We start from the raw sequence: 125,875 nt of genomic DNA on the forward strand, positions 1-125,875 counted from the left end.
ACCCCGATTGCTCAGTTTGGCCGGGCGGCCAGCTCCAGGAAAGGTCTTGGTGGTTCCAAACTTCTTCCATTTAAGAATGATAGAGGCCACTGTGTTCTTGGGGACCTTCAGTTCAGCAGAAATGTTTCGGTACCCTTCCCTAGATCTGTGCCTCGACACAATCCTGTCTCAGAGCTCTAAAGACAATTCCTTTGACCGCATGGCTTGATTTTTGCTCTGACGTGCACTGTCAACTTATATTGACAGGTGTGTACCTTTCCAAATTATGTCCAATCAATTAAATTTACCACAGGTGGACTCCAATCAAGTTGTAGAAACATCTTAAGGATGATCAATGGAAACAGGATGCACCTGAGCTCAATTTCGAGTCTCATAGCAAAGGGTCTGAATACTTATGTAAATAAAGTATTAAAGTAAAAAAAAATCTAAAAACCTGTTTTTGGATTTTAATTTTGGGGTATTGTGTGTAAATTGATTGAAAGAAAATAATTGAATCCATTTTTGAATAAGGCTGTAACGTAACAAAATGTGGAGTAAGTGTATGTTGTTTATATAAAAATATTAGGAATCTAATATTTTCATAAATAAGCAAAAGACTGTAAATGTTACTTTTTGCCCCGGTCACCCCTACAGTAGGCCTTCACACAGAAGTGGTGAGTCACATCAGACTTGCTCTTAGGCTTTTTGTCAGGCCGGTTCCAAGATGAAAGTTTCCTTGGAAGATAGCTCATTGAGTGCTAATAAGATTGGTTTCCTGTGCCTTCCAGGGTTCAGATTAGTTTACCATCGACGTGCTTGTTTGAGAGTGACCATTAGTTAGTGGAGTGGTAACATTGTGTAGACATCTGTGGCCTAATGATTGATTAGCTGTTTGAAAATCAGGCCAGAAAAAAAGAGATTTGAACGTAATTTGGGGCAAGAAATAGATTTCCGGAGATTTGGTCGTGCAGTCATATTTCGATATGCAAAAATACTAAATAAACGAATAGACAAACAAAGACAAATGCTTCTCCATTATGTCGGCTGGTTCGATAAGGCCTTCCTGTAATTCAGATGTTTTATTACATTTCTTGTCTCACACACACAGCTAAATGTTTTGAGGTATGGATTATCATTAGGCAATGGATTGCTCTCACTGTTAGTAAACTCTCTTTGAAATACTTAAACTCCCTAATCTGATGCAAACCAAGACTCCAAGCCTGACACTGGCGTTCTATCACTGTGGCAAAGTCAAAGTCATCCAGTTTTGGTTGATATTTTATTGTTGTTAACAAACTTGAATTCAACTTGAAATAAACCAAACGTTGAGACTTGGGCATTTGTGGTTGAAATCTGGGTTAAAATTGGCCGAAAAATTATTGGTTTAAAACTATGCAGGTTGATGACTTTTTGAAAATTCAACCAATCATGTAACAGGGGTATGAAGATATGTAGGTAGTAGTAGTACTGTACGTTTAAATAACAATTAAACTATGTTTACTCAACCAATTTTTTGCCCAGAGGTAAGCCGCAATGTGACAGGGATGGACCAAACACGGATGGAAACAGAATGTATCATATTTAGCGTACAGTAGCCTTATGTGCATAACTATGAGTAGAAGTCATTCACCTGAAAATCAAGTGACATTTTCAAGCTGTTGTCACAGTTTATCCCCCGTGTAATGATACAGTTATCAATGTTCCTATAGTCCATCCACTCTGGCAATATAATATCATCATCAATGCCCTGCAGTACTTCCCCTCACATTTTAAATTCAACCCTTGATGGCTACAAGTATTATTGCTACCAAAGTTACACACCACCGGCTGAACCATTGAGAACCACAGCCACTGAATGTCCATGTCAGCTCTGTTTAAAGGCCTACAATCATCTCTGCACAATCACACCACCACTTGCTTTGAACTGTAACTGTATCCATTTGAACCAGTCAGTGGAGACAAGGGCAACATTAATTATACGTATCAGACTGGGCATGGCACTGAGTCAAATGCATTTAGCGTTTCTAATTGGTAAGGAATTGCTCTGTTTGAATTGGCCAGGGCTACCAGAACTAGATCCCCTTCCAGACACACACATGAACACGCACACACACATGCATGCACATACACACACACGTTCGCGCACAGACACACACGGGTAGAAACCTGAGGCTGTACTTCATCTGGCCTTTCAAACTTCACTTGGAGAGCAGACAAGGAAATTATGGTGGACAGAGTGATACTTCAGCCAGTTCAGTGATAAAAAAAAAGTTTGGTTATTTTGAAAAGCCTTTTCATGATTCTATATGGGTACAAAGGATGGGCCATGAAATGACACCATGCTGTGTGCAGACATGCTCAAGAATATGAGCTATTGTAAATTTCTGTTTAACGGTTTTGCCCTGCTATAACTGTACAATTTATTGATGTGCTTACATTTAATAAGTGGAATATTTTAAATCGAATACTTATGTGGATGATTCAGATTCTGTCAATTCTGTACATTAAGAGGTTGTGTTCAGTTTGAGTACGTATTTTTTTCTCCCTGCTCCTTCTTCAGCCGACAGTTGCCTTCCCAACTGATAATGAGCCATAGAAACTACACCTAAACTATATTGAAACTAATTAAACACATGTAATAGATATAGGCAAAATACAAAATTAAATTGTCAAGTCTGATGGGTGACAATATTATCAATTGTCAAATTGTGAATGAAGAGACTGCGTTTATACAGGCAGCCCAATTCTGATAATTTTTCCACTAATTCGTCTTTTGACCAATCACATCAGATCTTTTCACATTAGATCTTTTTCAGTGCTGATCTGATTAGTCAAAATAAATATCAGAATTAGGCTGCCTGTGTAAACACAAATCCTCCTACAGAGTGGCATACAGCCCAAACTTTTTGCTTCCTATATACCACCAGAAAGAGCAAAATCTAAGGTTTCTAACACACCTGCATTTGTCAAATGAACCTTAAAAAATTTGCTGATAGGCTCTGTTTCAGAATATCGCCTTTTTGTAGAATGATATGGTTCCATGTGTGAGCACTGGCCACACTCAGCAATAGTTTGTTTGGGAAAATATCCTTTGTATTTTATTCTGTTAAAGACATGCTCCGGTACTTTGGCGACTCTGAAAGTATTCTTTAAACCTCCCGCTTTGGGCTGGATGTACCAATGTGTAGTTCATACATGCATAATCTATGAGCAGAATTACTGTTTTACCTCAGCCATGAAATCCCTAGTTTTAAAGCGACTGTTTTCCTGAAGCTGTGCCGTGCCATTTCCCCCCCCCCCCACATCTGAGCCAGCCCCCTAGCAATTTGAGTTCTAGCCAATGAGCTTCAGCTACCAAGAGGCCTGTCCAGCGTAGACCAATGAAGTTTTAGGGCCCAACGGTTCAGTGGGCACAGCAGAGAGAGAGAGAAATAGCAATGATGTGGTGCACATATTTGCACATACAGTATGTGACGTAGTAAGCCAGTTTCGACACCCATTTGTGAGTTCTACTTTCAGAACTACTGGCTAAAAAGTATACAAAAGTACCAGAAAATCTTTTAAAATTCTTAATAGGGTGTTGACTGTGATAAAGGCAAGGGGACATAAGCCTGTCTTGTCTCCTAAATGAACTAGTTGATTTACAATTTTGCTTCTTCAGTAGGGTACTCAGCATGGTCCCATGTATACGTTGGGTCTCTTTAATGTCTTTGGCGTGGGGCATAGCCACATACTGTATACACATTGATTCTTGAGGAATATAACTTATAAAAGCCTCATGAGCTTAGTTCATCTGTCATACCCCATCAGAACCCCAAATATAAGCTTGTTTTAATAAAACAATGCAATTGTAAACAAACACTGTGTTGTTACAAATGGTCTGGTGGCATTGCACTGCTGGAAAAGCAGTTGTACAGTATCATATAACAAATGCAGCCTTGGCCGTACAAAATCCTGCATCTTGACCACAAGTAGAGCTGTGGCGATCCTGAAATTTTGTCAGCCAGTTATTGTCATCAAAAGACGGCCAAAAGACAGCCAGTCTCATGGTAATTGACCGTTAATTAACATAAACACCTTTAGCTTCTCCAGGCCTCCACACATACAAGCTGCATACAAGCCGCTGATGCGCACCTTTGGGACGTCTACATTTAAAAAAAAGTCTAATAAATCAATTTAATATACACCATCACAATAAATCTATTATTTATCCATTATTTACAGGTCTAAAGAAACATGATGAGAAGAAAATCTATTTGAAAAGAACAGAATATGAGTTGGCCTACTGTATGTCATCTGGCTATAATCCATGTCATAGACTGTAGGCTTCTTCATTTAGCTGACAAGATATGCTCGTAAGTCCCGTGCCATTATTTTTTATTTTATGATTTTATAGTAAGAAGACTATAATTGAATTCAGCTTAATTAAAAAGAAAGGATAATTTTCCCATTCCGGAGCGAGTGCAAATATGAAGTGGCTATGTTGAGCGTAAAAGTGATCATTTGAAACAGGTCCTATATGCTAGATTTAGAGTTATTTGGCAGCTCTAGTTGTCACTAATATGTACAAGTTGTTTCGACTTAGAATGGTCCATTATCAAATGGGAAGGAACAGGGGCAGGGGGGGAAAAAGACGTCATCTATATGAACTCGAATAGCAAATGGCGGCTGCAATAGCGGAGCAGGAGCATGAGCAGCTGAGAAATAAATATAAGTATGCTTATTTCACTCCACACATCAACCACTGTTTGAGGAGCATGCAGGTGATATTCCGCCCAAACTCTATATTCCATGAGCTCTCCAGCCCTGTTCCTGCAGCTACCCAGTGCTTAATTTTGGAAACCGAGTGAAATCCGTTCGGGAACAACATCAAAAAACATATTTCACTAAACCAGTGGTTCCCAAACTGTTTATAGTCCCGTACCCCTTCAAACATTCAACCTCCAGTTGCGTACCCCCTTAGCACCAGGGTCAGCACACTCTCAAATGTTGTTTTTTTTCATCATTGTAAGCCTGCCACACACACACTATACGATACATTTATAAAACATAAGAATGAGTGTGAGTTTTTGTCACATCCCCGGCTCGTGGGATGTGACAAAGAGCTCTTATAGGACCAGACCACAAATAATAATATAATAATAATCAAAAATGTTGCTCTTTATTTAACCATTTTACATATAAAACCTTATTTGTTAATCGAAAATAGTGAATAGCTCACCACAGGTTAATGAGAAGGGTGTGCTTGAAAGGATGCACATATAACTCTGCAGTGTTGGGTTGTATTGGAGAGACTCTCAGTATTAAATCATTTTCCACACACAGTTTGCGCCTGTATTTAGTTTTCATGGTAGCCAGGGCCGAGAAACCACTCTCACATAGGTACATGGTTGCAAAGGGCATCAGTGTCTTAACACCGCGATTTACCAAGGCAGGATACTCTGAGTGCAGCCCAATCCAGAAATCTAGCATTGGCTTCTGATTAAATTCAATTTTCACAGAACCGCTTGTTGCAATTTCGATGAGGCTCTCTTGTTCAGATATCAGTAAGTGGACTGGAGGCAGGGCATGAAAGGTATAATGATCCAGTTGTTTGTGTCATCAGTACAGATACAAACATGAACACCAACCCAATTAATTATGAAAATATATTTTTTTAAATCCCTATTAGGCCTACTAAGCTAGTCAAAATCAAATACAAATTCACTATAATTGTAAGTTAACTGTAAGCCGCCCTGTGAAATCAATGAACCAACAGTCGCCTAGGGCTATACGTTCTCTCCCAGACTCTTGAAAATACATTTTGTAGCGTGGCATAAGGTAACCAGTCCATCCAGTATGCAAAATTATATAGTCCATACTCAATGAGGATTACTCAAATTTGTATAGGCTAGACCAATTAAGTACCAAAGACATCTTAAATCAATTTTGTTTTGTGTTTTTCTGCCGTACATAATATGCTGTAGGCAATGTATTGTATAACGGCACAATCATACTTTTAATTCAGGTTTTAATTAAGCCTATGTATGCTAAGCTCTAATATGCATATGGTCGTTTTGAATTAATCATCACCTTAGAAAGAACTGTCCGTTTCCTTGTGTTAGGCTTTGAAACAACATCCACAATGACCATGTTTTACTCTCAGTTTCAACCTGCTGTTGAACATCTTTTTTTTCTCAAATGGATCATCACAGTGAGGTGAGTTTTAAAAGCACAATACTGTTTTGATGATGTGGGTTTGATGTGATTTTCAATTGCATTTCCATTGATGTCAGAGTGGTTAGAGGAACAATTATAGAGCCCTGAGTACCAGGCCATTGCGACCTGATGGTCGTTAGCATTAGCAAGTTGGGTACTACCAACGTGTGTCCAGAGTGCATAAGAGGAAAATACCATGACTCAAATTTCACGTGGAATTTTACTGCAGTCAGTGCCAGTTTGGTGGTAACACAGTCACCGCAACAGCCCTAACCACGAGTCACTCGGAATAGCTGTTAGCTGTCACGTGGTTCAATTTTATGGAAGTGCCGTTACATTAGCATTTGTGGCTAATGTTAGCTAGCAGGTTAGATTAGCTAGCAGGTTAGTTTTATATACATAGTAGGTTAGGTTAGTTAGCATGCAGGTTAGGCTAGTTAGCTAGCAGGTTGACTAGCAGGTTAGCTAGTTAACTAACCTAACCTGCTATCCTAAAGCTACGATAATGCCAATTGTGACTTTATATATAGTGGGAACCTGGCTACCTTGATTATTTATCGTAGCCTGTGCAATAAAACATGTGTGTGGGTGTATTATCAGCAGTACAAGTATTAGCAGATGGCAAAGGTAAGCTAGACAAGCATTGGAAAGTCCAGATAAGTCGAACAAATTTGCAAACTGGAATTTGAGGTACTCCTGTCCATTGTAACTTCATCTCAAAAAGGTAATACAAAGTTGCGAATAATGTAATTGCATGTCGAATATTTATTGTTAGTGTTTGTAGCGATTGTATTTTCTAGTACAAAAACATTGAATGGTCTTACAAGGTCTGACTTGGTGGTTTATTCTGCTTGTTCTCCTTTGTGCACTTTTTCATCAAGAGTTTCAAAATGTCTGCATACAAGCTTGCACTAAAGAAGGATCACTAACATGAGCTAGCTACCAAACAACGTGACTGATCTATAGTATGCACCAATTTATGATGGTGGTTTACTTTACTTCTGAGGGAGACAATAGCAAGTCATTTTTCTTAGTGACCCTACTTGTCTCATGTCTCTTTCTCAGTGTCAACTTAGATTTCTCTAAGCGTGAGTAAGCCTGTTTCCGTAGGTCTAGGGTCGTCTTGTATTGCGGTTGGCATTGCCATTGCATCCCTAGGCTTTGCAACCATGAAAACACTTTAAAATGAAAAATAGTTACACATAATACATGCGTCTCAGGTACAATAAATGAGAATGACCTCAGACCATTTCTCTCTCTCCATCGCTCTTTTCATGCAGGTCCTCTGTTACTAATATGTGGTGGTGATGTTATTCTTTGCTCAGCTGACAGAGACAGGAGATACAGGAGTCCATTCTGTTCCAAGTGAGTTACCTTGGCTCTCCTCTATGCACCAGTCACCTCTGTAACATAATCATTAGTGGTACTGAGAGTTCCACTCATTTTTTTGACGCTGTATGGAGGCATTGTGCATAGCATAGAATAAAGGACATTGATACGTTCAATCATGACTGACCGCTGCCCCTACTGCACTGTTCGATAAATAGATAAGTGCATATACTGATACAATTTACATTGCATTTGGAAGTCCAACAGCACAAGGAACAAATTCATGTTTGAACACGTTCTTCTTGGCCATGGGCATTCTGAAGGACATTTGTCATGTAGAGAGAATGATGGCCAGCTGTTGTGTATTGGTTAGGAAGATGGTTCTATACTGAAAAATATATATAAACACAACATGTAAATTGTTGGTCCTATGTTTCATTAGCTGAAATAAGATATCCCAGAAATGTTCCATATACACAAAAAGCTTACATTTTGTGCACAAATTTGTTTACATACCTATTAGTGAGCATTTCTCCTTTGCCAAGATAATCCACCCACCTGACAGGTGTGTCATATCAAGATTCAAGAAGCTGATTAAACGACATGATCATTACACAGGTGCACTCTAAAATGTGCAGTTTTATCAAACAACACAATACCACAGATGTCTCAAGTTTTGATGGAGCGTACAATTGGCATGCTGACTGCAGGAATGTCCACCAGAGCTGTTGACAGAGAATTGAATGTTAATCTCTCTACCATAAGCCACCTCCAATGTCGTTTTAGAGAATTTGGCTGTACTTCCAACCGGCCTCACAACCGTAGACCACGTGTAACCACGCCAGCCCAGGACCTCCACATCTGGCTTCTTCACCTGCGGGATTGTCTGATACCAGCCATCCGAGTAGCAAATGAAAATGAGGAGTATTTCTGTCTGTAATAAAGCCCTTTTGTGGGGAAAAACTCATTCTTATTGGCTGGGCCTGGCTCCCCAGTGGGTGGAAACCCAGACGTAGATCCTAAAACCCAGACGTAGATCCACCTGATGTCCTCCATTACAACCACCCTCCAACTTTTGATTACATCATCTACAGCTACTGTTATGTTGTCATTATCTACTAAGAAAGTTTTCTTGGACCTCTCGAGTGATGCATGGTAGGAGAAAGAGACGTAAACAAATAAACACAGGTTACAATTCAATGTGAGAACATTTGATAGATTAGTGCAGTGTTATAAATGGGAGATATGTACTTTCAACAGTTTTTGAAGGTATAGCCTACCTCAAGCTGGGCCCCTCCGACTCAGAGCACAGAGAATCAGACTGATCCGAACTCACTGGCTCTGGTGGATGGGATACGTCCTGGGTGGCTTGGACAGTTGATGGTCCTAACGTCATTTGGAGAGGTAAATTAAGGTAAATTTTTATAAACTCAGCATAACTACCATTTCTTGCTTTCTCAAATGTTAACTAAAGCTTAACATACGTTGTCTATTGGGCTTCACCGAAGTGTAGGGTGTCAGGGCTTTCAATAGTTGACCGTCCAACTGCTCCAACTGGAGGAGAATGTTGGCTTCCACCGAGGTAACCCTAGGAAGACAAAGAGTAAAGTATCGGTGTTAGGGAAACTAAAACTAGCTTCAGGTTATTTTATGTGCTAATGCAAGTAGTTATCTGAGATTTTTATATTCACCTTAACTGACCCCAGCTAGGAGTGAAAGAGAAGCAGGGCTTTCCAGGTCTCACCTTCATTTCGTTCTTCTTGCAAACCAAGTCGTTCGCCCAGATGTCAAAGCACGTGGTCCCCTTCTTGATTCTCCTCTGGTGGCTCTACTTCTGTTTCTCCTACACCTTGTCGATGTTCAGTCTCACCTTGATTGAAAACAGAAATAAATGGAATTATATTTCATATTATTAAAACCACCACATCCTTCTCAGCCCGTGCCTGAGGGTGGTCCTTCAGACGTTCTGATCTTCTAGCACATCAGGTGGGGTTTCAGTGATCTGAAAGTACGTTATCCTAAAATAGGAAACATACCATCCAAACTGCACGCCCGCGGTTGATTTTGTATCCCCACACCAGACACGATCAGGACACACAGGTTGAAATATCAAAACAAACTCTGAACCAATTATATTAATTTGGGGACAGGTCGAAAAGCATTAAACAGTGTATGGCAATTTAGCTTGCTAGCTTGAGATATAAACATTGGGTTGTTATTTGACCTAAAATGCACAAGGTCCTCTACTCCGACAATTAATCCACAGATAAAACTGGAAGCCTAATTTGTTTCTTTCCTACGTCCTTCAGGCTTCTTTTTCTTCTTTGGACTTCATATGGTGGTTGGCAACTTTTTGCATTACTACAACCGACTGGAGTGTGGACGTCACTTCATCTTTCAATCACCCACGTGGGTATATGCTCCTATAAACCAATGAGGAGATTTGAGAGGCAGGACTTGTAGCGTGTTGAGCGTCAAAAATAGAACCAAGTTATTTTTTAGAGCCCGGCCACGCAGACACTTGCGAGTAGTGTGGGTGCAATGATTGAATAACATGTATGTGTACATTTATTTTGCACCGCACACGACACGAGTGGTGTGGTCAGCATGTAAGTCAATCACAAATTTTAAAGACTACAGAAAATGCAATAATTGTATTTACAATTGCATTGTTTACCTCAGTCAACAGCTGTGGCTCCCGTTCGTGCAGCAGGCAATAAAGTGAGTAGTTGTTGGAGCCCTGGACGCTGCTGTTGTGTGCAAAATAAATTACTTTCAGGTTGTCCTCCCACCGTTCCTGGTACCCGTCAAGGAACTTTCACATGGCAGTCTTGAGGGTCTGGATGGTCCGTTCATCCAAACCTGGAGGAGGAGGTAAGAAAGGGATATCTATTGACAATGTAAGATATTGAAATATAATATACAGTGCATTCGGAAAGTATTCAGACCCCTTGACCTTTTCCACATTTTGCTACGTTATAGCCTTATTCTAAAATGGATTAAATAGTTTTTCCCCCCCTCATCAATCTACACACAATACCCCATAATGACAAAGCAAATTTACAAAGATTAAAAAAAACACATTTACATAAGTATTCATAACCTTGACTCAGTGCTTTGTTGAATCACCTTTGGCAGTGATTTCAGCCTTGATTCTTATTGGGTATGACGCTACAAGCTTGGCACACCTGTATTTGGGGAGTTTCCAGACGTGAAGCTTGGCATTCAGGCCAAAGAGTTCAATATTGGTTTCAACAGACCAGAGAATCTTGTTTCTCATGGTCTGAGTCCTTTAGATCGCTTTTGGCAAAGTCCAAGCGAGCTGTCATGTGCCTTTTACTGAAGTGCTGCAGAGATGGTAGTTCTTCTGGAAGGTTCTCCCATCTCCACAGAGAAACTCTGGAGCTCTGTCAGAGTGACAATCGGGTTTTTGATCACCTCCCTGACCAAGGCCTTTCTTCCACGATTACTCAGTTTGGCTGGTCGGCCAGCACTAGGATGTGTCTTGGTGGTTCCAAACTTCTTCCATTTAAGAATGATGAGGGCACTGTGTTCTTGGGGACCTTCAATGCTGCAGAAATGTTTTGGTACCCTTCCCCAGATCTGTGCCTCCACACAATCCTGTCTCGAAGCTCTACGGACAATTCCTTCAACCTGGCTTGGTTTTTGCTCTAAAATGCACTGTCAACTGTGGGAAATTATATACAGGTGTGTGCCTTTCCAAATCATGTCCAATCAATTGAATTTACCACAGGTGGACCCCAATCAAGTTGTAGAAACATCTCAATGATGATCAATGGCAACCGCATGCATCTGAGCTCAATTTTGAGTCTCATAGCAAAGGGTCTGAATACTTTTGTGAATAAGGTATTACAGTATTTTATTTTCAATACATTTGTTAATAAAAGTTTCAAATCATTATGGGCTATTATGTGTAGATTGATGAGGAAATAAGGCTGTAACGTAACAAAATGTGGAGAAAGGGTCGGAATACTTTCTGAATGCACTGTCTATACAAAAGCATGTGGACACCCCTTCAAATTAGTAGATTCAGCTATTTCAGACACACCCATTGCTGACAGTTGTATAAAATTGAGCTCACAGCCATGAAATCTTCGTTGACAAAAATTGCCAGTAGAATGGCCTTACTGAAGAGCTCAGTGACTTTCAACGTTGCACCATCATAGGATGTCACCTTTCAAACACGTCAGTTCGTCAAATTTCTGCCCTGCTAGAGCTGCCCCGGTCAACTGTAAGTGCTGTTATTGTGAAGTGGAAACATCTAGGAGCAACAACGGCTCAGCCGCGAAGTGGTAAGCTACAAAAGCTCACAGAACGGGACTGCCGAGTGCTGAAGCGCTTAAGAATTGTCTGTCCTCGTTTGCAACAGTCACTACCGAGTTCCAAACTGCCTCTGGAAGCAACATCAGCACAATAACTGTTTGTCGGGAGCTTCATAAAATGGGTTTCCATGGCCTAGCAGCCGCACACAAGCCTAAGATCACCATGTGCAAGCCAAGCATTGCCTGGAGGGGTGTAAAGCTTTCTGCCATTGGAGCACTGGAAACGTGTTCTCTGGAGTGATGAATCACAATTCACCATCTGGCAGTCCGACAGACGAATCTGGGTTTGGCGGATGCCAGGAGAACGCTACCTGCCCGAATGCATAGTGCCAACTGTAAAGTTTGGTGGAGGAGGAATGATCTGGGGTTGTTTTTAAAGGTTCGGGCTAGGCCCCTTAGTTCCAGCGAAGGGAAATCTTAACGCTACAGCATACAATGACATTATAGACGATTCTGTGCTTCCAACTTTGTGGCAACAGTTTGGGGAAGGCCCTTTCCTGTTTCAGCATGACAGTGCCCTCGTGCACAAAGCGAGATCCATACATAATTTTTTGGTCGAGATCGGTGTGGAAGAACTTCACTGGCCTACTCAGAGCCCTGACCTCAACCCCATTGAACACCTTTGGGATGAATTGGAACGCATCTAGTGGAAAGCCAACTCCATATTAATGCCCATGATTATGGAATGAGATGTTCAACAAGGTGGTCATGTAGTGTATTTCTCATGTACCATGGAAAAACAAAGAGAAATTGTAAAAAATAAACAAAACAAACCATTGGTGACAGAATATAACCTAGAACATCCATACCTTGTTCCAGAGTTCACAACCTTGGTCACTCAAGATGACCTCAAGAGAACCGTGGGTGTTGAAGATGTCCATCATCGCCTTGGAGGTGGCCTCGCCAGTCTCGTCCTTAATGGCTATCATGCAAAACGGAAATCTATTTTTTGGTTCCAAGCACCCTTTTTAATGGGTTACAGAAGGGGATTTAGAGTTAAGGACATTCTCTTCCTTTACTGACCTTAATGGGTATTGCCTACATCCACTTGGTAAAGTGATTGGTTGCCGTCAGACACCAGCTGTTGCCATTCCTGGATTTCATGACGGGTCCGATGAGGTCCATCCCTAACATTTTAAGTTTTAGAGAGAAGATTACTTCCTTCTTATCCGTATCAGTGTCATACAGTATGCAGATGTTCATCTTTGTAAGGATACTGACTCACATTCTATAATATTGAACGCTGTTGTGGTCAAATAAAGCAGCCATTACAAAACAACTTATCAGGGAAAAATGTTAATTGTGCCACTTACCGATCATGTGCCATGGTGAAACAACTGATGGGCTTCAACTCTGGCGCCACAGTCTTCACTCTCTCAAACTTCTGGCAGGCTAGACAGATACTGACCTTTAAGCACAAAGTGACAAATTATGCTCTATGATATGACATACATTGAAATCATAATCATTTCAGATATAATAGAATTGATAAACAAAAGGTAATTTCACTTGCTCGGCTGTCCACATCCTTCACAATCCCACGCCAGAAGAAGCGTAAGTTGATTTTGGCAATAATGTGCTTCACTCCAAAATGGCCAGCATGCATCTCGGTCAGCACCTCCTCCTTCTCCTTCTCCTCATTGAAAATCACCCTCCTGTGTGGCTGGCCATCCTTCCCCTGTAGGTACATGTGATTTCCCAACAAGTTGGAAGAGAAGAGTTGTTGAAATACTGAAGTCTATGTAAATTTGCACTGCTGTCTTTCTCTCTCTCCATCTATCTCTCTGTCTTCTTCTCGCTGTCTAGCGAAGACACCTAGTTAAGGGCAGTTGGAATTACCATAATTGCTTACAGCTATCCATTTGATTGATCAGGTTTAACTTATAGCTAGATACCTCAATATGACATGACAGACATATAACTACACTGAAAAAAAATATTTAAAAAAATATATATAGAAAATATAATAAAAAAATATAAACGCAACAAAGTGTTGGTCCCATGTTTCATGAGCTGAAATAAAAGGTCCCAGACATTTTCCATATGCTTATTTCTCTAAAATGTTGTGCACAAATTTTTACATCCCTAGAGGTGAGCATTTTTTCTTTGCCAAGACAATCCATCGACCTGACAAGTGTGGCTTATCAAGAAGCTGATTAAACAGCATGATCATTACACAGGTGCACCTTGTGCTGGGGATAATAAAAGGCCAATCTAAAATGTTCAGTTTTGTCACATAACAATGCCACATGTCTCAAGTTGAGGGAGCGTGCAATTGGCATGCTGACTGTACGAATGTCCGCCATAACTGTTTCCAGAGAATTTCATGTTCATTTCTCTACCATAAGACACTTCCAATGTCATTTTAGATCATTTGGTACGTCCAACCAGCCTCACAACCGCAGACCACGTCTGTGGGTGAGAAGTTTGCTCAACGTTATGAACAGAATGCCCCATGGTGGCGGTGGGGTTATGGTATGGGTAGGCATAAGCTACGGACAATGAACACAATTGTATTTTTATTGATGGCAGTTTGAATGCACAGATACTGTGACGAGATCCTGAGACCCTCATCCATAAATTAGGGTCTAATGAATGTATTTTAATTGATTGATTTACTTATATGAACTGTAAAATCTTTTAAATTGTTGCATGTTGCATTTATATTTTTGTTCAGTATACATGTATAGCTAGCAACATGTAGATGACCAACTAGCTAGATGGAAAATGCTTGTTGAAAAGGGGTTGTACATAGCTAAATCCTTCCAGTTATCTAATAGAAGTTAACTTCTTAAATGTTATCCGGAATTGTGAATTTCTCTGCTGCTTACGAATGTTGTTGAGATCAGTGGTAAAATCTCCTCGAGGGATGCCATTGAAGTGCAAGCTACAGACAAACAGAAAGCTACAATAACAGTTAGCTAGCTAACGTTAGCTAAATAAAACTGTCTGGTTAGCTATCTGGCTGACAAGGCAGGCTGCGGTAAATAAATAAAGTAACTAGCAACGACAATCTAGAATCAGCTTAAATTATTTCTACCTATTTAACAATATTTTCTTATATAAAGACAAATACATGGTAAAGAAGGTGTTACAGTCTTGTCGGTCCTCTGAAGCAGTAGGCAGTCAGCAGGTAGTAGCCGTCAAAAACACCATCCTTGGAGAGCGATTCTGAGGTAATAATTTTGTGCGGACTGAGCGAGCGTTTATGAGGTGAAATAGAACTAGAACTGCCCGCGTCCTCTGTGAACGCAAGCAACCAGCATAGCAAAGGAAGCTAGAACTCATCGAATCCTATTGGGACACAGTGGCGGGACCCTTTTTGGCAGAGGGATGCTATTTGGTATGACAGGCCCCCAGAACCAGTGTGCTCCCAGAGCCCGTAGGCCCTCACACCTCGCAGTGGCTGCGGGTGTGTGTGGTACGCCAATGGCCGGTAAGCCTTTCACAACTGCAAATACAAGTTACAAATATCCATTGAATAAAGAACTTGAATCCATGGATTATGTGAGCAGCGCTACACCACAATCCATGGATTATGTGAGCAGTGCTACACCACACGGGTAAGTATAACAAACATGTAATCTGATGTGTGCCGACACGATGTTACTGAGATATACATTCATGAAATGACTCAGGTTTGTCTGTATAGGTGCTTCAATACTATTAATCTACAGGACACGGTTTAGCCCCATGATAATATTCCTTGACATTTTTATAATGTGGTTTACTCTGTTGATTTGCTCTGGTCACCTCTCATTTGCGATTAATGAGTTGCAAAGTATGATGTAGAAATACACAGGATCTGTGGTTTCTCTCCCTTATGTGACGTATCACTCTTCCTTAGGGGATTAAGAGACATGAATTTATGTTGACTGATTCTTATGGTAGGCAATGCTTAACAGCAATACTCCTACATGTATTCAAAATGACACCATATTCCCTATATGCCCTATTGACCAAGGTCAAATGTCAGATGCACCCCTATAGTAACAGTCTCGGCTCAACTCATTTCATTTCAGCTTATTTCTTTCATTCACCAAGTCATTTGCGATAAACCACTTCAGAAAGGCCTCAGATCCTTCCAAGGCGAGGCTATAGTGCCAGACAGTGGCCCAGGGAACCACTTTTACTGCACCTGCCCACACTTATTATGCAAAGTCACAATTTTACATGATCTTTTCCACAGTCACATATCAAAACTCTACCACTCAGCCCAGCCAGTCAGTTTACTCTGAAACCGAAAGGGGAAAATCTCCATATATCAGTCTAAGTGTGTGTGTGTGTGTGTGTGTGTGTGTGTGTGTGTGTGTGTGTGTGTGTGTGTGTGTGTGTGTGTGTGTGTGTGTGTGTGTGTGTGTGTGTGTGTGTGTGTGTGTGTGTGTGTGTAAACACATTATAATGGAACAATCCCCCAAGTCGCTGGCTGCTCAGCTCTGGTCAAATCTCATTAGCATGCGGAGAGAGCTTTAGAGGTTTTGACAGCTGGTTGGCCAGCCAAGGGTTTGCCGACGGGACATACCTGTGGCCGTCCCTGTGTACTCTGTGGGCACGTGGCAGAAATCACACACAGAGGTTGGTGGCCATTCTGGAGCCGACATGTCCCAGTTCCCAACCGCCGCCTCACCATACACCTTGGTAATAGCACACTGCTACATGCTGGGGGAATGCAAATTAGCCACACTTTTCATTTTTTTAGCTTAGCCTCAGACACACATGAGAGAAATGGCAAAATGGTGATTCCACAGACTGCTACGGATGATGAGCTCAGTGCTAACTTTGAATCAGATGCAGAAAACCAAATATACATGTACGTCGACATTGTGATTATTTGGTGAGTTTCAATGTACACACTGGGAGCCTGGCGACCAGGTCTTCCGAGTCACATCCACTTGGCCTTGTTTATTTCTTTACGTGCACCACAGCCAGATGAAACCCACCACCGCTTTTTCCTTTCTGATGTTCTTACCAGTTCCACACAGCTCTCCACACAACTCTCCAATGAACTGCTGCAGCCCCCCTTTGAGTAGTAGAAGTCTCTGCTGGGACCTTTGGGTATGGGGCTGTGGAGGAACACGTGTTTTTTATAAGGGTCTGCGCGTCTGGCCTTGCATAAATGTTTTGCTATACCAAGGAGCCTAATCAGCTGTAAATTCTGTTTTAAAAAGGAAAGGGGTGGCAGGGAAGGAGTTAATCTCCCACTCTGACCTGCATAGCCCAGTTGGTTGCACAATAACTCTCACCGAAGGGAAGACAAAAAGAAAAGAGAGAAGAAAATCTTGGGGCTTTGACAAATGATCTAATAAACCGGGAAGGAGATTACAGCCTTGGTGCCTGTGGGGAGAGGAAGTGGAGCAGTAAAATGTTTAAAGGCTGTCAATAAATTTGCAGTGTTGAGTTGAGAGGGGAGTCCAGGGGCTGCAGCCCCACTCAGCTCCAGCCCTAGTACAGCTCAGTGGCAGACTCCTTTACACTGGCTAGAGAGACTTGTACAGTACCATACCCATGATGCACTGTTCTCACTCACACGTGATGTAGTGACTGATGCTGTGTGTATAGAGTAGGAGCAGCCAAAGGGATGCCTACTATTGCAGTTACATTAAGGCTAGTGAAGAGTGACGAGGACTGTGTTTTGCTTACAGCTTATGTAAAGTGAAGGGACTGTTGGGCACATGCACGTATCATATATGGTAAAGAGACTGGTATCTGGTGGGAACAAAGTAGGGATACCCACTAGTATTGTACACAGGATTGACACGGTAGCAACAAAATGGAGTGTCTCCTACTGCACATGTCTTGCAGCAGGTAAATGTTTGAAATGTTAATAATGTCGCTGAAATTATTATTAATAGTTTCATATTTTGATTAGTTGAATGTTCATTGAATATGGCTTCTATAGAGTTCTGCCCATCAAACCTTGTTTCTACATAATATTTATTACGGAGGATCATTCACGATATTTCCCTCTGCACCGAGGCTGGCACAGAGTCATTTATTCCACTAAAAGACAACCCGGGCTAACTTTCCCACACCTTTCACACAGGCTTGTGAGTCACCTGTATGTCTATTAGCAAACACGCCCTGGGGGCGACGCTTTCCTCTTGGTGACCCAGGAGAAATGATTGATAGGATGATGAGATAATGACAGACAGCCATAGGACCCACCTGCGGGCTCTTGTTCTGACACCCAGAGAGTGATTGTCTAATTACCGAGATAAGGGAAAGTGTCATGAAAAAACGTCACACAGGAAGTAGTCTGACTACACAGAAATACTATTTTATACTTTGCCCCTAAGGACTACCATACTTTTATGAGAAGTATCAGCAAGGAAGAGGCAAAGTGAGTGGTTTTACTTTTGCCCAAATCTTTCCAAAATAAGCCTAATACGTTTCTATGTACTTATTTTGGACCTCAACTTGTCGCCTGCCTTCCCGCCTTAGGGACAACCACTACCATTGTTAGGGCAGAAACATGAGCATCTCGCCATTATATACAGATCTCTGGTAGTATGGTCGTTTAAGCTCAGGTTGCACCCAAACGTATTATTTCTTCCTGTTGACATTTTTTTACATCAACATTCATTTTCATGCTGATACAGTCATCTCTTTTGACTGTATCACAAAACCATATTTCACAAAACCCTATTTCTGTTTCAAAGAGGTTGTGATGGTGTTTTTGCCTTGCTTGATGGTGATATACATCACTTAAGTTTTTACTTTGACAAGCCTATCATACTCTGTCAGCAAGTCATGTTGTTGTGGATGTAATGCTGCACATCTGGGTGGGAAGCAAAACCGAAAGACTGCACAGGATATTAACTCAATTGCATTGTGCTTGCTGATATAAGAAATCAAGTAAATTGGATTTCCAGGACCTCCCACTTCTCTGGCTACAACATGAGGATATAAGTGAGTTAATGCTCTGCTACTCCCACTCCCACTAGGGCACATTCACAGTACATTAGATCTGTACAGATCTAGTATGCATCACAAATGGCACCCTATTCCCTATATAGTACACTAAAGTAATGCACTATAACAGGAATAGGGTGCGATTTGGGACAAACTCCCTAATCTGGAAAATAAAAGTGTTTGTCAGATAATTGGTTAAAGCAATGGCATGTGTAGTCTTAACATTCTGTATACTCCCCTTGTTCTAAAGGGTAAAAAATGGCCCGCCTTCACTAAACCCCTAAAATAAAGCAGCTTAATTGAATTTTAAACCCCAAATCTATTTTGCATGAAGAAACAACCTGTCATTCATCACAAACTTTGTGAATATCTGGGTTGTCCCTCTTCACAATGCAGAAAGACTGCATTTAATCAGTGGACACCACTCGTTTTTATTACAACACACCTGTCATAATTGTTTTCTTTACTAAAGATTTATTATTATTATTATTATTGCTAAAGGTACTGCATATGTGTAAACATATTTTTTTGCAAGAGATAACACTTGTATAGCCTAAGAAAGTAGCAGAAATTGTCACGACTTCCGCCGAAGTTGGTCCCTCTCCTTGTTCGGGCGGCGTTCGGCGGTCGAAGTCAACGACCTTCTAGCCATCGCTGATCCATTTTTCATTTTCCATTGGTTTTGTCTTGTCTAACATCACACCTGGTTCCAATTCCATCAATTACATGTTGTGTATTAACCCTCTGTTCCCCCTCATGTCCTTGTCAGTAATTGTTTCTTGTAGTGCTTATGCACAGTATGATGGTATTTACCGGGTTTTGTTTGACCCATTTATTGTATTGTTCTGTATTGTTCTTGTTCTGACGGTGGTTTATGGACATTAAACGACACCGTTGTAAATCAGTTTTTGCTATCCTGAGCCTGACATCTCTGCCGCCAGTACGCATTGCACTACAGAAATGTGCAGAAAATAGTTTGGAATGCATTTTATTGAAGGGAAACAATCACAGTCTTGAAGTTTTTGGCAACATAGTGATATATTTTTATATACTGTACAATGAGGAATTGAACTACAAAATACTAGTCTTCTCCCATTTTTTAACCATTGCCCCCACCCACAAGCTATATAAACAACAACAATAAATAAGAATAAAATAAAATAATAGATACTAAACAAAAATGTGAAGAACATAAATCTATCAACTCTAATAAGCACATGTAGGACAGTATGCAAGTGTGTGCATGAACATTGCAGATGTATTTCTCACATGTGCAGCACATAGTATTTGTTTTACAGTCCTTCTTTGGTATCTCCTCCTCTTGCCTGCCCTAGCTGCAGCCTCAGGTGGATTAGGATGAGATTCCGCCCCCTGAACAGCTTTCACAAGCGCTGAAGAGGCTGCTGTGCAGGCGAGGCGCGGGGAGACGACTCCGGGATGCTGGCCTTCTAGGCAGAGTTCGCAAAGAAAAAGCACTATCTCAGACTGGCCAATAAAAAGAAAAGATTAAGATGGGCAAAAGAACACAGACACTAGACAGAGGAACTCTGCCTAGAAGGCCAGCATCCCGGAGTCGCCTCTTCGCTGTTAACGTTGAGACTGGTGTTTTGCAGGTACAATTTAATGAAGCTGCCAGTTTAGAACTTGTGAGGCATCTGTTTCTCAAACTAGACACTCTAATGTACTTGTTCTCGTGCTCAGTTGTGCACCGGGGCCTCCCACTCCTCTTTCTATTCTGGTTAGAGCCAGTTTGCGCTGTTCTGTGAAGGGAGTAGTACACAGCGTTGTATGAGATCTTCAGTTTCTTGGCAATTTCTCACTTGGAATAGACTTAATTTCTCAGAACAAGAATAGACCGACAAGTTTCAGAAGAATGTTATTTGTTTTTGACCATTTTGAGCCTGTAATCAAACCCACAAATGCTATTGCTTCTTTAATCAGAACAAAAGTAATTGGCCTCTGTACGCTTATGTAGATATTCCATAAAAGAATCTTCCGTTTTCAGCTACAATAGTCATTTACAACACTAACAATGTCTACACCGTATTTCTGATCAATTTGATGTTATTTTAATGGACAAAAATGTTTGCTTTTCTTTCATAAACAAGGACATTTCTAAGTGACCCCAAACGTTTGAATGGTAGTGTATGTAGATTGCTTTCGGAAAGTATTCAGACCCCTTTACTTTTTCCACAGTTTTACGTTACAGCATTATTCTAAAATTGATTTTTTTTAAATCCTCATCAATCTACACACAATACCCCATAATGACAAAGCGAAAACAGGTTGCTAGACAAAGTTGCAAATGAAAAAATTGTAATTAAACCAAATCCCTTATTTACATAAGAATTCAGAACTTTTGCTATGGAACTCGAAATTGACCTCAGCTGCATCCCTTTTCACTGTTCATCCTTGAGATGTTTCTACAACTTGATTGGAGTCCACCTGTGGTAAATTCAAGATTGTACATGATTTGGAAAGGCACACACCTGTCTATAAAAGTTCCCACAGTTGACAGTGCACGTCAGAGCAAAAACCAAGCCATGAGGTCGAAGGTAATGTCCGTAGAGCGCCGAGACAGGATTGTGTTGAGGCACAGATCTGGGAAAGGGTAACAACAAATTTCTGCAGCATTGAAGGTCCTCAAGAACACAGTGGCCTCCATCATTCTTAAATGGAATATGTTTTGAACCACCAAGACTCCTCCTAGAGCTGGCCGCCCGGCCAAACTGAGTAATCAGGAGAGAAGGGACTTGGTCACAGAGAAGACCAAGAACCTGATGGTCACTCAGACAGAGCTCCAGGGTTCCTCTGTGAAGATGGGAGAACATTCCAGAAGGACAACCATCTCTGCAGCACTCCACCAATCAGGCCTTTATGGTAGAGTGGCTAGACGGAAGCCACGCCTCAGTAAAAGGCACATGACAACCTGCTTGGAGTTTGCCAAAAGGCACCTAAAGACTCTCAGACCATGAGAAACAGGATTCTCTGGTATGATGAAACCAAGATTGAACTCTTTGGCCTGAATGCCAAGTGTCACGTCTGGAGGAAACCTGGCACCATCCCTACGGTGAAGCATGTTGGTGGCAGTATCATGTTTTGGGGATGTTTCTCAGTGGCAGGGACTGGGATACTTGTCAGGGTTGAGGGAAATAGGAATGGAGCAAAGTACAGAGAGATACTTGATGAAAACCTGCTCCAGAGTGCTCAGGACCTCAGATGGGGGGCGAAGGTTCACCTTCCAACCGGACAACGACCCTAAGCACACAGCCAAGACAAAGCAGGAGTGGCTTCGGGACAAGTCTCTGAATGTCCTTGAGTGGCCCAGCCAGAGCCCGGACTTGAACCGGGCTTGAACTCTGGAGAGACCTGAAAATAGGTGCGCAGCGACGCTCCCCATCGAACCTGACAGAGTTTGAGAGGATCTGCAGAAAATAATGCGAGAAACTTTCCAAATACAGTTTGAAGCATCCTACCCAAGAAAACTCAAGGCTGTAATTGCTGCCAAAGGTGCTTCAACAAAGTACTTAGTAAAGAGTCAGAATACTTATGTAAATGTGATATTTCAGTTTTTTACTGTTAATACATTTGCAAAAATTTCTAAACTGTTTTTGCTTTGTCATTATAGGGTATTGTGTGTAGATTGATGAGGGGGGGAAACAATTTAATCAATTTTAGAATAAGGCTGTAAGGTAACAAAATGTGGAAAAAGTCAAGGAGTCTGAATACTTCCTGAATTTTAATTTAATTATTTATTTCACCTTTATTTAACCAGGTAGGCAAGTTGCGAACAAGTTCTGGCCAAGATAAAGCAAAGCAGTTCGACACATACAACAACACAGAGTTACACATGGAGTAAAACAAACATACAGTCAATAATACAGTAGAAAAATAAGTCTATATACAATGTGAGCAAATGAGGTGAGATAAGGGAGGTAAAGGCAAAAAAAGGCCATGGTGGCGAAGTAAATACAATATAGCAAGTATAACACTGGAATGGTAGATTTGCAGTGGAAGAATGTGCAAAGTAGAAAGTAAAAAATGGGGTGCAAAGGAGCAAAATAAATAAACAAATACAGTAGGGGAGGTGGTAGTTGTTTGGGCTAAATTATAGATGGGCTATGTACAGGTGCAGTAATCTGTGAGATGCTCTGGTGCTTAAAGCTAGTGAGGGAGATAAGTGTTTCCAGTTTCAGAGATTTTTGTAGTTTGTTCCAGTCATTGGCAGCAGAGAACTGGAAGGAGAGGCGGCCAAAGGAGGAATTGGCTTTGGGGGTGACCAGAGAGATATACCTGCTGGAGCGTGTGCTATAGGTGGGTGCTGCTATGGTGACCAGCGAGCTGAGATAAGGGGGGACTTTACCTAGCAGGGTCTTGTAGGTGACCTGGAGCCAGTGGGTTTGGCGACAAGTATGAAGCGAGGGCCAGCTAACGAGAGCATACAGGTCGCAGTGGTGGGTAGTATATGGGGCTTTGGTGACAAAACGGATGGCACTGTGATAGACTGCATCCAATTTATTGAGTAGGGTATTGGAGGCTATTTTGTAAACGACATCGCCGAAGTCGAGGATCGGTAGGATGGTCAGTTTTACGAGGGTATGTTTGGCAGCATGAGTGAAGGATGCTTTGTTGCGAAATAGGAAGCCAATTCTAGATTTAACTTTGGATTGGATATGTTTGATGTGAGTCTGGAAGGAGAGTTTACAGTCTAACCAGACACCTAGATATTTGTAGTTGTCCACATATTCTAAGTCAGAACCGTCCAGAGTAGTGATGCTGGACGGGCGGGCAGGTGCAGGCAGCGATCAGTTGAAGAGCATGCATTTAGTTTTACTTGTATTTAAGAGCAGTTGGAGGCCACGGAAGGAGAGTTGTATGGCATTGAAGCTCGTCTGGAGGGTTGTTAACTTCTTGCGACTATAGGGGGTGCTGTTTCAAATTAGCATAATTGTCTCTACAGATGAAACGGCTTCCTACTCAATTCTTGATCGTACAATATGCATATTATTGTTATTATTGGATAGAAAACACTATCTAGTTTCTATAGCCGTTTGAATTATGTATCTGAGTGGAACAGAACTTTTTCTACAGCGAAATCCATGACAGGTTTTGCGAAGGTCTGAGAGCGAAGCTCTGATCTCAGTTCAGTTTAAAGGGGTGTGTATATCCTATGGAACGACACATGTCTGTAACCAATGAGAAGTGGAATGGGCTTTCTGCGTAGCTCTCAGAGGTTATAAAACACCAAGGAGTGAGGTACGCAGTCTTTTCGACGTTGAACTTTACACACAGAGAGACCTGGGCATGCCATTTTCGAGCGCTCAGTAATGAACTTTAGATATATCAGTCTGTAATTTAATTTGATATAGGTGTTAGAAACATCATAACGAAGCTATTTGAAACCGAGTTATATCAGATTATGCGAGTATATTGCTATTTTTCGGAATTTCCTCAGTATTGCGTATTGAGGATTTGGACACGTTAGCTAATGTTAGCAATTGTTAGCTATAGTTAGCTGCTACATCAGAAGTTGAATGCAACGTTTTACAACCAAGCAACGATTCTTTTGGACAAAAGTACCACTTGGCCAAGATTCCGATGGAAGCTCGTCGAAAAGTAAGAGCTATTTATGATGTTATTCCATTTTTATGTGGAAAAATGTAAACTCAATAATGGTGATTAGTGACGCCGTTATTGCGTCACTAGTCTGGCTGTAACGCACACTGTATGTCTAGTAACGTTAATTTTAAAAATCTAACTCTGCGGTTGCATTAATAACTAATACATCTTTCATTTCATGTCCAACCTGTATTTTTTTAGTCAAGTTTATGAATAGTTTTCGATAAAAATAGTTGTATTATCATGATGCTGCCGGGCAGATTGCTTGAGTAGTTGGACAGTATTTCCATTGTGTAAGCACGATTTGTGCCGCTAAATATGCACATTTTCGATCAAACTCTATATGGATTGTGTAATGTGATGTTACAGGAGTGTCATCGGAAGAATTCTGAGAAGGTTAGTGAAAAAATTTATATATTTTGGCGATGTTTACGTTATCGCTCTCTTTGGCTAGAATCAATGCTCTGGTAACGTTTGCATATGTGGTATGCTAATATAACGATTTATTGTGTTTTCGCTGTAAGACACTTAGAAAATCTGAAATATTGTCTGTATTCACAGGATCTGTGTCTTTCGATTAGTGTATGCTGTGTATTTTTACAAAATGTTTGATGATTAGTAAGTAGGTAAACACGTTGCTCTATGTAGTTATTCTAGTCCATTTGTGACGGTGGGTGCAATTGTAACCTATGACATCTACCTGAAATATGCACATTTTTCTAACAAAACCTATCCTATACCATAAATATGTTATCAGACTGTCATCTGAGGAGGTTTTTTCTTGGTTAGGGGCTATCAATATCTTAGTTTAGCCAAATTGGTGATAGCTACGGGTGTTGAGAGAAAATGGTGGACAAGAGAAATGGTGATTTTTGCTAACGTGTTTAGCTAATAGATTTACATATTGTGTCTTCCCTGTAAAACATTTTAAAAATCTGAAATGGTGGCTTTATTCACAGGATCTGTATCTTTCATTAGGTGTCTTGGACTTGTGATTTAATGATATTTAGATGCTACTATTTAATTGTGACGCTATGCTAGCGATGCTAATCAGTCGGGGGGGGGGGGGGTGCTCCCGGACCCGGGGTAGGTGCTCGGTAGAGGTTAACACAGTGTCCAAAGAAGGGCCAGAGGTATACAGAATGGTGTCGTCTGTGTAGAGGTGGATCAGAGACTCACCAGCAGCAAGAGCGACATCATTGATGTATACAGAGAAGAGAGTAGGCACTATATATAGACCTATCAAAGTTGCCCATTCCTGACCTAGGTGATCTACAGTTGAAGTCAAAAGTTTACATACACCTTAGCCAAATATATTTAAACTCAGTTTTTCACAATTCCTGACATGTATTCCTAGTAAAAACTCCCTGTCTTAGGTCAGTTAGGATCCCCACTTTATTTTAAGAATGTGAAATGTCAGAATAATAGTAGAGACAATGATTTATTTCAGCTTTTGTTTCTTTCATCAAATTCTCAGTGGGTCAGAAGTTTACATACACCCAGTTAGTATTTGTTAGCATTGCTTTTAAATTGTTTAACTTGGGTCAAACGTTTTGGGTAGACTCCCACAAGCTTCCCACAATAAGTTGGGTGAATTTTGGCCCATTCCTCCTGACAGAGCTGCGGTAACTTAGTCAGGTTTGTAGGTCTCCTTGCTCGCACACGCTTTTGCAGTTCTGCCCACAAATTTTCGATGGGAGTGAGGTCAGTGCTTTGTTATGGCCACTCCAATACCTTGACTTTGTTGTCCTTAAGCCATTTTGCTACAACTTTGGAAGTATGCTTGGGGTCATTGTCCATTTGGAAGACCCATTTGCGACCAAGCTTCAACTTCCTGACTGATGTCTTGAGATGTTGCTTCAATATATCCACATCATTTTCCTACATTATGGTGCCATCTATTTTGTGAAGTGCACCAATCCCTCCTGCAGCAAAGCAACCCACAAGATTATGCTGCCACCCCTGTGCTGCACAGTTGGGATGGTGTTCTTCGGCTTGCAAGCTTCCCCCTTTTTCCTCCAAACATAACGATGGTCATTATGGTCAAACAGTTATATTTTTGTTTCATCAGACCAGAGGACATTTCTCCAAAAAGTACGATCTTTGTCCCTATATGCAGTTGCAAACTGTAGTCTGGCTTTTTTATGGCGGTTTTGTAGCAGTGGCTTCTTCCTTGCTGAGCTGCCTTTCAGGTTGTTTCAATATAGGACTCGTTTTACTGTGGATATAGATACTTTTGTACCTGTTTCCTCCAGCATCTTCACAAGGTCCTTTGCTGTTGTTCTGGGATTGATTTGCACTTTTCGCACCAAAGTACATTAATCTCTCTAGGAGACAGAACGCGTCTCCTTCCTGAGCGGTATGACGGTTGCGTGGTCCCATGGTGTTTATACTTGCATACCATTTTTTGTACAGATGAACATGGTACCTTCAGGCGTTTGGAAATTGCTCCCAAGGATGAACCAGTTGTGGATGTCTAAAAAATGTTTTGGGTGGTCTTGGCTGATTTCTTTTGATTTTCCCATGATGTCAAGCAAAGAGGCACTGAGTTTGAAGGTAGACCTTGAAATACATCCAAAGGTACACCTCCAATTGACTCAAACGAGAAGCTTCTAAAGCCATGACATCATTTTCTGGAATTTTCCAAGCTGTTTAAAGGGACAGTCAATTTAGTGTATGTAAACTTCTGACCCACTGGAATTGTGATACAGTGAATGATAAGTGAAATAATCTGTCTGTAAATAACTGTTGGAAAAATGACTTGTGTCATGCACAAAGTAGATGTCCTAACCGACTTGCCAAAACTATAGTTCGTTAACAAGAAATTTGTGGAGTGGTTGAAAAATGAGTTTTAATGACTCCAACCTAAGTGTATGAAAACTTCCTACTTCATCTGTATGTACATATAACTAGGTATAAAGTGGCAGATAGTAAACAGTAACAACATCATGTGTTAAAATTTGACCAAAAGGGGTCAATGCAGCCATTTCGTTAGTCTTATGGCATGAGGGTAGAAGCTGTTCAGGATCCTTTTGGTACCACAGCATTCTGCAGCGATACGCCATCCCATCTGGTATGGGGTTAGTGGGACAATCATTTGTTTTTCAACAGGATAATGACCCAACACAACTCATGGCTGTGGAAGGGCTATTTGACCAAGAAGTAGAGTGATAGAGTGCTGCATCAGATGACCTGTTCTCCACAATCCCTCGACCTCAACCAAACTGAGATGGTTTGGGATGAGTTGGACCGCAGAGTGAAGGAAAAGCGGCCAACAAGTGCTCAGCAAATGTGAGAACTCCTTCGAGACTGTTGGAAAAGCATTCCAGGTGAAGCTGGTTGAGAGAATGCCAAGAGTGTTTAAAGCTGTCATCAAGGCAAAGGGTGGCTATTTGAAGAATCTCAAATATATAATATATTTTGATTTGTTTAACACTTTTTTGGTTACAACATGATTCCATATGTGTTATTTCATAGTTTGATGTCTTCCCTATTATTCTACAATATAGAAAATAGTTCAAATAAAAAAATAAAAAAACATTGAATGAGTAGGGGTTCTAAAACTTTTTATTTTATTTTTTACCACTAACCCTTCCACCCCTCCCCTAATTGGAGTAAACTAATGAACCACAACACTTACGCTTCTACTTCCAACTTATACATACTATGTACATTTTACGGACACAATCTATTTTACAATAGTTATCTTTTGTTGGTTTTTACTCCCCAATCCTTCCGCCACCCTCAACTCCTCCCATCTATTTTTGAAGACCATCCAGTTTGACATCTATTTGCCATATATTTTTAACTGTACTGTTCCACAAAAGTTCTGAACCTACAGTATGTGCATTTAATGGACACAGTATATTTTACATTAGTTATCTTGTTGTTATTAGTCCCACCCTTCAGCCCCACTCAACCTCTTCCATCTATCTCTTAACACCTTAACACCATCCATATTGGATTTCTATTTGCCATATATTTTTCAACTGTGCTGTAATGTTTCACATAAGTTCTGAACCTTCTATTGTCATAGTTTCTACAGATTGTAAATTTAAGATACATTTTTTTGCTAAAGGTATTATTATATTATTGATCGATTGACTATGACTTTTCAAATCACCCAGTAGTGCTATCTTCAGAGTTAGCTCCAGGTAAATCTTGCAATTATTCAGCCATTCCTGGACCTGCAACCAAAAACAAGCTACATATGGATGATACCAAAACAAATTAACTAATGATTCTGTCTCTTCACAGCAAAATCTGCAGAGCTAGGATGGTTGTATCCCCCAAATATATAACATTCTATTGGTTGCAAGAATTTGTATAATAATTTCAATTGAAAAAGTCTATGTTTTGAATCCAGTATCTTTTTGCGTTTCGGTTCTTTAACCATGTGCCATGGAATCGGTACATCGAAAATCTCTCCCCGACTATTTTGCAATATATATGGCATAGCTGTACATTTTTTGGTCCTTAAATGAAACTGGTATACTTTTGTATTTTTCACAATTTTCTTTAACCATTTTTGCTCAAGGTTTTTGAGCAAGTAAAAATGATTGTCCGCTTTTAATACATTTTCTGGCCCTCCAAGAGATATGTAAAAGAGGTATTTGTAATAATATGAAATATAATTGCATTTATTTATCAATCAAGGTGAGACTGAACATCGACAAGATGCAGGAGAAACAGGGGAGCTACCGGATAAGAATCAAGAAGAGGACCAAGTTCTTCGACATCTGGTTGAATGACTTGGTTTGGAAGAAGGACGAAAGGAAGGCGAGACCTGGCCCAGGAGTTTGTCCAGATAGTATATCTAAAGGCTAACCTCTTGGTCATGATAAGTAACCTCCGCTGACAGGTAGGTACTGTTAAGGTGTATGACTCCAGTGAAAATAATTGACTGACACACCTGAACCAAAACAAAAATCAAAGTTTATATATTTAAATCTTAAATATTGCCAGGTTGGTTTTCACAGCTGTTTCACATGGTGTTCATTGTTCTAAATTGTAAGGTGTCCCTTGTTAATTCAACATTTTTCATTGTTGTTTCCTAGGACCTACAATAGTTACATATATATTCAACAACAAATGTGTACTAATGAGCTATGACAGATTGAATTTTTTTTAATCATAATATCAAATCAAATTTTATTGGTTAGTTATTGGTTATTGGTTTATTGGTTTATATGGTTAGCAGATGTTAATGCGAGTGTAGTGAAATGCTTGTGCTTCTAGTTCTGACAGTGCAGTAATATCTAACAAGTAATCTAACAAATTCATAATGACTACCTTATACACACAAGTGTCCTCCCACCGTTCCTGGTACCCGTCAAGGGACTTGCCCATGGCAGCCTTGAGGGTCTGGTTGGTCCGTCCATCCAAACCTGGAGGAAGGGGTAGGAAGGGTATATCTATTGACAATGTAAGATATAGAAATATGTCTGATTATGTACCATGGAAAAAAGTTTTAAAACGTTTTTTTTAAACTTAAAAACATTGGTGACAGAATATAACCTAGAACATCCATACCTTAATCCAGAGTTCACAACCTTTGTCACTCAAGATGACCTCAAGAGAACCGTGGGTGTTGAAGATGTCCAGCATCGCATTGGAGGTGGCCTCGCCAGTCTCGTCCTTGATGGGTATCATACAAAACAAAAATAAATTTTTGGTTCCAAGCACCCTTTTTAATGGGTTATAAAAATGGAATTCAGAGTTAAGCATGTACTCTTCCTTTACTGACCTTAATGGTATTGCCCCCACCCACTTGGGTCAAGTAATTGGTCACTGTCAGACACCAGCTGTTGCCAATCCTGGATTTCGTGAAGGGTCCGATGAGGTCCACTCATAACATTTAAAGTGGTAGAGAGAAGATTACTCAATTCTTACCCGTATCTATTATACAGAATGCAGATTTTCATCTTTGTAAGGATACTGACACACATACACACATTGTATAATATTGAACTCTGCTCTGGTCAAATAAAGCAATCAATACAAAACAACTTATCAGGGGAAAAAAATGTATTGTGCCACTTACTGATCATGTGCGATGGTGAAACAGCTGATGGGCTTCAACTCTGGCGCCACGGTCTTCACCCTCTCAATCTTCTGGCAGGCTAGACAGGTACTGACCTTTAAGCACAAAGTAACACACTTGAAACAATGTGTGCTCTCTGAAATGACATTCATTGAAATCATAATAATTTCAGATATAATAGAATTGACAAACAAAAGGTAATTTCACTTGCTCGGCTGTCCACATCCTTGACACTCCCACGCCAGAAGAAGCGTAGGTTGATTTTGGCAATCATGCTCTTCACTCCGAAATGGCCATCATGCATCTTGGTCACCACGGCCTCCTTCTCCTCAGTGAAAATCACCCTCCTGTGCGGCTGGCCATCCTTTCCCCGTAGATACGTGTGATTCCCTAACAAGTTGAAAGACAAGAGTTGTTGAAATACTCAAGTCTAAGTCAATTTGCACTGCTGTCTTTCTCTGTTTCTCTCTCTCTGTCTTTCACTCTTCCCACATCTCTCTCTCCCTCTCTCACTTTCATCCTTTCTCACTCCCCCCCTCCTCTCTGTCTTCTTCTCTCTGTCTAGCAAAGACAACTACTTAAGGGCAGTTGGAATTACCATAACTGCTTACGCAACTAGATAAGGGCAATTGGAATTACCATAATTGCTTAAGCCAGGAAATTTGGCACTCGTTCATCTCGCTATGATTGTTTTTTTAGCCACTGGTAGTTTGTGGGTGCTTTATATGCGCTACACAGTCAATTAGGATTGCATGTCTACTTATTAACTATATAATTATTAATATACACCAACTGTATGATAGCTAGCAAATTAGCTAACTAACATTAGCCTGTCTAGCTGGAACTTCTGAAGAAGGACACATTTTTATTTCTACAATTTCCAAAAGCTAACCAAACAAAAACATCATTACTTTTATGAGACGTTTTTGTGCTTTAGAAGCACAATTTCTAACTTATTTAAATTTGTTTTTACTTAAACTTGTATGTTGACTCCATACTGACGATGAGGTTTTAAGTTTTGGTGGACTTTTCTTAGCGGGTGTACAATCATCGCGATTTGAATTATGGGGCGTTTAAGGCCCCGAGGTGAACATAATTGTACACTCGCAAACTCCAGGGGGGGTTTACGCTGAGGGGCTTACGTTGCAAACTTCCCTTCCTTGGCTAATCATTCGGACGGACAACAAATATGGCTGCGGGGATTCCCCCTACGGCATAAGGCGAGGGTAAGTGGACGAGGGTGTGTCATTTATGAGTTTGAAACACAGCCAGAGATTCATTGACCCCCTGGTGGTAACTGCGGTTTAAGATGCGGTGCCTGGCCAGAATGTTGGGTCTTACAGAATGAAAGAAAACAGGATAACAAGCTCAACTCTATTAGGAGCACTTATACTTTATTTTACAACCTATTTCAGCAGATATGTACCCAGTGTTTTACAGAGAAATTATACGGTAACTAACAACATTTTCTTATTATTGAAAATTATGTAAGATGATTGGTAACTACCTGGTACTTGTCCTGGAATGGTGCTTGTTTGAATGACTGAAAGAATTTACAATTTCATTATTAAATATGCACTATGCAGAAATCACACCGCCATTTCCTGGTTGCTAAAATTCTAATATTTCGCCTAATTTCAGTTTATGTGACAAAACAAGCAATCACAGTGTAGAGAGTCATTGTATCAAAATCTAATCAAATTGTATTTGTCACATGCACCGAATACAACAGGTATTCACCTTACAGTGAAATGCTTACTTAAAAGCCCCTAACCAACAATGCAGAAATAAAATGAACAAGTAATTAAAAAGCAGCAGTAAAATAATAATAGCGAGACTATATACAGGGTACCATCTAAACCGCTGTGAAATATATATTTCAGCTGTTTGACGCTGGCGTACAAAACCAAAAGTTAAATACGCAAAAATAAAACTTAAGAGGGGGGGGGGAGTATAGAAACAGTGCACATAAAACATATCTAATGCTTCTTAGACTTCCTTCCAATGACAATGACAGATATATAACACACATGTATATGTGAATTTGGTCGTGTCACCCAAAAAGTTACATTTTGCAGCTTTAAATCAATATTCTGAAATGATCATTTTACAACGTAATATCTCTATACAGGCAAGAAGTTAGTTGACTGTTAAATAAAGCATACCCAAGTTATGCAAGCGCTAGACGTTCACCTTTGTACCAATTTCCCAATGGACAAAGACTTCAATTCAATGTTTATTCCACGTTGGTTCAATGTCATGTCATTGAAATTATATGGACACAACGTTGATTCAACCAGTGTGTGCCCAGTGGTTTGTGCGTATCTGGAAAGGTATGGACTGACAAAAATTACAGTGAAAATGATAACGAAGATGATCATCATGATACCGTTGATGATGATGATGATGATGAGGAAGATGATTATGATAACACCGTTGCCTGCAATAATGGCAATGATGATGATGCTAGTCGCTATCATCATAGTGCAATATTCACCTCCTCACCCAATCCCAATGCATTCAATTCAGCTACCATACTCTCTTGGGGCATAGACTCCTGTTGGAGCTGCTGCTACCAAATACACATCACTACTAATTATCATCAGAGCCTCTGAGCGCTGAGAGAGAAGCCCTGCTCTAAATCTAGAGTTTCAGCTCCGCAGCCACGCTTCCCAAAAGTCCAGCAGCTTTCCCTCCAAACTCCCCCTCTCTCATCTCCTGGAACCTCCTGGAATGTTTGCCATTTCCCTCTAACGAGATGGAAATTGTGAGAAAATTGGAAAACATATGAAAAACATGGCAGGATAATAAAAAGGAGGTGCGTGCATGATTTGCAAACTTTTTTTGATGGCCTATTTACTCTGGTGGGCTTTTGGGGGTTTGCCAACGAGGGGTAGGCCTCAAGTAGGCCTCAAGCTCTATTCTCTGCTATGAATTGTACTGTGCTGAGATTTGCTTGGCAACTTCTGACACTGATGGTTTGTAGATGTGACCGACCGCCTTGATTCGGTCTTATGTAGCAAAATTTGAAATTGTGTTTTTTACATTGGATAAAAGCAGAGACACAGAGCTACAAAATGGTATATCATACACTGCATTATCACAATTTCATGGAATCCAATTGGTAGTTACAGTCTTGTCTCATCGCTGCAACTCCCGTACGGACTTGGGAGAGGCAAAGGTCGAGAGCAGTGCGTCCTCCGAAACACAACCCAACCAAGCCGCACTGCTTCTTGACAGAACTTAACCCGGAAGCCAGCCGCACCAATGTTTTAGAGGAAACAACGTGACCTGGCGACCGTGTCAGCGTGCACTGCGCCCGGCCTGCCACAGGAGTCGCTAGTGCGCAATGGGACAAGGACATCCCTGCTGGCCAAACCCTCCCCTAACCCTGATGATGCTGGGCCAATTGTGCGCCGCCCCATGGGTCTCCCGGTCGCGGCCGGCTGCGACAGAGCCTGGACTCTCACCCAGAATCTCTAGTGGCACAGCTAGCACTGCGATGCAGTGCAGTGCCTTAGACCATTGCGCCACTCGGGAGATCATACACTGCATTTGAGGAGCAATGGCTAAGTAATTCTGCTTTGAAAGTTGATAAACTTGTAACCTCACTTTTGAGATAATGGCTGTTTAATTTTTTGGTACCTACTGGAAAGCTCTTCTTTGTCTACACCCATTCAGCATCGTTCACACCCTCTTAAGCATTAGCTCCACCAATCTCTTTAAGAGTTAATCCAAGTGTTATGTCCTAACAACAGCAGTCAAGCACCCAAGCTAACTGACTAATAGTTGTCATAGTGACATTCTATTAAAATGGACACTTGCATAGTCTTTTGTTAAGACATGTAGCTAGCTAGCCAGCTAAGCAATGAACAATAATCCCAACTCATGACATTACTACCCTGCATGAATCTGCAGGTAGCTAACCAACCAGGTTCAATGTTAGCTAGCTAACACTACGCTATAACTAGCCAAGCAAATGGCTCTGAGATACAAATAATAAGATCATATGTAGCTAGCGTGCCAGCCAGCTAACGTTAGCTAGCTACACTTTAACTGGAAATGAAACCACTTTCTGTCAAAATTTGAAATGTGTAATATCTGAAATGTAGCTAGCTAGACTATCTTACCCATATACATCATGGATGGACGCGTCTCTTGTCGGATGCAATGGTTGCCCTTAGTTTGAAGATGTAATCCAGAGACAGGTGTTTTCTCCATCTCCTTAGCTATCATACTCAAATTCCACTGATTTCAAAACTCGGTCCTCCAGAAAGTGGAGAGCAACACTTACCAGTTCTACTAAGCAATAAAAAAAATTTAAAAGTCGCCTTGGACAGGATTACCTACACATACTAACCAGCTCAAATAGACAGAAGTGTGCTATATGGCAGACCAATCCGAACTCATCTCTCGGCATGTCCAGCCCACTCATTATCTCAGCCAATCATGGCTAGCAGGAAGGTTGCTTACTTTTTCTGTGGCTAAACCAACTAGGTTCGTAATTTAACAATTTTATTCATATTTACAGATGGCATAGAAGTTTGTTCTTAAGGCACATTAAAGTTCACATGTTCCAGAAGGCATTTCTGCCAACAAAAAAAACGCATTTTGATAAAAGAAAAAGATTACATTAAAATGGCTCTCGTGTGAAGTAGTGACCCATGACATACGCCTAGTTTCCTGAAAAGGGTCACAAATGGGGCTGTTCTGTTGTGACATGAACACCATGCAAAATGGCTGAAGAGAGTCACTTCTCATTCAGCACTGTACCTCAATGTCTCATATGTTTGTTCCATTCCTATTTTTTGTTTTGTAGTTTCAGAGAGAAGAAGAGACTGGGTACCGAAACGTTGGTTTACCAATAAGTAACTGGTAAGATTATAGAATGTGCAAAAGTTTAGTCTGCATCTTGTCAACTTTTCAGGAAGATCATTATAAATGTGTACAGCTATAGCACAGCTTCAAATGCTCTCGTCTAATCAGATTGCATGGCCAACTGATAAACTGTCGCTCACCTTTAATGAGCTTGCAGCCCCAGACCAAACGTAAACAGGTTGGATTCTGAAAGGAGAAATTACCATTTGCATGTATTGTTTCCTCTGCCCTCTCCCCCCTGACCCTTGAACCCTGTGTCTCCTATACTCATTGTGTATGCGCCCCGTGTTCATCAATTAACAACCCACTTGCTATTCAAAAACAAACAACGGCAACTTCCCCGGGAATCCCAGTCAAAACAAGCACAACCTAGCGTGTCCACAGCACCCCTCCAAATCAAATCCAGATGTCCTCCTCTTAACCATTTAACCTCTCTTTCCTAAACCACACCCCTTTTCCATTCCTCCTCTCTTACCCCCCCTTTTTCCTGTCTGAGATTCCACATGTCAAGTGGACTGGACTGGTCCTCGGCGGTCGTGATTTGGCCGCCCGCGCTCTCTCTCTCTCTCGCCGAGAATTGGCTTCCTGTCGAGGAAGCACGAACCTCCGACCGACCTCCCTGAACAGTCACAATCATTCGGGGTGAAAAATTAGGCCTACACGGGCGAGTCACTCAAGAAAAACAGAAATACAACGTTTGACTAAATAAGCACCTCCAAATGTGATAGTCCTCTTTGAGTTTGTGCCACGGACCATCCGTCTTGGTGTGGACTGAGTTGTGTTTCTATGTTCACAATAGCCCCATCTAAGACCAGTGCACCTCTGTGGCTGTCAGACCATTCAATTTGTTGCCAGAGCCAGGGGGGAAACTAATTTACTTTTCCACCTCAGTGCTGAGAAAAAAACACCGGGCCTAGAGTAACTAAACAATGTGGGCATACCTTGTGCGCTAACGGTTCTATAGGGAGAGCAGGTCCTCACCTAGCTATCTAGGAAGGGGTCTTTAATCTCAAGGCAAATAGCTCCCAGTGTTGTCTTAAGAGCTCAGGCACAACTCAGGCTTGCCGAATGGGCCCTGTGAGAGTAGCAACAAAAAAGCATGAGTCAGTGCATTTGAAGTCTAGCTCTTGATGGGCAGTCATTTACGGCTTCTTTCCCCATTTTTCCTCATTCAACCATAATTGAGTCTGTCTCTGCGTTGCCAGCTAGAATGGTACAGCCAGAATGTCTCTTTCTTTTTCAACTGTTGACGGAAATTCAACGGTTGAGTTGAACTCTGAAGCGTTTTACTGTCCTAAGCACGGAACCGATAAAGTGTTGTAGAGAACAGCCACCTTTCATTTCATTCCATCTTTCTCTCTCTCTTTCTCCCTCTCTGTCTTTGATAAATGTGTGAACTACCTGTCTATCTATATCTCTAACTATGTATCTAACTTTAGAAATGTGTGAAAGGTATTTCACAAAGTTCACTTTCCAGACTCGTTGGTGTATTCACTGTAACACTTCTCCATTATGTCAATAGGATGTCTATCATTCTGTTCACCAACCAGCACTCCCAACCTACCCACTCCCAACCCATTGCACCCCCATGCACCCTCAGTGGGGCTCAACAGCCCACCACTGAGGCAAAGGACTGAAGGTTGTGGTGATGGTGGTGGTAGTGGTAGCGGTGGTGGCGGGGGGGGGGACTTGAAGGGGACACTTGTGGGAAGGAAAATATATCATTGCGAGAGATCAGCTTGTGTAAACATTCAGGTTAATGAAGCTCAGTGCGCCTAATCCTCCCCTCGTCCTCCATAATCCCCCCGGAGGACCCAGCCCTGCCAATCAGACTGCCTCATGGGGAAGGCCCGGTGGACGGGAGTGGGGGGTATGGGGGTTGGGAGATTTGAAGGGGGAGATGGTTGGGATCAAGGGAGATTTTCAGCATGGTGGTGGAAGCCCTTGGTCTGGAGTCTCAGGACAGACTTGGAGGTAATGAACAACACATGATTGTGAGGACGTTTTGGGTTTTCTGGGCGAAAGCTCAGTAAACACTGCCATCACAAAGGTGGAAGTGATGTTGAATAGGGGCAGGAGGCCTGTTACACTAAATGACAGACATAGCAACAACAACGTTAAATATTATATTAGTGCAGTAAATATAACTTAAGTTAAGTATTATCTGGTCTTAGGTTTTACCTTTGTTTTTATTTTCACAAAACTAATATCACCTAAATTCATCACCTGCTCCTGCGAGTTGTCAATACGAAATGTTTTCACACTATAAATAGTTTTACTCTTTTCAACAGCTTGAATTTAGCTGTTCTATATGATAGAGAAAAAGTAAGCTAGACAGATTTGAATATATTACAGTAAGTGCCCCATCAACTTTAAAATACAGCAGTATAGGTTGTGCAGTATTTCCTACTGCATAAATGACCACCGCCCTTGCCAGTTACCCTGCAGATGAACAGGAGTATGCCTCCTCTTCCCCCTGAAGTGTTTACAAATCAGTCGTCGACTTAAACTTTAAAGGATCCTTGAGAGTATACCGTAGCTCAGCTATGGGCTAAATGTAAACCCAGTGAGATTGTAACATTTACTTCCTCCTCAACCGACTCCTTTCGCAACGACAACAACAGTCCCCTTCAGGGCAACCTGAGGTGACCATTCTCGAATGTTGCCATATCAATTCCGTCTCAATGGCGGAGTGGTCTTTCTTTGCAGCGGCTCACAGAACATAGACAGTACTCCCTTGCCATTTTGTTATACCCAGGAAATACATGGCTACTACAGTAAACCATTTTATAGTTTTGTAACCTTTGTAAGTTTTTCACCCAACTAGAAATGAGGGTTAAGGTTGTAGTTCAACAAAGAGAACAGGTAAGTAGGTACACACAGTTCTACCAGACTATGCCATCATTTGAAGCTGGGGAAGTAAGGGCCATTTTCTAGGCCATCTAAGGCATGACTAATTCTACCGGGGTTCGGTTTACTGGACATGTCTGTCCTCTTCTCTGTTCTCACACTTCTCCCTTTTCTGTCGACTTCACGGTTTTCCCCCCTTTCTCCTCTCTCTCCCTCACTTCTTTGCGCATGAAAGGTTGAGCTGGTGTTTTATTATAGCGTCGTTATTGTGATGATGGTGATTTATGTTCTAAAAGTCTCCCCTCTGTTTTTTTATTCCTGTTCCCTGGGATACTATAAATCACAGGGAAATAGTGAGCTTGGCTTCATGCCACTCATGCCACAGACATACCTCGGGGGAATTACAGAGGCCAAAAGCACAAGGTATACGGGTGAATTGAAAAATACCTTACTATTTATTTCAGTGTCTATTCACGACCATGTTGATAGACTTTGTGACAATGGCCGATGGGCTGATGTGACTTGTTCTTTTTCCTTTCCCTATGATCACGTACTTTTTCTCTACAAATTATGAAATCTTCAACTCTTTATTGCCTCCTTATTTCTTGGCAGAGAGATATTGGCCCTAGTGATTCAGTGTTGAGATTTTGGGGGTAATAAAATAAGCCCTCTTAACACCACAGAGACCCATATGACTGGGGTTGTCTGAGCGCTTCTGTCAGATGTCTGTTTACTGGAGCCAGATGGCAGAGAGAGCGAGAGAGAGAGAGGTGCATCTTAGTGTGAGTGCTAGAGGGAGGGAGGGAGAGAGTGAGGGTTATCCCTGGCATCCTGGATGTCTTGACACCAGGGTTAAGGAACCCCTCCTTTTTCTCCACACACACGTGTACAGATGCTGAAGCATTCAGGATCGTTCTGGGCTCGGCGGCTGCTGCTGACGCCATGCCAATGTCAACATGGCAGAGACTACCTCCACGTGTGGCACCATAGATGGACGAGGCGGTGAGGGTACGATATCCCAGGCTCCCCCTCTGTGGTGGACGCTGTGGAGAGGGGTGCAGCAGTGACAGGGGACTCTGGGATGCTGGAGGCCCTTCACTCACTGAATTATCTCACCAGGGGCCTTTTATTATGAGCTCTGCCAGTTATTATTTTTTATTAAAGGCATGTATTTTCATCCCAAATGCCAACGTTCATTGCACACAGCTGTTTCTCCTCAGACCCAATGTTTTCTTAACTTAAGAGGTGCTTTGCAAAATGCTGTTCCGATATTTTTCTTTGGCATCTCCCCTCTTTGCTGTCTATCTTCACTTTCTTTTGTTTGATTCTTTTTCTTCTTGCGATTACGCCAAGTCTAACAATCATGTCTCACTGCTGGAGAGACTGGGGAGTACTAGTTCTTAATACAAAAGCAAGATAATCATTACATTCATATCAAAGAGCCAACATCTAGTCTCAGTCCAAAGTTATGGAGATAAGTGAAGTGAGTATATATATATACAGTACCAGTTGAAAGTTTGGACACAGCTACTCATTCAAGGGTTTTTCTTTATTTTTGCTATTTTCTACATTGTAGAACTATAGTGAAGACATTAAAACTATGAAATTACACATATTGGAATCATGTAGCGACCAAAAAAGTGTTAAACAAATCAAAATATATTTTAGATTTTTCAAACTAGCCACCCAGCTTTGCAAACTCTTGGCATTCTCTCAAACAGCTTCACCTGGAATGCTTTTCCAACAGTCTTGAAGGAGTTCCCACATATGCTGAGCACTTGTTGGCTGCTTTTCCTTCACTCCGCGGTCCAACTCTGGTGATTGTGGAGGCCAGGTCATCTGATACAGCACTCCATTTTTCCTTCTTGGTCAAATAGCCCTTACACAACCTGGAGGTGTGTTGGGTCATTGTCCTGTTGAAAAACAAATGATAGTCCCTCTAAGCGAAAACCAGATGGGATGGCGTATCGCTGCAAAATGTTGTGGTAGCCAAGCTGGTTAAGTGTGCCTTGAATTCTAAAAAAATCACAGGCAGTGCCACCAGCAAAGCACACCCACACCATCAAACCTCCTCCGCCATGCTTCACGGTGGGAACCACACATGTGGAGATCATCCGTTCACCTACTCCGCGTCTCACAAAGACACAGCGTTTGGAACCAAAAATCTCCCATTTGGACTCATCAGACCAAAGGACAGATTTCCACCGGTCTAATCTTCATTGCTGGTGTTTCTTGGCCAAAGCAAGTCTCTTCTTCTTCTTCTTCTTTGCAGCAACTCAGCGATGAAGGCCTGATTCACACAGTCTCCTCTGAACAGTTGATGTTGAGATGTGTCTCTTACTTGAACTTTGAGAAGCATTTATTTGGGCTGCAATTTCTCAGGCTGGTAACTCTAATGAACTTATCCTCTGCAGCAGAGGTAAATCTGGGTCTTCCTTTCCTGTGGCGGTCCTCATGAGAGATGGTTTTGCGACTGCACTTAAAGAAACTTTCAAAAACTTTCTTGAAATGTTCCGTATTGGCTGACCTTCGTGTCTTAAAGTAATGATGGACTGTCATTTCTCTTTACTTATTTGAGCTGTTCTTGCCATAATATGGACTTGGTCTTTTACCAAATAGGGATATTTTCCTACCTTGTCACAACACAATTTATTGTCTCAAACGCATTAAGAAGGAAAGAAATTCCACAAATTAACTTTTAACAAGGCACACCTGTTAATTGAAATTCATTCCAGGTTACTATGAGGTTATCATGGCTACCTCATGAAGCTGGTTGAGAGAATGCCAAGAGTGTGCAAAGCTGTCATCAAGGCAAAGGGTGGCTACTTTGAAGAATCTCAAATATAAAATATATTTTGATTTGTTTAACACTTTTTGGTTACTACGTTATTCTACAATGTAGAAAATAGTCAAAATAAAGAAAAACCTGGAATGAGTAGGTGTGTCCAAACTTTTGACTGGTACTGTATATATATTAATCTTCTTTCTGCTTATTTTATCAAAGATCAGTCTGGCAGGAATATGTTGTAAACAAGTAAACATTAAGTTAAACAAAAAACTGTCCATGCAGAAAGTCAGAGACTTAAAGCAAGTGGTCAAGTGGTGATTCAATAAGTACATTTAGAGAAAATCTATGTTTTCTCAGAGGGCACACATTGTCTCCTCTCTCTCCTCTCCTCTCGAAGGTAAAGTCAGTCTCTCCTTTCAACATTGTCTAGTATCCACCACCAGCTCTCTTAGGCAGGACACCAAGTGTAGAATGGAGCTAATGACCCTAGGTCCAATCAATAAGGCTGCTCAGGTTTCCCAGCCTCAGATGGGGACCAGAGCAGCAGCCTGTGTTTAAGGAGACTTGAGGTGAGTGCTGTGATCTGGGTCGAAGGAAGTGATGATAGTGGACGGAGGAGTGGGGGAACGAGTGGGGGGAGGGCCCCTCTGGATTCACTTCAAATGGAACGCTCTGGGGGGGGGGAAACTCTGACATCGATATGTGAACTCTTCTCCAAATTCGAAACCATAGCCTCCGCTGGTAGCTCAATCTTCGGGGCTAGAAGGAATCGAAAACATGATTCACACATTGAGACATTCAAAACTCTCTGACATTATCTCAATAACACAGCAAGTACAGGCGCAACATTATGTTGCTATTATTCTGATTCAAATGAGAACCATATAGACTACATTCATATCTCAAAGGTTGGTGCAAGAAGGAGTCGAAAACATGATTCACACATTGAGATATTCAGACACCAACATTATGTTGCTATTATTCTGATTCAAATGAGAACCATATAGACTACATTCATATCTCAAAGTTTGGTGCAAGAAGGAGTCGAAAACATGATTCACACATTAAGACATTCAGACACCATTCAGACTGCAGTCGGCAAGGCTTTATGACTCCCTGAAGTCCCATTAGCACAATCCGGGAGTCTGAATAGGCTTTAGACTCTCTCTGTCTGCTTTGTCATCGAAGCCCAGCCGCGTCATATCTACGCTAGTATTCCTCGAGCTCCAAATGTTCCAATATGTCAAATTCACTTTGTGGTTATATACATGGAACAGATTCCACACAGGCAGCGCTTGGAATTGAATAGAGTATTCATTGTGTGGTGACGGCTGGGATTGGAAGAGGACGAGAGGAGGAATAACAGCATGGATCAGAGAGATGAAAAGGAAAGATAAGCATGAGAGAAATGAGGACAATGCAACTCAATGGCAGTTCAAGCTAATGACCCTCTGTTGGAAACTTACATTAGAAACTACAACAACAAAAAAATATGACCAGTATTTTTACAATCCACATAATGTGATGCAGCTGTGTGAAACTAACACAGCTAAATCGGCTAGCTAGTTCATCAAGGAGAGCAATGACAGATTGAACCATTTAAGGCAGACATGTCGTGCTGTGTAGCTACCAATCAAAGCCACCTTGAAGACAACATGGGATGTGTCTCAAATGGCACCCTAGTAGGCCTATGAGCCCTGGTCAAAAGTAACGCAATATACAGGGAATTAGGTGCCATTTGGGACACAGCCATGATAAGACTAGAAAGGGAGTGGGAGGGTCGTAATGGACACTGTTCGCTATGTAATTCTTTTTTTTAAATCATTCAGTGTCCGTCAATGAATCCCGGCCCCTGGCGATTAGCCTAGCATCGATAGGCCTACAGTATCCATCCCCTATGGTTCATCAATAAAGGGATTAGCCTAATAGAAAGGCATGGCCCTTAAAACCCTTTTTACTTGTCAGATAATTGAATTAGCCAATAGAGGAATCTGTTACTGATCGGAGCTGAATTATTGATAGGCTACTGGAACCCATGGGGGCTTTGGGGGTCTTCAATAATGGAGAGAGTCCATCTGCTTAAGGGAGGAGGATCCACCATACCGTAGGTTCAAACGCCATCGACTCGTATTCTCAAATAGTGGGGTATCCGACCGTCCGTTCACCCACCCATCCATCCAACCTTCCATCATCCATATCCATGCATCCATACATCCATCCATGAACTCATCCATCCATCCATCCATCCATCCATATCCATCCATCCATACATCCATCCATGAACTCATCCATCCATCCATCCATCCATCCATCCATCCATCCATCCATCCATCCAGTTAGCTACATCTACCTCAACAAGGTGAGCATATCAGAAATAGCTTAATTAGAAGTTAGGTCACACTGGGTTGTACTGTATTCTCAGTAATGTGACTTTTCCAGAACTCGGTCTAGTCTACAGCAGAAGTAATCACTGGTAACGCAGTAAGTCCCACAATCTTGTTTTAATTAGGTGTGGTTTTGCAGTGTTCCAGCGTCTGCTGGTCGCTCACAGACATGGTCGTAAACATGTTCACCGTGTAACAGCCCACAAGACAGGGATGGAACCAATAAGGCCTGCGACTGCTGTGAGGCTCTGGCACGGGCACCAAAAAAACACAAAAGAAGGTCAGTAAAAAACAAATGAGTGAGAGAGACGATACAGAGGGTGCTGGATGGAGACTTGGGTTTTCATGAAAGGGAGTCAGAGGAAAACGTTGACCATGGTGGGAACACTTTAGTTGAACCCTCTGTAGTATATTGGGCTGTTATAAATATGACAATGAAGTTGCTATAGACATTTTGGTTGAGTTTGTGGCAATGGAGCGACAGTGAGACTTTCATGTGGGCTCTAGCCTGACAACATGATAAACCTATCCTAAACCAAAGCATGAGTTATGACCATTCAAGACCATTTGTCGGAAATTACAGTAATATACAATAATGACTGCCTACGACATCCATCATGTCACGCCTGTGTCAGAGCACAGACAGCTACGTGATGCGTTATGTAAGGTCTGCACTCCTTGACTAGTGAGAGAAAACACTTTCAGTAGAGTCACTTGAATGTTTGAAATGGTAAACATTTTCCTAATGGTTCAAAGTCTACTAAGTCCTCTGTTCTTCTATAACAGGGATATTGAATTCTTATCCTACGAGGTCTGGAGCCTGCTGGTTTTACGTTCTACCTGATACTAAATTGCACCCACCTGGTGTCCCAGATCTAAATCAGTCTGTGATTACAGGGGAACAATGAAAAAAAGCAGTGGAACCAGTCCAGAGTTTAGTTTGAGGGTTTTATACGTTACTTGACTCGTCCTGAAAAAGGAAGGAGATTTCTCATAGTTCAGAGTGACAAGACAATGAGGAACAAGATGAGGCAGTGAAAACGTAGAGCCTGGAGCCACTTGGCAAACAGGAGAGGAGGAAATGAACATATCGCACAAAAAAAAAACGTTTTCTCACCTTTGACGCTCTCTAAACTCTCCAGCCACCTCAGGCATAGACGAGCTAATACAAAGGTCACCTGGAGACTCCCTCTGTGACCCCGCCCATCCCTTACTCTTCTAAGACAAAAACAAGAAGAAGAAAACAACCTGCTGGGGTTCCGCTCCAGATTGACCCAGTGGCATGGAACTCTGAGAAGTCAAACAGGTGTCTTTCTTTTTGTTACCTGGCTCTTTAAAAAAAAATCTTTACCTAACTTCCACGTTCAATTGGCTCCTTTACTCTTGGACTCAGGCTCTCTCTCTCTCTCTCTCCCCAACTCCTACTGTTACCCCTCCAACTCCCTCTGTCTCTCTCGCTCTTCCTCCGTCCCTCTCTCTCTCTCTCTCTCTCTCTCTCTCTCTCTCTCTCTCTCTCTCTCTCTCTCTCTCTCTCTCTCTCTCTCTCTCTCTCTCTCTCTCTCTCTCTCTCTCTCTCTCTCTCTCTCTCTCTCTCTCTCTCTCTCTCTCTCTCTCTCTCTCTCTCTCTCTCTCTCTCTCTCTCTCTTTATCTCTCCCTCTCTCATCGATTTGCAATGAACCATCTTAACTTGTGAGCATCAGGGGTGGTAGGGGGGTAAAAGTCATAGGGGTAGGCCTCCCTCCCCCGATTTTGTTCAAAAACGATCAATGGCACTGCAGTCAAAGCAGATTGGTAAACCCGATGACACCAAAATGTCCTCCCCACCTCCGTCCGATATCCAATCCATAAAAACATATGTACTTCATGCTGCGTATTGACCAAAAAATCACTTAAGCATTTTCCCATCATCTCCAATAACTTCTCAATATCAATAACACATTAACAACTGCAACTCGTCAAAGGAGGTATCATATTGCCAAATACATTTCTTTAACCTTCAAATACATATTTATGGGACATTCACGTCTGTTAATGTTACAGCTCATCTTTTGTTTTGAAACATTTAGCTCTAATGTTAATGTTTTTATATATAAATAGAATACTTATTTTGATATTGTGAAAACAAAAGGTACGGTATATTTTTACTCGACTAATAAAATTGATCGAATGAGACCCTGCCGTTTGACTACACTGGCCCAAATGTGTTGTCCCGAAGAAGTAATAGGGTCAGCCGACCAACGTGTTTGAGGGGATCAGTTTGAGCAAGGCGAGGCGAGGCGAATAAGCTCTACTCTTGATCACATAATGAGTAGTGATTCAGGACCTAGGGTGATTTATATATCAGTGATTCTGTGCAGTCCGACTGCAGTCGGTCAGTCAATCAGTCAGTCTCATTAAGAATGACCTCATTCAGGGTTTGCCCTTCATCTGGCCTTACATTAAAAGGGTTGTTTAATGTCCTCAATAAAATAAAGTATATTTTAATATTTGAAGTCAGACATAACATAATAATACAATTCAACATTACAGTATGTCCCCAATTAAGTGTAGCCTTAAAATACGTTTTTAATTGTATGTTTCAAATATGAATGTGGATGCAGTGGAACGACCTCAAAGCCACAAGCAATTTTAAGAGAGCCCTCAAATGTTATCCATTGTGTGTTTTTGGAGCATTGTTGGATACTAAGAGGAAAACAATATTGTTTCCATCATACACCAAACGTTGGGCGGCAAACACAGCCACATATAGCACCCGAGCCAAGACAGTCAGGAAACATGTCAACATTTCAGCACACCATTATTAAAAAAAAAGTGCATTTTGGTGTACCTCAAGGTTGCATACCTTTGTACAGTATGACCTGCTGGAACAGCAAAGGGAGGTTCTGAGTGACTGATCCATGGCCTCTCCTTCGCTCTCTCTCTGTCTGCGATGCAAATCTGTTTCAGATTGTGAGTCTGCGGGGCTTCTGAAACTCAGGAAGCCGAGCAGAAGTACCCAACATTGTTCTCTTTCATAAAAACAAGGCTCCCTCTCTCGCTCCCTTTTTTGGAGGGGGGGCGTTTAAGATTTAAAGTGTAATCAAAGCAGGCCCCAGGAGTAGTATAGACAGGCCAGATAGCCGGAGGCTGGTGGAGAGAGCATTTCAGATGTGTCTCCAGTGAAGAGTGCGTTCTGACAGGAAAGCCTAGAGCAGGTGGAACCAGAAAGAGATGAGAGGTGCTGTAAATCAGCTCTTTTGCTCTGTCTCTCTCTCTCTCTCTCTCGCTCTCTCACACACACTCTTCCTGTCTCTCCGTTTCTCTGTCTCCCTTCCATTTTGTTGTTCTCCTCTCTATTTCCCATTGTTTCGAGGACTGATGAAGGAATAGCACTAAGAGACATGCACAAAACAGAATGCCAATAGCCCTCTGCTACCTCTAGACACAAGAGCTCTGCGGCACAACAGACAGGAATCACAATACAGAATAGTGCAAATTAATACGATAACAGCTTTTCAGATATAGCATTCATTATAACAATGCAACCTATATATAGTATGGCTGTCTGGTGTTTTGGTCACGCACTGTTAAAACAATACATACAAAAACAGTATCTTGTTGTTTGATAGTCACAAAGATAGTACATCTACAACCTCTAGTTTTTGATGCAATATTTCTCATTAAGTTGGTTTGCTGTAACCCCAGAAGGGGAATTCCTTGTTTTTGATTGCATTGTTACAGTATGTTGCCACAACACTGCATGGGAGGGAGCTTGTTATTCATGTGGGCAAAAAAAATCATATGATTAAACTTGGCAATAAGTATGGTAAGTTTATTATGATCATGCTCATATCGTTGCCGGTGATTTTAATGCACGGAAACTGAAATACGTTGCACCTCAATTTTTATCAGCATGTCACCTTTACTCTATACAGGTGACATGCTACTAGGCATGCTACTAGGCAGGCGACAAAACTTTAGATCACCTTTACTCTATACATAGAAACGCATCCAAGGCCCTCCCTGGTCCTCCCTTTGGCAAATCAGACCATAACTCTATCCTCCTGCTTCCTGCTTGCAAGTAAGAACTCAAACAGGAAGTACAAGTGGCGTGCCCAATACGGAAGTGGTCCGATGAAGCGGATGATAAACTACAGGACTGTTTCGCTACCACAGAATGGAATATAGTCATCCGATAACGTAGAGGAGTTTACCCCATCAGTCACCGGCTTCATTAATAATTGCATTGACGTCGTCGTCCCCACAGTGACCGTACGTTACTAGCCAGAAGCCATGGATTATAGACAACATCCGCACTGAGCTAAAGGCTAGAGCTGCTGCTTTTAAGGAGTGGGACACTAATCCTGACGCTTATAAGAAAACACGCTATGACCTCCGATGAGCCATCAAACAGGCAAAGCGTCAATACAAGACTAAGATCAAATCCTACTACACCGGCCCCGACGCTCAACGGATGTGGCAGGGCTTGAAAACTTTTACGTATTACAAAGGGAAACCCAGCCGCAAGCTGCCAAGTGCCTCAAGCCTACCAGATGAGCTAAATGCCTTCTAGGCTCGCTTCAAAGCAAGCAACATTAAACTATGCATGACCTTTAAACAGGTTTACATTTGCAAGGCCATGGGGTCAGATGGAATACCAGGACGCGTACTCAGCTGACCAGCTGTCAGGTGTCTTCACTGACTTTTTCAACCTATCCCTGACCTGGTCTATAATACCAACTTGTTTCAAGCAGACCACCATAGTCTCCGTGCACAAGAATGCCAAGGTAACCTGCTTTCATGACTATTACCCTGTAGAACTGACATTAAGTTATGAAATGCTTAGAAAGGCTGGTCACGGCTCACATCAACACCATCATCCCAGAAACCCTGGACCCACTCCAATTTGCATACCCCAACAGATCTACAGATGACGCAATCTCTATTGTACTTCATACTACCCTCACCCACCTAGACAAAAGGAATACCTATGTAAGAATGCTGTTTATTGACTACAGCTCAGCTTTCTACACCATATTCCCCTCCAAGCTCATCACCAAGCTCAGGATCCTGGGACTGAACACCTCCCTTTGCAACTGGATCCTGGGCTTCCTGAATGGCCACCCCCAGGCAGTGAAGGTAGGCAACAACACATTCGCCATGCTGACCATCAACACGGGAGCCCCTCAGGGTTGTGTGCTTAGTCCTCTCCTATGCTCCATTTTCACCCTAGCATGACTGCAAAACATCATCAAGTTTGCTGACGGCACGACGGTGACAGGACTGATCACAGAGAACAATGAAGCAGCCTATATGGGGGAGGTTAGTGTGGTACCAAGACAACATCCTCTCCCTAAACGTCAGCAAGACAAAAGAGCTGGTCTTGGACTATAGGAAATGGAGGGGCGAGCACGATGGGGCTGTGGTGCTCCAGAGCTTCAAGTTCCTTGGTGTCCACATCACTAAGGAATTAACATGGTCTACACACACACCCACACAGTTGTGAAGAGGGCACGACAGTGCCTCTTCCCCCTCAGGAGGCTGAAAAGATTTGGCATTGGATCCTCAAAAAGTTATTCTGCTGCACCATTGAGAGCATCTTGACTGGCTGCATCACCGCTTGGTACGGCAACTACAAGGCATCTGACCGCAAGGCGCTACAGAGGGTGATGAGTAAGGCCCAGTACATCACTGTACGAAATAAGTTCTGGAGTAAAAATATTAATTACACTTATTAATTTAACTTGGACGGTGTATCAATACACCCAGCCACTACAAAGATACAGGAATCCTTCTGAACTCAGATACCGGAGTGGAAGGAAACCGCTCAGGGATTTCACCATACTGTATGGCCAGTGGTGACTTTAAAACAGCTACATGGCTGTGATAGGAGAAAACTGAGGATGGATCAAAAACTGTCACACCCTGATCTGTTTCACCCATCTTTGTGATTATCGCCACTCCCCTCCAGGTGTCACCAATCTTCCCCATTTTCCCCTGTGTATTTATACCTGTGTTCTCTGTTGGTCTGTCGCCAGTTCGTCTTGTTTGCTTGAGTCAACCAGCGTTTTGTCTCACCTCCTGCTTTTTCTAGTCTCTCTTTTCTTGCCCTCACGGTTTTGACCCTTGCCTGTCCTGACTCTGAACCTGCCTGCTTGGCCACTCTGCCTGTCCCTGACCCTGAGCCTGCCTGCCGACCTGTACCGCTGCCCCCCTCTGGATTACCAACCTCTGCCTTACCCAGACCCTGAGCTTGCCTGCCATCCGGTACCGTTGCCATCCGGTACCGTTTTCTGTTTTCTGACCCCTGCCTGTCTTGACCTGTCTTTTGCCTGCCCCCGTTGGAACATTAAACTATTGCTTATTTGACGTGGTCTGCATCTGGGTCTTCCCTTCATACCTGATAAAAAACATTGTAGTTACTCCACAATACTAACCAAAATTGACAGAGTGAAAAGAAGGAAGCCTGTACAGAAAAATATATATATAAAAAAATGCACCCTGTTTGCAACAAGGCACTAAAGTAATACAGCAAAAAATGTGGTTTTTGTCTTGAATACAAAGTGTTATTTTTGTGGCAAATCCAATATAACACATTACTGAGTACCACTCCCAATATTTTCAAGCATAATGGTGGCTGCATCATGTTATGGGTATGCTTGTAATCATTAAGGACTGGGAGTTTTTCAGGATAAAAATAAATAGAATGGAACTAAGCATAGGAAAAATCCTAGAGGAAAACCTGGTTCAGTCTGTTTTCCAACAGACACTGGGAGAAGAACACCTTTCAGCAGGACAACACATAAGCACGAGGACAAATGTACACTGGAGTCGCTTACAAGAAGACAGTGAATGTGGAATAAGTCAAGGGGTATGAATACTTTCTGAAGGCACTGTATATGTACATAGCTAAGTCAATTACCTCGTACCCCTGCACATCGACTCGGTACTGGTACTCCCTGTATATAGTCATGTTATTTTTACTCGTTATTGTTATTTGTTATTCACTGTGTATTTATTCCTAATGTCACTATTTCAATTTTTGTTGTTGTTCATTTTTTTATTTTTTTTTACTCTACACTGTTAGTCTACACCTGTTGTTTACGAAGCAAGTGATGGTCTTGGAAGATCCTAAGTCACGCAAAGCAACTGCCCCAGGCCATTCAAGTTGATTTAAGCCTAATTACAATGCGCTACATATTTGCAGAAAATGAATGTGTGTGAGATGTGTTTTACACTATATTTAAAGAGACAGGAGGGTAAAACTTACGTTTCCCTAATTTTACAGGAAAGCAACTATAAATGTCATGCCACAAGGGTGTAAGCTCATGGAACTACCACAATGAACTATTATCTCGAACACATTTTTTGAATATTGCCCCAAACATATGTTGTCCTCATCTCAGTTCACCCATGTCATTGGCCAGGAGATAAATACGGAAACAAACTGTAGTTGTTATGATGGCAACTGCTTTGCTCATATGACCTATGCTGTTGTATTATTTCCAGAACAATACATTCTCCCACGAGCAACTGCATCATATTTTCCCATAGCTACTCAACAACAGCAGTGCAAGCAGCCTGACTAGGGTGGAAACCATAAACATAAGTCAAAAGCTACCTCACAAAGCCCTATTATCCCACCAAAACTGCTGCCTTTGCCTGGAGCAGGATTATTCTCACCGTTCCAACAAACCATTATCTCAGGTGGCTTACTCAAAGAGACGTCGTCACCCAAGTATGTCTGAGCCATGTCACCGTCAGTACACACACTGCGTATTGTCAATGTAAACAGAGCCCGTGTTGTGTGTGAAACTATTTCACACTGTCTTTCTGGCCTATAGAGAGTTCTTCAGAAAGGTTATACGTCGACACGCCTTGTCCCCTTTAAGAATAAAAAATCCCCACTCATTCTAAAATATGCATGGGCCCTGCAGCCTGATGCATTTTTGACTGCCGTGGGAACCTGAAAATCTATGTGGGAACGTATCTTTCTCACCTCTGCGCCGACGTGGGAAATAAAAGTTGCAATTCTTGCAGGAGGTCATAAGATAGGGTGACTGGCTGGATGTGGCTAGGCTTTATAAGCATTCATGCGGGGGTTATAAATCTCTTGAGGCAAGAACAAGTGTCAATCATGGCCATCGGCCAGAGAAGCCCCTAGATTGCAACAGACCTCACACTTTGCCATAAAGCACTAACAGGGTTTTATGACTTCCAAGGTGCTTATAACCCTCTTACATTGTTGTTTACATAGCTTATAGTGGAAAGTACCATCTAATTGTTACTGTTGATAATAATTTAAAAATATTAGTATATAGTGTAAGTGTTTTTGGAAGATTTTATTGTGAATAAAATATTGGGGAGTAGTACCAAGTTGTTTTTGTTGATATAACATACAAAATCAAATTGTTTGTTGTTTGCTGATTTATATGTGATATGACAGGTATGTAAACAATTTTAACACAAGTTGACACAACTGGTGTAATGTGTATTTGCATTTGAAAGCAAGGACATTTATTAAATGAGTACCTGCCTCAAGGATATTCAATTCTACATTTCCGCAGAGACCTTCCTGTACATTTATGATGATGTATCATGGTTCATGTATTTGGTGAGATGTGTGTCTTGTCTTAGGAGCACCCATTTTCACAGGGTTGAACAAAGAAACAATGGCTGGCAAGGAAGGTGTACTTAGCTCAGAGGAACAGTAGGGTGAACAAATATTATTATATATATATATTTTTTTGTTGTGATTACTGATCAATTAATTTATACATTTATAATTAGTAGGTTTTGTTATCTGTGTAACAAACCTTTTTTTAAATCTTTGATGGTGTGGTTTTCATATAAGCCCTTGTTCTTCCAACCACAGCTGCACACCTTTTTTAAATGTATTCGTTTTTTTCCGTATTGTTGTTTATCACTTGTTTTCTTTGGTGCAAATACGTTTTCCTTAAACTAAACTTAATCTTAACAAATTCAGTGTAGAATTAGATAGGATAACTTATAGATAATAGGCCAAATAAATGTAATAATATAATGTTGTTCACGTTTTCTAAAAGTCCCAAAATCTAAAGGTCTAACCTACATAAATCTAACAATAATACTGAAAATATGACATTTCATAATTCACTATGATTATATTTTCAGAATATATGAAATGAAAAGCCACAGAACCAGTGACAACCGTTTTTAATGGATCACGTACATACGGTCCATCGTTTTATATAATTTAACATTTATTCTCACTCTTTTTATTACTGCACATGTAAAGTAAATTGTGGTGCATACATCAGAAACCTGTTGTGTCTAGGTAAGTGGCAAGGGTGGCCACACTCACAGGTTAAGAATTCCTCCCGAGAAACTGCCTCTATTGGAGGTTTACAGCCTGAAACATCTGTTGTAATTTTTGTCAAATTGAACTTTTATTACCTGGTCATTAAAGCCGTGGAAATGACAAAACCAGATGGGCTCCGCTGCTCTTACAACTGCAGTGTTTTTATGGTGTTGGTGAAAATTGAACCAAAGGGAGCCCTCTGCGTTATAAAATTAAGGCAATCATTCTCACATTCCGCAGACAAGGGGATCGGTATGGAGATTCGCAGCGTGGGGGCTGTCGGGGTGGTGGGGCCACTCGGTACCGGGGTAAGGGGTAACACACGCATCCAGAACCACCCTGAGAGAAAGTGCTCCCGTTCACTGGGAGGGAGGGAGGGTCGATCCAATGATGGGGGAGGAGGGGGAGGAGGAGTTGTGGACTGGGAGTCACTTGGGTGTTTATTAGGTAACATGGAGGCAAAAAGTTAGAGGGAAGGATGGATGTAGGAGGAGAGAGATTTGGCCTAAAGAGAGAGGGGAGAGCAAGTTTGGGGGTTTGGAGGGTGATGGGGAGTGGTAGGGGGGGACACACAGATGTGGTAGTTATTACAGGACAGCTTCCACTGTGTAAACACCCTGTGAGGTGTACTATTACATCCGTCTTTCCCTGTTTACGTTCTCAGCATAGACCTTATAAAAGCGTTTCAAGGCTCAATTGAGTATTTTATACACATTTTACTTGATGTAGCAAAGTATTGTGATACTTAAAAGGAGAATAGGTTTTCTGAGGGAGCAAGACCATCATCAGTGCCATTAAGCCTTGTGACAGGGCGACCATTGCAGTGAGCCAACCAATCTCTTTAGAGGAAGACAAGACAATGGTTGCTTTTATTTCTCCGCCGCACATTCCTATGGAAGAATGGAACTTGCCCACCCGCCTTGCAAATGAATGAGAGGCAGACAAACTTCATGTCTGGGTGACATTACATCCCAGAGTCATAGGTAATGTTACGGAACTTTTCCATATTTCTCCCCGCACCACTTCCCTCTGCTCTTCTGTTTTGTTTTGAGTTCCACAATAAGTGAGAGAGTATCAATACAGGAAATGTACACATTTGTCAAAGGGCTATGGAAATTCATCACCAACGCATCAAAAGCGATGGTGAAATTGGAAAATGTACACACGGTTATACTCCTACTCCGTGTGCCAAAAATAGCAGTAATTGGGGATAATTTAACCTTATATTCCTTGTTTTCAGTCTCTAAATAGGAGTTAGCATGCACGAGAAACTCCTGCCTGCGTTCCTGCTGGTTGACTTTATCATTCTTGAGGTGTCAAAAGGGTGTCAGCGAGATCTCTCTATTGGAAACGCACCAGGAGACCTGTTTCCTCTTTTGCTAGGCCTGCAGTTCGCAGGTTCACAGCGACAGACTTGCTCATATTACAGGATGTACATCCAGACTGGGAAGGACACGACTCCGACACGACTCCCAGACAACCGCCTGCCCCCATTCTAACGTAGTTTACATTATGTGGCTTAGGTTTTGTGTCTGTGATATAAAATATATGCTTATGTGATATTATATGCACAATGTAGCCTAATATCGATGCAATTGGTTGAAAAATGTTCTGTTGGTATAATGCTTATGCAAATTTGCTGATACTGTAAGTGCCTGGAAATGCTTCTGCGCTTATTGTAGCAAATGTTAGGCTACACATAGGCCACTTGATGTTAATGCACACAAAGCATACTGAAACTGCGGTGGGATATATAAATTTATATGACATAATGTCTATTATTTCTATGGAGTCTTGGGGGGGGGGGGGGGGGTGCTAAGCTGACATATGGAATTGTTTTAAGATGGTCATACTATGGATCATTTAGCTATTTGATTTGGAATTTTAGGACCCCCCCCAAAAAAAGTATTTGATAAAATATTGATTTTGGCCCATAGATTTTAAAGCCCATAGAAACACATTGAATAACACATTCATAAATGGCAAAAAGTACAGTCAAAAAATAAATAATGAGAAACATAGTTTTGAAGTGTCTGTCCTAAATCTGGGAGATATAAAAAAAAAAAATCTGGAAATATCTATACACTATCGGTCAAAAGTTTTAGAACAAGGGTTTTTCTTTATTTTTACTATTTTCTACATTGTAGAATAATAGTGAAGACATCAAAACTATGAAATTATACATTACCAAAAAATTGTTAAACAAATCAAAATATATTTTATATTTGAGATTCTTCGAAGTAGCCACTCTTTGTCTTGATCACAACTTTGCACACTCTTGGCATTCTCTCAACCAGCTTCACCTGGAATGCTTTTCCAACAATCTTGAACGAGTTTCCACATATGCTGAGCACTTGTTGGCTGCATTTCCTTCACCCTGCAGTCTGACTCATCCCAAACCATCTCAATTTGGTTGATGTCGGGGGATTGTGGAGGCCAGGTCATCTGATGCAGCACTCCATCACTCTCCTTCTTGGTCAAACAGCCCTTACACTGCCTGGAGGTGTGTTGGGTCATTGTTCTGTTGAAAAACAAATGATAGTCCCACTAAGCCCAAACCAGATGGTGTATCGCTGCAGAGCGCTGTTGTAGCCATGCTGTTTAAGTGTGCCTTGAATTCTAAATAAATCACAGACAGTGTCACCAGCAAAGAACCCCCACACCATAACACCTCCTCCGCCATGCTTTATGGTGGGAAATACACATGCAGAGATCATCCGTTCACCTACACCGTGTCTCACTTTGGTCTGGAGACAATTTTGGCTCCAGACCAAAGGACACATTTTACTCTGGTCTAATGTTCATTGCTCGTGTTTCTTGGCCGAAGCAAGTCTCTTCTTCTTATTGGTGTCCTTTAGTAGTGGTTTCTTTGCAGCAATTTGACCATAAAGGCCTGATTCACACAGTCTTTTCTGAACAGTTGATGTTGAGATGTGTCTGTTACTTGAACTCTGTGAAGCATTTATTTGGGCTGCAATTTCTGAGCCTGGTAACTCTAATGAACTTATCCTCTGCAGCAGAGGTAACTCTGGGTCTTCCTTTCCTGTGGCGGTCCTTATGAGAGTCAGATTCATCATAGCCCTTGATGGTTTTGCGACTGACCATGTCTTAAAGTAATGATGGACTGTCGTTTCTATTTGCTTATTTGAGCATGAAGCTGGTTGAAAGAATGTGTGCAAAGCTGTCATCACGGCAAAGGGTGGCTATTTGAAGAACGTCAAATATAAAATATATTTTGATATGTTTAACACTTTTTTGGTTATTACATGATTCTAAATGTGTTATTTCACAGTTTTGATGTCTTCCCTATTATTCTACAATGTAGAAAATAGTCGAAATAAAGAAAAACCCTTGAATGAGTAGGTGTTCAAAAACTTTTGACCGGTAGTGTATATCAAAGTTTTTTTACACACATTTACCCCTTTTTTGGGGGTGTTTTTTTTAATCCGATACTGGTTACCTTCAGATGAGTGCCGTGCTACTTGTGGGGGTCATAGAGAAAAAAGGAGAACACCGTCTGTTTGTAGGTCAAACCCTTTGTAGGTCAAACCCTTTGTAGGTCAAACCCTTTGTAGGTCAAACCGTTCCGACGCTACAGACGTTTTTGTGATTTGACATATCCTTATATATATCCTTATATATTTGCAATAGGTTGTGAAATGTTTAGTTGAAATATACAGGGCCTCAACCGGGTAGCAAAGCCAGGCATGGAAACCCCAGAAATAATTAGTGCGCCCCCCCCCCCCCCCCCCAGTTATGTTTCTCAATTAACATAATAAATGGTATATGATTAACCATGCCAATATAGCGCTGCCGGGCCTGCCAGTAGCGCAGACTGGGACAGAGGCTATATGCCAGGTGTGTGCTCATGATATGAGGAGGTGTGAGGGAGATGTAATAATGTAATATTTAGTAGTTAGAATCCCAAAATGCATTCTGATTGGGCACCTAGCCATGCAATATAAATATATACATATTTTTTTTCATCTACCAGCTGGTGCTGAAACGGTCACAAATATACATATATTTGGATTGTTTTCTTTCATTGATCCCTATATTCTGCACCTGTTTTTTTAAAATTAAAGTTACACCGTATTTAAAGGGATGGCCTAAGATAAATGTACTGAAACCCCTATTGAATGAAAACTCCACAAGAAAATCTGTTGGCGAGCAAGTGGGAGGGTATTCAGTGGTTTAATTAAATGTATTCAGCACACACAAGGGAACCACGCCTGCAAATCCCATTAAGCACCTAAATAAGGGAAGTCTGAATACCAACTACTGAGAAGTGCGTAGGAAAGGTGTGCATAGGAAAGGGCCCTCACAGAGCATTATTAAATGGCATATGTCACACTTTAAATGAAGTATATCTTGAAAAGGTCTAATTCAGCCTGAAAAAAATATATAAATGCAAAACGTAAAGTGTTGGTCCCATGTTTCATGAGCTGAAATAAAAGATCCCAGAAAATTTCCAGATGCACAAAAAGTGTATTTCTCACAAATTGTGCGCACAAATTTGTTTACATCCCTGTTAGTGAGCATTTCTCCTTTTCCAAGATAATCCATCCACCTGACAGTTGTGGCATATCAAGAAGCTGATTAAACAGCATGATCATTATACACGTGCACCTTGTGGGTGGGCCTACAACCTCCCAGGTCCACCCATGGCTGAGCCCCTGCCCATTCAGGTGAAATTCATTGATTAGGGCCTAATTAACTGATTTCCTTTTATATGAACTGTAAGTCAGTAAAATAGTTGAAATTGTTGCATGTTGCGTTTATATTTTTGTTCATTGGGCATGTATAGTATAAGCCAATTATTATGAAAATACACTATTTTGCCTAGAGTGTATAAGCAGGTTATATCAAATGAAATGAAATGAAAGAGTTTTTGTCACGTGTGGACTAACAGTGAAATGGTTACTTACGGCCAGTCCCAACAATGCAGAAAGAAAAAAAATACAGAAATAATAGAAAAGTAAAGCACGTAATAATAAAAGTAATAATAGATACACAATTAGTAACGATAACTTGGCTATATACAAGGACTACCAGTGCTGAGTCAATGTGCAGGAGTACGAAGTAATTGAGGTAGATACAGTTGAAGTCGGAAGTTTACATACACCTTAGCCAAATACATTTAAACTCAGTTTTTCATAATCCCTGACTTTAATCCATGTACAAATTCCCTGTTTTAGGTCAGTTAGGATCACCACTTTATTTTAAGAATGTGAAATGTCAGAATAATAGTAGAGAGAATGATTTATTTCAGCTTTTATTTATTTCATCACATTCCCAGTTGGTCAGAAGTTTACATACACCCAATTAGTATTTGGTAGCATTGCCTTTAAATTGTTTAACTTTGGTCAAACTTTTCGGGTAGCCTTCCACAAGCTTCCCACAATAAGTCGGGTGAATTTTTGCTCATTTCTCCTGACAGAGCTGGTGTAACCAAGTCAGGTTTGTATGCCTCCTTGCTCGCACATGCTTTTCAGTTCTGCCTAAAAAATGTCTATAGGGTTGAGGTCAGGGCTTTATGATGGCCACTCCAATACCTTGACTTTGTTGTCCTTAAGCCATTTTGCCACAACTTTGGAAGTATGCTTGGGGTCATCGTCCATTTGGAAGACCCATTTGGACCAAGCTTTAACTTCCTGACTGATGTCTTGAGATGTTGCTTCAATATATCCACATAATTGTCCTACCTCATGATGCCATCTATTTTGTGAAGTGCACCAGTCCCTCCTGCAGCAAAGCACCCCCACAACAAGCTGCTGCCACCCCCGTGCTTCAGGGTTGGGATGGTGTTCTTCAGCTTGCAAGCCTCCCCCTTTTCCCTCCAAACATAACGGTGGTCATTATGGCCAAACAGTTCTATTTTTGTTTCATCAGACCAGAGAACATTTCTCCAAAAAGTACGATCTTTGTCTCCATGTGCAGTTGCAAACCGTAGTCTGGCTTTTTTTATGGTGGCTTTGGAGCAGTGGCTTCTAACTTGCTGAGCGGCCTTTCAGGTTATGTCGATATAGGACTTGTTTTACTGTGGATATAGATACTTTTGTACCTGTTTCTTCCAGCATCTTCACAAGGTTCTTTGATGTTGTTCTGGGATTGATTTACACTTTTCGCACCAAAGTACGTTAATCTCTAGGAGACAGAACGCGTCTCCTTCCTGAGCTGTATGACGACTGTGTGGTCCCATGGTGTTTATACTTGCGTGCTATTGTTTGTACAGATGAACGTGGTACCTTCAGGTGTTTGGAAATTGCTCCCAAGGATGAACCAGACTTGTGGAAGTCTACAATTTGTTTTCTGAGGTCTTGGCTGATTTCTTTTGATTTTCCCATGATGTCAAGCAAAGAGGCACTGCGTTTGAAGGTAGGCCTTGAAATACATCCACAGGTACACCTCCAATTGACTCAAATGATGTCAGTTAGCCTATCAGAAGCTTCTAAAGCCATGACATCATTTTCTGGAATTTTCCAAGCCGTTTAAAGGCACAGTCAACTTAGTGTATGTAAACTTCTGACCCAATGGAATTGTGATACAGTGAATTATAAGTGAAATAATCTGTCTGTAAACAGTTGTTGGAAAAATTACTTGTGTCATGCACAAAGTAGATGTCCTAACCGACTTGCCAAAACTATAGTTTGTTAATTAACAAGAAATCTGTGGAGTGGTTGAAAAACGAGTTTAATGACTCCAACCTAAGTGTATGTAAACTTCCCACTTCAACTGTATGTACATATAACAGATAGTAAACAGTAACAACAGCATATGTGAAAATTTGACCAAAAGGGGTCAATGCAGCTATTTCGTTAGTCTTATGGCATGAGGGTAGAAGCTGTTCAGGATCCTTTTGGTTCCAGACTTGGTTCATCATTACCGATTGATTTGCGGTAGCAGGGAGAACAGTCTATGACCTGGGTGGCTGGATTCTTTGACCATTTTTTAAAGCCTGCTTCATACATAAATCGTTACTTTATATAAGCAGGTTATAAGTGTTACTTTAAAAGGAGAAGCCTAGAAGATCTCAAAACGTACACACATTAACGACCTATAGAAACCAGCCAATAGCCTAGGGTCATTAGAATTGAAGGATCCATCCACACATCTGAAGTTGCCTACTGTCAACACCATCATAGACTCTCAGAGAAAAGCCCTTAACTAGTGAGCTCTTCTTCTCTTTTTGTGTCAACAACAGTTGTCTTTGTGTAAACAACAGTCGAGAGAGGCCCTCTTGACCAAACAAAGATGTAAATGTGAGATAAAGAGATAAAGGAAGAGCTCAACTCTGCTTGAGCTATTTTGTTAACTGAAGAATAAAGATAAAGAGAGCCAATTGAAAGCAACTCCTGCGTAATGGAACACGCACGGTCGCGCGCGGGGATCACAAACAAACTCACAAACACACACATACAAATGCACTGTACAGCACTCGGCTCGTCGGTATTGAGAACATCCTCAGGAGGAGGAACCAAGATTTTTCTATTTGCATAACATCACTTCCCTACCAGCGTCAAAGCAAACACGCTCCAGAAGGTGTAAATGACACTAATCGAGAAACGGCGCAATGTTTTGGATGAAAACGTACCCTTAGATTTGGTCGATAGCTGCCATTTCGGGTTATTCGACCATACACGAACGATTCAAGAAGTCCAAACGAAGTGCGCATTCAATTCTAAAATCTTACAGTCATCACTTTGAAGAAGATATATGCATAGACAGTGATAAAAGACGTGCTGTGACTTCAGCTTGACCATTGAGCGTTCCAGTTTCATCTGTGGAAGACGTTTTGCTCTAGAGTGTTGAACCCACTACGTGATATGGAGAGACAACACTGTTGAAATAAATACCGGCATTTTCTTTTTCCTGACCTAAACACAAATCATGGTAAGTGGATTAATAGTATCTGATTGAATGTATCATGTCATGCTGCTTTTCAAAAGTCTCATTGCCTGTTCAGAAAAAGTGTTATAGCATGTGTTCATTATGTGTGGAATTAAACGATTTTTTTGAGCACTTGAATTATCCGTGGGCCTATAGGTCAGGCTACAATGCTACAGAACACGTTTCAATTTAACTTAAAGTAGGCCTGTATGTTTTTGTTGATGTCATAGTACACCATAATAAACCAGACAAACAATACTTTACTAGAGTGAGGCAATGTGATATCAATATTAGTTTATTACATAATGTAACGACAATATGTGTTGCGCTTGTGCCTATTGTATTTTTAAACCAACAATTTATCCAATTTATCAAAAAATAAATCAGCAATTTTTTGCATTTGAGTTGATGACAACTCATGCCCTAGCCGTATCAACTGACGACTACGTAAGCCACCTGTATCCTGTTTCAGTAGCCACAAAATTTCATTTGGAACATTATTGGTAAAAATGTACGGCAGTTTTGAATCATTCTTTAATAATTATCGCCAATACCCATTTGACTTTATAGCTCAAGCGCCAGTAGCCTGCAAGCCTACCCGCTTGAAAACCAAACAAATCCACAGCTTGTAAATGTGGCTACAGTATATGAGACAGTGACTGATATTTCTTATCAGCGTTTTCCTTTCTCTTAAATGTTTGTATTTTTATTTACTCTAGTTAAATTGGAATGGAATTACAGCAAATTACTGTGCATTTAATGAAGTAGCCCATCAGACAATTGCAAAGACATTTCAATCCTATTTCCAATGAGTAGCCTATATACAGTAATCTATATTTTCCTCATTTAAAACTGAAATATATTGCACTGCAGGTTAATTAAGGCCTAACGTTACTTGACAGCCAAATATTATAATATAAAATAATAGCTATGATCTATGAATTATGATTAATATACTTCTATGCATATTGCATACAATACACATTGCGCCGTTGTACATTATATTATAGGCTATAATTAAGTTTCCAGGGAATCCAACTTTTACATGCACCCATAATCTATTACCTAACGTTGCCTTTTTACTCTATGGCAGCAATTACAGTTTAAGGCAACATAACTTGGTGTGAGTTGTCCAGTTACTGCCTAGTAAGTTTAGAAAAATATACATTTCCCAGTTAATTTCACAGTTATTCTAAATCACTTCGTTTTTGTCTGTGTGTGTGTGTGTGTGTTTGAGTAAAGTGTCTGTCTGTGTACTACGGGGAACGTTGGGGGAGTTTACCATTCTGTACTACTTTTCGTTAAAGTTCTTTGTTTTCCTTCGTGGCAGTTGAATCCTTTCAACACTTGTTCTTGGCCTAAGTACTGAAGATTACACCTAAATCACGGAGGCCCTTTCCTTGCCAGGAACCTAATTAAGTAATTTACGGGAACCACGCTAAGCATTTTTCAAAGACGGGTATTCATATTTCTCAAGGACCCCTTCATAGCTCCAATCTAAAATCGCCTCCTGTGTTTTGGTAGCCATTCCAAATACCTTTAAACACTCATAGATCATGAGAGCTTCAGTCAGAAGTAGCCATGTCTGGATCTCTCCTTCTTGCTCGCAGCACAAAAATAACAAAACCATTATTCGGTGTCTGAGAAATGCAGACAATGGTTCCATTGACATCTTGATCCACACTTAATAGTGCATGTGGCAAATGTTCAGTCATTGCTTGCATATGGATATTACATTTCTTTGACTTGTTGAGGTGATCAAATATGCATAGCTTTCCATCAGAAAAATAAGAACGCTATTACAATACCCTTATTTTATTAAAATGAATATAATCTAGTGCTGAACACTAGTAGACCTACTTAACTTAATCAGTTAACTGAAGATACAATTATTCAGCTGCTTTGGCTGAAATTGTACTCAATTGTGCCCTAATTCATATATATGCATGTGGTGTAGACCCAGGAAGTGTATTAGTTTTGTATCTAGCCGATTACAAAGTTTTGAGCAAATCCATCAGAATTTTAAACTTTTCATGTAACTGAATGGGCAGAAAGACTACAACCCACCATTTTGTAATTCAGCAAACAACCAAGTATTAAATCTAGTAAAATATGCCTTATATCAACTATTTTCCCCAATTTTATAAAAAATCTTTAACTTATCAACTCTCGTCCAAGTCAATTAGTTATCTGAAATATACTTGTGGAGCAAATATCAGCTCAACCAGTATATTTTTTGTATCAATGCTGAATATAATATATACAACTGAATATAAATGATCAGGAACTTGCTCCATATCTGAATTTCTACCCACACAAACAACATCTGGGGAAATAAAAAAAAAGTGGACCACATACCGAAGGCAGTGTGTACTGAGGTGTGTTTGATTTAACACTCTGTTTCGTATCCTAATGATATTAGGCCCCATTTTTGGAATGGCCTTCTGCTTCGCGGGACCCTCTCCCTTCATGGTTCCTATTACTTGAGTCTAATAAATAGTGAATAAGCAGGAGCCCAAAGTCCTGGATCGAGGAGAATTCCCCATCCTGTACCGCAAGGCACCCCCTCTTAAGAAAACACAAATTCATTCAAAACTCCTCTGTAGCCAAAAGTTTGTGGAATTATACATATTTTCATAGGAAGCTCTGCTCGTCCTGACTTTATCTCCACTGATTTCATTATTTCACAGCTAGCACATTTGTCTCTCACTTGGAGTCAGGGGGCTTGAATTCTGGGACTCAGCCTGTACCTGTGCAATAGAGCCACTCGGGATAAATTCAATTGAACCACTCGGGATAAATGCAATGGATTGGGACTGTCCTAAGTGTGTGCACTAAAACAGCACATGCAGATATCCTGAATAAGTCAAAAGATTGTGTTTTCAAAGGGACTAGTGAACTGCACTTTATTTGCAAAATCAATCTGTCAACCAGAATATAGTATTCTCTTCTATTCACTGTTCATCAAATGCAAATAGGGTTCTCAATAATCAAAATGATTTAAATTACAGCAGCATCTCACCGTTTTGGTTGTTAACCCTCAACCCAGATGTCTTAATATTTATTTAGTAGTTCGTACTGTATTTATATTCTGTTCACTGGGGACAGCTAATGGCCATAAAAGCAGCAAGCTTAATGTAACATACAGCTGTTTTGGTCACATTCACTTATCAATTTATTTCCTCCAAAAACAAATTTTAAATCACGAGGCAGGTTTAATGCAACTCAGTCAAAGCATTGAACTGAACTGTGTGTAAAACTTCCATCAACAATACGCCTCTGGATTTAAGCCTTCGGTCCATAGGCTGCAAACAAAGAACTCTGACCACAATGTCCGTCTGTGGAACAGTGATTTTAGATTTCACAATGAACAATTAGAACAAGAACAGCGTTTGAGATAAAACGTTGAAGGACATTGTTTCTTGGGTTTTAAATATAACTAATCCTATTCTAATTGTAAAATCAAATGATTGTTCTCCTTTAACAAACCTAACTTCCATCTGTTGATTTAAAACCTTAGTAACACTTTACTTAAAGCTTGCAATTATATTGCCTGATGATGCAGAAATAACGCGTTATAAGACCTATCATAAGCATACGACCCCCTTTATAATGTCTCATAATAATCTCATAGTTATCAACACCTCATACCTCCGTGTCTCACTGTCTCTTTGCAGTGACCATTTACCCAATAACCCCTACACTGGCCATTTCATTTAGGCTTTAGAAAGAGAGAGGCGAATGCAATACGGGTTCACTGTAATCCTTGATTACCACGAGCAATGGGATCTATTGTGTTGGATGAATATGGGGAGTGTGAGGAGGGAACACTGAGTGAATGTGGTGAAATGAGGAAGGGAGATTTGAAGGAGAGGGTGGGTCTCATTGGCTCTGCTTGAGCAGTTTGTGGAGAAGCTTCCATATCCCCCCCCCCCCCCCCCCCCACACACACATATGCGTGCAGAAACATACACGCACACACACCCACACCCACAACAAGCACACACATACCCACACATCACACGCATAAGGAATACACACACACAATTCCTCACACTACTACAGAACACCTTGGGAGGCCTTCACATTCTAACTCTGACAGACCCGGAGAGAGGACACACACACACACACACACACACACACACACACACACACACACACACACACCATGCTGTTGTTTTCAACCTGTTCACACCTGTTGCTTTACTCGTTCACAATTTCCACTAGAGCCTAGCTCCAGATTTGAGGATATTCACATATTCTGCTCTGTATCGGGAATTCTGACCTAGCTAACATACATCATACATTATTCGTTTTTATACAGTAGCTGTATCATTGACACCTGTGTTATAACATCCAGTTGCACTGGGCTGTTTACCATGGGAAAAAACACATTCAGATCTTAAGTTTAAACTGATGAGTTTCCCCTACAGAGAATCATTTAGCTGTTACTCCTAATGTGGTGAAATGGCAAGTTCTGTCACGTCAAGTAAACTACAGGTAAATCATTCAGCCAGGCACTAGCTAATGTTGCCACGTCTTTGGGTAATGGCTGTATGCTTCGCTCCAGTGTGTGTGTGTGTTTGTGTGTGTGCTGGTGAGCTCTGGACAGCTGCTGGCAACTAGGGCGGGCGTTGTCGTTGACTGTGTAGACAGAGGGGAAAGGGTGGAGGGCAGCGCTTTTTGTCCAAATGACTAATAAAGAGGCCTGCTCAGTCTGTGTGTGTGTTCCTAGGTGCCTGCCTGCCTCCCTGCTTTTTGCATGCATGTATGCCTGACTGTGTGTGCCTGCGCGTGTGCCTGCGCGTGTGCCTGTGTCTGTGTGCCTACCCCCTCTCCCATCAGTGAACCAGATGTTTTACCTGAGAGCAGACCACCATCTGACTGGGGTCACCCACCGCTCTGGCCCACACCTCGTTTTTAAGGGGGCGTCCGGTAGGTCTGCCAGCTGTCCCTCTCCCTGACCCTTGTTCCGGGGCACTGATTCTGGGCAAGAGTTGGTGGGGGGTGGGGGGTCGGTGATGGTAGCGGTGGAGGTGGAAGGGGCTGTTTTAGGACGGGGTATATTAGGGGTGGATAGATAGCAAGAGAGTGGGGGGGGGATAAGGACAGACAGAGAGAGAGAGAGAGAGAGAGAGAGAGAGAGAGAGAGAGAGAGGGAATGAGACAGAGATAAAAGAGGGAGAGAGATCCATGGTAGCTTGATTGAATGAAAGGCGGCTCGATTACGCGGGGTAGGGGGGTGCAGACCCCCGTGCAGCTGGCATAAAAGCAGGCTTGTTGGTTGGAGTCCGCCAAGTGGAAAGGAAAAGGCCACCAAGTCTCTCAGCTAGTGTTACACACGCACACACACATACACAAATGGCAACAGGTACGAGAGGGAGGGACCTTTTATGAGCTCAAAGCCACTTAATTGCCATTTTCTCTTTTCTTTTGAATGTTAAATTGGATTTTATTGGTTAATTTGTTGTTTTTGATGGACAATGGAGCATAGCAGCAGCTTGTTTGAGTTGAGAACGTTTGTCACATTTATCCCTGGGTTCATTATTTAAACCTTTTCTTCGATTATTTCAATGAATACTTTCAGTATTATTGGCCATTTCATATGATTTGTTATGCTTTTATTTAGATGTTTCTTCCACTTAGGAATCTTTGTCATTCTTGCAACTATCAGCATAGGCATAGTCAGTTTGATAGTACATTACTGAGGCAAATTCAAGCTCGGAAATGAACTTAAAACTCTCTCACCTCACACATAGCCTGACTTGGCTTGCCTTGCTCCACTCAGCTGTATCCGTGGACATGTGGAGCAGGTTTTCCAAAAACAGGAGATGATTTTGAGCCATAAAGGTGGCCTATAAGTATTTATTTGCTTGTCCCGATCATATGGTTCAATCAATGAACACATGAATCAATAAACACATCCCATTAACATTATTGTCAATAACACTTTCATCTTTCTGAATGTCCTTCCCCACACCAACAGCGATGGTTGTCTCATAGCAGACTTGCTAATTATACTAGAAAAGATTATCTGACCATCTGACTTTTGACAGAATCAACTTTTTTAAAGATTGTTCACCTCTTAAAAGAGAATTTCAATGACTGGCAAAAAAAATAAATGTACAGCATTCACAATGATTCAAGTTATTTTGAATTGAATTCCAGAAGCAGGGATTAGGACTGGGGAAACTAGGATACATATCTAGGTACAGATCTAGAATAAGCTTTCCCTCCCAAATTCCAAAAATTAACCATTAGTGGGGAAGCACAAAAATTAGGGGCTCTGTTCTAGTGTGTGTTTGTGTGTGTTCAGTGTTCTAGTGTTAATGAAATCCCTGGGCTCTGAGGTCATCCCTGTGTAAGAGTCTTCTCTCTCAGGAGCCCATTACTGGACTCTAATCGCCCCTCACATCTGCTCACAGTCTCAGACACAGACATGCGCAGGCATGCACACACACAAGCACACACACACACACACAAGTGTGGCAGGCAGCCTTATTTACGAGCCATGCGGTTCAAAGGCTGCAGACGGGGTGAAGCCGCAGGCCCTGTGTGCTCTGAGTGGGGACAAGTCCAGTGAGCATGTGTGTGTGTGTGTGTGTGTGTGTGTGTCAGTTCCTTGGATATAATATATAGAATTACATTTGAGTGTCCATGTGGAAAGTTGCCTGTGTGAATAATAATGGTAATTTTCTATTCTGTTCTATTGTGTTCTATTATATTCTATTCTATTGTGTTCTATTCGATTCTATCGTGTTCTACTGTACTCTACTTATTCTACTCTAGTCTGTATGTGGGTTGTCTATGCAGAGCCTGAGAGGATTGTTGGGGTATGACAGTTTTGTGTTGTGTTTATATGACTCCCTTAGCAATGGCATACCCAATACAGTGACTTGACTGTACACTTTGTAAACTCTCTGTGATTATGTTGTCTCAGCTGAACATTACCTTATTGCTTGTGCGCGCCTCTCTAGTTAATGTCAAAATAAGTATTGATGCCCAATTACTCCCAAATGTACTGTAGACAACCTAGATGATGCACACTTGACTTATTACAGTACATATTTTCAGATAGGCTGATCTCTTTGTACTATTCTTTACTGTTCTTAGTGTTTTTTCTATCTAATTGCTCTGTAGTTCTGTGCCAAAGGGCAAACACAAGGTCATAGAGGTTATTACTGGCAGATGGCACTCACGTCCAGAACGGAGTCTGTTTAGCCATGGCAGGGCTACAATACTGAAGTCTTGTTCAGGGGCCTTTGTTGAAGAGAGAGCGGGGGTCTGTCTGTGTGAGACAGTGTATTCAGTACCCCCAGGCAGTCGGTGGTGCAGAATTTAGGGTTCCAGGTGGAGGTCCATATGGTGTCATTAAGAGGTATTCGGTCACCTTCTCCACCTTGTAATGCATGTCACATGGAGCCATTATGCTGCAGGGAGAGGTCAGCTCATTTAGAGGTCATTGCCATTGTGCGACTTGCCTGCCATCCATCACACTGGCACACACGTACAGACACACGTGCACACACACACTAATCCACTAATGCATTCATGCATGGATGGATGCACGAAAGGACACGAATACACACACATTTTTTCAGACTAGACTAGATGCATATTTTCGTATAGTACCTTAGGATATACTGTACATGCACATTTTTAAAGCAAAAGTAACCACACTTTCATTTATTCAGGCAATGAACCGTTCCGAAGGACAATTTAGAAATATCTTCCATTGTCATTCCAAACGTCAGAGAGAGATAGATATACTGTATGTATGATGCAACACGTCATTCAATGCACCAGAATCCGATATCCGTGAAAAAAAGCCAGCTCTTGCAAAAATGAAGTCGGAAGGTGAACCAAGGCCGACCGAGGCCAACGGGGCCGTGGCCCTGTTGAGGTTTGTTTTATCTTCGGTTTCAATTGGAACCGTCCAGATCTCCTCGTGTTCCCATGCCCTTTTGCTCCGCTGCTGGGCTCCTCTGGACTCTACCAGGAAGCACCCTGCACATCACAGGGATGAGAGGGGAAGTCAGGGGGCTTGGACAGGGCTGTCACCGTTTACTTTCCCATGTTCAATTCCCCACTAGCATGGTCAGTCTGCTATGTAGTGCGTACTGCTTAGTATTATATCCTCTTTGTACAACCGTGAGTCAACAAGTGTGTTTTCCTTGTACTGTGTGGCGGGATTACTTTTTACGCTTACGAATCAGCTGACTGGAAGAGGTCAGATTTGGGCATGATGATTCACTGCTAAGGCTTCTAGTCATTGTTTCTGGTTATTATTTGATCCCTAATGTTTATCTGGCGTTTACTGAGAATAGAATGGTATATAATAGAATGGTAATGACTCACTATGACATAATAATGACTTAGGTTACTCTGTTTTAGGATTAAATTCAAACAAGCACCGTTATGAATCATTTTATGCAAGTAGTTTGGCTCAAATAATGTATACTTTTTTAAAGTAAGCACCAAAAAGTACTCATAGTTACCAAATACTTTCTCCGAAAATACAGAGAAGATACCAGGTGAAATGGAGTTGTAAACTAAAGTGTCACCTTTCTTACAGTATATGCTTCAAAGTGTCTATCCAGCCTCGCGGCTTCCCTGTCCAGTGACATCAGTCTACTATATATCTACATGCAGTGTCTTAACAAAGTATTTATACCCCTTGTCTTATTACGCATTTGTGAACCGTTTCAGGTCACTACTTCACAGGAGAGCCGTTTGAACTTAAAAAAAATAAAATCTAAATGTTTTTTTTAGCAGAAATGCCTTCTCGAACATGTGAACTTTCATGTGCCTTAATAACAAACTTGTATGCCATTTGTAAATACGAATAAAATTGTTAAATTACGAGCCAAGTTGGTTTAGCCACAGAAAAAGTCAGCAAACTTCCCGCTAGCCATGATTGGCTGAGATAATGAGTGGGCTGGACATGCCGAGAGATGAGTTTGGATTGGTCTGCCTATTTGAGCTAGTCAGTTTGTCTACGTAATCCTGTCTAACGTGGCTTTTATTTTTTTAAATCGCATAGTGAAACTGCATAAGCGTTGCTCTCCACTTTCTGGAGGACCGAGTTTTGAAATCAGTGGAATTTGAGTATGATAGCTAAGGAGATGGAGAAAACACCTGTCTCTGGATTACATCTTCAAACTAAGGGCAACCATTGCATCCGACAAGAGACGCGTCCATCCATGATGTATACGGGTAAGATAGTCTAGCTAGCTAAATTTTCAGATATTACACATTTCAAATTTTGACAGAAAGTGGTTTCATTTCCAGTTAAAGTGTACTGTTAGCGAGCTAACATTAGCTGGCTGGCTCGCTAGCTAACGTTACGTGTATGATGTCATTATTCGTATCCCAGGGACATTGCTTGGCTAGTTAAAGCGTAGTGTTAGCTAGCTAACATTGAACCTGGTTGGTTAGCTACCTGCAGATGAGTTGGGATTATGGTTAATTGTTTAGCTAGCTAGCTACATGTCTTAACAAAATCAATAGAATGTCACTGCAACAACTGTTGATAGACGTACTAGCTGGTAAATTTGCCCTGGCTATCTACTCCGATTTCAGACCACGGGTAAGATAGTCTAGCTAGCTACATTTTCAGATATTACACATTTCTAATTTTGACAGAAAGTGGTTTCTAAAAATGTGTTTTTGCTTCATCATTATGGGGTATTGTGTGTAGATTGATGAGGGGGAAAAAACTATTTCATCCATTTTAGAATAAGGCTGTAACGTAACAAAATGTGGAAAAAGTCAAGGGGTCTGAATACTTTCCGAATGCACTGTATATATACTTTTTTCACCCATCCCTACCCTGATTGGAGTAAATTAACAGACAACAATACTTACAGCTATTTTCGCTTACATATACAGCACATGTAGTTAAATAACTATACATATAATCCTAATTTCCTTTTTCACCCGTAGCGGCCAATCCACCATTCATTTTGATCTTAACTCCAACCCTCCAATAGATTAACCCGTCTTTCCCAATATAATGCCATTTTGTTATTTCCTTCTGCAATGCGTCCCTTGTCACGCCCTGACCTGAGATATCTCTGTTTTCTTTATATTTTGGTTAGGTCAGGGTGTGACTAGGGTGAATTACGCTAGTTAGTTTTTGTATTGTCTCGGGGTTTTGTATTGTCTCGGGTTTTTGTATGTCTAGGGTTTTGTAGGTCTAGGTATTTGTATGTTTATGGTGGCCTGATATGGTTCCCAATCAGAGGCAGCTGCCGGGAATTTCTACCGATATTCCCCTAAAAATAAATACTTTACCGAAGACTATAATGATATTTCCCAATGACTGATCATGGTTTTTCAGATCCCTTAACAATACAGTTTGCAGGTCTGAACCCTGATATTATAACATAACAACCATTCCTGGACCTGACTCCAAAAGCGAGATACCGATGGACAGTACCAGAAAAGATGCTCTGTTGATTATTTTTCCTTGTGGCAAAGGCTGCACAAGGCTGTTTCCTGTAAACAATTATTTTTGTAGCAAGTCTTTTAGATAATATCTAAAATTGGAACAAATGGATTGTTGTGTCAATTTCTTTTATTTTTTATATCAGTTCATAGACCAGATGCCAAGGTATTGGGACATCAAAGACCTGTTCCCAACTATCTTGAATTTTATATGGCATTGCTGTCAGACCTTCTACATATGATTTTTAATGGGTGACTAATTCTGTCATTTCTTCTTTAAATAATTGTCTCTTCCAATGTTGTGGCAGTGTCACGATGAGTTGTTTATAATATTGTATTTAGCGTACACCTCCATACACGGTTGTTAGTTGCTTGTGTGACGTAATTTTACTGTCCTTGTTTACAATGTCGTTCATAAATATTATCCCCTTCTGGTAAAGTTTTTCCAAGAAAATTTGTTTTTTCTCTATCAGTAAATTGGAGTTTAGCCATATTATTTGCTGTAATATTAGAGCTGCCTTTTCTGGAGGATGAAATTAAAATTGTATCAAACTGACTTTAAACAGCGATCCATTATCAATCCCCTGAAAATGTAAGGTTTTAATCTGCAAAACGGCTAAGAACCCACTCTTAAACATAGGATGGGACTCTTTTAATAGCTTGCTAGAAAACCAGTTTTGATTTAGATACAATTTCAGAACAATGGAGCCTTTAAGAGAGAGGTTTAATGCCTTAATATTTAATAGTTTAACCAGTAAATATGCTTTTTTAATGTTACCTGGTTTGCCATTCCAAATAAAGTGAAATATTTTTTTCTCGCATTATTTGAAAAAGGATTCTCCAGGAGTCGGTAGAGCCATGAATAAATATGTAAACTGCGATATCACTAGAGAACGAATCAGGTAATTTCCCCGTAAATGGATAGGAGTAAGTGTTTCCCTCTCCACGGTTTCAAGATTCTATCTAAACTCAGAGTAAAAAAAAGAAACGTCAGTTTTTCAGGACCCTGTCTTCCAAAGATAATTCGTAAAAATGTAAATAGCTTCAAAGATCTTCATTGTAAAGGGGTTAAACACTGTTTCCCATGCTTGTTCAATGAACCATAAACAATTAATGAACATGCACCTGTGGAACGGTCGTTAAGACACTAACAGCTTACAAACGGTAGGCAATTAAGGTCACAGTTATGAAAACTTAGGACACTAAAGAGGCCTTTCTACTGACTCTGAAAAACACCAAAAGAAAGATACCCGGGGTCCCTGCTCATCTGCGTGAACGTGCCTTTGGCATGCTGCAAGGAGGTACGAGGACTGCAGATGTGACCAAGGCAATAAATTGCAATGTCCGTACTGTGAGACGCCTAAGATAGGGAGACAGGATGGACAGCTGATCGTCCTCGCAGTGGCAGACCACGTGAAACAACACTTGCACAGGATCGGTACATCCGAACATCACACCTGCGGGACAGGTACAGGATGGCAACAACAACTGCCCGAGTTACACCAGGAATGCACAATCCCTCCATCAGTGCTCAGACTGTCCACAATAGGCTGAGAGAGGCTGTTGTAAGGTAGGTCCTCACCAGACATCACCGGCAACAACGTCACCTATGGGCTCTAACCCACCGTCGCTGGACCAGACAGGACTGGTCGGTGGTGATGACTCGGATTCGCGTTTATCGTCAAAGGAATGAGCGTTACACCAAGGCCTGTACTCTGGAGCGGGATCGATTTGGAGGTGGAGGGTCCGTCATGGGGCTGTGTGTCACAGCATCATCGGACTGAGCTTGTTGTCATTGCAGGCAATCTCAACGCTGTGCATTACAGGGAAGACATCCTCCTCCCTCATGTGGTACCCTTCCTGCAGGCTCATCCTGACATGACCCTCCAGCATGACAATGCCACCAGCCATACTGCTCATTCTGTGCGTGATTTCCTGCAAGACAGGAATGTCAGTGTTCTGCCATGGCCAGCGAAGAGCCCGGATCTCAATCTCATTGAGCACGTCTGGGACCTGTTGTATCGGAGGGTGAGGGCTAGGGCCATTCCCCCCAGAACTTGCAGGTGCCTTGGTGGAAGAGTGGGGTAACATCTCACAGCAAGAACTAGCAAATCTGGTGCAGTCCATGAGGAGGAGATGCACTGCAGTACTTAATGCAGCTGGTGGCCACAACAGATACTGACTGTTACTTTTGATTTTGACTCCCCTTTGTTCAGGGACACATTATTACATTTCTGTTAGGCACATGTCTGTGGAACTTCTTCAGTTTATGTCGTCTCAGTTGTTGAATCTTGTTATGTTCATACAAATATTTACACATTTTAAGTTTGCTGAAAATAAACGCTGTTGACAGTGAGAGGACGTTCTTTTTTTGCTGAGTTTAATTGCTACGTTTTCTATCAAAGTAAAACTTTGCAAGATCGCTCAACATATCCCTTGTCCGGGATATATATACCAAGCACATTGATTTCATCATCCGCCCATTTAAATCGGGGGACCATAAGGCAATTGAAAGTTTGATTTCAAGTTTGTATCTTTTAGAGACCCTATCCATAATATAGTATATTTATCATAGTTGGGTTTTAGTCCGGAGAAACTGGATAAATGATCCAGGTCCTCAATGAGGCCCTTCAAGGTTGAAGATGAAGAGAAAACTTGAATCATCGGTGTACATTGATACATAAATGTTTAGCTCCTTACGTTATCATTGCATTTTTAAAGCTAACAGTTCAATGGCCATAATGCATAGGTATGGTGACAGAGGGCAATCTTGTTTTACTCCTCTTGACAATTCAAAGTTCTCAGAGAATGAACAGTTATTTATTATTTTACATAAAGGATTGTTGTACATGAGGTATACCCATCTAATGAGAGATTCTCCAAAGAAGTAAAAAATCCAGGCACTTATAAACAGATTCTAGATGTACTGTATCAAAGGATTTCTCAAAATCTGCTATAAATATTATACCTGGTTTCCCTGCATTCTCAAATTTTATAGTAGTTGTCTAAAGTTGTCTCCAATATATCTTCCTTTTAAGAATCCCATCTGATCGTGATGAGTGATGTCCGGTACGATCTTTTTTATTCTTTGAGCAATACATTTTTCCAATATTTATTTTCTTTGTATTTCCTCCCTGGCCCCTCTTTTTGTGTGTCCAACAGTTTGCCATTTATATATGAGTAATTAAAACATGATAATAATGGCTCTTTCACTATTTCATCAAAAGTTTGATATATTTCTATTGGAATGCCATCGAGACCAGGTGTTTTTCCCCGTCTGAAAGGAGTCAATCCAACCATGGTTCGTCATGTGTAATAAGGCCTTCACAAGATTTTGTTTGTGTCGCAGATAGTTTAACGATGTTTTTCTGGGGAGAAAGATATCACAAAACCCATCGTCAAGTGAGGAACTTTGTTTATGAGATAAGAAATTGTTTTGGTCGCGTTTCTATATTGAAGGTTTAGGGATGTTTTGGGATAATTTGCTCCGTTGAATTTTTTTTTTTTTTTTAACTCAATCATTCCTGAATAAGTTCCTCAAACTCCTCTTGTTCTGTGTCTAGATTATTCAGTTATTCACCATTCATGTTTAATGTTAGATTTTATGTTTCTGTTTTAAGTCTTTTCTCTGTTGACCGATATCGTTTTTGTTTTTATGATGAAAATTGAAGTGAATGGCTTCTAAAGGCTGATGTGGGTCCGCTGAACCTGTATTATGCAAGAAAAAGTCTTATGAATTTAGTTTTTGTTAAGAAAGTAGTGTCAGTCAATAAACCCTGGTAAAATGTCCAATATACCCATCCTTGTGAAAAGTCTGTCATAACTATATGGAGGGATATAAGTTGATGATTGATCACATTTGAACAATATCCCAGAAAATAATCAATCCGACTAGCTTGATTATGCCTCCTCCAAGTATATCTTACGAGATCCGGGTTTTAAACCTCCAAATATCCGTCAATTCCAACGTATCCATAATATTTGTAATCTCTTTGAGGGCCAGAGGGTGATATTTGGTAGTAGGGTAACATGGGGTAAGACAACCCTCCCTAAGACCAATGTCTAATTGCTGACATAAAAAAGCTTAGTTTGGAAAGAACAATTGTAGCTGAATGATGGCCATGCTTAGGGTAACGAACTATAAAGGAAAATAAAATGGCTACAGTTAACAGATTTGTAGTTATTTAATAAAATATTTTTTTTAGGAAAGGGGCATTTTGCCCAGATTACCAGGGTAAGGTTAATCCCACGCCAGTTAAATTTGAGCATAGCTCGTTAGCCCACCTCTGACACTGCTCGCACCGTTTCCAGTCCCCACGGTAACAGAGAAGAGCTCGTAACAGAACAAGCATTCTGCATCCCCTTCTTTTAGGGTGTTTGTTGTGGTTTTGGAACCTGGAACAACCTTTTTCAGTGGCGTCACAGCTTTCTTCAGTATCACAGGTTTCTTTCTCCCTTTGCTTTCTTCCTTCTCTCTTATTTGTTTGCCTTGTTCTCCAGAAACCTCTTGTGGGGTGAGGCTGTTAGGACTGTAGCCGACTCAGCCTTTCTTTTCCTAGGCCTCACGTCCTGTATCCTTGGCCTGGGGGACAACTCCAAGATGACCTCTGCCACCGTTTGTTGTTGTAGAACTGGTACTTTAAACAAAATCAAACAAACAAACTAACAAATAAACAACAACAAGAACTCATGCATATTGGTTTAATAAACGAGTATTTCTAATCCCTCTATATGCTACTATATATTTCCTAAAATGAATGCTGATGTTTTTTATTACCAACATTCGGAGCAAGGTCACTGAAGACCTGTGGGTGCCGGGCAGGCTGTGGGATGGAGGTTGTGGCGGAGGTTGATGTTGTTGGCAGAGGTTGTGGCGGAGGTTGTGGCAGGGGTAGAGGTCATTTTGGGTGTGAAGCCAACAGCTCGAGCCAGACTGGTTGCTTGCGGGATATGGATGGATACTTCTGGGTGCCTCTTCATAAAAGTGTAAAACCAGGCTATGCCTGCCAACCGCCTTTCTTTATTGAATGTGTTGTGGATTCCAAACAACACATTCAAAGGTATGTTTTCGGACATCCCAAGATGTAGTCCGAAAAGGGCTCGTCCATTTTTGGGATATGACACACCAGATCACATTCGAAAGAGACAGTGGGGACTGGTAACCCACCCAAATGGCTGTGGCCTGGGGTTTTGAGTTGCTTCTCTCAGTATTGGGTGGCACATTTAAAGCATGGGCAGCTGCCTTAATGTCCTGCCCATTTCATTGTCAAATAGACGGACTTTTCATCTAACATCTCTTGAGAGACCTGAAAATAGCTGTGCAGCGACCCTTCCCATCCAACCTGACAGACCTTGAGAGAATCTGCAGAGAAAAAAGGGAGAAACTCCCCAAATACTGTTGTTCTGAGCTTGTACCCAAGAAGACTCAAGACTGTAATCGCTGCCATATGTGCTTCAACAGGTACTGAGGTACTGAGTACTGAGGCTAATTGAGAGAATGCCAAGAGTGTGCAAATCTGTCATCAGGGCAAAGGATGGCTACTTTAAATTATCTCAAATATAAAATACATGATTCCATATGTGTTATTTCATTGTTTTGATGTCTTCACTATTATTTTACAATGTAGAAAATAGTAAAATATTAAGAAAAACCCTTGAATGAGTAGGTGTGTCCAAACTTTCAACTGGTACTGTATATATATATACAGTTGAAGTCGTACGTTTACATACACCTTAGCCAAATACATTTAACTCCGTTTTTCACAATTCCTGAGATTTAATTATAGTAAAAATCCCTTTCTTAGGTCAGTTAGGATCACCACTTAATTTTAAGAATGTGAAATGTCAGTGTTATAGTAGAGAATTATTTATTTCAGCTTTAATTTATTTCATCACATTCCCAGTGGGTCAGAAGTTTACATACACTCAATTAGTATTTGGTAGCATTGCCTTTAAATTATTTAACTTGGGTCAAACGTTTTGGGTAGCCTTCCACAAGCTTTCACAATAAGTTGAATGAATTTTGGCCCATTCTTCCTGACAGAGCTGGTGTAACTGAGTCAGATTTGTAGGCCTCCTTGCTCGCACACGCTTTTTCAGTTCTGCCCACAAACTTTCTATAGGATTGAGGTCAGTGCTTTGTGATGGCCACTCCAATACCTTGACTTTGTTGTCCTTAAACTATTTTGCCACAACTTTGGAAGTATGCTTGTGGTCATTGTTCACTTGGAAGACCCATTTGCGACCAAGCTTTAACTTCCTGACTGATGTCTTGAGATGTTGCTTCAATATATCCACATAATTTTCCTCCCTCATGATGCCATCTATTTTGTGAAGTGCACCAGTCCCTCCTGTAGCAAAGAACCCGCACAACATGGTGCTACCACCCTCGTGCTTCACGGTTGGGATTGTGTTCTTCGGCTTGCAAGCATCCCCTTTTTCCTCCAAACATAGCAATGGTCATTATGGCCAAACAGTTCTATTTTTGTTTCATCCGACCAGAGGACATTTTCTCCAAAAAGTACGATCTTTGTCCCCATGTGCAGTTGCAAACCGTAGTCTGGCTTTTTTATGGCGGTTTTGGAGCAGTGGCTTCTTCCTTGCTGAGCGGCCTTTCAGGTTATGTCGATATAGGACTTGTTTTACTGTGGATATAGATACTTTTGTACCTGTTTCCTCCAGCATCTTCACAAGGTCCTTTTCTGTTGTTCTGGGATTGATTTACACTTTTCACACCAAAGTACGTTCATCTCTAGGAGACAGAATGCATCTCCTTCCTGAGCGGTATGACAGCTGCGTGGTCCCATGGTGTTCATACTTGCGTGTTATTGTTTGCACAGATGAACGTGGTACCTTCAGGCATTTAGAAATTGCTTCCAAGGATAATTTTCTGGAATTTTACAAGCTGTTTAAAGGCACAGACAACTTAGTGTATGTAAACTTCTGACCCACTGGAATTGTAATACATTGAATTTTAAGTGAAATAATCTGTCTGTAAACAATTGTTGGAAAAAATACTTGTGTCATGCACAAAGTAGATGTCCAAACCGACTTGCCAAAACTATATAGTTTGTTAGCCAGACATTTGTGGAGTGGTTGAAAAACGAGTTTTAATTTCTCCAACCTAAGTGTATGTAAACTTCTGGCTTCAACTGTATGCAAAAACAAATTATTTTAAAACATTCCCAGACTTGAACAGTATAGCATATTTTTGTTTATATCTTCATCAGATCTTGTATTATATAATTACATTTTCTCATTTTTAAAGACTATCCCAGACATGGATAGTGAAGGGTGTTCCTTTATTCATTCCTTTTATGGGAACTTTCTATTTTTTAAAACAGTAGTTTTGGTGTACAGGAACATTTGGTAATATACATTTTATCGACTACGAGAGCTACTATTGACCATACATCACCCCGGCTCCCTAACACATTTACGGTCTTACCGTGTTTATGTTTTCCTTTCGGTCATTAACGCAGGCACATAAGTGTTTTTTTGAGTCCTTTGCCCTCTCCACAGTAGGAATACTATGATTTACTATGAAAACAGCCTGTACTGCAATGACTCACGACATCGTGTTTGGAGAAGCTGGGAGGTCGGCTGCGTCAGCTGGAGTTGCCAAAACATATGATTCATCATTATGTGCAATGTATTTTTCGGGGCTAATGTGCTAACGTGAAAAGCGTTAGCCTCTGTAGATGTAAAGTAGACCCTACACAGACTTTTTTGGGGTCAAGTCTGCTGTTCAATATTGTGCGTCACAACCTATGTAACTCCAATCCTCTTTCAAATGTTCTAGTTATAACAATTTTTGCTTTCTCTTTCTACGTGATGAGATGTCTTAATTTTGCTTTTTTCCATTCTCTCTCTCTCTCGCGTGTGCACGCCCTCTCTCTATCTCTCTTTACCCTCCCTCCTCTTTCTCTCATCCCCTGGGGCCCTATCTCGTTCTGCTGTGCAGTTGCTAATATCCCTCTTGTCCCTATCTGTCTTGCCTCTCCTCTGTCTCTGTCAGTCTTATGTCGGTGATGAGGCCACAGTAAGCAGTAGTTTTCTGCATGGCCAGATTGAGGTCCCCTAAAGGCACTTATAAACTGGGTGGTTCGAGCCCTGAATGCTGATTGACTGATAGTTATGGTGTATCAGACCGTATACCACAGGTATGACAAAACATGTATTTTTACTGTGCTAATTACGTTGGTAACCAGTTAATAATAGCAATAAGTTACCTCGCAGGTTTGGGCTGAGGCGAGTGTCCAGGCGTTGTGTCATGTCCGCGTTGCGTCGTGCCTAAGAACAGCCCTTAGCTTTGGTATATTGGCTGTATACCACACCTCCTTGGGCCTTATTGCTTAAATAGACGACTGTCAACATCAGGGGAGTGGAAAGAGCTGTTGCTTTTTGTCCTCAACCATGACGAACCCCCTTACTCGCTCTTACTTTCAACCGTTCTTTCACTCTCAACCTTACTCTCTCTTTCTCTCTTACTCTCTTCCTATATACAGTGGGGAGAGCAAGTATTTGACACGCTGCCAATTTTGCAGGTTTTCCTACTTACAAAGCATGTAGAGGTCTGTAATTTTTATCATATGTACACTTCAACTGCGAGAGAACGAATCTAAAACAAAAATCCAGAAAATCACATTGTATGATTTTTAAATAATTAATTTGCATTTTATTGCATGACAAGCATTTGATACATCAGAAAAGCATAACTTAATATTTGGTACAGAAACCTTTGTTTGCAATTACAGAGATCATACGTTTCCTGTAGTTCTTGACCAGGTTTGCACACACTGCAGCAGGGATTTTGGCCCACTCCTCCATACAGACCTTCTCCAGATCCTTCAGGTTTCGGGGCTGTCACTGGGCAATACGGACTTTCAGCTCCCTCCAAAGATGTTCTATTGGGTTCAGGTCTGGAGACTGGCTAGGCCACTCCAGGACCTTGAGATGCTTCTTACGGAGCCACTCCTTAGTTGCCCTGGCTGTGTGTTTTGTTGGCCAAGATCTCGCGATACATGGCCCCATCCATCCTCCCCTCAATACGGTGCAGTCGTCCTGTCCCCTTTGCAGAAAAGCAACTCCAAAGAATGAAAAATCATACAATGTGATTTTCTGGATTTTTGTTTTAGATTCCGTCTCTCACAGTTGAAGTGTACCTATGATAAAAAAATTGCAGACCTCTACATGCTTTGTAAGTAGGAAAACTTGCAAAATCGGCAGTGTATCAAATAATTGTTCTCCCCACTGTATATACACATCTCACTCGCTCTTACTCTTCATTTTTTGTCTTTCTTACTGTCAACCTTCCTCTCGCTCACCGTCAGTTATTCTCAGTTAATATCTTAACTTAATTGCCACAAACAGGTTGAACAGTTGTACGGGCTATGTACCGACATGGATATGTGTCTACATTGAAATTCCACTGTATCCACGTATGTAACTGCTATGTAAATAAACCGTTTTCAAGCCACTTATTGAAAAGGGTGTCTGAAACTTACGTGAAAAAGTGATAATTCTTATATTATATTTACAGTTACATAATATGTCAAATCAAGCAGGGAAAGAGTCATGACTGAAAACACATTGGAGGTACTCTGTCGGGAGGATAGCACTACATCACATTTTTAAGTTAGGTCATTCAATCTTCTTGAGCTGCAAGATGAGAGCATGTTCAAGTTGTTACGCAGTGAGGTTCTGGCCGCAGTCCAAACACTTAAAAGACACACCCTATCCCCTCAGCCCTCAAATTAAGTGGACACTTTTGATGATGTATCATGACGTCTGACGAGTATACACTTGCAGGACAAGGGGCGAGGGAGGAAGGAATGATTTTTAAATGGCCCGGAAATTCAGCTACCAGCATTCACCACCGGTAGCTTGTGGGTGCTTTATATGCGCTATAGTCAATTATGATTGCATGTATACTTATATTAACTATATAATTATTAATATACGCCTACTGTATAATAGCTAGCAAATTAATTAGCTAACTAATGTTAGTCTGCCTAGCTGGAACTTGTTTAAAAATGTTTAATTCATACAATTTCCAAAAGATAACCAATCAAAAACATATTTACGAGACGTGTTTGTGCCGTCATGTGCATTAGTAGCACAATTTCTAACTTATTTGCATTCGTTTTTTCTTACACTTGTATGTTGACTTCTCCATTGATGTTGTTTTTAAGTTTTGGCGGACTTTTCTTAGCGGGAATACAATCATCACGAATTGAATTATGGGTCGTTTCAGGCCACTGATTGAACATAATTGTACACTCGCAAACGCGACTAAAAGCGGGGACTGAGGGGCTTACGTTTTAAACTTCCCATGCTTGGCTATTCATTTGGACGGCCCTTCAAGATGGTGACGGGGATTCCCCCAAGGTCATAAGGCGAGGGTAAGTGAACCGCAGTCTCTATTTCTTTCAGACAGTAATTACATGAATCCAAACCCTTCCTCACTATGTTTTTTTATTTATTTTTTCTTACCAAGGAAACCTGGACACAGGTTTTGATTGAAAACAGTGCTTAGAAACACACTTAGGAAATCTATTCCTTTTTTAATCGTTTTGATTTAAGCGCTTGTAGGGTTACACATTTTAGGGAATATTCAGAGGTGGAAACGTTCCGTGGGAATTAACGGAAATATATGGGAATTCATGGGAATATATGGGAATTAACGAAAATATATGCAATTAATATTAATACGATTTAAATGTAGATGTTTTTTGCATTGGATATATTTACCATAACATATGGTAAACCTTTTACCTTATCATAATTAGACATAATTAATAGAAAAAATATATATATATTCCAATAGAAAAAAAATATATATATTTAGTTATGAATGTTGCTTTAAATAAATGAGTTGACTCTTTACATGGGATAATTTCACTGAACAACAAAATAAATGGAATATTGAATGATCCTCAATGATCCATTGCATCTCCCAAAAACGTTTTCAACATACATCTGTAAAATGATAGTCTAGAAACTAAAGCTTTGGTTGTCATCCTCTCAGGCTTCCATGTCTTCTCTCTGGACCTCCTCAATGTCCACCTCTTGAACATCAGACTCTGAGGCCTCATCTTCACTGTCACTTTCCAACCATGTTGAGGATGGCTCGTTGTCAGGCTCAAAAAGCCTCAAATTTTCCAAACAAGGACCAGTTTCACTCTGAGGCGGCTGATGTTGGTGGGATTTGGAGGATGACGGAGGCAACCGGGGAAAGAGCCTCAGATCCACAAAGGCCCTTCCACCAGGTGGCTGATGAGATATGTTGGCACGAATGCCATATAGCATCTCCATTACAAAGCCCTTGTTTAGAAGTGTACTTCGCCAGACTGCCAAGAACATTGCCCTCATCCAGGCCAAGGTGGCGAGACATGGTAGTGATGACACCATAAGCCTTGTTGATCTCTGCACGAGACAGGATGCTCTTGCCAGCATACTTGGGGTCCAACATGTACGCTGCGGCGTGTATGGGCTTCATGCGTTTTGATCTATTTCAGAACTGCAGTTTCCTCTGCTTGGAGCAACAGTGAAGTAGGCAGGGCAGTACGGATTTCTTCTCTACCATCTGTAAGCCGAGTCCGAAAATCAGACAGGATGGCATTGTCTCCCTCAATCCGTGCAATGGCTACTGCTATAGATTTCAGGAGTTTCAGGCTGCTTACCACTCTTTCCCAACATACATCATCCAGGAGGATCCTCTTGATGGGGCTTTCCATATCGGCAGACTGTGATATGGCCATTTCTTGGAGAGACCACTTCCCCTCCAGGAGACTGTCAAACATGATGACAACACCACCCAAACGGGTGTTGCTGGAAAGCTTCAATTCTTATCACTTTGCTTGGTGAGGTAGATTGCTGCTATAACTTGATGACCCTTCACATACCTAACCATTTCCTTGGCTCTCTTGTAGAGTGTATCCATTGTATTCAGTGCCATGATATCCTTGAGGAGCAGATTCAATGCATGAGCAGAACAGCCAATGGGTGTGATGTGAGGGTAGGACTCCTCCACTTTAGACCAAGCAGCCTTCATGTTCGCAGCATTGTCTGTCACCAGTGCAAATACCTTCTGTGGTCCAAGGTCATTGATGACTGCCTTCAGCTCATCTGCAATGTAGAGACCGGTGTGTCTGTTGTCCCTCGTGTCTGTGCTCTTGTAGAATACTGGTTGAGGGGTAGAGATTATGTAATTAATTATTCCTTGCCCAGGAACATTCGACCACCCATCATAGATTATTGCAATAGAGTCTGCTTTCTCTATGATTTGCTTGACCTTCACTTGAACTCTGTTGAACTCTGCATCCAGCAAATGAGTAGATAAAGCATGTCTGGTTGGAGGGGTGTTTGCTGGGCAAAGAACATTCAGAAATCTCTTCCAATACATATTGCCTGTGAGCATCCGAGGTGAACCAGTTGCATACACAGCTTGAGCAAGACATTCATCAATTTATCTGACTACGTTCCTCCATTGAGTCAAAAAAAACTTCTGATTCCAGGAGGACCATGAGCTGTTGCTATCAATAAGGTGTCTGATTCATAATTTTCACCTGGAATAGAAGTAGAGGGCCTTATGTCAGATGTTGCTTGTTGTGAGCGTTGAGGGAACTTGATGCACCTGGCCAGATGATTCTGCATCTTTGTTGCATTCTTCACATGTGATTTGGCACAGTATTTGCAAATGTACACAGCTTTTCCTTCTACATTTTAGCTACAGTGAAATGTCTCCACACATCAGATAATGCCCGTGGCATTTTCCTGTAAAGATTAGAAAAAAATAAGTAAAAACAAAAATCAAATACAATTCCATGTACAGATAAATAGTTAAGCAGTTAGATAAACAACTCCTTTGTAAGATAAATGTTTTAAAATGAAACATGTATGGAAACAGGTGAATTAACACTCATCAGTTAGCAGGCTCAAACAAGCTAAAACCTACATGGTAGCAAAAACTAACTAGCAGAAATTAACAAGTTAGAAATGATTTAAACACACTTTGCTGTAGGCCACTATTTACTAGTTAACAAAAAATCATATATGTCATAAAATATATTTACCCCACCCAGTATTGTAATCAAAACTGCCAGAAAGCATGTAGTCCTTGGCTCAGACAGTGTAGTAGTGTGGGCTCAATAGCGTCTCATTAGTACGCAATATCTTGAGAATCAGCTGTACATGTGATGGAAGAGTGCACTGCACATGTGATGGATGAATGCACTGTGCATGCAGAGGGTTGCAATTTCATTGAATTGGGGATAGTTTAACCAAAATATGCCACAATACCTAGAATTGCCTTATGTGTATCCCACAAAAAAGTTAATTTTTTGACGAATTTAAGGAAAATTCCATAAATTCCCGGGCTTAACTTCCCATGGAAGATTTCCGAAAATTTCCTGGAAATTTACCCAGAAAGTTGACAACCCTTTGCAACCCTAAGCGCTTGTCAGTAGTTGGTATTCAGACTTACCTTATGTAGGCCCGTGATGTGCTCTGCAGGTATGGTTCCCTTGCGCACACTGAATACATTTAATTCAACCGCTGAAACCCTCCCAGTTGCTGGCCGTCAGATTTTCCCGTGGAATTTCATTTGTTAGTGTTTTCAGTAAATGTTTCTAAAGCCATCCCTTCAAAAACGGTATACCTTTAATACTGTATACTGTATATAGTATCAAAACAATGGGTTGAGAATATTAGGGCTCAATGAATGAAATCCATATATGCATATTTGTCTCCATTTCAGCACCAATTGGTAGACTTCAAAATACTCTGATCTTGGAGGTTATTTAGGTTTCGAAAATATTTATGAATAAAAAAAAAACGGGTTTGGAGAGTCTTTATGCACAAAATATATTGATGAAACAAAAATAGAGTGGTTTGATTCATCCTGAATGTTACCATATTCAAATTGTTCAATCCATGAAATATTGGAACGTGAGAAAAGTGTACCAGAGGGGGATGAACAATAGTCTTATAAATCTACCCTAATAATCCTCACTAATCATGGAACTGTGATGACAACGGTCCAGTCGTCTTGAACCATGCGCTGGGCTCCAGGTTTAAACGGCTAAGTGTGATTTGCATTCCATAATGATTCAAAGAGACTACATACATGTACTGTATATCTCAAATGATTGATAGAGGAAAGAAAGGTAAACGGAATCGAATGTTGCAAAATGTACAGGCTAGAAATGGAAGACAATGAACACTAAAATGACAGTTATGAGTTTATGTGAGTATTACTGACGGTGGCTACAATAATGGATCATATTTAACATGATACAAATTGTAAAAAAAAAAAAAAAAAAAAATACGAAAAGTACAGCACAGCTATTTATAGCCTACTGGAAAAAGGGCCAAAATACATGTTGATATGATTTTCAGTTTGCTTCCATATGACTGGTTTCACATGTATCCAGCGATCATAAGGAAAAATCGTCTACAACTTTTTATATTTGTATTTACAATCTGCTTCTCCAAACGGATTACTCATTTGCCTAGCTCTTATTAGTTTTTAAATTACAGTACATGGAGAATGGTGTTATTTCTATCAGAATTTTTTTGTTGTTGTGTTTTTCCACTTGGAACCGACAGGTGCTCAACCTTATTCATGGTTTGCTCGCGTGTAAAGGTTGTGGAATTAAGTCAAGGTCAGAATTTGTGTATCTGAAGACACACCTCTGTCACACCTCCATTTATGTGATCTCCACCCCAAATGTATTGCTGACTGGTCCATGCTTAAGTTCAAGGTCAGAATACCCGTAGAGAGAAAAGTGCATAAAAAGGGAATTAAGTTCTATTTACATGCACGTAACTCTGGTCTGAATTCCCCCATCGAGCACATAGTCAGCGCATAGTTTGGAGAAGTTTATGTCCTCGTTAGGGCTTTGCAAGAGAGAGAGAGAGACAGAAGGACAGAGAAAGAGGGGGTAGGGAGGTAACAGTAGGGACAGGACGACTCCAGGAATAGCTTGTTAACTCCGTCCCTCCCTCCCTCCCTCACTCTCACACACTCTCCCATCCTTATCTATTGTAGTCCATTTTAATGCTTGTTTATTGTTATTTGTTTATTAAATATATTAGGATAGCTACATATTAAGGTGAAGGTGTCATTATGCTAAACTGAATTGGGATACATTACCAGGCAAAAGTTTGGGCACACCTACTCATTCCAGTTTTTTTTTTTTTTTCCTACATTGTAGAATAATAGTGAAGACATCAAAACTATGGAATAACACATATGAAATCATGCAGTAACCAAAAAAAGCGTTAAACAAATCTAAATATAGGTTACATTTTAGATTCTTCAAAGTAGCCTACCTTTACCCCGATGACAGCTTTGCACACTCTTGGTATTCTCGGAACCAGCTTCATGATGTAGTCTCCTGGAATACATTTCAAATAACAGGTGTGCCTTGTTAAAAGTTAATTTGTGGAATTTCTTTCCTTCTTAATGCGTTGAGCCACTTAGTTATGTTGTGACAAGGTAGGGGGGGTATAGAGAAGTTCGGCCTATTTGGTAAAATACCAAGTCCATATTATGGCAAGAACACCTCAAATAAGCAAAGAGAAAGACATGAAGGTCAGTTAATCCAGAAAAGTTCAAGAACTTGAAAGTTTCTTCAAGTGCAGTTGCAAAAACTATCAAGCGCTATGATGAAACTGGCTCTCATGAGGACCGCCACAGGAAAGTAACTTTTGACTGTTACTGTATATTGGTACTTTGTGTATATTGGCATTTCACACTTCTGTACAACATAAATGTTACAGTGTGCCTGAGTTTACGTGTGCTTCCAGGTCATTCTAAGTAAGTGCTTTACATACAACTCTGTTCTGTCTGATTATGCAGTTAACTTGACCTAGTTTACCTCTCCGCAGTCATTGTGATGTGACACCTCTGTACAGGTGCCAAGGTGTTGAGACAGAGAGAGAAGCAAAGAAGTCGGGAATTCTTCTGTGCTTTCCCAGGAAACTATGTCATCCGTCAAGCTCTTACTAACAAACAGCCATTTTGACTGACGAGGAAGAAAAAACGGGTGTAATTTGACTGTTGTCTGTCAGTGGCATCCCTTATGGTGCCTTCTTACACTATCAACCTCGTCAGCTCTCTCCGACTTGTAGCATGCCTGTCTGTCAGCCTGTCTGCCTGTCTGTCCGGCTGTCAGTCTTTTTCTCTGTCAAAAACTCCATTCTTTCCTAAACCTAAATCACTCTGTGAACTTTCCAAGTACGATAATTATCCCCCTGCTCTTTTGGCCCAAATTTGAGTTCTGTTCCAACTTTTAAGTAAGTCAGTGCCCGAGGCATGTTGCTTTGTCCGTCACCCGCATACTTCCAATGCTTATTCACTGTTGTTTCCACAGGAAAGCTGACGGCGAGGACCTTGAGTGACACCCTTTGCCAGGGAAGAAAACCCTCTCTTTACAGAGTCAAGTAAGTAGTGCAGACATTTGCAAAACATACAGTGCCTTCAGAAAGTATTCATACCCGTTGACTTATTCCACATTTTGTTGTGTTACAGCCAGAATTCAACATGGATCAAATAAAAAAATCTCACCCATCTACACACTATACCCCATAATGACATGTTTTTAAAAATAAAAAGCACATTTATTGAAAATGAAATACAGAAATATCTCAAAATCACAATCAACTTGACAGAGTTTTAGGATTTTTTTAAAGAATAATGTACAAATATTATACAATCCAGGTGTGCAAAGTAGAGGTCGACCGATTATGATTTTTCAACGCCATACCGATACCGATTATTGGAGGACCAAAAAAAGCCGATACCGATTAATCGGACGATTTTTTACATTTATTTGTAATAATGACAATTACAACAATACTGAATGAACACTTATTTTAACTCAATATAATACATCAATAAAATCAATTTAGCCTTAAATAAATAATGAAACATGTTCAATTTGGTTTAAATAATGCAAAAACAAAGTGTTGGAGATGAAAGTAAAAGTGCAATATGTGCCTTGTAAAAAAGCTAACGTTTAAGTTCAGAACATTAGAACAAATGAAAGCTGGTGGTTCCTTTTAACATGAGTCTTCAATATTCCCAGGTGGGAAGTTTTAGGTTGTAGTTATTAGAGGAATTATAAGACTATTTCTCTCTATACGATTTGTATTTCATATACCTTTGACTATTGGATGTTCTTATAGGCACTTTAGTATTGCCAGTGTAATAGTATAGCTTCCGTCCCTCTCCTCGCTCCTACCTGGGCTCGAACCAGGAACACATCGACAACAGCCACCCTCGAAGCAGCGTTACCCATGCAGAGCAAGGGGAACAACTACTCCAAGTCTCAGAGCGAGTGACGTTTGAACGTTACTAGCGCGCACCCCGCTAACTAGCTAGCCATTTCACATTGGTTACACCAGCATAATCTCGGGAGTTGATAGGCTTGAAGTCATAAACAGTGCAATAGCTGCTGGCAAACGGACCTAGACTTGTCGCTCTGGTACCGCTTTCCATGCGGGAGCAGAGAGAACAGTCTATGACTAGGGTGGCTGGAGTCTTTGACAATGTTTATGGCCTTCCTCTGACACCACCTGGTATAGAGGTCCTGGATGGCAGAAAGCTTGGCCCAGGTGATGGTAGTTCGTACGGCCCAGTACCTCCGAAGTGCCTTGCGGTCGGAGGCCGAGCAGTTGCCATACCAGACGGTGATGCAACCCGTCAGGATGCCCTCGATGGTGCAGCTCTAAAACCTTTTGAGGATCTGGGGACCTATGCCCAATCTTTTCAGTCTCCCGAGGGGGAAAAGGTTTTGTTGTGCCCTCTTCACGACTGTCTTGGTGTGCTTGGACCATGTTAGTTTGTTGGTGATGTGGACGCCAAGGAACTTGAAACTCTCAACCTGCTCCACTACAGCCCTGTCGATGAGAATGGGGCGTGCTCGGTACTCATTTTCCTGTAGTCCACAATCATCTCCTTTGTCTTGATCACGTTGAGGGAAAGGTTGTTGTCCTTGCACCACATTGTCAGGTATCTGACCTCCCTATAGGCTGTCTCATCGTTGTTGGTGATCAGGCCTACCACTGTTCTGTCATCAACAAACTTAATGATGGTGTTGGAGTCGTGCAGTCATGAGTGAACAGGGAGTACAGGACGGGACTGAGCACGCACCGCTGAGGGGCCCCCGTGTTGAGGATCAGCGTGGTGGATGTGTTGTTACCTACCCTTACCACCTGGGGCGGCCCGTCAGGAAGTCCAGGATCCAGTTGCAGAGGGAGGTGTTAGCTTATTAATGAGCTTTGAGGGCACTATGGTGTTGAATGCTGAGCCTTAGTCAATGAATAGCATTCTCACATAGGTGTTCCCTTTGTCCAGGTGGGAAAGGGCAGTGTGGAGTGCAATAGAGATTGCATCATCTGTGGATCTGTTGGGGTGGTATGCAAATTGTAGTAGGTCTATGATTTCTGGGATAATGGTGTTGATGTGAACTATGACCAGCCTTTCAAAGCACTTCATGGCTACAGACGTGACTACTACGGGTCGCTAGTCATTTAGGCAGGTTAGCTTAGTGTTTTTGGGCACATGGACTATGGTGGTCTGCTTGAAACATGTTGGTATTACAGACTCAGACAGGTAGAGGTTGAAAATATCAGTGAAGACACTTGCCAGTTGGTCAGTGCATGCTCGGAGTACACATATTGGTAATCCGTCTGGCCCTGAGGCCTTGTGAATGTTGACCTGTTTAAAGGTCTTACTCACATCAACTGCGGAGAGTGTGATCACAAAGTCATCCGGAACAGCTGATGCTCTCATGCATGTTTCAATGTTACTTGCCTCGAAGCGAGCATAGAAGTTATTTTGCTCGTCTGGTAGGCTCGTGTCACTGGGAAGCTCTCGGCTGTGCTTCCCTTTGAAGTCTGTAATAGTTGTCATGCCCTGCTACAACCGACGAGCGTCGGAGCCGGTGTTTTACGATTCGATCTTAGTGCTGTATTGACCCTTTGCCTGTTTGATCGTTCATCGGAGGGCATAGCGGGATTTCTTATAAGCTTCTGGGTTGAGTCCCAATCCTTGAAAGCGGCAGCTCTACCCTTTAGCTCAGTGCGAATGCTGCCTGTAATCCATGGCTTCTGGTTGGGGTATGCATGTACAGTCACTGTGGGATCAAACTGGTTTTAGCAAATGTCATACTATGGCATTATGGTTAAGTGTTGAAATTGGAATCGTATAAAGCCTTTTATCACTGTGAAATCATATCTCAAGTTATTTATTGCCCTTTTCATTTCTCAGTGAAAATGGTTTTTTATTGGTATTTATACATGTTTCTCTGTTTCTTTTATTTGTTTTCTCCTCTAGGGACGCTAAGACTCCATATCAGACTCTTCCTTCATCTGCAAGTGAGTGTTATTGAGGTTTTAGTCATCATTGTCTTACGTTAGATAGCACGTTGATTTCGTCTGCACTGATCTGTCTTGTGTCTTGCAACGGGTAATAGGATAGCTCAAAAGTAGTTATGCTACAATGTGCTGTCTACCATTTGAAAATAATACCAAGGTGACATCTGCTGAACCCCATTTCTGCATCAAAACTGTCTGAAATAATATAAGCTAAAACAATTAAAATGCCAATAATGTTGATGCTTTTGTGGTGAAGTCTTAGTCGCTCCATTTTACATATAGCTAAGAACTATAGTGCTTCAATGAGCAGTATTTCTGAAGTTTGACTATGGCACAAAAGCTAGCATAATATGTCCAACATTAACGTTAGCTTGCTAACTTTAGCTGAGCCAGTCACTGAAATCATCTTTGACTGCAACGATGCTGCTAACCAACCAGCTACCTACTGCACACACAAAGTAGCTAGTAGTGCTAATGCTTACAATATTATGAGTTTTCATGAAGCAGCTGTTCTTCTGCCATGAGTCATTGCAGTAGCCTCCGGAGTCAGCTGCTGACTGTGCTCAGCTGACCTAACGATACGATCGCGGAGAAACATGCTGATCTACGGGCTGATTTCTGATAACAGTCAGTCCCTCTTAATTGTGGGGCTACATGTCTACAACTTCAGGGTAATTTAAACAGGCTAAGCAAGCTTTTTATGTAAGTTAAGGAAGAGCTAGCTAGCTGTGTCAGTAAAGTAGCTAACTACAACAGTTAGCTACACAGCTGATCAAGTCACAGCACTGGTGACCAGAATTTGTGCCGCAGATCGCCACCTGCTTTTTTTATATTCATATGCAAACTATTAAATCACTGCCACAGCGTTTGTAATAATTTAGCTTGCTAGTTATTTTGTCTATTTCATGGAGAGTCATACGAGAGTGCAGTGATATTGTGAAATTTGGAACTATGTTTTAATTTTTTGAATTGTCAATATTCAGAGTTCCAGGTCCTACAAGACAGATTGGTTGAGGGACGAGCGTCCTGGAGGAGTGACGCCATCTGATGTGTGACAATTCTTAGTCATAGCTTAGCATAGCATAGGCTAAGCAGCCAACATGGCAATTTGGACAATACATATAGTCCCCATGTTGCTTAGCAACTTACCAGTCTTTAATTCCTCCTTCTAGATCAGCTGACCTAAGAGCTGTCATGGCGGCGTACGGACAGACCCAGTACAGTCCAGCCCTCCAGCCTGCGGGACCCTACACACCGTATACATACCACACCCAGGGCTACAGCATGCCCTCATACAGTAAGTACCATCATATCATTCAATACGGGGGTGAAGAGGTGGGGATATGGCTGTTTAAAAGTTGTCTTTAAAGTATGGCATCTAAGGCACTGTGAATAGGAACCACAACTCCACATCCATTTACACCAGGGTCTCAAACTACAGGCCCACAGGCCAAATGTGGCTCGCAAACTGATTTAATGCTGCCCGCATTTTACAACACACCCAGTTTTACACCATGTCCCTCTACAGTGTAATATACAGTGTGACCAGTTTCAGTAACTGAATCCAGTGTAGATCATTTATCTCCTTATGTCCTTTCCTCTGCAGACATTAAGACAGAAGATGGCCTCGGCCACTCTCCAGGACAGAACAGTCTGCTGAGCTACTCCAACTTCAGCAGCACTCCCCCAAGCCAGGGCCTCTACAGCTACTCCACACACGGTCAGTCACACACACACACACACACACACACACACACACACACACACACACACTAGGGTTTAATATCGGTAACCGGATTACCAAGTTTTACTGGGATATCCTGCCCAAACCCATTCTCGTTTCCCGAAGATAAATACTGTTGAGAAACTAGTAAATTATAATACATTATTTCTATGAACAGCCTGGGAAATGGAACTGTTAAATGATGTGCAATGTCTAAATCTGACTTCACTGCTTTGCTATCTGCATAATTAACGCTAAGTGTGAGTGTGTGCGCTGTTGTAGCCTACCGTTTTTACTTGCACAAGGTCGCTGCGTCCTACAGGTTCTCCTACCATGCCACTGCAAACAGATGTAGGCCTACAGGAAACATCAGATCAGAGCTATAAAAAAAAGGATGGCCATAGCCTACCCTCCCCAAGAATCCCTTGAACATATCACAACTGGTGAGAGGATATGCCGAGAAAGAGAAGAGCAAATTAGCTGATGGAAAAATACAAAATTTGCATGTGTGACATATAAACTCTGGCTTCATTCATAGGTTACATTAGACCGGTCATCACAACGCTAGCAGCCTACCATATTTACTCAACATAAAGTCCCCAATAGAAAACATCATTTAGGCCACTTGCATGGCTTCTATAAATGTTTATGCTTACTATATGCCCACATAAAAAAATACTATGGTATGCTATAATTACTATAGTATAGTGTTTATTATTTTTTATTATTATTTTATTAGTTTTTTCTAATATATATATATATATTTATTTGTAAAATTTTACCCCCTTTTCTCCCCAATTTTCGTGGTATCCAATCGCTAGTAATTACTATCTTGTCTCATCGCTACAACTCCAGTACGGGCTCGGGAGAGACGAAGGTCGAAAGCCATGCGTCCTCCGAAGCACAACCCAACCCAACCAAGCCGCACTGCTTCTTAACACAGCGCGCCTCCAACCCGGAAGCCAGCCGCACCAATGTGTCGGAGGAAACACCGTGCACCCCTTGGCTAGCGCGCACTGCGCCCGGCCCGCCACAGGAGTCACTGGAGCGCGATGAGACAAGGATATCCCTACCGGCCAAACCCTCCCTAACCCGGACGACGCTAGGCCAATTGTGCGTCGCCCCACGGACCTCCTGGTCGCGGCTGGCTGCGACAGAGCCTGGGCGCGAACCCAGAGACTCTGGTGGCGCAGCTAGCGCTGCGATGCAGTGCCCTAGACCACTGCGCCACCCGGGGGGCCCCATAGTATAGTGTTTTTGCGGACTTTACTGTAGTATTCACTGTAGTGTTTTTGCAAACTTTACTGTAGTATTTACTATAGTGTTTTTGTTTTATTATATTTCACATCGAAGTGGAGGCTTTCTCCTTCAGGAGACCTACTGGAGAAATACTGAAAGAGCAAATTTTCCGTAACCTTTAGGTAGGTAGGACTGAGGTTAAATTGCGATATAGGGAGGGGAATGAGCAGTGTACACTGCATTCAGAAAGTATTCACACCCCTTGACTTTTTCCACATTTTGTTACATTACAGCCTTATTCTAAAATGTATTAAATTGTGTTTTTTCCCTCATCAATCTACACACAATACCCCATAATGACAAAGCAAAAACAGGTTTTTAGACGTTTTAAAATTTATTTAAATAACACAAAACTGAAGTATCACATTTACGTAAGTATTCAGACCCTTTACTCAGTACTTTTTTGAAGCAGCGATTACAGCCTTGAGTATTCTTGGGAATGACGCTACACGCTTGGCACACCTGTATTTGGGGAGTTTCTCCCATTCTTCTCTGCAGATCCTCTCAAGCTCTGCCAGGTTGTATGGGAAGCATTGCTGCACAGCTATTATCAGGTCTCTCCAGACACTGAGTGTATAAAACATTAGGAGCACCTGCTCTTTCCATAACATAGACTGACCAGGTGAAAGCTACAGTATGATCCCTTATTGATGTCACATGTTACTGTAAATCCACCTCAATCAGTGGAGATGAAGGGGAGGAGACAGGTTAAAGAAGGATTTTTAAGCCTTGAGACAATTGAGACATGGATTGTGTATGTGTGCCATTCAGAGGGTGAATGGGCAAGACAAAAGACTTCAGTACCTTTGAACGAGGTTTGTAGTAGGTGCCAGGCGCCCCGGTTTGAGTGTGTCAAGATCTGCAACGCTGCTGGGTTTTTCACAGGTTCCCATGTGTATCAAGAATGGTTGACCGCCAAAAGGACTTCCAGCCAACATGGCACAATATGGGAAGTGTTGGAGTCAACATGGGTCAGCATCCCTGTGGAATGCTTTTAACTGTAACGGCCTGACCAGAGTTCTTATGTGTTGTGCTTGTTTTAGTGGTGGTCAGGACGTGAGCTGGGTGGGCATTCTATGTTGTGTGTCTAGTTTGTCTGTTTCTGTATTCAGCCTAATATGGTTCTCAATCAGAGGCAGCTGTCAATCGTTGTCCCTGATTGAGAATCATATATAGGTGGCTCGTTTTGTGTTGGGATTTTGTGGGTGGTTGTCTCCTGTGTCAGTGTTTGTGCCACACGGGACTGTGACGGTTAGTACTTTTGTTGTTTTGTATTCTTGTCTAGTTTTCATGTCGTTAAATTATGGAAACTTACCACGCTGCACATTGGTCCTCCGATCCTTCTCGCCTCTCCTCGTCTGAGGAGGAGGACGACTTAGACTGCCGTTACATTAACACATTGTAGAGTCCACGCCCCAATGAATTTAAACTGTTCCGAGGGCAACTCAATATGAGGAAGATGTTTTGTACAGTCAGTGAATGCTTTCAAATAGCACTGTTGGTTTTCACGGTAATACCATGATGTCTGGTAATTTTTCAAACTTTTCTCGGGAGGAACAATGTGTTGATTATCTGGAAAATATTAAACCCTAACACAAAAACACACAATTGCCCAGCACTGGGTGGGAACTGGTGATGCTTGGAGCCAAAGTGCGCTGCTCAGACCACTGCGCTACGTCCGTTCAGAATACTCTAGCAAGCCGTGAGAATACTTGATGATACTTGATGGTATGAGGTCGGTAGTTTTGCAGATCCTTCCCCAAACCATAGCCCTTGCCTTAACCACTCTGAAATAATGCCTAAACTGTTAACCGTTGAATTGTTTCTGTTTTAACCCTCTAACCAAGCAGCATGAATGGGTAAAAAATAGACGTGCATACTTCCGAGTTTCAAATGGAAACTATGAGATCTTGATGAATACAGACGGACACACAGATGATTGCATGCACACAAACACCCAAATACACACACATACAAGGTCAGTACTCCACCTCTCGTTGTGCCTTTCGCTCTGATCTCTTCGCTACTTTACAAATGGCTAGCCATCCTACCCTCTTTCATTCCTCCTTACTGTATCCCTCCCTCTATTTCTCTCTCTCACACACACACACAGACTCACTTTACCTCACTCTTTTGCTGAGATCTATCCTTTTTTCTATGGCCAGTCCTTTCTCTTACAGAGCCTTACAAAAGTATTCACCCCTCTAGGCGTTTTTCCTATTTTGTTGCATTACAACCTGTAATTTAAAAGGATTTTCACATAATGGACATACACAAAATAGTCCAAATTGTTGAAGTGAAATGAAAACAATAACTTGTTTCAAAAAAGAAAGAAAGAAAGAAAAGTGGTGCGTGCATATGTATTCATCCCCTTTGCTATGAAGCCCCTAAATAAGATCTGGTGCAACCAATTACCTTCAAAAGTCACATAATTAGTTAAATACAGTCTACCTGTGTGCAATCTAAATGTCACATGATCTGACACATGATCTTAGTATATATACACCTGTTCTAAAAGGCCCCAGAGTCTGCAACACCACTAAGCAAGCGGCACTATGAGGAATAAGGAGCTCTCCAAACAGGTCAGGGACAAAGTTGTGGAGAAGTACAGATCAGGGTTGGGTTTAAAAAAATATCCAAAACGTTGAACATCCCACAGAGCACCATTAAATCCATTATTTAAAAAATTGAAAGAATTTGGCACCACAACAACCTGCCAAGAGAGGGCCGCCCACCAAAACTCACGGACCAGGCAAGGAGGGCATTAATCAGAGGCAACAAAGAGACCAAAGATAACCCTGAAGGAGCTGCAAAGCTCCACAGTGGAGATTGGAGTATGTGTCCATAGGACCACTTTAAGCCATACATTCCACAGAGCTGGGCTTTACAGAAGAGTGGCCAGAACAAAATAAGCAAACATGTTTGGTGTTCGCCAAAAGGCATGTGGGAGACTCCCCAAACATATGGAAGAAGGTACTCTGGTGAGATGAGACTAAAATTGCGCTTTCTGGCCATCAAGGAAAACGCTATGTCTGGCGCAAACCCAACACCTCTCATCACTCCGAGAACAACATCCCCACAGTGAAGCATGGTGGTGGCAGCATCATGCTTTGGGGATATTTTTCATCAGCAGGGACTGGTAAACTGGTCAGAATTTAAGGAATGATGGATGGCTCTAAATACAGGGAAATTCTTGAGGGAAACCTGTTTCAGTCTTCCAGAGATTTGAGACTGGGACAGAGGTTCACCTTCCAGCAGGACAATGACCCTAAGCATACTGCTAAAGCAACACTCGAGTGGTTTAAGGGGAAACATTTAAATGTCTTGGAATGGCCTAGTCAAAGCCCAGACCTCAATCTAATTGAGAATTTGTGGTATGACTTAAAGATTGCTGTACACCAGCAGAACCCATCCAGCTTGAAGGAGCTGGAGCAGTTTTGCCTTGAAAAATGGGCAAAAATCCCAGTGGCTAGATGTGCCAAGCTTATAGAGACATACTCCAAGAGACTTGCAGCTGTATTTGCTGCAAAAGGTAGCTCTACAAAGTATTGACTTTGGGGGAGTGAATAGTTATGCACGCTCAAGTTTGAAGTTTTTTGCATCGTCAAAGTGGTAGGCATGTTGTGTAAATCAAATAATGCAACCCCCCCCAAAAAACTATTTTAATTCCAGGTTGTAAGGCAACAAAATAGGAAAAATGCCAAGGGGGTGAATCCTTTCGCAAGCCACTGTACCTCCCTCCCTCTCGCTTTCTTTTTCTCTCTGATCTCTCCATCACGATGTGGCCCTCTGACTAGGAGCCCAGTGAGTGGGGTCCTGTCATTTCCAGGTGGGTGTCCGTAGCAGTGCCCGTCTGTCCTCCTCCACGCCTGTTCTCCATTAGCTGCGGTCTGGGTGCCTGGCGTCAGCAATCTCTCTCTCTCCTCTCTGGAGGTCAGGCCCCTTCATCCCCACACACCCACACCGCGGCCCGGCCCGAACCAGCACGCTCTTGTGTGTGTTTGTGTGCGCGTCCGTGTGTTCCACGTGTGTGTGTCTGTGCTCCACACATTCCCCAGTTCTTCGGCACCCAAAGCATGCTTGGCTCAGTAGGACTTGATGGCTTTCAAAGCAGCGTGAAATTGACCTTGCTCTGTCAGAGGTTAGAGGTTAAGGTGCATGTTGTGGTGCTGGGAGGGGAGGCTAATGAAGGAACTGCATGGACTTACTGACAGGGGAATGCAGGGCCACTGTTAACATAGTCGTATTCATGAGTACGCACTGTAGCAATGGAAAACCGAAATGAGCGTTTTTAATTGGGCAAGTTCAGTTCTTCTGTTTGATCCTAATGAATACGACCCAAAAGAGGAGACTCAACATAAAAAAAAAACTTGAGAGATGAGAATATGGCCCTATAGCAAAGCAGGTTTATAGAATCCACATTGATCTTCAAAGAGAGTTTTGTATATTTGTTATATTTATATTTGTCTTGCTCTGTATTTTGTAGCAGATTCATAAATCTAAGCTTGGACGAAATGTCAGTCTGTTCCAGCTTCAGCCAGCTACCGTTGTTGTCAGAAAGTAAGACTGAAACACTGGTATTCTAACAATGGAATACATGGGACGACGACTGCTTTCTTTCATGTGTTTCAGTACAGGTAAACAAAAACCTAGAGTGGCTTGAAACAAACTCCCATGGCAACTCCATGTACAAGACCACCAGACCTTTCATCCCACATACACACACGCACACACACACACACACACACACACACACACGCACGCACGCACGCACGCACGCACACACGCACACACGCACACACGCACACCACACACTACACTACAAAGGACAGACCAAATCAAATCCAGAAACTCCACTGTTTATTTGGAGACCTTCTGGTTTCTTTGTGTTGCTTTGAAGACTATGTTTTGTTGTCCTGGGAGACTCCCGGGTGGTTCTGGGTAGTCATTCATCTAAGGTTAGGTTTTGGGGTGGTGGGATGGAGGGAAAGAGGGGATGTTGAGGGGTAACAAACGAGTGTGGCTGGGGAAAAGAGCCCAGAGGAAGGCATTCCTTCAGCAGACTTGATAACACTGATGGAGTAGCTAGCTAGCACACCAGGCTTCACCCCAAACTGCATTGTTCTTGTTGGGACTCATAAATCAAGCGCCATACTCCCTGGAGGCGTTGAGGCAAGTCAATGTTTGAAGGCCATGTTGTGAAGCTACTTCTGTGATTCATGTTGAGTTGATTACAGTAGGTGTTGTTTCCTGCTTATTCCCTTCTTATTCTGAAAATCTTCCAACCGGGATTTTTGGAAAACCTGTGAATTTTACCAGAAGGTTACCATAATTTTAGGGCTAATGCTGTCTCACGGTCCACTTAGTACACATCGTTACAAATGCATAGTTATGCCCATTAATGAGGGGTAATTGACTGATATACTTGTACGATAGGTGTGCAATTTCTGTTGAGTTACGTTTAACTGCCTTGCGTTCTTAACTTTGCCTGTTTTATTTCCATTTGTGAAATTTATTGGTATTATAATACCAATAAAAAAAATTAAATGGAGCTTTCAATGCAAGTCCAACTTCTGTAAATGTCAGTCAATGTGAGTCTGTTTTTAACGTTGGTTTAATGTTGTTTTCCAGGTAGCAGTATTTCTTCTGGGATTTTCCAGGGAGCCAACCCCATCACAGGCTCAACTCCATTCAACCCCACACAACAGGTCAGTACAGGATGTAATACGCACACGATTATGGACGACATCTTTTATACAAATAAAAACACCTCTCGCAGTACAAAAAGTTTCCAAATGGCTGGGATGGCATTAAATGGGTTTGGAATACTGCAACATACAATAGAATGTGCCACTCATTTGGCTTCAGTGATATTTTTTATAAATCTGTGAAGAAAGAGAAGCCCAATATGTGATCATTTGTAATATGTATTTTTCTTTCATACATCTTATGAAGTGTTTAATATTCATCCTATTCCCTCTGTCAGGACTTCTCAGCGTACTCTAGCTACAGCCAAAGCCAGTACTCGCCATACTACAACACACACTACAACACCCCGTACCTCGCAAGCAGCAACATCAGCCCTAGCGCCATCACCACGCCCATACCCTATCAGCATCCAGAACACCCTGCCGTGGTGCCCAATCACAGCCCTGAGTCCCACCCAGGTACAGATGGTTGGCCCGCCTCGTCTCTTTATTTGAGAATGATTTATTGTCCTATTAACATTCTATTTATCTTTCTGTCGTATTCTTTGGTGTTTTAGACAATTTCATTGACGTGATGTGTGTGTGTGTGTGTGTTCCAGGAGAGTACCATCCGCCCCCTAGCCCCCCCACCCCAGGGAAAGAGCCAGAGGGGGTGCCAGCCAGACGGAGCTCAGACGGGAAACTGAGGGGCAGGAAAAGAGTCAGTGACCCACAGCCCCCCCTGGACTCAGATATAGAGGTAATGTTACAGTCCATGGAAGTCACAAACACGTGCACACACACACACACATCCCGTCAATGGTAGCCATTGACACAGTGAGCTACAGTATGACCACAGACACTATAGACACATAGGCACACAACAGACATACTGTTATTAAAAAGGTAACTGACAGTTAGACAGCTGGTTTAAAGGGAAGTTGCACTTTCATAACTGTAAAGAAATCATCAGTAGTCATTTATTGACCTCGCTCAGTAAAAGTCATAAAAGATTGCACAACATTTACAAATAATGGTAGAACAGTTTAGTAGCTCTTGGTGGTCTTTTATGATTTTCCAAGTCATTTTTCTACTGATTGATCAGTTTGTATGTGTGGACCGCACTGTCATTTTCTCTTCAACGTAGAGATTGTTATTTTTCTATTTGGCTAAATATGTCTTTGTCTTATTTTCCAGCGTGTGTTTGTGTGGGACCTTGACGAGACCATCATAATTTTCCACTCTTTGCTCACAGGGAGCTTCTCCACGCGATTTGGCAAGGTATAAAAAATGGACTTATGACTTAAAACACTCTCCCATATCACTTTTCAAATTAAATAACCCTGAAAGTATTTGACGGCTTATTTAAACTAATCCTTGATAGAGTTGCAAAGCTACTGGTAATTTAACAAACGTTAGTGGAATCATCTGTAATTTTGGTGAATAGCAGGTCATTTGTGGTCATTGGGTCATTTATACTTGAATAAAATGTAATTAGCATAACATTAGTATAACATATTCTTATTTTGTCATTTGTATATACAGTGGGGGGGGGGGGGTCTTGTAATTTTACCCCCTTTTTCGTGATATCCAATTGCGATCATGTCTCATCATTGCAACTTCCCAACGGGCTCGGGAGAGGCGAATGTCGAGTCATGCGTCCTCCAAAACATGACCTGCCAAAACACGCTTCTTAACACCCACCCGCTTAACCCAGAAGCCAGCTGCACCAATGTGCCGGAAGAAACACCGTTCAATTGACAACTGAAGTCAGCCTGCAGGCACCCAGCCCGTCACAAGGAGTTGCTAGAGCGCGATGAGCCAAGTAAAGCCCGGCCAAACCCTCCCCTAACCCGGACAACGCTGGACCAATTGTGCGCCACCCTATGGGACCCCTGGTCACGGCCAGTTGATCGAATCCCAGGCTGTAGTGATGCCACAACACTACGATGCAGTGCCTTAGACCTCTGCGCCATTCAGGAGGCCTATTTGTATATATTTTACATTTGATACGGCCAGAGATAATTAGACACCTGTGATAATCTGAAGTACCCAAAAAGGCCACTAGATGTAATCTGATCAAATAAAAATACAAACTTGAAAGATACCAAAATTCTGGTGGTTTACTAGTAAACTTAAAATGTTTCCAGTAATATTCTCTCCCTTTGCAACCCTAATACTTTAACCCTAATAATAAACTATGCAATATCAGTTAGGGGTGAATCCTAACTTCCAGTGGAATTGTGTGCGTTGATGTCAATGGGACTAAATTAATATTCTACTGGAAGTTAGGATTCACTCCTTAAAGCCTAACTTTTTAAGAAGTGTTTTTGTCCTTTGCTCTCTCCTTGACTTTTCACACGCTTGGTGTTTTCCTTCTGTGCCCTCTTGTCTCTTTATATAATCCAGGGGACTTGTTTGGCCAACCCACGTCCCACTGTTTGATTGACAGCTGATTAACCTTTACATAATAGACAGGCAGCTGATGAGGGCAACAATAGTCATGTTTCTTTTTTTTGGCCACAACAGTGTTTTGAATTCTCACGGTCCCGCTGCGGTTTGACACGATGTAAACGTGGAGTTGGAGAGAGAGAGAGCCAGAGGGGGAGAGAGTAACAAGTATTAGGCCTAAGCCCTCCACCATTTTGGCACTCCGTTGTTTCTTTTTCAACATATTGTCGGGGAGAAAGGAGAGGATGGAAGTGCTGACATTTGACTGATGTGCCAAATTCCTGATTCCACCCACCCAGCTTCCCCGCTGAAACGGCAAACTTCAATCCAACATGCTCTGACATCAAAATGTAGACATGCCAGAGAGAAAAAAGGTTTTGGGTAGGGGGGGGGGGGTAGAATCCTCAAATCCCCCAAAAAGATTCCGACCAAAGGCCTAGTGGGATTATTTACGAGCCAGGAATTGGTTTTCAATTAGGTAGGAGTGAGTTTGATATGTCTTCTCACAATAATGCTCACTGTCAGGCAATGACCAATGTTTATCTTAGCTTAGGTTTCCCTATATTAAAGAAACAGGATCCCAACTTTTCTTAAAAAAAAAAATTATGCTGTGTCTATACCAGACAGACTATATTGTAACTCCTTCCTTATGACAGTCATTGTATCATGACCAAACTCATTGAGGTAAACAAGTGTTTGGCCTGTGTTCAGGCAAGCAAGGGAAGCCTGGACCCAGGAAGGGGTAGAAAACAAATGGTAGTGATGAAAAACTGTTTTCACTGCCTTTGAAAAACCAAGGTAAACTCTAGAGCACATGAGGATTTTATTCCCTACATTATTGGTCCAATGGCATTTTATTTATAATACGTAGGCTATAGTGCCCGCGCCATCTCTCTCTTGCTCTCTCTCTTTCTTAGAGTGTGATTTTCCTCTATGCGTAAAAGATTTGAATACAAAAGTCCACCACTGAAGGTGGTGGATGTTTTTGTGCTTTATGATATTTTCTTGTTCTCTGTGAATTCCTGCCTGTAATTAGCAAGAAGAGTAAGCTGGACCTCTGTAATTGTTATTGCTACCTCCCTCCGCATTGAAGAAGACTTAGCAGAGAGTGTGATTACGGATAATTATCTATATTTAAACAAAACACTCCCTCTCCTCCACCTCCCCTCATTCTCATCATCCCAACACTCTCTTTCTGCCCCCCTTTCTCCCTCGCCCCCTCATTCACCAAATCCACTTTGCTGTGAATCAATTGGAGGTGGGAGGAAGGCTGTCATTTTTCCAAATCTAACACTCCCCTTCGACTGATGCCTCACTCCTCCAATTTTGTCACACTGCCAAGCTGTAGAACCACCACTACAGCCACAGCGCCAGTACAGTACAGCACACAGCCACCTGCACTGCTGGTGCCCAGCCACTCCCCACAACAACAATGTACTGGACTGTTTTCAGACAAACTGTGATTTCTCTGTTCTCTGCGGAAGATTTGTAATTCTCCCATCATTAGAAAAGCGTATCTTCTTCATTCCTGAATTCTTCAATAACTGTGTGTGCGTGCGCGCGTGCGTGTGTGAGTTTGTGCGTGCGTGCATTTGTACGTGTGCGAGTGTGTGTTGTGTGTGTGTGACAGAAAGAAAGAGGCAGAGAGAAAGAGACAGAAACAGAAAGAGAGAAAGAGCAGGGTGCAGTTTGGTGGAAAGAATGATTGACAGAAAGGTAATCAGACTTCCTGCTCAGGTGATAGAACCTGTCCTGTCAATTTGAGAGAAGGGCTGCCAGTGTCTTTAGAAGGCTGTTTGGACAGGGAGAAAATAATGACTGTTAGGGGGGTTGGAGTTTAGAATGGCACCTGGCGCACACGCGACCCAAACCAAGCGCATCTACAAGTATTTCTTCTGATTACAGTCTATATACCATAGCGGTATACAGTTGAAGTTGGAAGTTTACATACATTTCGGTTGGAGTCATTAAAACTCGTTTTTCAACCACTCCACGGATTTCTTGTTAAAAACTATAGTTTTGGCAAATCCGTTAGGACATCTACTTTGTGCATGTCACAAGTAATTTTTCCAACAATTGTTTACAGACAGATTATTTCACTGTTTCACAATTCCAGTGGATCAGAAGTTTACATAAACTAAGTTGACTGTGACTTTAAACAGCTTGGAAAATTCCAGAAAATTATCGCTTTAGAGCTTCTGATAGGCTAATTGACATAATTTGAATCAATTGGAGGTGTACCTGTGGATGTATTTCAAGGCCTACCTTCAAACTCAGTGCCTCTTTGCTTGACATCATGGGAAAATTTAAAGAAATCTGCCCAAAAAATTGTAGACCTTCCACAAGTCTGGTTAAGGTCATTTCTAAATGCCTGAAGGTACCACGTTCATCTGTACAAACAATAGTACGCAAGTATAAACATCATGGAACCACGCAGCCGTCATACCGCTCAGGAAGGAGATGCGTTGTGTCTCCTAGAGATGAACGTACTTTGGTGCGAAAAGTGCGAATCAATCCCAGAACAGCAGCAACGGTCCTTGTTAAGATGCTGGAGGAAACAGGTACAAACGTATCTATATCCACAGTAAAACGAGTCCTATATCGACATAACCTGAAAGGCTGCTCAACAAGGAAGAAAGCGACTGCTCCAAAACCGCCATAAAAAAGCCAGACTACAGTTTGCAACTGCACATGGGGACAAAGATTGTACTTTTTGGAGAAATGTCCTCTGGTCTGATGAAACAAAAATAGAACTGTTTGGCCATCATGACCATCGTTATGTTTGGAGGAAAAAGAGGGAGGCTTGCAAGCCGAAGAACACCATCCCAACCGTGAAACACGGGGGTGGCAGCATCATGTTGCGAGAGTGCTTTGCTGCAGGCGGGACTGGTGCACTTCACAAAATAGATGGCATCATGAGGAAAGAAAATGATGTAGATATATTGAAGCAACATCTCAAGACATCAGTCAGGAAGTTAAAGCTTGGTCACAAATGGGTCTTCCAAATGGACAATGACCCCAAGCATACTTCCAAAAGGTGTGGCAAAATGGCTTAAGGACAACAAAGTCAAGATATTGGAGTGGCCATCACAAAGCCCTGACCTCAATCCCATAGAAAATTTGTGGGAAGAACTGAAAAAGCGTGTGCGAGCAAGGAGGCCTACAAACCTGATTCAGTTACACCAGCTCTGTCAGGAGGAATGGGCCAAAATTCACCCAACTTATTGTGGGAAGCTTGTGGAAGGCTACCCAAAACATTTGACCCAAGTTTAACAATTTAAAGGCAATGCTACCAAATACTAATTTAGTGTATGTAAACTTCTGACCCACTTGGAATGTGATGAAAGAAATAATTATCTCTACTATTATTCTGACATTTCACATTCTTAAAGTAAATTGGTGATGCTAACTGACCTAAGACAGGGAATTTTTACTAGGATTAAATGCCAGGAATTGTGAAAAACTGAGTTTAAATGTATTTGGCTATTGTGTATGTAAACTTCCGACTTCAACTGTATATTGCCTCTTATTTTCCTCTGCAATTATTTTAATCTAATTCCTGTCTAGCAAGCAAGCTTCACTTGGGAGAATACTAAATCCATTTCAACTAACCATTGTTGGATCCCTGAGAGATACCCCTGATGCTAGTTGGCTAAAGAAATTAGGGCCTTTTGTTATTAGCAAAGTTATTAGATCATAGGCTATTTACTCACCTCACTTCAATCATGTCCATGTAAGCTTGCTACTGTAACTACCAAGGCATTTTCGCTCTGTGTCAGAGACATGATGGGGGTCCAGTTCGTCCAATTAGCATGTGTTGTGAGTGTCACTATTTTCACAAAGATGCTGTAGGGAGTAAGACATGCACTACTGGCTCACAGACTGGGCAGAACAGAGTGAATTGATTACCCGTCCTGTGGGCTAGGGAAAAAAATATAATTATGCCAAGGCAGCTTCGTAGCAAACTCTCTGCAGCCCGGTACCCATCCGGGGCCCAGTAGTAGGGAAACCCTGTGTTAGATAATCAGACTAAACACTTTGTCATAATTACATACCAAACCTCTTATGACATCTCAGTCAGGTCTATTCAACTGAACTTCAATTCTATCTGTGTGGATATGGAGTCAAGTTCATTTGCTATTTGAAGCTTGGTTGTGTCCTGCTGATTTGACGGTGTGTCGTGCAGAAAATCAACATTCATTTAATATTCATACATCCTTTACCACTGTGCCAAACGTCCTACCTGTTTTATACCCAATAACATCAAGAGAGACAACATTTTCTTTCCTGAGATGAACAATGACCTATGTAAGTAATGTTACGAGAGTAAGTCCTCTTAAACACATGTAAACAACTGGTTCATGAAGGGGCGAAACCTAACTTCCACTTTAGTCAAATTTTCACCTAGTTATGCATTGGTGTCAATGGGAGAGTCGATGAAAAACTAAGTACATCCTTGTATAAACAGCTGTATTGACCTTTGTAATGTCTTTGTGTCTCCTGGCAGGACTCATCCAAGGCAGTGTCGCTGGGGCTGTGGATGGAGGAAATGATCTTCAACTTGGCCGACTCACGGCTATTTTTCAACGACCTGGAGGTGAGACTCATTTACCTAATGGATTAGATCATATATCATCCATTCCTTTGCTCATTATCCATCCTCCGTTATCCATACTGTTGCTCATCCATCATCTAACATTCACATTTGTGTTTATAATCTATCATCCATATTTGTGCTTATTATCCATCATTGATCATCCATACTGTTGTTATTACGAATCATACATACATCATCCATCCTCTTTATTATGCATCATCCATAACATTGCTTATATCCATCATCCTCAATTGATACTATCAGTAGGGCCAGGAGTTTTCCCAGGATTTATGTGACAACCCTCATGACAATATTACAAAAGATTCCCTTTCATATTTTTAGGGTTACTCTGTCATATTCTCAAAAGATTTGAGTTGAAAGCCTAACTGTTTAAGTGGGCTAGGGTTAAACTTGAGCATTTTTAACATCATGAACAACAGTTAGGTTTTTCTCTGTGCATTCCACGGCCTTGTTCTAACAAAGACCAGGCTTAAATTTGGTTTGTGGTGAGAAGGAACACTGAGTTGTTAATTATAGGTGTGTGTCTGTCTCTTAAAGGGAGATTAGTTGTGGGGAGGAGGAACAGCTGAGGGGAAGAAGGCAGAAAAAGCAGTTTCCAAACCCGCATTTTAAGTTCCTTCTATTTGTCAGCCTCTGTTGTTAGTTCCCAATACAAACAGTAGACTAGTGTCGGCCATATTTGTTAGTCATATGCTGTGGTTGATTTATGAAGGAATTTTCCTTCAGGTTTGTCAGCAGCTAATAGAGCGTCAATAGATGCCACAGGCTGAGTAACCTGTACGCGATGAAGAGATACGAGCTAGGAAAAGCTCTATGATAACCAGGTTATAGAGAAACATGCTTTTAGAAGAAATGGAGGCTAATTTAACTAGATCCAACAATGTGGTGGTCTTGTGCTATGAGAATAGCCTAAAATCTGCCATATGTCACTGTTCATTTTGCACGTCAGATATGTACTTGTCCTTACATGCCAATTCATGTCATTAAAATCACTTTAGTTGGAGAGGTGTTGAAATGACTGCTGCGGGGTCTAGAGCTGCCTATAAAAAAAACGAGCTTAGCCTATTGCGTTCTGTGGGTCGTGTTATCGATTCCCTCTGTGTCTGTGGGAGCTGGGTCGCAGCATTGGGAGAGTGTCAGGGGAGCATTGGGGGAATGAGGGATGCTGATATGGAAGAGTGTGATGAGTTAGCGTCTTCCTGTGTCTCAGTCCGGTGTAGCTGTGTGAGCGAAGAGATTGAAGTCAGTAGTTACTGAAGTAGGTTTCAGGGGATAAAAGAAGGGAAGAAATGAGAAGAGCAGATCAGAAGTGGAGATTCAAAGGGATTTGGTGGAGAGGAGGTGGGAGGATAGTGCATGTATTGTATAGTAGCATCATGGGAAATTCGTTTTTAGGATTTGTTTGAGGAAGCTACTTTTTTGCACAGTAGTTCACTACCCTGCCTTATATCTACTATAGACCTTACTTCCAATATATCAAAAGTCCAGAAATCTTAATCATTTAATAATAATACATGAATACTACACAAAATACTGTTCAGTGGATCTTGTTTTTAGTGGGCATATATCTGAAGGTTCTTTGGCAGTTGGCAAAAGGTGTTGATGTGGTGTAAATCTTAGTGGGGTTCATTAGTGGAGTGTGGTGGTGTCAGGTAGAGCTGGTACGCTCCCATATTCCAAGTACATTTTTTTCGTCTTCTGGCGCCTGGATGTCCCAGCAGCCTATTTCCGCCTCCCTGTTGTCTTTTGTTGAACATGTTTTATTTTGTTCTATCGTTCCCCTAGGCTCCCTTAAGAAGAAACCTGCCCGCGCACAGCTCTGAAACGGATCTCCCTCTCTAATATATCCGCTTTCTTTCCCTCTCTAATATATCCGCTTTCTTTCCCTCTCCTTCCCCAGGAATGTGACCAAGTTCATATTGATGACGTGGCGTCAGACGACAATGGGCAGGACTTGAGGTACTGTACAGGTTTTCCTCTTGAACTCAACTCGGCCTCACACTTAAACCAGCACTGAGTGGGTTTAGTAAAGGAGGGGGGGTATGTTGAAAATATGTCCTGCTCTCTTTCTTGAAAACGTCTCCCACTGGGCACACACACTGGTTGAATGAACGTTGTTTCCTCGTCATTTCAGTGAAATTACGTTGAACCAACGTGGAATAGACGTTGACTTGACATCTGTGCCCAGTGGGCTGTCTCTCTCTCTGTCTCTGTCCCTTTCTGTGTGTGTGTGTGTTTTTCTGTGTGTGTGTTTTTCTGTGTGTCTGTGTTTTTCTGTGTGCCTGTGTTTTTCTGTGTGCCTGTGTTTTTCTGTGTGTCTGTGTTTTTCTGTGTGTCTGTGTTTTTCTGTGTGTCTGTGTTTTTCTGTGTGCGTGCGTGTATGCGTCTCTCTCTCTCTCTCTCCATGGCAATTTAATAACAGTATCATCATTCTTCAACGTCTCATCAGAACAGTACTGTCATTCTCTCAGTCTGGCTTATTCCAGACATTTTACTACATAAATTGATGAAGAATTTTAGGATAGATTTCAAAGAAATAGTTGAAAAAGTGCAAGATGTTGCTCAAATGCCTATGTGTATTCCTTACCGTTTAAGTGCTTTTGGACATGTTACCCTTTTCCACACAAAAATATTTATGAACCTCATTACATTGGATTCGCAAACGGCATGTTCTCCCACTTAAATATAACGCACTTATAATATTGATTTATTCTATATTCAATTTGTTTGATTTATTGTGTCAATTATACTGTTAGCTATTGGTCTTAAATCCAAAGGCCTCTCTCTCTCATGGTTGGCATCTTTCTTTTTATTATTGGTCTCTTTTTTTTGTTGCATAATGCATTAATCCATTATTTCGTTACCTTACTTCAGTTATTATATTATACTAGGCCTACTCCATGTAACTACAGGTTCTGGTCTTAGGCACTGGTCAAATCCCACCAAACATCAACTAAATGTATACATTGATTAGGCATTAGCCATTGGCATGCTTCTCGCTCATGCTTAGCTCTCTCCTGGTTGTTGTCTTGCAGCATGTATAACTTTGGCACGGACGGTTTCCAGAGCCCTGCGGGTGCCGGCACTCTGTGCCTGGGCTCAGGTGTCCATGGTGGGGTGGACTGGATGAGGAAACTAGCCTTCCGCTACCGGAGAGTAAAGGAGATCTACAACACATACAAGAACAACGTGGGAGGTGGGTTCTGACAGGAGCTAGAAGAGGGCTGTGTGTGTGTGTGTGTGTGTGTGTGTGTGTGTGTGTGTGTGTGTGTGTGTGTGTGTGTGTGTAAAATATTCTCTAGCGGTTAACTGATATACCAATCACAATGTAAATGTAATTTGTTCATCCTGTATAATCATGATCATAATAAATAATGAACATTGCATCTTCATATACTGCTCAGCTATCAATCTGTGTTTTGTTTTTGTATACCAATCTATGATGAATAATGTGTTAATGTGTGAATGTGATTGTGTCAGGTTTGGTGGGCAGTCCCAAGCGGGAGGAATGGCTGCAGCTGCGGAGGGAGATGGAGGTCCTGACAGATCTGTGGCTGACCCAGGCTGTCAAGGCCCTGGCCCTCATTAACTCCAGGTCAGGACACACCCCATCTCAACTGCCTAGCTACTCTATGGTGGAACTATTTAGAAAATAATACACAATGTAAAGTGATATTAGCCTATGGAATCCATAAAAATGAAACGGACAGTACTCCAAATGTATTGACCATTCATGTTTTGCATGGTTAATAAATATAATAAATAAGTATTGAAATTAAACCTGGAGCTCAATAGAGCCTCAGTATATTCACAACCAGGAAATATTGACAAGACTAAGATCGGGAGCTGAAATACCCGTTGGCTGGTGTTTTTTTCCTTGTTGTCACTCTTTTTTTTGTCCCATTCAAACTGACACAATGCAATTATCGTACTTGTTTGAACATGACACACATATTGACATCATGTGTTGACATCTCTCTGTTTCCAGACCAAACTGTGTGAATGTGCTGGTGACCACCACCCAGCTGATCCCAGCCCTGTCCAAGGTCCTGCTCTACGGTCTGGGCTCAGCGTTCCCCATAGAGAACATCTACAGTGCCACCAAGACAGGTGAGGTAGCACACAGCACTCAATATGGCGTAGCACACTTGTCAGGGTTAAAAAGCGCAAGTCATTGTGTCAAGGAAGGAATATTATATTTACAGTTGGGCTGATTGTGCACAGATAGTAGTACCCGACAGAAAATGTTTCCCGACCACGGTGCGAAAACTATCTAGTACTAGCAGACTTTGGTTTTGTGCGATCCTTGTTTATGTTTGTGAAATTTTTATTAAAAGGGTTATTTAAACACGTATTTGTTAACACTTACGTTTCACACTTTTAACGCTTAATTTGTAAACAATTTGAACACTTGAATATGTTTAACACTTATTTGTTAACTGTTACTTTTAAACACTTAACATTTTTTTTAAAGTAACACAACACTTCTTTTCCAGGGAAAGAGAGCTGCTTTGAGCGTGTGGCCCAGAGGTTCGGCCGGCGAGCAGTGTACGTGGTCATAGGGGACGGAGTGGAGGAAGAGTCTGTAGCCAAGAAGGTGAGACGCACACGTAACCAGGAAAAAGGGGTGGGGCTACACAAGATATTACCCCCTGCCTTATTTTTCATGCTAGGAAGTCAGATTAAATCGAATATGCACCCACACATTATTTGACGCGTTTGCTTGTTATTATTTGAAAAAAAACAAAATAATGTTTATATCCTGCAGGCTGAAATTGTGTTCGGTATTATTTTGACTGAACCCTCTCCAACACTAAGATTGTATTAGCTCGCCAAGCTTCGGCAACTTGACTGTGGTTAACCGAACAATAATAGCCAGCTAGTTACATTAGTCAGTAGCTACCTAGTTTAGCCTGTTTTCAGCATTTAAAACATTTCTGTTTGTGTCTTTCAGTATCTAGTTTAGCCAGTGCTCCACATGTTAAACGTGTCCTTTTGTACCTTGCAGTAGCTAGTTTAGTCAATGTTCTAAACATGTCTGTTTGTGTCTTGCAGAAGAACATGCCTTTCTGGAGAGTGTCATGTCGGCCTGACCTCGAGGCTCTAAGTCATGCACTGGAGCTGGACTACCTCTAGTGGGCGCTATAACAATCCCATCATGCCTTTAGCCAGTTCCTGCCTGGTGATGCCGCTTCCTGTCCAATGGACCAATTGGGTTGAGGGCGGCGACGATTCACCACCACACAAAAGCAAAGAATGACGGGCCAATCTTTGTATCAGCAGGGAATCGCAATTGTTACTGGAAATTTTACATGTGCTTTCACACGTTCACACAGGGACTTTTACATGTGAAAGGTATCCCACTTTGGAACTTTAGAGCGTTGCACTGAAAATAATGACCAAGGTCAGGGATGGGCAACTGGTGGCCTCAGCAGTTTCTCTTGTTATGTCAATTAGCCCATATCAGCTAAAATGTTTTAGATTGGTAAGTTTGTCTAGCGGTCAGCTATCTAAACCAGCAATCATGGTTGAATTACCGGCCCGGGGGCCACCATTGATTTTGTTAGTCAGTCTCACTCAGATATCATATTAAATACTGCAAACATTTCTCTCCAGCCTATGGCAAAATGTGTAGAATTACAAAAATGTTGCTGTAAAACAGCAAATGTTCTTCTCCGTCCATGGCAAAATGAGTAGAATTGCAGGAAATGTTACAAAATCGCTAAATCTTCTTTCCGCCCCATGGCAAAATGTGTAGAATTGCAGGAAATGTGTTGCAAAATTGCTAAATCTTCTTTCCGCCTCATGGCAAAATGTGTAGAATTGTAGCAAACTTTCTTTAAAGCTCCACATTTTCTCTACACCCCATGGAAAAATGTGTAGAATTGCATGAAATTAACTATAAAACGTTAAAACAATGTCTCTCCGCTGTCAAGAGGAGGGCTGCTAAAATGCTTTGCTATCAATGTGGTTGGTGTGACCCTCAAGCAACTACCATCCCTCATAATGAGTTCAGTTTTTTGTCCCCCCCAGACCCATCAAAGTTGCAAATGCCTGACCTAGGTGATCTACAGTTGAAGTCGGAAGTTAACATACACCTTAGCCAAATACATTTAAACTCTGTTTTTCACCATTCCTGACAATTAATCCTTGTAAAAAATCACCGTCTTAGGTCAGTTAGGATCACCACATTATTTTAAGAATGTGAAATGTCAGAATAATAGTAGAGAGAAAGAAAAAAAAAAATCAGCATTTATTTCTTTCATCACATTCCCAGTGGGTCAGAAGTTTACATACACTCAATTAGTATTTGGTAGCATTGCCTTTAAATTGTTTAACTTTGGTCAAACGTTTCGGGTAGACTTCCACAAGCTTCCCACAATAAGTTGGGTGAATTTTGGCCCATTCTTCCTGACAGAGCTGCTGTAACTGAGTCAGGTTTGTAGGCCTCCTTGCTCGCACACGCTTTTTCAGTTCTGCCCACAAATTTTCTATAGGTTTAAGGTCAGTGCTTTGTGATGGCCACTCCAATACCTTGACTTTGTTGTCCTTAAGCCATTTTGCCACACCTTTGGAAGTATGCTTGGGGTCATTGTCCATTTGGAAGACTCATTTGCGACCAAGCTTTAACTTCCTGACTGATGTTTTGAGATGTTGCTTCAATATATCCACATAATTTTCCTCCCTCATGATGCCATCTATTTTGTGACGTGCACCAGTCCCTCCTGCAGCAAAGCACCCCCACAACATGATGCTGCCACCCCTGTGCTTCACGGTTGGGATGGTGTTCTTCGGCTTGCAAGCCTCCCTCTTTTCCTCCAAACATAACGATGGTCATGATGGCCAAACAGTTCTATTTTTGTTTCATCAGACCAGAGGACATTTCTAGAAAAAATACGATCTTAGTCCCCATGTGCAGTTGCAACCCGTAGTCTGGCTTTTTTATTGGTGGTTTTGGAGCAGTGGCTTTCTTCCTTGCTGAGCGGCCTTTCAGGTTATGTCGATATAGGACACGTTTTACTGTGGATATAGATACTTTTGTACCTGTTTCCTCCAGCATCTTCACAAGGTCCTTTGCTGTTGTTCTGGGATGGATTTGCACTTTTTGCACCAAAGGACGTTCATCTCTAGGAGACAGAACGCATGTCCTTCCTGAGCGGTCTGACGGCTGCGTGGTTCCATGGTGTTTATACTTGCGTACTATAGTTTGTACAGATGAACGCGGTACCTTCAGGAGTTTGGAAATTGCTCCCAAGGATTTTTTTGGCTGATTTCTTTTGATTTTCCCATGATGTCAAGCAAAGAGGCACTGAGTTTGAAGGTAGGCCTTGAAATACATCCATAGGTACACTTCCAATTGACTCAAATTATGCATATTAGCCTATCAGAAGCTTCTAAAGTCATGACATTTTCTGGAATTTTCCAAGCTGTTTAAAGGCACTGTCAACTTAGTGTATGTAAACTTCTGACCCACTGGAATTGTGAAACAGTGAATTATAAGTGAAATATTCTGTCTGTAAACAATTGTTGGAAGAATCACTTGTGTCATGCACAAAGTAGATGTCCTAACTGACTTGCCAAAACTATAGTTTGTTAACAAGAAATTTGTGGTTGAAAAACGAGTTTTAATCACTCCAACCTAAGTTGATGTAAACTTCCGACTTCAACTGTAAGTGCATTTAGTCCTTACGTGGGGGATGATTAGTTTATTTTTTTGTTGTGTGCTCACTTTTCTTATTAGGAATGGGATAGAGGAAATTGTTAAGATAAGAGACCTTCTAGTAGACACTACCAGCAAGTTATTAAAGATAAATCCTACCTTGACTTGATCTTTTCACATGGCTTTTTTGATATATTGTACATTTCTATTACAACTATGGCCCCAATAGTAGCTGTCTCATTCAGCAGGTTATTGATTCATTCATAGTCTAAATATTTATATTTTTTTACCTATAATTTGTGACCTATGGTATTTATTGATCAGTTCAGTTATGCCTGATCAAAATGATATTGTAGATGAAAATACAAAAATCAGTCAAGTGTCCAATCACAAAATTATGAGCTGAGACCCAAAAGAAAGAAATGGGAGAGGATTTTCGCAAAACCTACCAGCGACAATTATCCAAAAATGAAGATGGAGATAGCAACCATTTTCTGATTTTACCATACCATTTGATTTAAAGTCCATTGACCCATGATATGTCATAAATCAATGAATTTAATATTCTATTGATTTGCAACAAACACTTATGCAGTCAATCTAAACCGGACAAATTACTTCCAATCCAACCGGAGATGACTGTTTAATGTTATCTAATATACCAAAGATTAATACTCAAATATCTTATCCATTCCATGCCATTCTTTGAAAAAAAAGTGGTAAAAGCCAACTCTGCATCCTTCATTTGCAACTAAGCAAAGAGGTTCAGAAAGACAGACAAAAAGACAAACAGACAAAGCAACCTGACAAAGCACAAGGAAATCATATACTTAACTTAAGAAATATAAATTCCTTGTGAAAAGTCTTTTTAGCGTATACGTTTGTCATGGAGAGGACTTAGGGCTCTATTCAATCCGCATCGCGGAAGTTCAGCTTTAAAGCGTGACTGAAATTTAAAGGCAATGTTCCTGCTTTAGCGGGGATTGCATTCACAATGGGTCGGCTCAATCGTAAATGACCTTTACATTTCTATCCCAGAATATGTAACACTTCAGGTTTACAGATTGAATAGAGCACTTGGTCTGGTGATTGAATCTTATTCTGTTTCTTGAATTGATGGGTGTACAATTGTTATCTTTCTCCATGAATGTTTATATAGCCTGTATGTAATGAAAATGGTATGATTGTCTTTGGACATGCATGTGCCTATTACACTGCCTGTCAGCTTAGCTATGATTTGTATATAAGGTTTTATTGTTGATTTGTTTTGACGGACAATTCTAATAGATTAATAAAGATAAATTAATTACATTCTGAGAAAAGTGTATCTTATTTAAGATCGAATTGCTCACTGACTACACATTTTAACTGTATTCCAGAATTTTCAGCTATTAGGTCATTTGACGTCTACTTTTGCCTTCAGAACACCCTCAATTTGTCGGGCATGGACTCTACGTGTCGAAAGCGTTCCACAGGGATGCCGGCCCATGTTGACTCCAATGCTTCCCACAGTTGTGTTCTTGAGACACTCAAACAGGTGTGACTCCCACCTACTGCCATATCCCATTCAAAGGCACTTAAAATATTTTGTCTTGCACATACACAATCCATGTCTCAATTATCTCAAGACTTAAAAATACGTCTTTAACCTGTCTCCTCCCATTCATCTACACTGATTGAAGTGGATTTAATAAGTTACATCTGTCACACCGTGATCTGTTTCACCTGTCTGTGATTGTCTCCACCCCCCTCCAGGTGTCGTCCCATCTTCCCCATTATCCCCTGTGTATTTATACCGGTGTTCTCTGTTTGTCTGTTGTCAGTTCGTTTTGTTTCGTCAAGCCTACCAGCGTTTTCCCCTCTGTTCCTGTCTCTCGATTGTTCCGGTGTTGACCTTTACTGCCTGCCCTTGACCTGTCTTTTGCCTGCCCCTGTTGGATTAATAAACTGTTGTTACTTCGACGTTGTCTGCATCTGGGTCTTACTTGAAATGTGATAACATCAATAAGGGATCAGCTTATGTCATAGAAAGAGCTTAATGTTTTAATGTTTTTTGACATTGGATAAAAGTAGAGACTCAGAGCTACAAAATTGTATATCATGCACTGCATTTGAGGAAACAACGGGAAAGTAATTCTGCTTTTGAAAGTTGATCAACTTGTAAACTCACTTTTGAGAAAACCGTCTTTCAATGTTATGGGTCAACTATTGGAGAGCCCTTCTTTGTCTACACCCATTCAGCATTGTTCGCACCCTTTTAAGCCTTAGCCCCACCCATCTCTTTAAGGGTTGATCCAACTTCCTAACTTGCCAGCTACTCCCAGATATCTAAGAGAGAGAGAGAGAGAGAACAGCTCACTTAATATTACTCGCCCTATTGCTCTATCTGTGGTTTCACGTACAGAGCGCACACTGGACGCTCTGGCCAATAAGTAGGGTTGTTCCGAAAGCTCTGACCTCACAACTACAGTCAAGAACCCAAGCTAACTGGCTAACATTGTGTGTCTGGAAGTAGCTAGCCAATGAGAGAACACCCCACTCAGACCATTTTACTCTCCCTAGCAGAGCTGGTTAGGCTTTTTTCATGTTATCCAGAGAGTTGGTGACTGTAACTGTGCTGCTGGCAACAATTGAATTACGCTTTGTTGCCGACGTTTACTGACACCGGACATATTCAACTGGTGTTATTCTGCGCTCTGGCACACTAAGACAATAGTCTTTTGCTAAGAAATGTAGCTAGATAGCTAGTTAGGTAAACAATGAATCCCAGCGCATGAAGTAATGTTAGTTAGCGAGCCAGCTAGCTAACAGTACACTTTAACTTGAAATTAAAACACTTTGTCAAAATTAGAATGGAGTCTTTTGTTAAGACATGTAGCTAGCTAGCTAAACAATGGCCCATTATCACAACTCATGACGTTACTACCCTGCATGAATCTGCAGGTAGCTAACCAACCAGGTTCTATGGCTATAACTAGTCAAGCAAATGTGTCTGAGATACGAAGAATAAGATCATACACATAGCGTTAGCTAGCGACCCAGCCAGCAAACGTTCGCTAGCTAACAGTACACTTGAAATGAAATGAAATGAATTTTCTGTCAAAATTACAAACGTGTAATATCTGAAAATATAACCAGTATACATCGTGGTTGGACACATCATGCCGTGCATGGTTGCCTTAGTTTGACAAAGTAATCCAGACTGGTGTTTTCTCCATCTCCTTAGCTATCATACTCGAATTCCAATGATTTCAAAACTCGGTCCTCCAGAAAGTGGAGAGCATACACATAACGTTAGCTAGCGAGCCAGCCAGCCAGCTAACGTTAGCTAGCTAACAGTACACTTTAACTTGACATTAGGTTTATGCAGTTGTACTAAACGTTTTTTTTTAAACCGCGTTCGACACGATTACCTAAACATACTGACCAGCTCCAGTAGACAGACACGTGCTATATGGTAGACCAATCCAAACTCATCTCTCAGCATGTCCAACCCACTCATTATCTCAGCCAATCATGGCTAGTGGGAAGGTTGCTCCCTTTTCTGTGGCTGAACCAACTAGGCTTCGTAATTTAACAATTTTATTCGCATTTACAGATGGCATATGAGTTTGATATTAACGCACATGAAAGTTCACGTGTTCGAGAAGGCATTTCTGCCCCAAAAAAAATTTGCTAAAAAAAAAATGTTTACGTTCAAACAGCTCTCCTGTGAAGTCGTTACTTGCGATATACGCCTAGTTTCCTGAGTCGGGTCACATATTTCCATGAAATCTGTACACCACCAGGCTACAAAGATTGTCTTAGGGTAATTTTTGACCCGGCAGTTCTACAAATATTTACACACCACAAAAAAACACACACACATACAATGAGAAATTGAGATTATGTGTGCTACTGATTGAACTCAGCCAGCAGCTCCTGAAGAGGAAGATCACCATGGTTGTCACAGTAAGATTGAACAAGCCTGAACTCCCCCCTACACTCCGCGCAACAAGGGGGAGAGAGGCCTTCTCATCAAAGTTTGCCTTCACCCCCACCACCACTCTAGTTTCTTACCTCCCAAAGAGGAACAATAATGTGGTCCTCCTGAGCACACTGCACAAAACAGCTGAAATCAGTGATCATGAGGACAGGAAGCCAGCCATCATTCTGGACTACAACCACAACACAGGAGGCGTGGACAACCTGGACACGGTGATTGGAACTTACAGCTGCAGGAGGATGACTGCCCACTGACCCCTGGTCATCTTCCATAACATCATTGATGTGTCCTCATACAATGCCTTTGTGATCTGGAACAAGATCAACCCTACCTGGATGCCTGATTGACGGAACAAGAGTAGGGTGTTCCTGGAGCAGCTGGGAAAGGCACTTGTAACCCCACACATTCAGAGAAGGGAGCGCCTCCCCCGCACAGCAGCCTCTGCAGCGCTTGTGAAAACTGTTCACAGGGCTGATTCTTGTCCTGATCCACCTGAGACTGCAGCTGGGGCAGGCAAGAAGAGATGCCAATTCTGTCCCCCAAAGAAGGACTGTAAAACAAATACTATGTGCTGCACATGTGAGAAATACATCTGCAAAGTTCTTGCACACACTTGCATACTGTCCTACATGTGCTTATTAGAGTTGATAGATTTGTGTTCTTCACGTTTTTGTTTAGTATCTATTATCTTATTCATTGTTGTTGTTTATACATTTACATTTACATTTACATTTAAGTCATTTAGCAGACGCTCTTATCCAGAGCGACTTACAAATTGGTGCATTCACCTTATGATATCCAGTGGAACAACCACTTTACAATAGTGCATCTAACTCTTTTAAGGGGGGGGGGGGGTTAGAAGGATTACTTTATCCTATCCTAGGTATTCCTTAAAGAGGTGGGGTTTCAGGTGTCTCCGGAAGGTGGTGATTGACTCCGCTGACCTGGCGTCGTGAGGGAGTTTGTTCCACCATTGGGGTGCCAGAGCAGCGAACAGTTTTGACTGGGCTGAGCGGGAACTGTACTTCCTCAGAGGTAGGGAGGCGAGCAGGCCAGAGGTGGATGAACGCAGTGCCCTTGTTTGGGTGTAGGGCCTGATCAGAGCCTGAAGGTACGGAGGTGCCGTTCCCCTCACAGCTCCGTAGGCAAGCACCATGGTCTTGTAGCGGATGCGATACACCTTGTGGGTGTGGGCAATGGTTAAAAAAATGGGAGAAGACTAGTATTTTGTAGTTGAATTCCTCATTGTACATACAGTATATAAGAATATATCACTATGTGGCCAAAAAGTTCAAGACTGTTATTGTTCCCCTTCAATAAAATGCATTCAAAACTACTTTCTGCACATTTCTGCTACTTTCTTAGGCTATGCAAGTACTATCTCTTGCTATAAAATGTATGTTTACACCTATGCAGTACCTTTAGCAATAATAATAATAAACCTCTACTTTAGTGAAGAAAACAATTATGACAGGTGTGTTGTAATAAAAACGAGTGGTGTCCACTGACTAAATGCAGTCTTTCTGCATTGTGAAGAGGGACAACCCAGATATTCACAAAGTTTGTGATGAATGACAAGCATTTCGCTACACTCGCATTAACATCTGCTAACCATGTGTATGTGACAAATAAAATTTGATTTGATTTGAGGTTGTTCCTTCATGCAAAATAGATTTGGGGTTTCAAATTGAATTAAGCTGCTTGATTTTAGGGGTTTAGTGAAGGCGGGTCATTTTTTACTACACAACGGTTAAGTTTCTATCGCACAATCTGTAACATTTCAGACCTTAACTGAATGTACATTTTTCTGACATTGAACTATCCCATGAGAAGACAGCACAATAACTTTTATTTCAAGATGCCATGATTGAACAAATTGAAGACAAATAGAAAAGAAATGTGCTCATATTCAACCAGAACGCATTCAAACCAAATAATAATTTTGGAGAGGTTAGCGTACCTCAAGTTACCTCAAGCAAATAAAATGATTAGGTCATGTATTTAAACTAATTTAGATTTTTTTGATTGTCAGGAATAAAAATGAGAAGATGTGGGCCAATAGCACCCCCAAGTGGATGCTTACTGCACTGATCTCAATCAATCAAATGTCTCATTTTGCAGGGCTCTGGCAGTGCTCCACCTGCTCCTCCTTGTACAAAGGCGGAGGTAGCGGTCCTGCTGCTGGGTTGTTGCCCTCCTACGGCCTCCTCCACGTCTCCTGATGTACTGGCCTGTCTCCTGGTAGCGCCTCCATGCTCTGGACACTACACTGACGGACACAGCAAACCTTCTTGCCACAGCTCGCATTGATGTGCCATCCTGGATGAGCTGCACTACCTGAGCTACTTGTGTGGGTTGTAGACTCCGTCTCATGCTACCACTAGAGTGAAAGCCCCGCCAGCATTCAAAAGTGACCAAAACATCAGCCAGGAAGCATAGGAACTGAGAAGTGGTCTGTGGTCACCACCTGCAGAACCACTCATTTATTGGGGGTGTCTTGTTAATTGCCTATAATTTCCACCTTTTGTCTATTCCATTTGCACAACAGCATGTGAAATTTATTGTCAATCAGTGTTGCTTCCTAAGTGGACAGTTTGATTTCACAGAGTGTGATTGACTTGGAGTTACATTGTGTTGTTTAAGTGTTCCCTTTATTTTTTTGAGCAGTGTATTTATAAAGCCCTTCTTACATCAGCTGATGTCACAAAGTGCTGTACAGAAACCCAGCCTAAAACCCCAAACAGCAAGAAATGCAGGTGTGAACTCAATAATGTTTGGAAATATTTTTCAAATGCCAACCACCAATTGTCTACCAAGATATAAACCCATTTAAAAGTACAAAAAGTAAAAAAGAGCATAACATAAAAATGTTGTAAACATTTAAAGGTAATTTCCAATTAAGCCAACATATGGGTGCTCGGCGAGTGGAAAATGTGCCTTTACCATCCGTCCTACTGGCGAACGTACAATCACTGGAAAATAAACTGGATGAGCTTCATTCGAGACTATCCTACCAACGAGACATTAATTAAGGCTTGAACAATTTTTGTCAATTTCCGCCTAAAATGACACACCCAAATCTAACTGCCTGTAGCTGAGGACCTGAAGCAAGTATATTGTGGAAGGACCACCAGAGGGCAGGCTGGGCTCACAGATAGTAGCCCAACAAGGCATGGGAGACAAGGTAACCAGAGGCAATCAAGCACAGCTGACGGTACTAATGAGATATTCTCCTTCCCCTATAAGAGAGAGTATGGAACCAGCAGACCAGGGGAAAATACTATCTCTGGAAGATGGCCACCGAGACAGAGGAGCTATCCATGAAGAACCACTAAGACGGTGACAATCCCGTGACTTTTGTTGTAGTTTAAAGATAATCGTATTGTGTTCCTGTTTGATCTGGAGAAGAAGATGTATGTTTTTTTTTCCCTTGGGAGATTTTCATTGATTATGTTGGAGTGTTTGTGGTGACCAAATGCCCTCAATAGAGAACTGTGTTCAATCAAGAAAACCTACTCCTGACTCGTTTGTTCCACCTTTCCGCTTTAGAGTGACGCCCAATTACTTGGTCCGCTCACAATATGCATATTCTTGATAACATTTGAAAGGAAACACATTGAAGTTTGTGGAAATGTGAAATTAGTGTAGGAGAATTTAAGACATTAGATCTGGTAAAAGATAATACAAACAAAAAAACATGCATTTTCTATATATTTTTTGTTCCATCATCTTTGAAATGCCAGAGAAGGGCCATACATTGAGATAGATTTTGTCCACAAGATAGCAGCAGTGTTTCAGAGTGATCTAGTGAAGAATTACAGTAATCCCTCGTTTATCGCGGGGGTTACGTTCCGAAAATGACCCGCGATAAGTGAAATCCGCGAAATAGAAAACTTTTTTTTTTTTTACAATTAGCAACTATTACATGTATACAAATACAGTGACTCACGTGTAGGCCGTTTCACTGCTCTTCAGACTGGGCCGCTGCATCCTGACTGCGCTCTGCAGTGTTCTCTTCTTCTGAAGCCGCGGTGCAGGTGTGTTTGTTCGGGAGAAGAACATAGTGATAGGCAGCTGTTGTCGCTCTTTTTTCTTCTTTGCAAAAAGATCCTTGTACACCGACATGCCACCATCGATTACGTTGGAGAACTGTAATGAACGGCTCATCAAAGGGTCCCATTCCTCAGCTACTCGCTTAAGTTCAGTGGCCATTATGGGTTTAGGAGATGTTCGAAATTACAAGATAATTTGGCCAACTTAATGTAAATTTGCCAAGCTGTTTTATGTACGTACACATAACTGCACGAGACGACAAAATGATAGCACAATTCGTAGCATGTTTTGATACAAGAAGCGGGAGTGAGTTTTTAGCGAATCAGAATGCAGAGCACAATGCACCAAAAAAAAAAAAAAAATGCATTATGAAAATCCGCGAAATAGCGAATCCGCGATAAGTGAACCGCGAAGTGGCGAGGGATCACTGTACATTACTACACAATGTTGTTTCCCAAGTTTCCCAAATGTGCCAAATTGGTCAATTTATACATTGTCAAGTAAATAACTATAGAGAACATACGAAAATGCTACAGTAATAAAACATTTAAGTTTACACACTCCCAGGAATGTCATACATGATGGATCATTAGGTACCAGACAGAAAATACACTAACCTTCACACATCTGCAGTGGTTGCTCAACTAAAAGTTGAGATTATGCTGCGGGATTTAGAGGTCATTTGTGGTTTAGCACAGTACCCTGGGTCACCACTTCATTGCTCCAGACCAGCGCAAGGGGGAGTTAGAGCACTGATTATGCTTTTGGGTCCCAAGGCGCTAATGTGTCTAACTGACAATGAATGGGTGACATAAACCAAATAGAAACTGATCATTGTGCACGACTTCAAAATTGAATTTCAAGTAACTGAATGAGGATGAAAAAGGTGAATGAATTTAGAACAATAGTGTAAGAATTATTATTCCTCTGTCCCGGGAGAAATACACTTTCTTTTGTTACTACTCGTCAGTATTACTTACTAAAACTATTGTTACACTAAAGTTTTTATTCTAAGAGAAATGTTCAATTATATTCCATGATATTCTTAAAATATGTGTTGACAATATAAGTGATGTCTGCTAAATAATCAAGTTGGCAGCGCAGTCACATAGCCTCGGCACCTACATAAAGCTGAGTGACTCACTCATTCATGTCTTTGGATCACAATACAGCAGAGTGGCGCAGCGGTCTAAGACACTGCATTACAGTGTAAACTGTGTTGCTAAAGATGCTGGTTCGATACCCGTGCTGGCCATGACCGGGAGACAATTTTTTTAACAAAACAATTATTATATTTAATTTAGAATTATATAAAAGCAATAGGATTTGGAGCAATAGCCTAGCAATAGTTAAATAGCAATAGCAATAGTTAAACTCATATTGTAATTGATTAAAAAAACTTTATCAATTGGAACCTTTAACAAGAGGAAGGGGGAAAAAGTATTGTTATTATTATTAACCCTGTTTTACACAAGCGACGCAGGCTGTGAATTCTGTAAACAACGTTTCTAGGATGGGCTATTAGCAGGACAATATATAATGGTCATGTTGGTCATGGTTCCTGAGTGGCGCAGTGGTCCAAGGAACTGCATCACTACAGTCCCAGGCTGTATAACATCCGACCGTGATGGGGAGTCCCATAGGGCGGCGCACAATTGGCCCAGCGTCGTCCGGGTTAGGGGAGGGTATGTCCGGCCCGGGATGTCCATGTCCAAAAAATAGGCAAGGTAGGCTTTTGGTTTCTCTCCCTCTAAAAACAGAAATAAATATTTTGGCCTTCATTAATATTATTTGGCCTTTATTCAGATTACAACTGGTGACTTTCGGTTATTTGAAAACCAAATAATCTCCAAAATATCGTTCTTTTTTAAAACAAGGATTTGAAAATGAGATCGTGAACTCTGCAAACAATGTTTCCAGTCCGAGAATGAGAATAGTAAATGACTGTAATTAATACATTCATTCAATGCATTGGATTGCAAAATAAACCATTATGAGCCAGAGCTGAGAGGATCACCAAATGCTAAAAGGTATTTTTGGTTTCAGTGCCTTTTCTTTAAAAAAAAAAGTAAACAGCCTATTAATGTGTAGGCATACTGTGTAATAAAATCGATAATTGTGTACTAAAAACGAGAATGTGTTTTTGCAGAGCATACAACCATGCCGACAACCATCCGTGGAGATCAGTGGACAAAGGGCTGGACAACGGACCGCACCGAAACATGCATGGTTCGACAGAATAACAACTGCGATGGATCCCGAGGCAAATGTGGCTTCTTCATCAACATCTTTATGCTTTGGTTAATAAAATAATGATACAAATACTCTCACCAGCTTTGATCCATGCCTGTGCCTGCAGGACGCACATTTCTCTGTTTGTCAGACAAATCATTGGGTCAAAACTACAAAACAAGAGAACACACATGGTTAAGGTTCTGAAAAAAATATATACACTACCGTTCAAAAGTTTGGGGTCACTTAGAAATGTCCTTGTTTTTTGAAAGAAAAGCACATTTAGCACCTCGGACTCAGTGACTACCTACAGGGAGAAACTTTGTAACAGGGCATGGGAAAAAAGAGGGAGAATCATCAGGGCTAGTCGCAATAAAAGGGGTGGGAGATGTGGAAATGTTGGACGGCCAAGGAGACATGGCGGAGGCAAATTGGAATCCTGACTTTTAATGAAGTGATGATTAAAGAGCTCAGCCATGTGCTTCTTGTCAGTAATAACCACATCATCAACTTCAAGGGACATGGGCAGCTGTGAGGAGGAGGGTTTATTCTCCAGGTCTTTATCCGTTTTCCAGAACTTCTTGGGTTTAGAACCACAGAGAGAGAACTGCTCCTTAAACTAACTAAGTTTGGCCTTCCGGACAGCCTGAGTGCACTTATTTCTCATTTGCCTGAATGAGAGCCAGTCAAGTATGCGTGTGCCGAGCCTTTCGCCAAATGCAATTCTTGAGGTGGAGTAACTCTGCAAGATAACGGTCGAACCAGGGGCTGAACCTGTTTTTAATTCTCATTTTCTTCATGGGGGCGTGTTAACAATATCACTGAAAATATTAAAAAAATAAGGTCCAAGCTTCTTCGACAGAGGGGATCAAGCTGATTCTATACAAATTTACAGAGGCCAGGTCATGAAGGAAGGCTTGCTCATTAAAGTTCTTTAGCAAGCATCTATGACAAATCAGGACAGGACGTTTCATTGAGCAGCCATTACGAACAAAGGCTGAAAAACAGTGATCACTAAGGTCATTACAGAAAACACCAGACTGATAACATCGAGGAGAGTAGCCTTTCTGGTTGTTTGGGGTCATACCTTGTGGGATTGGTAATAATCTGAGAAAGATTTAGGGAGTCCCATTGCTTTAGGACTTGGTCAGGTGGTTTAAGCATGTCCCAGTTTAGGTCACCTAGCAGAACAAATTCAGACTTAGTGTAAGGGCCAGGAGAGCTTAGGGCAGGTAGGGTACAGGTCAGTGCTGATGGAGGACGATAACACCCCACAACAGTCAACAAAAAGCCATTTGAAAGTTGAATGCTTAAAACCAGTGAATCAAATTGTTTGGGGACAAACCGAGCACTGAAGGTGATCCTTGGTAAAGATTGCCACTCCCCCACCTTTGGAAGACCTGTCTTGACGAAAAAGGTTATAGCCAGAAAGAGTGTTTTGAATACTGATGCTAACCTTTCTTAACCACGTCTCAGTAATGACCAACACATCTGGATTGGAGCTGTGAACCCACACCTTCAATTGATCCATTTTAGGTAATAAGCTTCTGGTGTTAACGTGCAGAAAACTCAGGCTTTTACGAGAGCAGAAATCAGTGAAAGAGATCAGCGCACAAGTCAGAATTGGGGCTAGCAACAGTAGATGGGCCAGAGTGTACATGCACATTTCCAGATATCATCAACAGTAATACAATCAAGGCACGGCAGAGGACAGGGAGAGCTCTGCAGTGTTGATTTATGAAATTTGAATGTGCATTAGATGACAACAGGATCATATTATACAGCAATTTCATCAGGTA

At 41.4% G+C, this 125,875-nt stretch overlaps 1 protein-coding gene across 1 annotated transcript; it reads left to right on the forward strand.

Annotated features, from left to right (window-relative positions):
• The first annotated feature begins 60,091 nt into the window (after positions 1-60,091).
• LOC129840844 (eyes absent homolog 2-like) lies at positions 60,092-115,117 on the forward strand. The gene is made up of 16 exons (XM_055908928.1): positions 60,092-60,536; positions 87,362-87,431; positions 90,328-90,368; positions 91,541-91,665; positions 91,975-92,088; positions 99,022-99,098; positions 99,377-99,557; positions 99,698-99,837; positions 100,275-100,358; positions 106,036-106,125; positions 108,047-108,105; positions 109,182-109,342; positions 109,627-109,741; positions 110,135-110,256; positions 110,643-110,743; positions 111,202-115,117. The coding sequence occupies exons 4-16, from the start codon at positions 91,563-91,565 to the stop codon at positions 111,280-111,282; spliced, it is 1,428 nt and encodes a 475-aa protein (XP_055764903.1). The 5' UTR covers positions 60,092-60,536; positions 87,362-87,431; positions 90,328-90,368; positions 91,541-91,562; the 3' UTR covers positions 111,283-115,117.
• Positions 115,118-125,875: the final 10,758 nt, after the last annotated feature.

Source organism: Salvelinus fontinalis, chromosome 3, assembly GCF_029448725.1.
Source record: "Salvelinus fontinalis isolate EN_2023a chromosome 3, ASM2944872v1, whole genome shotgun sequence".
Classification (NCBI taxonomy): Eukaryota; Metazoa; Chordata; class Actinopteri; order Salmoniformes; family Salmonidae; genus Salvelinus; species Salvelinus fontinalis.

Bases quoted from the DNA above. Each gene is read 5' to 3' on its own strand.
- LOC129840844 (XM_055908928.1), top strand. From the start codon at position 91,563: ATGGCGGCGTACGGACAGACCCAGTACAGTCCAGCCCTCCAGCCTGCG. The intron at 100,359-106,035 runs GTATAAAAAATG...GTCTCCTGGCAG, and splicing joins TCTCCACGCGATTTGGCAAG to GACTCATCCAAGGCAGTGTC. The intron at 106,126-108,046 runs GTGAGACTCATT...CTCCTTCCCCAG, and splicing joins TATTTTTCAACGACCTGGAG to GAATGTGACCAAGTTCATAT.